Genomic DNA, 144179 nt, shown 5'->3' on the forward strand with positions numbered 1-144179 from the left:
AGAATAAATAAACCTTAAAAATAATGCACATGGGGCACCTAGGTGGCTCAGTTGGCTAAGCGTCCGACTTCAGCTCAGGTCATGATCACATGGTTCGTGGGTTCCAGCCCCGTGTCGGGCTCTGTGCTGACAGTTAGCTCAGAGCCTGGAGCCTGCTTCAGATTCTGTGTCTCCTCCTCTCTCTTACTCTCCTCTACTCATGCTCTCTCTCTCTCTCTGAAATAAATAAAACCATTTTTTTAAAAAATAAAAATAATGCACATCCTCCTCCAACATGTGTCAGGGTGGCCCCTGCTAGCTGAGGAGGTGACTTTCCAATTGGATGAGAGCACTTAGGATTGTGGCCCTTGCACTCACCTCTGCATAAGAAACACCCAGAAATTACTGCTCATTTGTTAGGTGAGTTTTGATACTGTGGATATGTCTTTAAAAAAAAAAAAAAGCCCTGTTCTCTTAGGCATACATACTGATCTAACTATGGATGAAATAGTGTGATGTCTGGGATTTGATTCAAAATTAATACACGGGGGTGCCTGCGTGGTTCAGTCGGTTAAGCATCTGACTTCAGCTCAGGTCACCATCTTATGGTTCGTGGGTTTGAGCCCCACATCAAGCTCTGTGCTGACAGCTAGCTTAGAGCCTGGAGCCTGTTTCAGAATCTGTGTCTCCCTCTCTCTCTGACCCTCCCCTGTTCACACTGTCTCTCTCTCTCTCAGAAAAAATAAAACACTAAAAAAAAGTTTAAAAAAATTAATACAAGGAGAAAGGAAGGGCATGGTTAGAAACGACACAAGATTGTCCCTATCGGTACCTGCTGGAGTGGGCTGTACATACTGAGGGGTTTGTGATATTATTCTAACTGCTTTTGTCTATCTTTAAATGTTTCCATAATCAAAGGTAAAAGGTGGAGGAAGAAGACACACGTGGAGGGCTTGGTGAAAACAGAGTTCCTCAGGGGTGCTGAGAAGGCAGAGGGCCCACCCATATGCTTTCATCAAGCTCCCCAGGCACACTGAGGCCTCAGCATAGGGGCCCTGAGCCATGTGGGGCTCGGTGTTGACAGCAGAGAGGCGGGACTTTGGCGGGGGGTGGGGAGGTGCCCCTGGAGCACCCCTGCAAAGGCACCTCTGTTGTCAGCCACCATTTAGGCTACGCTCACCTGTCAGTGCCGGGACTATGAACTGTCTCCGGCCCAGCGTTTTCACTGTCATCCTGCATCACTGTCAAGATCACAATAAGAAGAGTGGCAGAATCTGCTCAAGGAGCTGGTTCAATCTTTATTAAAATCTTTTTTGAGCACAGTGTTCCCAATTTGTTTCTTTGTTCCTGGTATCTGAAGTCCCACAGCTTCTGATATTTGTCCTGCAGATGGAGTAAGTTTGACGGACACACCACAGTGATGGAAAAGTAGCATTCATATCCTGAAAACCTTTTCCATCCCGCAAGAAATATCATCCCCCCAGCCAGCCTGCTGCACTTGGTCCACCTCTGAGGGGCCCACCCTCCGCTGCCAGCATGGACGACCCCCATGGAAAGCTTTTAGCGTGGCTGGCAGAGATGTGGGCAGCACAGGCCAGGACAGCATCATTCAACTGAAAGTTAAATCCAACTGAACCTGAACCTGACTCATGCTTGTGACCTAGAAGGGGTCTTCACTCTGTGTTGCCCTCCACCCCAGGGTGGGTAGAGGTGCCTCACAGCTTCAGGGTCCATGCACCTCTCCCAACCCTTCAACCAAAGCATCTATCTCCCTCTGCTTTATTTAATACATATATATATATATATATATATATATATATTTCTCTCCCTCCGCCCCTCTCCCCAGCTCATATACTCTTTCTTTCTCTCTTAAAAAAAAAGAAAAGTTAAACATTTACCATGTAATCCTGCCACTCTACTAGCAATTTCCCCAGTGGAAAGAGACAATGGTGAGGAGGCTTTAAGTCTGGACACCTCAAAAACCCTAATCATTCAATAGGAGCCATGACCCATTCCCTGGGGCTGTATAAACACATATAGAGGCAGGATGACTTGGACCCAATCCTTGTGCAACCAGGACACTTTCACATGGGAATCTTCCCAATGACAATGCCCATCTTCACATAGACAGCTACGGAGCTCTGAGGGTCAGGCCCAGCCAAGGTGAGGGAATTGCTATGTGTGAACATCTTTTAAGGTGAGGGAGAAGATCATCACAGGACAAGCCCTGCTGTGAATGTAACCTGTTCTCTGTGTTGTAAACTGAAAACTGTAAACGTAGCTTGTAATTATAAGCATTTATAATAAAAATGATAATAGGCATGATAACAGGCTTTTACTGAGCCGTCACCTGGATCCAAGAACTTAATTGCTATTAACTCCACAGATATCATCTGATTCAGTAATTCCAACAACGCTATAGTCTTCCCACTTTACAAATGAGGAAACTACAGTTCAGGGAGGTTAAGAAACTGACCCAAGTCTACACAGACGATAAGTGGCCAGGCCAAGAGTTAGAGGACAGCATTCACTCTTTTAATTCTTGGGGACCCATGTGAGAAGTGACTTCTCTGCTGCCTTCAGTGTAATTGAATAGATTAATGAAATTCTCAAGGTCAAGTTTTCCACTTTGACCCATTCTTGTATAAACTCACAGGCCTGGTTATTTCTCCATTGGCCTCTTCCAGGAGTAGACAGAACAACAGTCCTCATACTCTTCACCATGTCCTCAGCAAAGCCATGGAGGTGTAAAGAGGAAATTCATTGGACCCTTGCCAAGAGATAGGGACATCATGAACCACCCTCGGCTGCCTCCATCTGTGATATCCAATATCGATGGTCATTACTATTACTGTCATCATAATAGTTAACATGCATGGCTTGTTCACTCTGTGCTCTAAGTGCTTTCTTTTTTAAGGGTATTAACTCAGTTAATCACACGATTCCTTGAGATAGATACTATTATTACCTTATTTTACAAGTGAGAACCAAGGTCAGGGGAGTCTAATCATGCAGCGAAGATAATAGCTCTCAAGTAAAAGGGTCTCCCACCCCAGTTACACACAAACCCTGAGATAGAAAACAAGGCCTTGATATCTCCAAGCGGAGTGGGAGCTAAGTGTTCAATGGCACCTATAGTGGTCCCCCCCTTATTTACAGGGGACATGTTCTAAGGCCCCCCCAGGGAATGACTGGATGCACACATAATACCAATCCTTATAGATACTATGTCTTTTTTTTCTATCCATACATACCTACGATGAAGTTTAACTTATAAATTAGGTACAGTAAGAGATTCACAACAACTAATAACAAAGTAGAATTATAACTATAGATGGCAATAAAAGTTACATGAATGTGATCTCTCTCAAAATATCTTATGACTTTTGTCTTCCAAATCCACCCCTGGACCTTCTGACTGGAAGGAATTGCATGAACGTCCATTTTTGTATTGTGAAAGGAGCACTGTACTCACCCTTCTTCCTCCTCTTCTGACGACATGAGATGATAAAATGTCTCCATGAGGAGATTAAGTGAGGTGAATGACACAGGCGTTGTGACGTAGTGTTAGGCTGCTATTGACCTTCTGACAATCTGCTTCCAGACCTTTGTTGACCAGTGGGTACCTGAAATCACAGAAAACACAACCACAGATAAGGGGACTGCTATACTGTGGTGTGACTCTGATCTTTACTCTGCCCACTATTGTTCCACAGCGCCCCCATCAGGCCTGAGGGTCCATGCCTGACCCCTTTAAACACATGCTACCTTGGCTTATAAAACACACATTCCTTCTTCCTCTCCATGTATGTTACAAAGCTGCCCTGCTCATTAGCCTCAGCAGTTGTTCAAATCCTGACTGAAAAATTGAAATTCAATAAACCTGTGGAAAATATCTTATCTAATGAAGATCAAGTCAGATTTACAAGAAAACATAAGAAAAAGAAAAAGCAGTTTTGGTGTGATTAATAATAAATGCTAGCACACCACTAAGTTCAACCAAATGCCTCTAGATTCTTTTTTTTTATTTTTTTAATATTTTATTTATTTCTGAGAGAGGGAGAGAGCGGGGGGTGGGGGTCAGAGAGAGAGGGAGATACAAAATCTGAAGCAGGCCCCAGGCTCTGAGCTGTCAGCACAGAGCCCGACGTGGGGCTCGAACCCACGAACTGTGAGATCATGACCTGAGTCGAAGTCGGATGCTTAACCAACTGAGCCACCCAGGCACCCGCAAATGCCTCTAGGTTCTTCCAAGAGGCAGTTCTCTTCACAGCAGCCAACTATTATGCCCTCAGCTCCTCCAAATCTTCTCCTCTGTAAATTCAACATCAAAAGACCCAAGTCCCTTCACAGCCAGGAGGACTGATGTAAATGCCTGTCATGATGTTCTAACAGTCTTCGCCTCTAACTCTCAAAGATCTGTGGAGAGTCCAGGTATATGATTTCCGAAGAGTTTAGAGCTCACCTGTGCCAAACCTATTTTTTCCACTGTGAAAACCTTCATCTCTGTGGCATTATGTCACCTTCTGGATCCCTTGTTGTAAACTGACTACATGTAGGTTTGGCCAAGTTACTTCAGAGTCAAAATCCACAGTGAAAGATCTATTTGAATTCCTCACAGTCTCTAGCTCCTCAGAAATGATAGGCGTTCATGTTTCATTCTCCTGCCTGTTGCTTCTTTGGGCTTATTTACAACTATTTTAGATTCTGAGAAAAGGAAATTATGCAAAACACCTTCACTCTTTCCCACATTCCTGGTAACAAGGCAGTTTCTCTCACACCTCAGCGGCTCTTCTGGGAACACCCACCAGTTTGCAATGACGGAGGGGCCATTCTAGCCCAGCCTTCACAAGAGCTGCTTTGGCTGGAGGGAAGCCAGCATCCCCTCAGATTTCACCATCTCCCAGGCTTTTCCCAGCCCCCACCCCAGCCATTCCTTTCCTCCCCATAAACTCGGTTATTGAAACTGGCAAAATACCTCATGATTTTGTCTTCTAGATCCACCCTGGACCTTCAAACTAGAATGAATTGCATGAAAGTCATTTTTGTATCATGAAAGCATAGCACATGAATGTGTCCTCAAAGCCCAGCCACGCCACCCCAGGATTGCTGGTCCTCCCAGCGTGTTGCATATTACAGATTACAGACCTGACCCAGAGTGTACCCTGTGCCTTTAATGCACCTCCCAAATCCGGCTCCCCTGCTGTGACCTCACCTAGTCCTGTGAGTTTGCATACCTAGAAACAGTAGAAGCCTGGCATTTATACACAGCGGGTCCTCCACTACCTCCTGGGCAATCACAAAATAGCAACAATGGCACCAAACAGTCGAGTGACTCCATACACACCACAAAACAAAATGAAAGGTATTCAATATGTGATTACATGAAAGACGGAAGAAAAGGGGAATGACTGGAAGTATAGGATATCAATCCATTAGTGAGCCAGGCATCTGTCTGCATCCTGAAGCCACCCCATGCCTCTTGTGCCCCACATCATGCTTCATCCAGTTCTGACCTACAGGAGGCCTGGAGGAGAAGATACCCTCAGATTAGAAGGCCCACTCAGGGATGATTGAAAACAGACACTTAGGAAGATTGGTCTTGGGCTCTGAAGTCTAATAGCAACTACCCTCAGCTCCCTGGCAGCACGCCCCAATTTCATCTTCCTAAGTGGCAACTAACAACACTTAAACTTCATCGTCTCGAAGCAGGGGAGCACAAAATATCCCCGCTAGCCAATTAATGGCAAGGAGAATGTTTAACCTCGCACAATCCATGATATTAAAATTAACAAGGAGATGCTCATTTTTCACCTACTAAATTGGCAAATATGTTTTAAATTGCAATAAAAGGCATCCATACACAGCTGGTCAGTAATATGTAAACCCTTTCAGGAGAATAGTTTGGCAATAACAAAGTCTTTTAAAAATGCGCTAAATTTTGATATACTTCAAGGATGTTCCTTATGTCAATGATTATAATGACAAAAAAAAAAAGTATTGGAATCAGCCTAAATGTCTGATAATAGGGAATAGGCTGAATAAACCAGAATGCGTCCACATAAAAAAATGACAATCAAAATGATGACGTAGGATACTTTAATATCATGGGAATGCCAATACAATATGTTAATGGGAAAAGCAGGTAGCAAAATATTATGATTCCATTTTTAAATGTATACACTTTATATATATGTAAATGTGTGTATATATGTACGTGAGTGACAAAATCCTGAACTAGATGTTTCAGAAGATTAGGAGTGGTGTTCAGTGGGTTAATGATGGGTTTTGGGTGGTTTCTAATCTTCTTGATGGTGTTTTTCCATATTTTCAGCATTTTCCACCATGAATTGGCAATAAACCATCAGAATTTTGTACTTTTTTTTATTTTAGAGAGTGAGCAAGCACTTTTAAAAAAAAAAAAAAAAAAAAAAGGTTCATACAGGGGTGCCTGGGTGGCTCAGTCAGTTAAGTGTCCGACTTTGGCTCAGTCATGATCTCACAGTTTGTGGGTTCAAGCCCCACATCAGGCTCTGTGCTGACAGCTAGCTCAGAGCCTGGAGCCTGTTTCAGATATTGTCTCCCTCTCTCTCTGACCCTCCCCTGCTCACGCTGTGTCATGACCTAAGCCCCATGGCACATTCACATGAAACAAGTCACAGCTCACAGCCACACAAGGTTTGCAAAGCACTACAAATGAGATGTTTTGGTAGTTTAATGATCAAATATCAATATCTACACCTACTTGTTAAAATAAAAAACTGGACTGAAATCTAACACCTGCTTGTTCAAGCGTTTCCTGAGTGATATATAAAGGTGAGGTCACATATCACTCAGGTGGAAGTGGACAAGGATGTCCCAGTCACATCAATGGCCAGCTGGGACAGTCCCACGGATCAGTCTCATTCTAACAGAGCGCAGCTCTTTCCCAGGGAAATGGGCCCATGTTTGCCAACAAAATGGAAAGAAGGGTATATGGAAAGTTTGATTTGGCAACATCTATCATCTAAGAGTCCTTGTCCCATCTGGGCACATGAGCCATGTTTCATACCACACAACAAATGCCAGAAGAAATTCTCCACATTCTTTTGCTTCATGAAGATCAGGACTGGCTAGATCAGATTATCATGAGCTACCACAGGATGGAACTCAGGTCTTACCTCACACCCACACAGGTCAAACACACTCAGTGGACAGCAGGCATTTCCTTCTGTTGGCCTATAAGCGCTACCCCTTCTCACCAACCAGAAATATGTGAGGCCCAAACTACTTAAATGAGACTTGAAAAATAGTTCGCAGCATTGTGAAGAAGACGTGATTGAAGATACTAATTACATAGGAATTCACTCTCTCGCCCCTTTCCAGGAGCCCAGATTAGAGAAGATAGAGGGAGTCCTTTCAGACGGAACTTGCAAAGGCGTCAGGAGCTCCAGACGCCTCAACCCCCTGACCTCACTTCCCCACCCAGCAGAGACACCAGGTTACGGAAGAGCCACACTTAGGGTGATGGTAGACATGCTAAGTCCCTACCCGTGTGACTCAGGGGAGCCACAGAGCTACTGCCTCATTCCCCGGATCTGTGTCCTTAAGCTTTACACTTGGTGGGTCCATGAGGAGCCAGACCCTGAAATGGACACAGATGGCCCGGGGCAGAAGGGTTCTGGAAGGCAAGGTGGCTGTCTCTGATCTACCCCGACCCCTCGCTTTTACTAGCCATGAGACTATAGATTTCCAACAGAGACCCGTATACAAACACACGCACACTCATACATATACACACACACACACACACACACAAACACGTAGCATCTAGAAGGGAAATTCTCTCTCTTGCTTATAACCAAGTTATCTCATTTTCTGACCTTAAAAGAAATAACAGTTTCAATAGTATTCAAATATGGCCCATAGAAATCTAAGGTTCCACTGGGGACACTGCAGGGTTGAGGGACAAGGAAGTCGCGGCTGTAGTCTCCATCTCTCCTTTAGCTAGAGAACTCTACTTGTCTCTGTTTTACACAATACAGTTTAATACCAAAAAATAAATAAATAAAATTTCAAAAAATAACAGTTTCTCTGAAGGTCTCAAACCTTATTACCCACAGTGGGAAATGATGCTTGAATGGGGTTATGATGGTCTCAGCCTCGGGTGTCTGTGTATGCAGGCATATTACTTAGCAACACCATAGCCGTTTAGGTTTAATTTCCTAGGTTGCCTGATAAGGAGGCTGCAAATGTAATTTGTGATGCTGCAAGCTGGGCAAACTCACTGGGCTATTAGATGAGTCACTGGGTGATCCAGGCCACTATGCCGAGCTCTGCGGAAGAAGAAAAATGAACCCTGATCTGTGGGGCTGATAGCACCCAGGCGGACACAATTTTCTGTGTCTCAGAGCTGTGCCTCCTTCCCTCCTGCTTTCTGGTTTGCTGCCATTATTTATTAAGGGGAGCTTCATTCACCTCTCAACCCCTGTTAGAATCATCCTCTAGCTTTCTGAAATCCTCCCGGTAAGAGCTGCAAACTCACAGCCCTGCGAGACCAGACAGATAATAACAACAACATAATAGCAACCTTTTTTGAATACTTGGTCAATAACCATATATTCTTGTTGCTTTACATGAGTTATTTCTGTTAATTTTCCTAATAACCCCAGGAGCTAAGTACTACTGTTATTCCTATTTTCAAAGGAGGAGACCAGGATTGAGAGAGGGTAGCAGCAGCTATAGGATAATATGGAGTGGGGGGTGGGGGCAGTGGCACCATGCCATAGGGGCTAGCTGTCATCCAGGGCCAATCAGCCCTCACCTGGGTTGCCAGAACCTTCACTTTCCTAAAAGAGGCAGGAAATCCAGATTTTTATATAAAATCCCATTGGTTCTAAATATCAACTAATTAAGTTGCTTAATAAATAACTGTGAGAACCAAACCACACATGTTCCACCAGCCAGATTCAGCCCAGGCGCTACCAATTTTGCAGCCTCTTCCTCATTACTACAAGTAGACATATTCATCCATACATACACTCCAATTTCTATCTTTGCTCCCATGAGCCGTTGGTGTCTCAGCCCTTTGGTCACCCTGGCTTTGGCTGTATCCTTTCTAGAGCCTCAGTGGTAGTTCCATTCTTCCAGTAGCTCATGCTGGGTCTTAGAGTCATTCTTGCCTCCTTCCCTTCTCCCACACCCTGCACATGTAATCTGTCAGCAGATCTTATCAGCTCTACTTGAAAATGCATCCGTAACCCCTCCGCTTCTCAAAACGTACCATAACCACCCTGGTCCAAGCCATTCTCAGCTCTTCCCTGGATATCATGAGCCACTGGCCACACCCAGCTTCCTCCACCTACTCCTTTCTTACTAGACTAACCTAGCTGCTCCTGTAAAACCTAAGTCAGATCCTGCCACTTCTCAACACCCCACAATGGCTCAGTGAAAGTCAATGACTTAAATGGCCCACACAGCCCTTCAGATCCGAACCCACTCTCCTCCCCCCCCCACCCCCCGCGCTGTCCTGGGCACTCCCTGCCCAGCAGACACACTGCTTCCTCCTTCATGCAGTCCCACCTGAGCTCTGAGTGCTCACTGCTCCCTTGGAGCCTCTCCCCCCAGGTATCCTCTCGGTTCTCACCCTCTCTCCGCTCTGTTACATTGACAGCCAATTAGAAAGATCTTCTTGGGGGCATCTGGGTGGCTCAGCTGGTTAAGTGACCAACTCTTGGTTTCAGCTCAGGTCATGATCTCACAATTTGTGGGATCGAGGCTACATTGGGCTCTGCACTGACAGTACAGAGCCTGCTTGGGATTCCCTCTCCCTCTGCCCCTCCTCTGCTCGTGTACTCTCTCTCTCTCTCAAAAATAAACACACACACACACACACACACACACACACACACACACACACACACACACAAGCTCTTCCTGGACCACTTATCCTAAATAGTAATCTCTCCATTCCTCTGCCCCATCATTTATCATTACCGCATGCCATATATTGATCTGTTTGTGCTCTCTCCACTCCCATAGAATGTACTCTCCGCAAAAATAGGGCATTTGTTTTCTTCTCTGCTCTATCCCTGGTGTTTACAATAAGATTGTGCCTGGCACATACCCGAAATTCATAACTTAAATTTTTGTTGAATGAAGAAACGAACATACAACAGGCCCTTATGACAGATAGCTCCATTCTCTGATGGCTGCACATGACTCAGTCTCATGTTCTCTTTACTCTGTATGCCCTGTCTCTGGGGGACAGGAGGCCTCCCCACTAGCTGTTGTCAACTCACCTCCACCATGGCCACTCCTTAACAACATGAGCTCAGTAAGATGCCAGATTGATTACTGGCTGGAAACTCAAAGAGACAGTCGTTGCTCTCGCCCACCTGCTATGTGGAATAGTAAATTGTGATTGTGAGCATCTTGCACTGGATGGAAGAACAACTCACTTATGGCAGTGATGAATTCTGTAATTAGTCTTGATGAGACATGGCAGGTTTTGTGTGAGGGTGATGCATTTTAATTAATTATAAGACTGGATAAAAGTGCTTTGCCCGTTTATCTACAGAATTTGTTGGCCTTATTTTTATGTCTGTTTTTATTTGAAAGCTCATATTCTAGGAAGGTAGATATGATTTGGTCCTTAACATTTCATTCACATAAATAGAGAGTAATATAGGCCTGTGGTTCCCTCTCAATCCAGATCCTCTGGAAAGTCTGGACAGAGCTGCAATGATTGGCGCAGTTTCGACCATGGAGCGTGTGGCTCTCCTGCACCCAGCATGGCATAGTCAGCCCTCCACAAGACCCAGATGCACCTCCCACTAGGGAAGGGCACACCCCAATTAGCCACAGGTGATGACATGGATATGCATCCTTCCTTGGCCACCAAACATCCCAGCTCAACAAAGAGAGTAAGCCAGGATGCCAAGGTTACCCTCCCCAAATCTGAAGCTTACTTGGGAAAGAAGCATAGCCAAGATTCCAAGACATACACATGCATGGGAGAGAAGAGCTTCATCTCTGGCAGTTCTTACACTAAGGCTGTTGTGAGAGGATCTAGAAGGCTGTACAGAGACGTGACCCAGGTCTAAGCCACGTGGGGGGAAGATGTAATCTCTCCTCATTTGCTGAATGACTTGGCACATGAAAAAGGCATCTCTATTTCACCACTTTCTCTGTTTCCCATAGTCTCGTTCTCTCCATATATTTTCATTGTTATCTCAGAACTCTCAATTCAATGTATATCCTTGAATGTGTGTTAAAAAGGTCCCACTTTGGGCATACATGTCCCACATGTCATCATTACCCTGTCACCCCCAGCTACTCTTTGAGGATAATATCATGGGGGTTGTCCACAGCCTTGCCTTCTCTGCCAGCCTGCCAAAATCAAGCCTGCAATTGTCGGGTGACTTCCCTTGTCCCTCCCCCCTCCCTAAGGGGGGAGGATCCTTTCTTTTGGAGGAATGGGGATGGGGGTGGGGAGACCAGTGTTTGGAAAGAGACTGATTACGGAGGGGGTGTTCTGGGGCCGCTGTAGGCATGACAGATGTCATAGATGAAGACAAGAAGTTTTATCATTTTTTTCTGTAGTTAATGGAATGGGATCCTCTTGACAGTTTTGCAAAAGGCTAAGCAATGGACTTCAGCTACTTTGGGGTTGCCTTTGGCTCCTGGACAGTATTTCTTTTACCACATTACCCTCCACTTGGCTCAGGCTTTGAAAGGGTTACAAGAAGATTTAGATCCTCACTCTGGGATGTTTAAGAAAGGTTTGTCATCTACCCTGCCACTAACAGCTGTATGACCTGGGACAAGTCACTTGAGCTCCCCTAGTGTCTTTATCTACAAAATGAGTGACTTGAAGGGAATGAACTTTGAGATCTTATCATCTCCTAAAACATTATGATATTTTAAAGTTCTATTCTATGCATGATGATGATGATGACCAAGCATTTACTGAACATTCATTATATGCCAAAACCTTTAAAAGCACCATCTCAAGAAAAAAGGCGTAAAGTTTTTATTCTGGGTACCATAACCACGTAAGATGAAAGCCTCTCAAAGTGATGCTCAGCTCCTGGGGCTGGGAATGGGACACCTGAACAAAGCACAAAGTGATCATTCTTTCCCCAATTATTGTTCCACCATGAGTTCAAATGCAAAGACCCCTCGGCCCACAGAACTTCGGGACCACACAATCCAGGGGGATTGGAGGATACATAGGCCAACTCACTTTTTATTGCAGGTTTTGATGCTATTGACCCAGGATTACTTGGGGGTTCTGCATTCAAGGTTATGTGGGGTGTTTTTTTTTTCCAAATTGACTAGTCTGGCCACTGACTCCTTGCTGTAGAAACTACCATCCAGCTGTAGTAGGGACTTGCCCAGGGCTCCTTCCCCAGAGGGGCTGGGTAAAGAAACAAGGCAGCTAGAAAGCCTCTACTGTTTGGGATGCTGGAGTAGGAAGCAGTTGCGTTAACGGTCTCAGGTAGGAGTATGCAGGTCAGACTCAGCTGCTATCTTCAAGTAAGTATAGGGCCCTTTTTAATTTAATCTTGGAAATTTTACAAAAGTATTCAGAATCATATAGTGAACTTCCATTCATTACCCAGCTTCAGCATTTGTCAACGACTCACTGATCTTGTTTCATGTATCCCAAGCCCTACCCGTGCCTTTATCCTACTCCCGCCACAGTATTTAAACACAGATCTCAGACGGGAAGTCATCTCACTCAAGGATGCACATCCTTGGTCCCCTCTCCACACCCACACATCATTGGTCTTGTCTGCATTCTTTCTATCCTTTTTCCTATATCTTGCCGACAAGGCATCCCTAAAATAAGCTCTAGTCCCCTCTTCTTTCTTCTCTTCTCCTTCCCTGCCCCATCAACAATCACCTTCATACCTCTAACCTGCAACCTCTCCTGAGAGACTGATTCTTTTCTTTAACATAGGGACTCGATCAAGACTCCACACCTGAGAAAGTAGTTCCCTCAGCTCCTCAACCACAGTAGACATGCCCCCCTTTATCTCACTTTCCTTTTATGGCCGTCCTCAAAGAAAAATCTATAGATTTAAGACCTCACTCTTAAACTTTCCTTTCTAGACACCTGCACTTGGGTGTCCCACATGGACCTTAATGATAATGTCTAACTGAAGGCTCTCCTGCCCACCCTTCCCCCACCCTGAATACCCCCAAATGCCCATTTCTCTTATTATCATAACCTCAGTGATCAGTGCTGCTATAATTCCCAGACACCCAAGCCCCCAAACTGGGGACTATCCCACATTTGCAGACAAGCTGTTCAGGCTCTATCTCTTAAATTCTCTAGTTGTCTGCTCTTTTCAGCCTCCACTGCCACTGATCTAGCTTGGACTTCATTATCCCCCCTGAATTAATGCAGTGGCCCCCTGAGCTGTCCATCCTCCAACTCTGATTACAAACCACACTTCTCTGCTTGAAACCCTTCCGCTAGCTTTCCAGAGCTTCAGGATCAGGCCCTGGGCAAGGCATATAGGCAGGGCCTTCTGCGGCTTAGCCCCTGTCTACCTCTTTGACCTTCTTTCTCCATTACTGCCCTGTCCATTGTGGGCTCTACATATATTAGCATTCTTTATCCAAGTGTTTCACCGATTTCTCTACATGTATCCCTCAGTAGACTTAAGGACAGGGCAGGGGCGCCTGGGTGGCTTAGTCGGTTAAGCGTCCGACTTTCGCTTGGGTCATGATCTCGCGGTTCGTGGGTTCGAGCCCTGCGTCAGGCTCTGTGCTGACTGCCAGCTCAGAGCCTGGAGCCTGTTTCAGCCTGTGACTCCCTCTCTCTCTGACCCTCCCCTGCTCACGCTGTCTCTCTCTCTCTCTCTCCTAAAAATAAATAAAACATTAAAAAAAAAAAAAAGGACAGGGCAGTCTTACTCATCTTTATATTCCAATACACAACACGGTTAAACCAAAGGGAACAAAGTCATGTATGAGAAGATCTGGGTCCTCCCCACCAATAGTAACTACTGGTGACAAGGAAAGGGCTGTGGTGCTATCTCCAGGGCAGCCTTCTCAGGGCAGGCAGGACCTCGCTCCCAGGAACTACCTGGTCTGGTTACCCAGGAGTGGAGATAGGGCCTGATATCCATGAAGCCCCCTTGATACCCAACCTTTCAGAAGCTGCTGGGGACAGGGTGTCCCAATCCAGCTCCCCTGGAACAAAGAACCCAAGCCTCTACACCATGGCCTCCCATATTATTTCTCTCTCTGGTAGTGAAATTTCCAACAATGAAGCACTCACTGAAATGTAGCTTCATTCACAGGGGTGTTTCTATAAACAGTAAAAATAAATGAGAAGAGGGAGAGGAGCAAAGGGGGCCAAGAGGATTTTAAAGCCTTCTATGAGATCATTTCCATAGTTGTAAATGCTGGGAAACCAACGCTCACCTACTTCAGTTTAAATTCCTCTTTGCAGCCCATATGGCTGCAGCTCCTTAGTATTCGTGGGAGAGAATCACACAAAGGTGTTAGATCTAGAATCAGGGTCTGCAAATTCTAGTCTCCTAGCCAAATCCTGCCCACACCTGCTTTTGTAAGGTCTACAAGATACAAATGCTTTTTATATTAAAAAAAAATTTTTAATATTCATTTATTTTTGAGAGAGAATAAAGAGCACAAGCAAAGGGAGGTGCAGAGAGAGAGGGAGACACAGAATCTGAAGCAGGCTCCAGGCTCTGTGCTGACACAGGTTCAAACCCATGAACACCAAGATCATAACCTGAGCTGAAGTTGGATGCTCAACTGACTGAGCCACCCAGGTGCCCCTGGTTTTTATACTTTTTAATGCTTGAAAAAAAAAAAGAATATTTTGTGACACATAAAAATTATATGAGATTCAATTTTCAGTGTCCATATAGTTAAATTGAAACATAGCCAGGGCTCCTGGATGGCTCAGTTGGTTAAGCATCTAACTTTCAATTTCAGCTCAGGTCATGATCTCATGGTCTTAAGATCGAGTCCTGAGTGGGGAGTTTGCTGGAGATTCTCTCTCTCCTTTTCCTTCTGTCCCTCCCCCCACCGCTTGCACGCACGCTTTCTTCCTCTTTCTCTCTAGAAATAAAAAAATAAATTGGAACATAGCCATACCTATTCATTTACATATTGCCTTATGGCAGCTCTCCCACTACAATGGCAAAGTCGAGCAGTTGCAACAGAAACCACCACGGTCTGCCAAGTCACTTTGCAGAAAAAGTTTTCCAACCCCTGATCTGGCATACCAAAAGGACTGTGAATTACAGAGAAAGAAAGATGCAAAATTCAGGCCAAATAAATTCAGAGGAAAGCAATGATTTCTTTATTTCATCCAAGAATGCACATACTTCACTTTTATCCTTTTTCCCCCATCACATTACTTCAACTGTAACATTCAAGATTATTTTAAATAGTCGTTACAGACCCTACACTTACCCTTTTTCTCTTGGCTCCATATATGTAGATAAAGATATATATACTTTTAACTTTGAACAAAACAAGTACAAGCACACGATTTTTTAAAAAGTCAAAAAGCGACAGGTTTACAATTTAAGCAGGAGCCCATCCCACCTCGCACTTACAATTTCTTAAAAGTGATTCAGCTGTGTCTCCTTATAGTCACTTAACTACAAAGTGTGCTTCATTGCTCTTTCTTGATTATTCAAGTTAGATGTTATCGAAACTGTGTCATCACAAACAAAGATAGAGGTTATCTCACAACTTTTACTTAACTCAGTAATCAGTGTTTCCTTTATAACTGTGTAAATATTTCTCACCACAGAGACAAGTAGCATTCCATGGTTATATTTCTCACATCCATCTTTTTGTTTTGGTCCATGTCTTTAAGAGCTAAGAGGGGGAACTCTGTGTCCCAATACTGTCAGAAATTCTAGATCTCCAATAGTGATCTTCCCCAAACTCAGTACACTGCAAATTATCAGAGCAATTACATATCTATAAAACAGATTATGAAACCCAGATGTTGCTTGAAAAATAGTCTGTTCAGAATTACAGGCACTCAGGTCTGCACTCCCCTTCCATCTGACAATACCTCATGTGGCTTTTACATAAGAAAGAGTTTGGGCCTTTTGCTTTCAATCCTAAAGGAAAAGAGTAAGAAGAAAAGAGTGAGGAGGCCAGGTCAGCATCACTCACTTCATCTGCTTACAGGAACATGTTAATCGAAGAACCAGTGCCCCCAGACCTCCCCATTCCAGCCTCTAAACCTGAAAGTAAATCAAGGCCAGGGCTCCTGGTCCGCGTGCTATTTTCTTAGAATGCCACGTTAACGAACGCCTTTAAATGTTCTCAACAAAAACCACCATAGTTACCTGCCCAATCCCAGAACTTTATTCAGTATGAGTCCAAGACATTAAAGTGGACAGGGATCCAAAATCTGATCTACCTCCAGGTGGAAGGACTCTAAAAATCACAACCCAAACCTCAAACGATCATTTCACATACTTTGGGTTGAGAGCTGACTTAGAAACAAGAGCTTTCTTGTTACAAACAATGCTGCAATGAATAAACCTTGTACATAAATGTCACTTTAACACATACACAAATACATGTAAAGGATAAATTCTCAGAAGTAGAATTGTTGGGGTAAAAGATATATATATTTATTGTTGTTTTCAATGGCAAACATATAGAGGGTCTTTCAGAATTTGATCTTTTTTGCTTATACTCCATATGATTTCTAGACCTAAATTGTGCACGGTTAGAGTTAAATTGCTTCTTCTATGCATCATGTATACTCACTTTTCTAGGCCAATTAGGGAATGATTTATCATAAGTTGCATTTCTAACCCCAGCACACCCCCATGTTATATTTGCCTGGGGACAGTCCCTTCTAATGTCACCTGTTTATCATCCACCTCCCACCACTATTCTCTATATCCCCTCAATTCCAAGTTCATGCATGTAGTGTTGTTTATAATCTCCTCAATTCCAAGTTCAGCAATGCTCTTTTGCAACCACAGTGGGTTATAATAAAGGTAACTCCACACTGATCCACTGTGACCAGTAATTCTGACCCCACAAAAGGAGATATGAAGCCATGATAATTTGGAGTACCCTGACCAGGAACAAGGAGAAAGAATATGATCATTTCTCAGAGAGAAACTGAGAGGGCCCCTCCTCTTGGAGATGATCCCCTCTCAAAGAAAATAAAATTATTTTTCACTCAACTGTACTTAGAAAAGGTAAGTATTCTTTGATTTAGATCAAATCCCTTTTAGAAATAATTTTAGCAAAAGTCTTCCCGTCTGTCTTTAGACAGAAAACCACATTAAGCAAAATAGGACTGCCTCAACCACAAGAGCAGAGTAATTAGTACAGCTTTGTTAAAGATAGAAGTCTAAATGCTTATTGCGTTTGGCAGTTCAGTGATTTGATTTTTGCTGAAAATAACGTTTTGAAGAATTGGACCCCCAGAGAAATTAAAGAAACGTCTGCCCCCTATCCTCTAGGAGAATATTGGCAATACTCTTTGAGACCCAATTTGATAATAAATGCATTAAGACTTTAACACAGAGGTAGAACAATGAAAATATTGTCCACTTAGTGACATATTACATTTTAAAAGTGATACTCAATGTTGGTAATACTTTGTCTGGAAGCAATCTGGAATATTTATCAAATATTGTGTGTGTGCGCGCATGTGTGTAAATTTTCTCCTGATAAGTTTTCAGATAACCTCAAAACACACTCTTACATTTACAAACAATTGATATACTAATCACAACCATTCTCATCTCTTCATTAGTCTCAGTAAGGCCATACATAATCCAATGTCTTTCTTTACAATGTCCTAGTGTTTTATTATTTTTTTTTTTTACAAATAGTTTGTCAAATTGGTTTCCATATAACACCCAGTGCTCATCCCCCCAAGTGCCCTCCTCCATGCCCATCTCCCCCCTCCCCCCTACATCCATCAGTCCTCAGTTTGTTTCTCAGCATTCAAGAGTCTCTCATGGTTTGCCTCTCTCCCTTTCCCCCACCATTTCCCCCCTTCTTCTCCCCCATGTCAAGAGGTTTTTTTTTATGTGAAGAGGTGGGATGTGAGATTATAATAAAACAATACAATGGATCCTTGTGATGTTAGAACTGTTTAGTTATCTTGACAGTGGCGGCAAATACCAAATATTTATTATTAAAACTTAATACAAACAAACACACAGGTACAAGAAAAGCTGGGGAAATCTGAATAAGAGTAGTGAATTGTATCAATGTCAGTACCCTGGTTGTGATATTGTATGATAGTTTTGTTCAATCTAGCGTTGGGGGGAAACCACTGCAAAGTATATAAGGGATCTCTGTGTAATGTTTTTACAATAGCATGTAGACCTAAACTATCTCAAGAAAATATTCTGTTTAAAAATGTCAATCTGCCAAGATAAATGAGGTGCAAAGGTGCCCTTAGGTAAAAGAAGAAATTAATTTGTGTGCTATTTCGCTATAAGAAAGTTACATATCAAGGGATAACTACACATTGCTGAGTTTGGGAGGCATCATGACTAGCTCAAGCGAGGTCATCCATTTTTGTTAACTTAGGAGAGGGGAAGAGGGAAAGAGGAATGGCTTTTTGTTCCAGTAAATCCATATCTAGAACCTTATTCTTGGGAAATAGAAATGTTTATTATGACATTACTTACAATAATAAAAGGCCGGAAACAATCTAAAAGTCCTTCGTTAGAAAATTGAGCAATACATGATGGTATTTCTATCATAAAATGTCATGTAACCATTTAAATGAAGCTGTAAGATATACCAGTATAAGATACCAGAGAGGGAAAGGCTATGTGTGCTCTACAGTATCCAAAGAATTAGACAGTTACATGGGGATAACGAGGAGGCAAAGGCTGGCAGAGTATATATCAAGGTGTTAATAATGAACACTAAAAGAAATCCGAGACAATCTGAGAAAAGGTCAATGCAGAATGGGTATGATATTAAGTAATCACTGTAGATTTTTGTTGGGTGTAGTAATGTGTGTGTATGTTTTAAGTCCTTCCTTGCCCTTTATTCATTGGTGTTACATATTGAAGTAAATACAGATGAAATGAAATGATGTCTGGACAAATTTGCTGTAAATATTCCAGGAGTGTGTATGTATTATTTTTATACATTCAAAATAAAACAAATATTAACAGTAGTTATCTCCAGACTGTGTAATTATGGGGTAACTAGTCTTTTTCTTCAGACCTTATTATATTTTCTAAGTTTTCTATGATGATCAACTAAAAAAATCAGGGGGGAGGGAAGTAAAATATATTTAGAAAAATCAGACCAGAGAAGTTATTTATACATACGTAATTGCAGTACTAATTATATTAATCTGGAGACAGTCCCTTTTAAGGGGCAATTTACCTTTAGACTTATCAGCTGAGTGGTTGCAGATGCCCTTAACTGTGGATGGTGGAACCGATTGCTCACAGCTCAGAGAATGATCCATGCAGCTGCTTTTCTGCCCAAATCACCTGCACTTGGGCCCAGGGACTTCCTGATGCCTCCCATGGGTCTGAACAGATCTATCTTAGGCTAGTGGTTCTCAACCAGAGGAGTCCACCAGAATAACCAAGGGCAAATTTTTTTTTCAAAATACAAATACCAAATAAGTCTTCATAGGGTAGAGGCACATCTATTATCTAACAGTTCCCCAGGTGATTCTGATGGGCACATGTGGTCAAGAATCCCTGATTCACAGGCAACAACAGATGTTGGTGAGGGTGCAGAGAAGGGGGATCTCTTTTGCACTGCTCGTGGGAATGCAAACTGGTGCAGCCACTCTGCAAAACAGTACGGAGGTTCCTCAAGAAATTAGAAGTAGAACTACCCTACGAACCAGCAATTGCACTACTGGCTATTTATCCATGCTGTTTGGAAGGGCACACGCACCCCAATGTTTACAGCAGCACTATCAACAATAGCCAAAGTATGGAAAGAGCCCAAATGTCCATCAATGGATGAATGGATAAAGAAGATGTGGTATTTATATACAATGGAATATTACTTGACAATCAGAAAGAATGAAATCTTGCCATTTGCAACTACGCGGATGGTATCATGCTAAGCAAAATTAGTCAGAGAAAGACAAATATCATATGACTTCACTCATATGAGGACTTTAGGACACAAAACAGATGAACATAAGGGAAGGGAAGCAAAAATAATATAAAAATAGAATGGGGACAAAACGTAAGAGACTCTTAAATATGAAGAACAGGGTTGCTAGAGGGATTGTGGGAGGGGGGATGGGCTAAATGGGTAAGAGGCATTAAGGAATCTACTCCTGAAATCATTGTTGTAATATATACTAACAAACTTGGATGTAAATTTAAAAGAAAAGAAATTTTTAAAAAAGAATCCCTGATTCAAATAAGAAAATATATATTATATATAAAATAGGAATAATTCTTTGTGTGTATGAACTTGCTTACATATGCCTTAAATATTTTTGGAATTATATGTAAGAAGATAGTGAAAAACAGTGATTTGGGGGAGGGGAACTGGGTGGTTGGGGACAGAGAGAGACTTTTCATGGTGTTTTTAAATTGTATGGAAATAAATGCTTTAGGTATTCAAAAATGGTAAAGAGTGGGAAAAAAATTTTTAAGAGCCTCTGCTTTAAACACTCAGCTCTTCAGAAGCACTTTTCCTTGCTAAAGTGGTCAAATTTCTATAAAGTAGACATATTTTTTGGCAGAAATTTTTGCAAAAACTTTTCCCGAGAAAGCATCCAATGTTGACCTAAGAAGAACATTACAAATAATAATCTTAATGGATCTTACTTTCTGATAGTTACAGAAACCACTCACCACTTTAGAGCCACACATTTTACCATTAGAAGTACAAACAGCCTCCATGGAGGAAAGAAGGGTTTTCAATTTGCAGTAATTGTAAAGCATTTCATGAACTATCCCTGGTAGTAACAGTTGCCTGGCTTACTCACGGGCTGTAAGGTAAGCTTTTCCTTAATATCATTTTGTGCTATTTGAATTTTGTATTACCAGTATAAAAAAACAATTTTTAAACATGTGAGCATTTAAGACTGTATGACCAGGTGAAACAATATAGGTCGCCAGTTCACACCCCTATCTTTGCACTTCCGAGTTCAAAGGACAAAGCCAATTGTTTACATTTTCAAAAATCAGATTCCAATTCAAAACAATGGGGTCACCTGCAAAAGATTAACCAGCTACAGTGATGAGCTGTTACATGTAATCTAATGGCCTGGGCCATCATGGTTAATACAAAGACCAACAGGTGGAACAACAAGATAAGAACCTCTGTTCTTTAATCCAGTGGCAGTGATGCAAGTCATTTAATCTTCCTGGAGCCCAGACTTGCTCACTGATAAAACAGAAATGTTCTTTAGTCAAGAAGACTCAAGAAAATAATACTGTGGGAAGTACTATTGACTGTTTACTATACCCCACTCTAACAAGAGCACCTAGGGGATGCCTGGGTGGCTCAGTCAGTTGAGCATCTGTCTTCAGCTCAGGTCATGATCTCACGGTTCATGAGTTGGAGCCCTGCATCAGGTTCTGTGCTGACAGCTCAGAACCTGGAGCCCGCTTCAGATTGTCTCCTTCTCTGCCCCTCCCCCACTCACTCTGTCTCTCTCTCTCTCAAAAATTAATGAACATTTAACAAAAATTAAATTTTTAAATAAGTACCTTGTAGACATACCTGAGTGGTTCAGTCGGTTAAGCGTCTGCTACTCAGATCATGATCTCCCGGGTTCTTAGTTTGAGCCCTGTATGGGGCTGTCTGATGTCAGCGCAGAGCCCGCTTCGGATCCTTTGCCTCCCTCTCTCTGCCCCGCCCCCGTGCGCATGTGCTCTCGCTCTCTTTCGCTCAAACATTAAAAAGAAAAGCACCTTGTAACAACTTTTCCAGATTTAATGCTGGGTACACAGACAAATGTGCACAACACACACAATGTTAAATATGGAAACTTTCTCTTCCATCCCCCAAAAATTAAAATGCAGGGAACGAATGATCAGTTCTCAGAACTCAGGGTTTCTTTTTGATTTTAATTTTTTTTTTTTTTTTTTTAACAGTGTTCTANGGTCATGATCTCATGGTTCGTGGGTTTAAGTCCTGCATCCAGGCTCTGTGCTGACAACTAGCTCAAAGCCTGGAGCCTGTTTCACATTCTGTATCTCCCTCTCTCTCTGACCCTCCCCTGCTCACTCTGTCTCTCTCTCAGAAATAAATTTTTTAAAAAATTTTTAAAAAAGAAAAGGCCATGAGAATTCATTGTTGCCCTGTGTATACTTCAAAGGCACAAACCCTTTTTATTTTATAATTATTTTTTATTTGTTTTCTGATTTTTAATGTTTGATTTATTTCTGAGAGAGACAGCATGAGCAGGGGAGGGTCAGAGAGAGAGGGAGACACAGAATCTGAAACAGGCTCCAGGCTCTGAGCTGTCAGCACAACCCACGAACCGTGAGATCATGACCTGAGCCGAAGTTGGACGCTTAACCGACTGAGCCACCCAGCTGCCCCTATAATTATTTTTCAAATATTAAGTTTATGTGGAAAATTCTGTCAACAAAATATTCATGGATTGACATAAGAAGTCACTCTCCTCCTACCCCTTCATTGTGAGGTGATTTTGACAACTGCTAAACAAGAAAAGTTCAAACAAGATTTGAATAAGGACTTCAAGTTCTCATGCTCCTAGGTCACAGGGGAATCAGCTTTCTGGAGAATCAAATTTCAACCCAGAAATGAGAAATGAGAAATTCCTAATTCAACTAATCTATGTGAGATTAGTTGTCCTTGATTAAAATAAAGTTACCTTCCAAATGACCAATAGGAAATAATGCTGTGGTCCCTGCTAGTTGTTTTAAATTGATTTTTCTTTTATGTACTAACATTTCTGTCTCTTTTCAGTTTATCCCTAGGTTGTAGAAGTGAAATGACCCTCCAAAGAAAAAAATCTCCAGAAAGAAATCTACCAGTTAAGACAAGATATGACCATAAAAATTGGTATCATCACACATATAATGGGAAACCCCACAAAAAGAAAAATTAGAAAAAATCCCATTTGTATATTCACTCACCACATTTTCAGAAAAGAAAATATCCAGGGAAAAAAAGAGGGAGAAGAAACTCATCCTAAAATGAAGAGAAAATCAACAAAGCAGAAGTGCGACAGACTCAGAGGAAGTTTTCATTCATGCCCAGGCATTTCATCCCAGGAATCCCCTCAACACAGCCTTCTCTGTACTGACCAACAGCCAAACCACATCTCTCTGGGCAGCACAGTCAGTTCCAGAAGTTAAAGGATTTCTCAAAAGGTCAGGGTTGTGGACACATTGCTCAAACCAAACAGGAGAATGTAGAAATAAGAGGAAAAGCGGATGGGCGTATTAGGGCTGTGTAATACATGTGCTGGGAGTTATCCCAACAGGATTTGTAAGCAAGTCATAACTACACTGTTAGGGAGAGAATACAAGAAGCTGCTTAAAAACAAGACCTCGTGTGTCACTTCCTTCTCCACCCCAGTCAGTCAGAACCTGTTTGGTATCCTTACTCAGAGGTAAGTAATACATACAGATGTAACAGCAGTCAGGCACCCAACACTCCTAGCATCCAACCCAAACCTTGGAATTCCCCAGGGATAGGCCCTCAAAGTGATGTCAAGTCCTGGCGGATTCACTATTTCCAGTCCTTTAATATACCCTTCCACCTTAGCCAAAATCTTGGCAGCCAAGGAAACCATGTGGTAGATATTTTAAAACTGAAGCCTTTCCAGAAAAGACAACCCCCTCCCCCCAAAAAAGGAATGAACCCTGTTCCATACCTGGGAGGGTGACTCTAGGTTACAAAACTAAAAAGAGCTGTGTCCCAGTTGAAGGGTGAGCCTGCCTCAGGATCTGGGCTGCCTTGGGAATAGGAGTTTAAGGGCATAGAGGAATGCTGTAGAAATCAGTAGACCTTTTTCCTCTGCTTAGCTGAAGTTTTGCTTCATTTGGACAGCCACAGACAGCCACAGCAGCAGTTGACATTTCATGGGATACGTGGGGGACTTCTCCAAAAGCAAATGACCAAATAAATTGTAAGGATAGTATTAAAAACAGGGAGCAAGAGGTGAATCTACAACTTTAAACAGACTTAAGATATATATCAACCAATGAACAATCCAAAGAAGAAATTAAGAAAATTCTATTTACAATAGCATCAAAAAGAATATTTAGGTGATGAATGGATGGAACACAGATGATACTTAGGGCAGTGCAACTGCAGTGCAACTACTCTGTATGACAGTGAAATGGCAGATACACACTATTTTGCTGTATTATTATATTGTCCAAACCAATAGAAGGTACAACACCAAAAGTGAAACCTAATGTAAACTATGGATTTTGGTTATGATGTGTCAATATAGGTTGATCATTTGTAACGAATGTACCACTCTGTTGGAGGAGGATGATAATGGGGGGAGGGGGAGGCCACATGAGTGTGGGCAAGAGGTATAGGAGAAATCTCTGTATTCTCCAGTTTTACTATGAACCTAAAACTGTCTAATAAAGTCTATTAAAAAAATAAAATAAGATACTTAGGAATAAACTTTACCAAAATGGGGGAAGACTTAAACAGTGAAAACTATGAAACTAAAGGAAAGAAATTAAAGACATAAATAAATGGAAAAATACCTCATGTTCATGGATTATAACACTTAACATTATTAAATATTCATAAAAGCAATCTCTACATTCAATGAAACCCCAACGGCCTTTTTAGTAGAAATAGATTCATATGGAATCTCAAAGGACCCCAAATAGCCAAAACCATTTTGAGAAAGGAAAACAAAGCTGGAGGCTTCACACTTTCTCATTTCAAAACATATCACAAAGCTACAATAATTAAAATAAGTGTAGTTCTTGCATAAAGACATATAGACCAATAGAACAGAATAGACAGCCTAGAAATAAATCCGCATGTATATGATCAAATGATTTTTTACAAAGGAGCCAACTCTACACAACGGGGAAAGAGAATCTCTTTAACAGATCGTGTTGGGAAAACTAGGCATCTACATGTAAAAGAAAGAAGCTGGGCCCATGCTTTACACCATACACAAAAATTAACTAAAAATGGATTAAAGGTCTAAAGTAAAACTAAAACTATAAAATTCCTAGAAGAAAGCATAGAGGGAAATCTTCACAACACTGGAATGGGCAATGCTTTCTTGGGTATGACACCAAAAGCATAGTCAGCAAAAGCAAAAACAGACAAATGGAACTACATCAAACTTAAAAATTTCTATGCATCAAAAGAAACAAAGAGTGAAAAAAGCAATCTATAAAATGGGAAAAACTATTTACAAACTATTTATCTGATAAAGGGTTATAAAGAGCTCCTATGCTTAACAACAACAAAAAATAAAAAAAAATAAAAAAAAACACCTGACTTAAAAAATGGTCATAGGACCTAAATAGACTTTTCTCCAAAGAAGGTATACAAATAACCAATATGCTTATGAAAAGATGCTCAACATCACTAATCATCAGGGAAATGCAAATCCAAACCACAATGAACTATTACTTCATGCCCCTTAGGAAGGCCATGATCCAAAAAAAAGCTGGAAAATAACAAGTTTTGGTAAGAATGTGGAGAAATTAGAATACTTGGTACACTGTTGGTGGGAATATAAAATGGTACAGACATTATATGGAAAATAGAATGGAGGTTCCTGAAAATTTTTTAAAGAATTACCATGTAGAGAGAATATAGAAATTCAATAATCCCACTTCTGAGTATATACCCAAAAGAATTAAAAACAGGGTCTCGAGGAGATATTTGCACACTCATATTCATTGCATTATTATTCACAATAGCCAAGAGGTGGAAGCAATCTAAATGCCCATCAATACATTAATGAATTCTAAAAATGTAGTATATACATACCATGGAATATTATTCAACCTTTACAAAGAAGAAAATCCTGTCATATACTATAGCATGGATGAGTCTTGAGAACATAATGCTAAGTGAAATTAAGCCAGTCATAAAAAGACAAATACTGCATGATTCTACTTTGTATGAAGAATCTAAAGTAGTCAAACTCAGAAACAGAAGCAGAATAGTGATTACCAGGGATTGAGGGGAGAGGGAAAAGAGTTCAATGGATATAAATTTTCAGTTTTACAAAATGAAAAAGTTCTAGAGATCTGGTGTACAACAATGTACATATAGTTACTAACTGTACAATAAAAATGGTTAGGATAGTAAATTTTATGTTTTTTACCACAATAAAAAAAAAAACAGATCAACCAACTGCAATGTGTGGAACTCATCTGTAGCTTGATTCAAATAAGTGATAAATAAATTTATGAGATAATAGGAGAAAATTGAATGCTGACTGGATATTTGATGTTAATGCATTAATTTTTGTGTGTGATAATGAATGGAGTTTTTATGTGATTCCTCTCCTTTCAGATAATCAAACATTTTATGGGTGAGATAATATCTGGAATTTGCCTTGAAATAATCCAGCAGGGATGGGAGGTATGGAGGAATCAAGATGGCCATGAGTTGAGACTTATTAAAGCTAGATGATGGATACATGGAGGTCATGTAATTATGTCCTGTCTACTGTTATGGTTTTTTCCATAGTAAAGACTAAAATAAACATAAAGCAGGTGCCTCTGGGGTGGGGGTGGGGGCCGGTATTGAATTATTGGGTATTTATACTTTGCCTTAGGACTCATCTACTAAGACTCCCTCTTCTCTTGCTAATGGTGTCCCTTCAGGGTGAATCCAGGTGTTTTGTGTTGACAGCATTCTCTAAAACCTTTGGTCTCTTCCACTAAGCAACAAAACAAGGAACTCAGCCAATTTTTAAAAGTGAAAAAACTCAGGGGCAGCAACTTGGGCTTAGTTGAGCACTTCATTGTTTTACCGACAGCTGTGAGTTACGGTTTTAGGAATGTTGTATTTCAATAAGCATTGCTAGATTGGCTGGCTAGATTCACTGCCCAACAGTCCACAGGGTCCCTGAAGGAGCAGCAGGCCACTCCAGAGCCCCAGCACCTGGCACGCACACATTAGTGCAGGGCAGGGGTCACTGCCTAGGTGGAGCAGAGAATGGGGAGAAGACAACCCCAAAGGAGGGAATGATAAGGGCACCAGGCACAGACAGGAAAGACGCAGCAAAACCGTTGTGCTTAGTTGGAAATGTTGTTCGAGGCAGGCTCTTCCCTAGAAGAAGGACGGACACTCTCTTCCACTCCCTGCACTGCGCGGCTCCCTGCCCTGGCCTGCTCTTCCTCCAACACCTCCCACACAGAAACAGTGCCAGTTCTCAGGAGGCTGACGTTTCCCAAACTTAGAATAAGGACAGTGGGGACGTGAGGGCCACTCAGATTCCTCACTCTTACCCCAGACCTCCTCTTCCCTTACCAGCCAGAGGGTGAGGACAGTAATAGCCAAACCAAATACCAAAGAAGACAGAGAAGCCCAGGTTAATTTCTACTGCCACTGGCATTTATGTTTTAATAGCTTGATGACCCACCGAGAGAAGCCCTTATGATGAGTATCTTTGGTAAAAGAATATACAATTAAAATAATCTATTGTGATATCTATACAAGTGGTTCAAAAAGAAACTACTTTGACAAGAAACTATGTTATAACACTTTAATAATTTCAATAGAACCAACTTCAGGAACAGATGCATACATACATAAAATTCAGACAATTGAACAGTGTACTCAAATGCATCAAATTCTTAAAAATCCCCAAAATGGATTCACAGATATGAAAAGGTAATTTTAAAGCAGTGCAGACTAGAGTAAAACAGACAAGATTATTACTTTGCATTTACCAATAAGACAACAGCCTGTAGATACATTAGACCTTTATGAGAACACCTGTAGGGAATGTTAGAGACTCATTAAAAAGGAATACAATTGATCTCAGAAAGATGAGTTCACAGTTAATAATTTCTTTGGTCCTCCAAGTCACATCTGTTTTTACTTTAAAATACCAAACATGAGTTGAGTGTTTCATTCTAGTTCTAAATGTCTAAATGTTGAGCAGGATAATGTTTATATCAGATTAGATTTTTTTTAAAGGAGCTCAGAATGAATTAACACTATTTCAGAAACTCCAAATATAGAAAAATATAGGAAACAGAAGTAGAAAGAATTTTTTTTTAAACAGCACTTCTGGGGGCGTCTGGATGGCTCAGTCAGTTAACCAAACAACTCTTGGTTTTGGCTCAGGTCATGATCTCATGGGTTCGTGAGATCAAGCCCCACATTGTGCTCTGTGCACTGACAGATTTTCTCTCTGCCTCTCTCTTTCTGCCCCTCCTCTGTGCATGTGCACTCCCTCTCTCTCTCTCTCAAAAATAAATAAACTTTAAAAAATAAATAAATAAACATCACTTCTGCCACCTTGTCCCATCATAAGTCAAATGACATCAAAGTGGCAGAGTTAGGACCACCAAGGTTAAAGTAAGCACTGTAATTAGTTCTTCTTAAGGTAATGGAATAAATCTGAATAGCATGATGTCAACCAAATAAGAGACTTTTCCATGGAATGACTGTTGTTGTGTTTTTGCAGGGGAGTTGGGTTTTTCTTTGTTGTTTTAATATGGCCCACACTGCCCCAGTGGAGGAAATTTCAGGTAGTCATTAATAAGGCAACAGCTTCCTGGAAGAAAAGACATATACCGCTTGAACAGTTATACTGAAGACAAGACCCACAGGGACCACAAGAGGAGCCAGTATGGGGGCTTCCTATATTTTCCAGTAATTCCAGAAAATTACAGTCCATTTTCATAGGCACCAAGAATGCGGCATTCATTAACACTGGATATCACAACGCAGTCCACAGTTAGTTCATTCTGCAATCTTTCATATTCACAGAAGCTATGGTTCCGTAGACCTGAAAATGATGGACATTCTCAAAAGTTTCTGGAAATACTTAGAAAAATACTTGATAAGGTTTTTTAAAAAAAGTTTTGAGACATCTACAAGGAATACACAAAGTAAGCATGAAAGAGACTTCTAAAGGTAAAATTGTGAGGACTAGTTATTTGCAGTATTGGTACTGATGTCTCATAAAATAATGGCTTTTTAAAAAATGGCAAAGGCATCTACACTCTAAGTGGTGTGATATTCTCATCAAGGCACAGAGAGTTAAATGTCTAAATCCTTGTATGTTGACATGGGAATACACTTATAAACAAATTCCTTGTACTTGAATTTAAAAAAGAATAGAAAGTAGAAATGTGCCTTTTTAGCTCACAGTAAAATCGAAAACATAGATATTCCACCACCTTCCTTTGATGACTAACATTACAACTGAATAGTTAAAAAAATAAATATGTAAAAACAAAGTGCCCTGGCAGTTTAATAAGTGTGATTCAAGTGGAGCCTGTTGGACTTTGTGTTTGCAGAGCAATGCTGCTCACTGTACAGGAATTATTTTAAGCACTACACCATTTTTGTTTGGGGAGGGGAAAAAAACAGTATATTGACCATAGTTTCCTCCCATTCCCAACATTCCGATGCTTATGAACCCAATTACCGTAGTATTTGAACAAAATACTTGAGTTTTTCTTCCTTTCCAGCACCCAATGGTTATCCAAATGGCAGTGGTTTTGTGCATGTAACTTACACTATTTGGCAGTTTCCTTGACAGTTACCACTAACAGGTGGCAAGAAGAAAGTAGAGGGCTCACCCCATTATTAATTATTTTTATTTGATTTGCTATAAATAATTATTAAACACAATTAGTGACAAGGGATAAAGTCCACATCTGTAACAACTGAAAACGGAATGTACAAACAGTTAAGACCAGACAAACAATGTTTCTAACAGCACAATCAGCAAACCACAGGACATACGCTGAAGTTCAACTCTTAATGAGAGTTAGAAACTCTTCCCGAGTCTTTGGATCTTCCCGGAACACACCCAACATCGTGCTGGTCACAGTTTTGCTGTTCATTTTCTGTACCCCTCGCATTACCATACACATGTGTCTACAAAACAAGACAACAAAAGTGGCTTAAAGAAATTGACAGTTGCTGGTTTGGTTTTCAAAGTAAAAAGCAAGCCAAAAAGTTTAAACGTGATTATACTGAGTTCACAGCTACCAGGCGTATCCAATATCACTTCTTAGATTTGACCTTAAGTTTTCATTTAAGTTTCTCAGTGGTTGAGTCTTTGGTGCATCTAGCAGACAGGGGAGAAAACGGAATTTTCTTTCTTGTGAAAATACTACAAGGGTTCCTCAGAAAGACAACAACTTCTGGATAAAATGAGATGCAGAATTTTCACTTGAACAATCTTTAGGACCAAGACCACACAATGCTAGCTTAGGTGTTGGGAGAAATACTGAAGTGGGCTGGTCTCACCAGGCAGGATCCAGAGAACAGTGACCACAGTGAGACTAAGCAACCGAAGAGGCCAGACAGCATGCACAGCACAGAGCCCATGCCATGCCAGAAGAATGGTTAAGATGTGTGCAATTCCCATAATTCATTCTAACTTAAATAAGTGTCTTCGGGCACCCTTTGCACACCATCTGAGCTCCATTTTTTAAAATCTGTGACAAAATGTTAGGAAGAGTCTGTTTAGAGCAACAAAGAGCTAAAGAAGAAATCAAGAGAAGACATAACATGCTACTGGCTGCACGAATCACTACGCTGATGACTCCCTACACCTCCATAACCCTCACCAAAAACAAACAAAACCCTGTCTCCTGTACCATAATTCCTTACATCAGCAACACAGTAAATGAAAGAGGTTTAAAAAAAAAAAAAAAAAAGCTTCAGGCTCAGGGATCGAAAATGGGACAGCGTCAGTTGTGCACCACCACCCAGCGCAGGAAACAGAGCAGCACTAAATATTTCTGCGCACCACAGGACATTATTAAAGGCAAACATGGACTTACGTTGCTTCCACTACCACCCCAACTCCGGCGGGCCGCAAGGCTTCTGTGATGGCTACCGCGATTTGTTTCGTAAGACGCTCTTGCACTGTGGGTGTGACAAGAAGCTCAGTTTAGGAGTCTGACACACACAGCCGTCTTTAGAGTATTCGTTGTCTTTAGAATATTTGAATTCTTAAAAACCAGACTTCTGGGAGGTTTCAGAGCCAAGGCACACCAGCGTTTTCCCAGTTTGCTTTGGCTGCTGCCTGGACCACAGGAGGCAGCTGTTCAATTCCCTCACCTGCAGAGTAAGTACTGAAGGGGGCTCAGTACCACTGGAGGAAACGGATAAGAATGACAGCTGTCTCTTAGGTGTGCAGTAAAACCAACACAATACTGATAACAAGCACCTCCAAGCAAATGAATAAATAACTCGCAACCGGACTAACAAAGGCGCTACAGTCCAGCTACCGAATTGTATGTAGAGCTGAAAACCAACAGTTTAACCCAAGCAATGGAGTTCCTGTACTGAATAAACAACTCATCTCTGAAAACACATTAAGAATGTTCCCTGCAGCACTGCATATATTTGAAAACTGACAAAATCTTCAAACCTTTATTAGAGCAAGAATTGGTTAAATCAAGCCCCAGCACAGCCCTACAATGGAATGCTAAACAGTGAGCAAAATGAATGAAATAGTTACATGCATATGGGGAAAAAAGTTTGATTTGTAAGGTGAAAAAAAAATAGAGGGTAAAAAGTGAAGCCCATTACATACAATATGAGGCCATTTAAAAAATATAATAAAAATAAATTGAAAATATTGGTAAATGCGTAAAATATGAAGGAGTGTGCAAATACAGCAACGATTATTTCTGGAGGCTTGAAACACCGCAGACCTTCCCTTTCTATCTTATACTCCTGTGAGGCTTTAATTTTGGTAGGTCATATGTATTATACTTGAAATAAGAACAACAAAACATACTTTTTCCTTAAGAAAAAAATGTTTTTCTGTAAATAAAAGTTTAAAAGTTTACCTTGTAATCGTCTACTATAGATTTCTACAATCCTAGAAAAGAAAGAATTGTTTTAGTTAATCATAAATTAGTTTGAAGTGGAATTGGTACAGCTTCTTCAAAAGACTAAAAGGAGTTTATTGAAGCAATTGTAGGGTGTGGACAAGAGACTGAATCTTCTAGGAGGAGAAAAGATACAAAAACTACATGGAAATGAGAAGACGGAGGTTCTTGAGGAGACCACCAAGCATGACACAGAGTGGTACTTCCTGACGTCCCCAAAGAGAAAATTAAATGAACATTCACTTAGGAAAAACACAATAAGAGGTAATTTTAGAGCTCCCAAGTTGTCAATTTTAGGCCAAATCTCAAGTGTTCTAATTAATCATATTGTTTAATCACAGCTTAAAGTTCAAGTTAAAAATAAAAAGACTATTTGTTAATTAATAGCAGGCCACTGTCAACTATTGTACCCACTAAACCTATTAGGATAATCAGATTAGAACTGAACAGACCTCTTCAGACATCTCTTTATAAGATAGATCTATACAAGCACTCAATACAATTAACTCCCCAAAATAAAAGCCTCCTGATCTTAGCTTATAACACAATCTGTCGACTGATGGGTTTTCCACTTTCAACATCTTTCACTCTAGTTGTGAAATGTAAAGATGGCCACGTGAATCACTCATTTGAAGATAACAATTCACGTTAAGGATCTTCCCTTAAAATTCGACCTTTTAGTCCTGAGTTTGGACTCAATTTGAGGATCACCTCACCTGTGAGGCATTTCATGGCTCTTCTTCCCCACCACTATGCTGCTCAGATAAAACTGAAAAGTTGTTCCTTTATACCCATTACAGTCAATAAAGTCAGTAATGGGTGTTGACACCCTGTTTACCACTCATTCTGAAGATGGGAGCCACCCTTGTTCTTCTTCGTGGATCTGGCAGATTTATAACATTGAAGGAATACATGTTTTCAATTTTGAACAAAAACCTGAGGAAGGATGGTATTCAAACTCCTGAATAGGACTCATTTCTTCTGGGTCAAATTTTTCTATTTATTACTTCTGACAGTTCTCCAGGTGATTATTTTCTGTTGTATTAATAGGAAATGCCATTGATTTAAAAATTAGTAATGGAAGGGTGTCTGAGTGACTCCGTCTTGATTTCAGCCCAGGTCATGATCTGATAGTTCATGAGATGGAGCCCTGCGTCATGCTCCATGCTGACGCCTTCTTCCTCTCTCTCTCTCCCCCTCCCCAGCTTGCACACGTGCTCTTTCCCTCTCTCTCAAAAATAAACTTAGAAAAATAAAATAAAATAAATAAAATAAAAAATTAGTAACGCCTTCCTTCTCATAGTCATTTCTTTCAAGAATTTCAGGTTCAACATTAGGCAACAGTGATATCAGGCACCCATATTTTACTCTGCACTTTAATAGGAATGCCTCTAACATTTGCTATCACCCATGATGCCTGCCTGTTTCTGAGAGATAGCCACTCTCCTGCTAAAGGAAGGCCATTCATGCAGATCACTGAGTGCCTTCTGTGTATATGATTATATGATGAGCAGGGTCCCTATGCTCAGAGCATTTATAATTTATTCCTAGTTTACTCATTTTTCATTTTCAAGTAAGCAGTAGGCATTGAATTTCTGTCTTCTCGGCATTAAAAATAATCATATAGTTTCCCCGAATTAAAGAAAAGAACATCTTTATTTTGCCCTCTTCCTTGAAGGTATTTTAAGAGGTATTTGTTGAAAGTAGAATTCTAGGGGTGTCTGGGTGGCTCAGTCGGTTGAGTGTCTGACTTTGGCTCAGGCCATGATCTTGGGGTTCATTAGTTCAAGCCCCATGTCGGGCTCTGTGCTGATAGCTCAGAGCCTAGTATCAGCTCAGAGCCTGGAGCCTGCTTTGGAATCTGAGTCTCTCTCTCTCTCTCTCTCTCTCTCTGCCCCTCCCCCACTCATGCTCTCTCTCAAAAATAAACAAACATTAAAAAGAAAGAATTCTAATTTGACACGGATATTTATTTGCCTTTTAATGTTGCCATTAGCAAACAATATCAGTCTAATTGTCTTTACCCTATAGGCAATATTTTTCTCTGCAGCTGCTTTTATGACATTTCAGAATGTGTACTCTGAGGTTTTCTATGTTGTGTGTAGGTGGGGATTTAATTTTATTTGCCCTCTTTGGGATTCATTAGCGTCCCTAAATCTAAAGAATGACTTTTTACCCATGTGTTCCACAAACATTTTTGGACTTTATCTTCTCTAATATTGCACTTACCCCATTACCTCTGTGATCTCCAGGAATTTCAATTAAGGACATATTAGACCTCCTCAGTCTTCCATGCCTCTTACATTCTCATTCATATTTTCCACCTAGCTCTCTGTGTTACATTCTGTGGAATTTCTTCAGACCTTTTTTCCAGTTCACTATTTTTTTCTTTTGGGTTTATGTTTTCTATTCATTTTTAATTTTCTAATTTAATCACCTTTTGTGTTTCTTCTTTCCCATTTGTTCTATTAAGCTTGGTTTACAATTTTTTCTTTAAAAAAAGGCTGGATGCTTGGTTTACTTGTAGTGTTTCTTATTTAATAATGAAAGCATTTGTGGCTGCAAATTTATCTCCAAAGTGCAAGTTTTTTTTTAATTTTTAATTTTAAACTTCAGCTTTACTGAGGTATACCTGACATAAAAATTATAAAGATATTTACAAGTATATGTAAGTGTAAGATATTTAAAGTGTAGACTGTGATTTGATATACATATACATTGTGGAAAAATCCCAGCTAGTTTATTTATACACCCACCACTTTACATATTTACCTTTTTTCCCCCCTGTAAGAACAATGAACACTGGAGTACAGATAGCTCTTCAATATCCTATCTTCATTTCCTTTGGACATATACCCAGAAGTAGGATTGCTGAATCATATGCCAGTCCTATTTTTAATTTTTTGAAAAATCTCCACACCGTTTTCTATAGTGTATGCACCAGTTTACATTCCCACAAACAGAATACAAGGGTTCCCTTTTCTCCACAGCCCCACCAGTACTTATACCTTTTGTATAATACTGTAGCCATGCTAACAGATATGAGGTGATATCCATTGTGGTTTTCATTTGAATTTTCCTAATGATGTGAAATTGAGCACCTTTCACATACCTGTAGCGATCTGTATAATTCTTTGGAGAAATGTCTATTCAGTTCCTCTGCCCATTTTTAAAAATTGGATTGTTTCTTTGCTATTGAGTTATAGGAGTTCTTTATATTTTTGTGCTCAGTAACCCCTTACCAGATATGTAATTTGCAAATATTTTCTCCCATTCTGTAGGTTTCTTTTTCATGGTTTCCTTTGCTATGCAGAAGCCTTTTAGTTTGATGCAGCCCCACTTGTTTATTTTTTATTTTGTTGCTTTTATTTTGGTGTCAAATCCAGAAGATCATCACCAAGACCAATGTCAAGGAGCGTACCCCCTATGTTTTCTACTAGTTTATGGCTTTAGGTCTTATGTTCAATCCATTTTGAGTGGATTTTTGTGTATGGTATAGGAAAGGTGTCCGGTTTTCCCAATACCACTTTTTAAAGTTTGATTTTTTAAGTAATTTCTTACACCCAATGTGGAGCCCAAACTCATGAACCCAAAATGAAGAATTGCACACTCTACCTACTGAGCCAGCCAGGTGTCTCCCCTGTACCATTTGTTGAAGAGACTATCTTTTCCCCCATTCTTTGCTCCTTTGTCAAAAATTAGTCATCTACGCATGGGTTTATTTTTGAGCTCTCTATTCCATACCTTTGGCCAATGTGTCTGTTTATATGACAGTGCCATTCTGTTTTGATTTTATAGCTTTGTAATTTAGTTTAAAATCATAAAGTGTGATGTCTCCAGGTTTTTTGTTCTTTCCTAAGATGGCTTTGACTATTCAGGGTCCTTTGTGGTTCCATACAAATTTTAGGATCATTTTTTCTCTTTCTGTGAAAAGCTGTTGGAATTCTGAAAGGGATTGCATTGAACCTGTAGATTATTTTAGGTAGTATGGACATTTTAACAATATTAATCCTTCTAATCCAATAACATGAGATACCTATTTTTATCTTCTTCAGTTTCTCTCATTAATGTCTTACAGTTTTCAGTATACAGATATCTTATCTCTTTGATAAAATTTATTCCTAGGAACTGTTACAATTGTAAATAGAATTGTTTTTTTAATTTCTAGGACAGTTGGTTGTTACTGTATAGAAACACACTGACTTTTGCATATTAGTTTGTATCCTTTAACTTATTAGTTCTAACAGCTTTTTGATGGAGTCCTAAGGGTTTTATTTATTTATTTATTTATTTATTTATTTATTTATTTATTTAAAGAGAGAGACTGTGTGTGTGGAAAGTACATATGAGGGATGGGCAGAGAGGGAGAGAGAGAATCCCAAGCAGGCGCCATGCTGTTAGCACAGAGCCCAACATGGGGCTCGATCCCACAAACCATGAGATTACAATCTGAGCCTAAATCAAGAATCAGATACTCAACGGACTGAACCACCCAGGTGCCCCTTTACGGTTTTCTATTTAATATGTCATCTGCAAATAGAGACAGTTTTCTCTCTTCCTTTCTGAACTTGATGCTTCTGTTTTCTTGCTGTAGTGCTCTGGCTAGTATTTCTGATGCTACACTAAATAAAAGGGTGAAATAGGGTATCCAGGTGTCCTTGTCTTATTCTTAATAATAGCTGAAAGCTTTTCATCATTGACTATGATACTAGCTATGGGCTTCTCATATATGGCCTATTATGTTGAGGTGCATTGCCTTTATATCCAGTTTGTTGAGAGTTTTCATCATGAATGGATGCTGAATTTTGTCAAATGTTTTTCTACATCTGTTGAGACTACCATATGACTTAGCTTTCATTTTGTTAATGTGGTTTAACATGGACTGATTTGCATACATTGAAACATCCTTGCATCCCTAGAATAAATCCCACTGGGTCATAGTGTATGATTCTTTTAATGTATTGCTGAATTCAGTTTGCTAATATTTTGCTGAGAATTTATTTATCTACGTCCTTAAGGGATATTGGCTTATAATTTTCTTGTATAATTTTCTGTTTTGATATCAGGTTTAATGCTGGCCTTGAGAAATGAATTTGAAAGTATTCCCTCCTCTTCTATTTTTTAGAAGAGTTTGAAGGGGATTGGTATTAATTTCAAAGTGCAGTATTTTTTTACTTTGAAATGCACACACTAACATACAGTACTTGTATCATTATGATTTTCTATCACATCAAAGGAATTTAAAAGAAATTTAACTTCCAGATAGTTGGTTTTTAAAAATAATTTATTAAAATATAGTTTTCTTGTTACACAATAGCCTGTTCATTTTTTTTTAAGTTAAAGCTTGTCTTTTAACCAAAATCCTATTACTCTGCTTTGTATATCCTTTTTTTCCATCTCAATCAAAGATTGAGAAGTAATTAGTGTTCCCACTCACTTCTTTTGAGTTTGTCAGTTTCTCTATGCATTTCATCCAGCTCCTGTTTTCTGTTTTGAACCTATTTGAGAAAATAAGATTCATGACCACTTTTATTATGCAAACTTCAATTTAAGAAGACCCAGACTCCTTTGATAAATTTTGCATTTTTAACTTTTGTAATTTTTGTTCATTTTAGAGAGAGCAAGTGTGACTGGGGGAGGAGGCAGAGGAAAGGAGAGAGGGAATCTCAGGCAGGCTCCCCACTCCTAATGAGGGGCTCAATCCCAAGGCTTTGGGATCATGACCTGAGCCTAAAGTCAAGTCAGACGCTTAACCAACTGAACCACACAGACACCCCTGTAATTTTTTTAAATAAAGGGGGCATGATTAGGTACTCGATTTAACTGAATGGACATCTCATCTTAATTACCCATTTACTGGTCTTAATAAAATCTGTGCTAGGTCCTCTGTTTCCTGTGTTGCATTATGCTTTCTTTCTTTTTCTTTCTTCCTCCTATGACAACTGGGAAAGTAATCTGGTGACACCTTTGCAGGTGGATGGTGTAATTTAACCCTTGCAAATCTTAACAGTACTTTTGATGCCTTCATATAACTTGACTTGTCGCCAGGCTGCAAATTCTCAACTATGGCTACAGCAAAGAACAAAACAAGCAGCAGAGGGTAGATCTGGATCACAGTGTGACTTGTCAGCTAAAGTAAGGAGTCTGAACTTTATCTTAAAAGCTATGGGGAGCTACATCAAATCCACACTTTAAAAAGTATATCCTAGCAGTGTTATGAGAGCAGATTTAAGGATGCTGAGAGATTAGAGGCCAGGAGGAGATCAGAGTTTTATAATCCAGGAAGAACAATATAAAAGGCCCAACAGAGCAGCAGCAAGGAGCACAGGAAGGCAGCATGGTAACAGGAGGGAAGTGGGGGCTCTGTGGGAGGTCAGTGAGCAGACAACAGCGATGGATGAATTCCTTCGCACTCTGCACCAAAATACATTCCAGATGGAGTGAAGATTTAAATATAAAAATAAGGCCATAAAAATAACCTAAAAACATGAGTTTACAAGTACATAAAAATTTTAAACTTCTTTATGGAAAAATGATATTATCAAACAAAATCAGAGGACAAATGACAACCTGGAAAAATTATTTGTAGCACCTGACCTAACTGGTTTCACATTCAAAGAATTCATACAAATCAGTAAAAAAAAGATGGGCAAACCAATGGAAAAATTATCAAAGGCTAACTAAGAGAAGGAAGTTTCTATAAAGATTCAAACTCTATTAAAGAAATGCAAGTTTTAAAAGTGCAAATTAAAACAATAGGTACTCTTTCCCACTTATCAGCTTGGCAAAGATTGAAAAGTGTGATGAAACTCAGCGTTGGCAAAAGTGGAGAAACACCCTTTGACTTATAATTAGAGTGTAAATTGATGTGCTCCTTTTTAGAAAACAATTTGGTAATATCAAAAATTTGGCTACCCTGACCCAGCAATTTAATTTTGGTGATTTACAATATACAAAACACATTTGCCAAAGCATTTTTTCCACTTTTTTGACAACAGTCTCAAACTGTAAACTCTCTTTCTCTCTATATATATTTTATTTAGAGAATTATATTAAACAATTAAAGAAATACTATGTAGCCATTAAAAGGGACTCAGACTTTCCGGACTAAAAGATGTTCAGGGGACCTCAAAGTTTTTTTAATTAAAAAAACAAACAAAGGGCACCTGGCTGGCTCGGTCACTAGAGCATGTGACCCCTGATCTCAGGTACATGAGTTCCACCCCCCTATAAGGATTACTTAAAAAAATTAAAAATACAAACAAAAAACACAAATTGTAGTACAGAATGTAGGGTATGATCTCCCTTTTTTGGTTTGGTTGGTTTTGCTAGTTTTAAAGAGCTATATGTTTGTGTTTGCATAGAAATTTTCTAGAAGGACAATCTCTAGCCAAGAGACAAGAAATGTCTAGTTTTAACTCTGAGGAATGGAAATAGAAAGGAAAGCTTTCCCTTTACTCACTCATTTGTATTTAAGCTTAACTGGTAAGTATGTTATTTTTATAGTAGAGAAAGTGGTGCCTGGGGTGGCTCAGTCAGATGGGCATCTGACTCTTAATTTCTGCTCGGGTCATGATCTCACGGTTCATCAAGTAAAGCCCTGCCTCAGCCTCTGTGCTGACAGCTAAAAGCACGTAGCCTGTTTAGGCTTCTCTCTCTCTCTCTCTCTCTGCCTCTCCCCTGTTTACGCTCTCTCAAAATAAACATTTATAATAGAGAAAAAGAGAAAAAAAATAATGTCCCTGTTGTAATCTAATGCCCACCCAACCTTTCTATCTTACAGTCATCTCTGCCTAAATCTCTTACTTGTCAATTAACCTCCCTCTCCACTGGAATAGGCCTTGTGCTTACCCTTATTTGCCTCTGCTTACGCATTTACTATACCCAAAGGAATTTTTCTTCCCTATAGAATTCTTTTTTTCTAAATGTTTTATTTATTTTTGAGAGAATACAAGCAGGAGAGGGGCATAGAGAGAGGAGACAGAGGACCTAAAGTGGGCTCTGTGCTGACAGCAGCGAGCCAGATGTGGGGCTTGAACTCATGAACCCTGAGATCATGACCTGAGCCAAAGCTGTACGCTCAACTGGCTGAGCCACCCAGGGGCCCCTCTTCCCTTAAAATTCTGCTCAGCTTTCCACCTCTGGGTCTCTTTTTTTTTTTCCCCATTTTTTTTTAACGTTTATTTTATTTTTGGGAGCGAGAGAGAGACAGAGCGTTAGTGGGGTAGGGGCAGGGAAAGGCAGACACAGAATCCGAAACAGGCTCCAGGCTCTGAGCTGTCAGCACAGAGCCCAACATGGGGCTCAAACCCACAAACCGCAAGATCATGACGTGAGCCAAAGTCGGACACTCAACCAACTGAGCCACCCAGGGGCCTCTCTTCCCTTAGAATTCTGCTTAGCTTTCCATCTCTGCATCTCTTCAATCCTGCCAGGCCACAGTCATTTTGGCTCCTCTGAACTCAGAGCTCCAAACCAGGCATTTCTGTGGTACCTGCTGCTCATATCATCCACCCTCAATGAGGGCAGTGGCTGTATCCCACTTTTCTCTAGCAGTCATCATTGCTGACACAGCACTTTTTCACATAGATGCTCAACTAATATAGATGAACCATGGCTAACCTGAAGCACTTCAATTCTATATTCAAGATTTAACTATGTTCAGTTATTCTAAGGCAAGAAAATGAATACATGTTCAATGAATTTTCAGCAACAAAATGAATTTTTTTTTTCTAAGATTTTATTTTTAAGTAATCTCTACACCCAGCACAGGGCTCGAACTCACAACCCCAAGATCAAGAGTGGCAGGCTCCACCAACTGAGCCAGCCAAGCTCCCCAACAAAAGGAATTTCTATTCAAACCACACTTGCTCTAGAATTCTACTAGAGTATAACCAGATCAACTCACTTCTGGCATTTTCTTGTTACTTAAGGCTTTACTGTTTGATATTTGACTTCCCTGGCACTGAAAGGTCATTCGTTTAAAGGCAAGCATATAACAAACTTCACATACAAGATTAAAATGGGCGGTGAAGTTTTGCTAAGACATTCAGCTTTCTTTATTACTTTATATTCCCTAAATATTCCCACTTCTTATAAGAAATAAACAGCTGGATAAAAATCTTAGCTTTCTTTCCTGTTTAATAGACCCTTCAATCAAATTTTTTACAAATATCTGAAAGTAACACACACTCTTTTCTTTGGTTTAGCATTCTTTTTTTTTAAGTTTAATCCTATTAGTGTAAGTACAAACCCCATGCTAATAATCAACTTTGTCATACTGTTTCCCAAAAGCATAATTATTTGAGATCTTTCCATTTCACTAGTAAAGAAGGTAACCAGAGTATTCTTTTCTAGCCCTAAATTACCATTTATTCCAACATCGCACTGGATTACTCTAGAATCCATTTCCATACAGTATTACCCGTGGTCTACACAGTGTAGTCTTCTAGAGAGGGCTATTTACATTAAGACCAAGGGCTAATGTGGTCTGCCAAGCTTCTTTATAATGTGGAAATGATCCGCTACCTACCTTTCACATGTGCACAGTCTGTTACTGTGTCTGAATTTCTATATAGGAAAGGCAGAGGGTTGGCAATCTTGTTGAAAGGGAAAGCACCAGCAGACAGGGGCTGTAGCTAGGTTTGCACAGCAACTAAGCTGATTTTACTTAGATTGTGGCTTATAAAACAGTAAGAATAACCAATTTTAGTAAGGACACTTCTTTCACAATTGACGTGACTTTATTATTTGGAAGTAAGTAACTAGGGAAGGTGTTGCTAATAGAAATTAAAGTAGGATTATTTGTGCTGACAGCACCCCCCCCCCTTACCACCAACACCCTTTTTCACCTACCCCTCGGCACTGCCACTGGGTACAGATCACTGAAAGGTGGCAAGATGTTTCTGGATTTGTGTTAAGAGCCTTACTGCAGTGAAAGAGTTACAGCTATGATATAATAACATCTTTTCATGGTACCAAGTAGCCCTGTCTGGTGGAGAGAGTGCTAAGCAGGAATGAGGTCAGAAACCAGGGAAGTTAAATTTCTCTCTTCTACCTACTTTCTCCTTAATCCCTAGAGGAATGAGTGAGAGAGTAGAAGTGAAAACAAAGTAAAAAGAACAGCTGTGGAGAGCCGCTGTCAGATTGCTAGGGTGGTTTTTACAGATTCCAACACAGAACTGAAAAAGATTTGGACCACCACTTTGGTATTGTGACGAATCCCAGTGTCTACGTGGAAAAGTAGCAGGAATACATCAGAGTCATAGTACAGTTAGTTTGGTCACAAAGATTCATTTATTCCAATTTTTTAAATGTTTATTTATTTATTCTGAGATAGATAAAGAGGGAGGGAGGGGCCAAAAGACAGAGAGAGAGAGAGAATCCAAAGCAGGTTCTGCCCTGTCAGCACAGAGCAGGGCTCAAACCCACGAACCATGAGATCATGATCTAAGCTGAAATCAAGAGTCAGATGCTTGACTGACTGAGCCACTCAGGGACCCCTATTCCAAGTTTGATATGGTCACTATAATCTCAAATTATCCACACTCAGCTTGGTTTAAGGCGGGGGTGCGGGGGACCTCACTGTATGTTCATCACCTATTATCTCATTTTGCCCTTAGTTCTCTCTCAACATACACGTAATCACACATCCTAGCATTCCTCCATACCCAGGACTCACTAACTCCATACAAAGAAATTGCAAAGAAGAATATTTAGGGACAATAAAATACTTGTGGCTGAGCCTATCAGAGATATATGAACACTGATCCTCAGGTTGATTTCTAGTTAAACATAGATGACAGTAGTTGTATATTACCTCTCCATCCTAAAGCCCAAATAAAACAGTAGTAAAGGAATTTTTTTAAAAGGTATGAATCCACAGGATAAAGAATGGAAAAGAAGACTGTAGTAAAAAAGAGAGAAACAGAGAGGACAGCAGGTATTGTTTTTGGAATATTGCTGAGAAAGCCAGGAAAGCCACAGCACAGTTTTGTGTCTGTAGAGGTATCAAACCAGAAGTGAATGAAGGGCCCTGAAGGACCCCAGAGAGATGCCCAGAGATACTCAGGTGCAGCAGAAGACAAGGCTGAGACCCCAATGGTAGTATGATTAAAAGTCTGATAAAAGTGCAGTGGAATTAGACCCCTGCTCAGTTTTCCTTTCCCACTGCCCACTGTTCGTAAACAACCCTTAAACATGGGGGCTGGACTGAATGCACCCTCCAGTCCTTCCTATGCTCTACAGAGAGGTATGAACTAAGACTTCTACGATGTGCCAGTGGGAACAGGCGTGGAAGGTGGGGGAGAAAGGCAGTGACAGGTGAGAAGAAAAGGGATTTGTGTTTCAAGTCCTAGAAATATGTTTGTCTCTGTGACTATAAATTTTACGTTGCAACATGACTTCCAAGTTAGATCCACACTGGTCAAGGAAGCAAGCCTTATGAGATTCTTGCCAGATTAAGGACAGGTCCTACCAATCTGTTTTCTTATTCACCATACAGTCATACTTACCTCGCAAGTTTGCTAAGGCCAAGGACTTGCTTGTTAGGAAGATAGCCAATATGGACCTTCAAAGAAGAGAGAGAAATCATGAGTTAACTGAAAATCCAATGCGTCTTTGTAACAAAATAAGGAAATAAGGAAATAGAAGACAGTATACATATTATGTAATTTAACATGATGAAAATGTATCCTTAAAAAATCTAGAAGTTTTGGGGTGCCTGGGTAACTTAGTTGGTTAAGTACCCAACTCTTGATTTCAGCTCAGGTCATGATTTCATGATCATAAGATCAAGCCCCACGTCAGGCTCTGCACTGAGCATGGAGCCTGCTTGGGATTCTCTCTCACCCTCTCTCTCTCCCTCTCTGCCCCTCCTCCACTCATTCTCTCTCTCTCTCTCTTTCTCTCTCTCAAAATAAGTAAACTTTGAAATATCTAGAAGCTTTAAGACTTAGAAAATGAAGGACTAACAAAAGCATTTAGAAAATTACAGATGTTCAGGAAAAGGAAAATATATGAATGACTATTAATGAAATGACAAATTTGAAATATAGTCTTGGTATTTCCTGGTAAAGTTAAACTCTTGATACAATTCTTCCAGTCTTTCTTCTATTAAGGGGACACTCTCTCAAGACAGTGCAAATTATCCTGTAGCAACATTAAAATGTAGCCAGGAAACCTTCCTTTAAATGGCTGAAACTGTCACTGTAAATATTACCATTCTACACATCATGGTAGCCTTAAAAATCCCACCCCACTGCACAGAAAGAGGGTCTCCGTGCCCTTTAACATGGTTGGTGGCCCCATTTCTAAGCTGCTGGAGAATACTATCTTCCTGATGGGAGATAAAGGACCAGCTACAAATGTGACTTGTCCAAACCTGGACCTTAAGATCTAAGTTCTTATAGGACCTACTATGAGGCCAAGCCAATTCCATAATCTTACAAGACGCTGACTAACATCTAATATGTCCATGTTACCTCTCTTTGAGCCAAGTATTAAATCATGGGAAGACATTAGTTCTACAAAAGGCTAATAAGTAAATGGTCATTTGCAGGCAATCAATTAACCTAATATAAAAGTATAGAGTCATTTGCATCATGGTTTGCTAGCATTTGCTCACCTAATTAATATTTACTGTCCATGTGAATAATTGATCTAGTAGCAATTAGTGATTTTTCATCTATTAGCACTGTGCTTTGGGAGTTTGAGAATACCTATTCATCACCTTCCTTGTCAGCAGAAGGAGAAAGTAAAGTAGCACTTGAACACTGAGTATTTCAAAGAAAAATGAGAGTTAAAACCTTCCCACAGAGCTAAGATCTTCTGTACCACTTGAAATTTTTTACTTATATGCAGGCCTATAATTTGTTTATTGTTTGTACTATTTTTGATCTTTCTGAAGATCCTAAATCATTTAAATGTCGATTTTAGAGAAACATTGCTGAACAATAGATTTTTTAAGAAGCTTGCAAGAACACAAACACAGAGATAATCATAGCAGAAGGTAAGAGGATATAGTGAGAGGCTGGGCCAGATCAAGTTCCTAGGTCTAGCCCCAGCCAAAATCACTAACTTCCTCTGTCTTCTTGGACAAAGCCTATGTGTTCTGGCCCAAATTCATCACCTACAATAAAAGGTAGTAAGATAAGCTCAAAGGTTCCCTCCTTCTTGAAAATCCTGAGCCCTTACATGGGTGATGTGTATTAAGGAGGGCACTTTTTGTGATGAGCACCAGCTGTTAGAGGCAAGTGATGAATCACTAAATTCTACTCCTGAAACCAATTTACCCTATGTTGACTAACTAGAATTTAAATAAAAAATTGGAAATTAATTAATTAATTTCTGGCAAAACAAAACAACATAAAAAGAAAATCCTGAGCCCTAATGTTAGAGACCAGCATCATCAATTGTGGGAGTGGCACTCAGTGCATGCCTCCTGAAGAGATGGGAGTGTGGAGTCTTTGGTGTTCTCATGAAGCGCTCTTGTCAAAAATATTTAGCCTCAATCTTAGGAAGTTATAGATCTAAACCTTTATAGGAAATCCAGAGGTTGAAAGAACAAATCCAGAAGGTGGGACACTCTGCAGGACAATGGCCCAGTCTCTTTAATATGAGAAGGGGGAACTATTTTAGGACAAGAGACTTAAAAGGCATAACAACCAAAAGTAATAAATGCATGACTCTTAATTGGATCCTGGTTTGTTTGTTGTTTGTTTGTTTAAGAAGATTTTATTTTATTTTTTTAATGTTTTATTTATTTCTAGGAGAGAGAGAGAGAGAGCGTGAGCAGGGGAGGGTCAGAGAGAGAGGGAGTCACAGACTGAAACAGGCTCCAGGCTCTGAGCTGGCAGTCAGCACAGAGCCCGACGCGGGGCTCGAACCCACGAACCGCGAGATCATGACCTAAGCGAAAGTCGGACGCTTAACCAACTAAGCCACCCAGGCGCCCCAAGAAGATTTTATTCTTAAGTAATCTCTCCACCCAACTTGGGGCTTGAACCCACAACCCCAAGATCAAGAGTCACATGCTGTCCCGACTGAGCCAGCCAGGTGCCCTTGGATTCTGGCTGAAACAAACCAATAGTAAGACAGTTGAGACAACTGCAGAAATATAAATATGGGTCAGTTATTAGATGCTATTTAGGAATTACTATTAATTTTGTTTATGTTAGTGTTACTATGGGTAAGAAAACGTGTATTAATAATTAGTGATAAAGAGTCATGCTGTCTATAACATACTTTATATTCCTTAATATATGTTGAAGGATTTACTACTAGCTTTTTAGGCTGATAATCAAATTGGAATTATGTGTTTTTTTTTAAATCCTTATCTTTAATAGACACATACTAGAAGAAATTATGGAAAAAAATAATAGGATATCTAGGATTTGCTCCAAAATAGTCCTGTGGGGACCTATATATATAACAAGATTGGTCCTTTATCAATAATTGTTGATGTTGGTTTTAGGAAACGTGGAACTTTATCAGACTAGTCTTTCTATTCTTACATATGTTTGAGATTTTCTATAACAAAAGGTTTAAAAAATAGAGACGCCACTATAACACATCAGAATACTAAACTTAAAAAGACTTAAAGCACCAAGTGTTGGCAAGAATATGAAGTGACTGGGTTCATCTGGGAGTATATCAAGTGTAAAATGGTACAACTACTTTGCAAAACCAGAAATCTGTGTCTATTAAATCAAACATGAGTATACTTTATAACCCTGCAAGTCCACTCCTAGGCATATTCTTAATAGAAATGCTGGCATATATGCACCAAAAGAATGCTGGAAGCAGTACTGTTTGTAACAGAGAAAAAATAGTGAAAGAGAGAAAGAGGAAACAATACAAACACCCACCAAGAACAGAATACATTGTGATATGTTTGTACACTAAAACAAGACATAGCAATGAAAATAAGCTACAATGACATCAGTAAGTTTCATTTATTTTTAATGTTTTTATTTATTTATTTATTTATTTATTTATTTTGAGAGAGAGAGAAAGACAGAGCATGAGTGGAGGAGGGGCCGAGAGAGAGGCAGACACAGAATTTGAAGCAGGTCCTCTGTGCTGACAGCTCAGAGCCTGACGTGGGGCTCCAGCCCACAAAGTGTGAGACTGTGGCCGGAGCTTGACAGACTGAGCCACCCAGGCACTCCAACATCAATAGCTTTTAAAGTGCGGAACCAAAAAAAAGATAAAAAAGATTTCATGCTGATAATTTCCATTTATAAGTTGAAAAACAAGCAAAACTAATCTACAGTGTTTGAAATTGATATTCCAGTTACCTGTGGGGACAAAGGATGGGTTAGGGATTTAAAAGGGGCACAAGGTGAGCTTGCAAGATAGTAATAATGTTCTAGTTCTTGATCTGTGAGGTGGTAAGGAATACCTTATAATTTGTGTATTTTTCTGTGTTTCCCTTTATAAAAAAGTGAAAAAATAAAATGCTTTTTTATTTTGAGAGAGAGAGGGAGTGCAGGCACACTCAAGAGCAGGAGAAGGGGAAAGGTAGGGAACGGGAGGGAAGGGGATAGGAGGAGAGAAAGAGAGAGAGCGTGAGCGAGCGTGCGCGAGCTGGAGGGAGCATGTGAGCACACACAAATCCCAAACAGGCTCCGTAGAGCTTGATCCCAGGACCCTGAGATCATGACCTGAGCCAAAATCAAGAGTTGTATGCTCAACCGACTGAGCCACCCAGGTGCCCCCAAAATTAAATATTTTAACAAAAAAATATGAAGCAAATGTTAACACATTAAAATTAGGGAATGGGTATATAGGTATTCATAATACTATTTCCTATGTCTTCTGTTTAAAAACTATTAATAAAAAGTCAAAATAAAATACAATTATAATGGGAGGGAGAGGACAGAACTATCCTTGGTCCTACGTCCACATTTTCAAAGGTATGTTTAAGTATGACAAGCTAGATAATATTATACAGCTTGCATTAGATCCGCTGTTCCTCATACAGAAAGGGTTGGAAACAAATGAAGTCCACTAATACTATGACCTCTGCCATATTATACAAAAGTACATCTTGGATCAAACATTATTGAGTCAAAATAAAAAGCAAAGGTTTTCAGAGTTTGCAGTAGCTACCTAAAAAAAAAGAAAAGCTCATTATTTTAACCAATAACATGGTATTTACTATGAATGTTCTCCCTGAGGACTTCCGGCTACTTGGTTTTTGTTTTGTTAATTTCAAGTTGTCAGGTTGATAAAGAGTAATTGTTTATGTATAATTCTAAATATCTGGGATATAAGGAATTAGCAGGTGATGATTTTAAACATAATAATCCTAATTTAAAAATATTTGTTGTATTTTAAAATTAACCAGAAACAGAGAAAGCCTTACCTTTCCAACAAACGGAACCAGATGATGTTCACACATGGAAAACATATCTATGTCCTTCACAATCACCATCTCATCATGATCTTCATCAAATATAGCATCGTTTAGGACATCTGAAATCAGAGGCTTACTTTAGTATGATTTCCAATTTTATAGAAAGATTCAGAGTAGGAAAACTAACAATCTCCCTGGATATAGATTGACAGTCAACAAAGACAAAATGTTAATCCTAGCTAAAATATTAAGGGAAAACAAAATAAAACTAGCTATCTTTCTCCCACCAAATTAGCAAAGTCTTTTTCTTTAAATGATGAGAAAAACCCTTAATAATATAATATTACATAACAAATGCAGGATTACAAACAAATGTGTTTGCTGCATGAGAAAAGGAGAAAGGGAGAAATTATGCAAAACAAGAGTGGCTATTTCTGGTGATGAAAGGGAGCTGCTCTCCTTTTCTCCCTTATATTTTCTTGAACCCAATACTTTCTCTATAGTGGATGTGTAGAAAACCTTATCTGACTTCTGAGGCCAGAAGTCCTTAGCTGTCTAACCTCTGAGGCCAGATCCCGACACCCATAAACTCGGCATGTTATCTATCCCCCAAATAATTGTCTACTCTTATAAAATTTACTAATTCTTGAATGCAATCATCAGACTTATTCTAAACAGTTAACATTCTTCCCTAAGGAACTAACCGCTACAATTTTTATTTATATGCCTGCCCAGTTTAGCTTTTGACCTCTGGACTCTGACACATACGGCCAGATATACAATAGACATTTAAAAACAAAAAAAGCTTTATTTTTTAAAAGTGCACTGATAGCTGGACATCTTGGCAGCCTACATACATTCAAGACTCCAAGCTGTAGGATTTCAAGGATCCAGGGATACCCATCTGCATAGTACAATGAGACAGAGCGGGGAGGAGATGAAGAGAGTTTTGCAGCCACCTACAGCTATTTTCCCTCAGAAAGCCGGGCTGTGCAGTGACTCACAGGGAAGAAGTGCAAATGTCCACCCACACAGCCTGACCTTCAGTGGCTCCGTTGTTGCTAGAATAGAGGCTCTCAGATATTGAGTCATCACTGAAGCACAGTTATCACCCCCTGACTCAGGCTATTCCGAGACACGTTTGATTGTGGAGTGGAAAAGTCATTAGCATGGTCAACAAACGTGAACATGCAGGGTTTAGACACACACACACACACACACACACAGGCACAACACTCCTGGTAGGAGAGGCTGATAAAATCCACAGAAGAAAAGGCTCAGTGTCATCCTTGAAGTAAATACTTCTCCAAAAAACAGTTTTCTATTCGGAATACTCTACCCTTCAGACATATTTCTGAAAGAAGTCTAAAAATAGACCCTGAGTGCTCCCCAAAGTGTCCTGGATTTCTCCAAGATTTTTAAGTAATATTACTGCCACACATAGCTTATTAAAATCCTTAGTTACACAAGAAAACCCTGAAAGTAAAACAAAACAAAATTATTTTTTAAAGAACGAAAGAGAATTATCAAAAAAGAAGGATTCATTTGTTCTCTCTGACAAAGAATGAGAGCATCCCCATTCTAAGCTCTGACAACTACCCTACGACACATGTTAAAAGCTGGTTAGGCTAAGTTAGAGTCAAGGTCCATTACTAACTAGCTGTTGAACCCTAGGCCAAGTATTCTTTGCCTCAATCTTCTAAGCTGTAAAATGGGCATGAAAAAGGTATCTACATTTTTCAGGGGTATCCTAAGCATTAAATGAGATAATCCACATGTGTTTAGAACTATGCAGGTGGATTAAGTAGTAGCTGTTATTACTGTTACTATAATTAAGGTTGAGGCAGTTGGTAAACTATGTGTACCATGCACCCTAATATACATCAGAATTTGAAAAGCAATAATTTGCTTCTAAGAGACAGACTACAGAAAAGGAAAAATAGTAACTTTACAGTGAGGAAACCTGGTAAACCAAGTGATGCAGTTTAACTCTACCAGTAATAAGACATATTGATACCATGCAGCTCCTGGTAAAACATGATGAGGGCACGTCACCTCTGTGGTGTTCTTCACCAAAGTGTGTGACTATAGTCTAACTACCAGACAAACAGAGGGACATTCTGCAAAATACCTCAACAAGCGCTCTTTTAAAAAGACATGGGGGAAGGGGGGCACATGGGTGGCCCAGTTGGTTGAGGAAATGACTTGATTTTGGCTCAGGTCATGATCTCATGGTTCATGGGATCAAGCCCTGCATTGAACAATGCGCTAAGCATGGAACTTGCTTAGGATTCTCTCTCTTCCCCTCTCTCTCTCTCTCTGCCCCTCCCCAACTCATGCACACTTTCTCTCTCTCAAAGTAAGTAAATAAACATAAAGGAAAAAAGACATGGAAAGACTGGATTGTCACAGATTAAAGGAGACTAAAGAAACATGAAAACTAAATGCACTGGAAAAAACTAAAATCCACACAAAATCTATAGTTTAGTTAATAGTATTGTACCAATATTAATTTCTTAAATATTTTTAAAGTTTATTTATTTTGAGAGAGTGTGAGAATGTAAGCAGGGGAGGAGCAGAGAGAGAGGGTAAGAGAGGACCCCAAGCAGGCCCCACACTGTCAGCACAGAGCAGGACATGGGGCTCGAACCCACACACTGTGAGATCATGACCTGGGCCAAAATCAAGGGTCAGACACATAGCCAACTGAGCCACCCAGGCATCCCCCAATATTAGTATCTTAAGAAATGATAACTACACTATGGGCCATAGGAGATGTTAACATTTGAAGAAGCTGGGGCAAGGATATATAGAAACTCTCTGTACCATCTTTGTAAGTATACTGGTGAGTCTAATATTATTTCAAAAGAAAAACATTAAAAAAAAAAAAGGAATAGGACAATGACCATCAACTGGAATGTATAAACAATAGAGCACTACTCTGCAATAAAGTAGAATAACTACTTACTTATACATGTACTAATATGGCTGAGTCTCCAAAGAATTATATACATAGTGAAAGAAATCCTATGCATTCACACACAAAAAGTATGTGTGAAATTCTAGGAAAGAGAATTATAGAGGAAGCAGACAGATGATTTAGCAGGACCAGAGGGGTAAGAGGCCTGGCCACAAAAGGGTGGAAGAAAACTTTCCTGGGTGGTAGAAAGAGGCTATGCCTTCATTGTGCTGGTGGTTGCACAGCTGCATGTATTTGTCAAAAATCAAACTGTACACATAATGTTGTTGAATTTTATTGAATTTAACTTATCCCTCAATAGAGCTAACTTTCAAAAATAATCTTAAAATACTATAGAATAACATGCAGCCTTTTTTGTAAAGACAGTGGAAGGGGAAGATATGAACATAGATACGTATATATGCTTATCTTCAAAAAGAAACACTAGAAGAATAAATCAAAAACTAATAAAAATGATTACCCATAAAGGACTAAGAGAGCAGGAGAGAGAAGGGATATAGATAGAAGTGAGACATCTTTAAATATAATTTGTTACATAGTTGACTCTGAAATCATGTAAATGTTTTATATACTTAAAATTAAACCAAAAAGAAAAAAAGAACAGTGACTCCCATAAGTCTTAATGGTTTGTGGTTCTGGAACAATATTATGTTGCCTATAACGCATTTCATGAAAGTGAACCCAGACTATAAACTTGACCTAGCCAAATCATTTTTCTTCAATAATGAAGTTTCCTTGCTATATTTATTTATGTTTTGCTCCAACGTATCTGAAAGCTACCATCTGTGGCTAATAAGAACAAAACACTATCACAGATTGTTTTAATTTCCTGCCTGTTATCAGCAGCAAGAAGGTAACCCTGGAAACAAGGATTTATGGTATTCTGTTTCCTACTGTTGGTCATAACCAACAAAGGAAACTGAAGGGGCCTCCAAAAGTTAAAGGTTTGTCTATTACAAGACCAAACAAAGAAAAATGTAAAAGTACACCTTGCTCGTGTCATTAACGATTAAGCAATGACAGCAAATAACCCTGCTGGGCAGCCATCCTTTAAGTAGTTAATCCCTTCCTGAAAATACAGTAAGTTACGTCCGCAATAGGAACCCACATACCTCGTTTAAGCATCCTCGGAAGCAGGGCGCTTCTCAGAGTCCCCCAGTGGGCTTGTTAAGACACAAATCACTGGACCCCAGTCCCAGAGTTTCTGATTTTTTTAAAAAAAAAAATTTAAATGTTTTATTTATTTCTGAGAGAGAGAGAGTGAGCGAGAGAGCAGGGGAGGGTCAGAGAGAGAGGGAGACACAGAATCTGAAACAGGCTCCAGGCTCTGAGCTGACTGTCAGCACAGAGTCCGATGTGGGGCTTGAACCCACGAACCATGAGATCATGACCTGAGCAGAAGCCGGACACTTAACCGACTGAGCCACTCAGGCGCCCCACAGAGTTTTTGATTTAGTAGGTCTGGGTGGGACTGAGAATTGGCATTTCTAACAAGTTTCCAGAAGATGTGGATGCTCCTGGCCTGGGAACCTTACTTTGAGAGACTCTGTATTAAAGTTGTATTCAAGTATTGTGCTGCTACACAGAATCTTCACACCTTCAAAATGCTCCTACTCAAACATAGTAATATCAGAAACGCAGACCTGCTTCTGCCATGGTAAAAAGCGTTGGCGTAACAAAAAACCCCTGGGAGAGATTCCCCACCAAAGAAAAATTCTACCTAATGGAATTTCTTTTGAATGAACGGTAATAGGAATTAGCATTATCTAGGATGTTTGGCGATCAGCACTAAAATTTAGAAATCTCGGAGGAAGCCAGCCACAGCTTCCTGGAGAACAGCATTAATAGACAATGGAAGAAGGCTTAGAACATTGAATGCACATCCCTTCTAAGGAATAAGAAAGAGAATGGGGTCTGCCTACTGATTTTATTAAAATTTTTTTTCAGTTTATTTTGAGAGAGAGAGAGCATAAGCAGGGGAGGGGCAGAATGAGAGAGAGAGGGAGAGAATCCAAAGTAGTCTCTGAGCTCTCAGCACAGAGACCAATGTGGAGCTCAAACCCACAAATGGTGAGATTATGACCTGAGCCGAAATCAAGAGTCAGATGCTGAACCGACTGAGCCACCCAGGCTACCTGTCTGCCTACTGATTTTAGAATTAAAAGAGTAAAACATAGAGAGTGAGAACTAAAAAGGCAGGAAAAGCTTCTTTGCTCATGGCTGGAATTAAACCAACTCAAAGGGCTGACAGCTTACCCTGGTTTAGTGGAGAAAGGTCTAAATCACTGGCCCAAACCCCCCAACATCAGAGCTGTCTCAACCCGCACTGGGCACTTATGTCATATACCTCCTGATACCACTGTTATGTCTGTAATTTCTCCCAACCTTGCAGGCGGGCATTGTAGCTTAAGACTTTGTGAAGTTTCTGTACAGCACCCTATATGCCATGCACAGAGCCAGAATTAAACACAGATTTTCCATTTTGTCCAATTAATATGTCAGTCTTTACCCTGTAATTTACTTCCTTAAGACAAGTTTCAAAGAAAGGACTCCAAAGAAACTTATGTGGCCAAGGGAACAGAAGAATTATTATTGCATCATTACTGGTAATAGTAAAATTAGGGATTGAAATGGGCATCAGAAGAATGATCACACAATCTGGGTAGAGTCATAAAATAAAATATGGCCCAGCAGTGTAAGTGAGTGACTCTAAGCTGAACTTCTTATTTCCTGAAACAATGTCCAATGAAAAAAGCAAGTATTAGAAACAATAGTGGATACACACAGTAATATCCTTTAAACAAAGTGAAGGCAAAATCACATGTTGTTTATGGACATACATATGAAATAAAAATACAAAAAGAGGCATGAGAGTAGAGATCAAATACACAGTAGTGGTTAACTCTGTGAGGGAGGGTAACGGGATCAGAAAGAGGTAGCTATGAAACTTATCTGCATTTTCAAAACCAATTATAGCAAAATGTTAATATTTATTAAAAGCAGATGAATGTTGGTTAAACTAATTCTTTATACTTTTTCTTGTATATTTGATACATTTTATTAATTAAAAATAATTGGGAGAGCACCTGGGTGGCTCAGTCGGTTAAGTGTCTGACTCTTGGTTTCAGCTCAGGTCATGATCTCGCAGTGTGCAAATATGAGCCCCGCATCGGGCTCCACACTAACAGTGCAGAGCCTGCTTGGGATTCTCTCTCTCTGCCTCTCCCCTGCTTGTGCTATCTCTCAAAAATAAATAAAATAAACTTTTAAAAAAATGTTTACAAAAATTTTAATTGAGTTGTGCATGAACATGCTGGTTGGTGTTCTGGGTTTTTCCTAGTGAAAAAAAAAATCAAAACCCTGAGGTTACCTTTGCATTGAAGTTCTGACGCTAGAGTGGAATTACACAGGAAAGACAGAATCTGCTTCCTGTAACACTGCAAACTCCTTCCAAAACCCCCCTTGATCACACTCTGCAATGAAAACAAAGGCTTCTTCTGCCCTCAGTGTGGCGTTAAAACATTTTGGATTCTACTTCTGTTTGAAAAATTTGTCCCACAAGTAAGGGCAAATTAAGAGAAGGGAGAAAATCACCCTCTCTGCTTTCATTTCCATCATGATGGTACACCTCATTAGCCCTTCTAACATGCATAGCTTCTTGCACTTAATAAGACAGAGCTAACATTTGTAAAACTTGGCCCAAAGAAGCATGAACTCAAGCATTCCACAGACTGACATAGGTGGAAACTAAGATGACTTTAGATGACCATTCATACCATCTGGAGTAAGCAGATGTGGCACAACTTTCATATGCTCTATGAACTTATTTCATAAGCTGCAAATTTGCCAGCAGGAAAGATCCAATGCATTGCGGAGAAAGTAAAAGTTTGGATATTTTGGAAATTTTCATTTCTGTCGTCCCTGGCGGAGATAAATTCCCATGTAGCTTGTAAGCAATTAAAATATAGCCAAGGGGCTCCTGACTGGCTAGAGCATGTGACTCTTGATCTCACGGTTGTAAGCTTGAGTCTCATAGTGGGTGTAAGGATTACTTAGAATCTTAAAAAATAAATAGGAGCATCTGGGTGGCTCAGTCAGTTGAGTGTCAGACTCCTGATTTTGGCTGAGGTCATGATCTCACAGTTTGCAGGATCAAGCCTGGCATGGGACTCTTCTGAAGTTTGGAGTCTGCTTGGGATTCTCTCTCTCCCTGTCTCTGCCTCTCCCCGACACATGTTTGCACTCTCTCCCTCTCTCTCAAAATAAATAAGTAAACTTTAATAAATAAATGAATAAAAATTAAAAAAAAATATAGCCAAGACAACATGGATGATGAAAGCACTATGAAAAGCATTATAATTGATTGAAAGCATTATGCTAAGTGAAATAAGTCAGAGAAAAACAAATACTGTATGATCTCACTTACATGTAGAATCTTAAAAAAGCCCAACTCTTAGAAACAGAGAGTAAAATAATGGTTACAAAGGGCTAGGAGGGTGGGAGAGATGGAGAGATGTTGGTCAAAGAATACATACTTCCAGTTAAAGATAAATAAATTCTGGGGATTTGATGCACAGTATTTTTTAAGTTTTTTTTTTTTTAAGCTTATTTATTTTTGAGAGAGAGACAGAAGAAAAAGGAGACAGATGATCCGAAGCAGGCTCTGTGCTAACAGAGCCCAATGCAGGGCTCAAACACTGTGAGATCATGACTTGAGCCAAAGATGGACACTTAACCAACAGTCACCAGGCACCCTACAGAGGATTTCCTTTTTTAATGCACACCTTTCTGATTATAGTTAAGGATACTGTACATACTTGAAAATTGCTAAGAAAGTAGACCTTAAATGTTTCATCACTAAAGAAACAGTAATTTTGTGGGGCGCCTGGGTGGCTTAGTCGGTTAAGCGTCCGACTTTCGCTTGGGTCATGATCTCGCGGGTCGTGGGTTCGAGCCCCGCGTCGGGCTCTGTGCTGACTGCCAGCTCAGAGCCTGGAGCCTGTTTCGGAGTCTGTATCTCCCTCTCTCTCTGACCCTCCCCTGCTTGCGCTGTCTCTCTCTCTCCTAGAAATAAAATAAAAAATATTAAAAAAAAAAAGAAACAGTAATTTTGTGATGTGATGGAAATACTACCTATGGTGACAATCATATTCCAATACATAAGTGTACTAAATCAACATGTTATACACCTTAAACTTACAAAATGTTGCATGCCAACTTTTTCCTCAATAAAACTGCCAAAAAAACAACAACAACAACAACACTGTAGCCAAGGCTATTGAAATAGATGTACTGGTTGCGTTCAAAATAGTACTAAAATGCATCCTTTATTCGGCAAATGCAAACTGGAGAGCTATTCCCATCCTCTCAGCTGGGCTTGTCATGAACACAATGTCTGTTGCTGAGGGACATGTTCTCACATGATAACATGAAGTTATCTTTATTAACCAAGAGTTTTTCCTGGTTACAACAATAATGTTTGCTCTAGTTTATTTATAAGATACTAAAGTACTGAAATAAGAAAACAGAAGCACACACAATTGCTCTACCTAAACACCACTACTTAGCTGGCTCTTAGAAAACCACACACGCACAGGGGTTCAAAAAAGCAGAACAGTAAATTAGAAAAGAAGTTTAAAAGTCCAGAGGCCCAGGTTCTCATTTGAACTTTGCACGGACTGTGACCTGGGCTACAGGATCCTCACAGATAAGAGGGTGGTTTCTAGAGAAGGAGTTTAACAGGACTCCCCGGTTCTTGGCTTGTTAGAAATCAATGCCAAATCATAACACATGTTATCCACCCACCGTTACTGGTCAGTCACCTTTCGAGATGCACAAAGGTACTGGTTAGAGGCTTTTAGTACTAAGGTGGAGAAAAGCAACTGTTTTAAACTATTTAAAGGGTAAAACTCAAGGCTATCAACCCTATACATTATTAACTCCCAAAGTTATCCAAGCCTCCTAGCCTAAGAACTTCCATTCTGGTCTCAGTTTACTATTCTGAAAATTTGTGGTAGACAAAAATAAGAGCCTTAAGAGGCTGTCTAAGGAAAGAAATAAGAGTGTATTCAAGAAGTCATTAAAAAAAAAATGCACACTTGCCAAATTTAGTCTTTTAATTGGATAATTTTGTATATCTTTCACAATCCAGCTGTTAAACTGTAAACGGAATTTACAAAACAGATGGTGGTAACAAGGTCTGGTTCACAGCAGTTCTAAAGAAAGAACACACCAATCTGATAAACTATCCATTTGCTTCAGAAGCCTTTAATAGGCTCATCCTTTATCATCCTACATTCACTTATGCCAAGAAATATCATACAGATGGACGTTATAGAGCCATCTGTAATCCAATCCAACAAACAAGTACCAGCAGGGTGTGCAAGCCACCATCATTAGTGACAAATGATTAAGGGAAAAGGGATCATGTTTTAGAACAGTGGATCTCACATATGGCCAATCATAGGAAGCTTTGAAAAACACAGCTTCTCAAGCTACCCTGCAAAGTCTGATTCACTACCTGTTGGGATGAACCCAGGATTATTAAATATTTTAAAAACCTAAGCAATTTTGATGACCAGTTGGGCTGGGAGCATAGGCTTTTGAGAGAGGCTGAGGGTTAAAAATGGACCCACTACTGGCCTTAATTTGCTGTTTAGCAAGGTGGAACAGTGGGCAATGTAATTCCCCACCATAAACCCTCACTACAGTCACCAAATCAAAGGGTGACAATTCCTGCGGAACACCATGAGGTCTGCACACCAGCTGGGAAAGGACGCTTGGAACAGAGACTGAGATTGGAGGGGGAGGTGGGGAACAGTATGGGGAGATCAGGAAAGAAGCTGGAGCCAACTTTCCAGAGGTCCAGTGAAAAGTAAAGGAAGGAGGACCTCATATAAGAAAATTGTACCCATGTCCTAGAAAAATAGCAGCCATTGAAGAAACCAGTTGGGTCCTACATATAGCCAACTCACTATAAATCAGTTCCGAGGGTAACATGATCAAGTTTCCATAGCAAGTTCTCTACTAGTTTCTAAGCTGGACACAAATATATCAAATATGACCTTAAGAAACTTAAGATCTGGGGAAATAAAAAAATAAGTGAAGGGAATTAAGAGTACACTTATGATGAGCACTGTAATGTACAGAATTGTTAAATCAGTATTTGTACACCTGAAACTAATATAACACTATCCATTAATTATAGTAGAATTATGTTTTTTAAAAACTCAGCCCCCCAAATGGAAGGCATGCCTAGAAACTAAATGATAAAAGCAATAGTTTATATAAAGGAAAAATTATAAGCTAGAAGAAAACATATATTAAGCATGAAAATTTGATCCAGGCCTTAAGGATGAATTGAAGGAAAGGAAGAGAGGGATTTCCAGAAGGGATAAGGAAGAGAGATATTATAGGAAATAAAATACAGAAATACAGGAAACAACAACAGGTAAAATGGACTTCCTGAGTGGGTCTATGCATTGAGAAGAAATAGATGCCCTTCTATTTTAGAGCACATAAAACTGAATTTTACATTTCATCATGACTTCTTTCAAGTCCTGCCATATTCTGCAGTTGTTAAAACAATTATCATCCCCATTTTACAGACAAGCAAACTGATGTCTATCTGGAAACATTAGGTGCCTACTAAAGAAGAGTGTACCTGTTGGTATGGAGAGCTGGATTTTGACCCCCTGTCTTCTGACTTACACATGAGAGCCTGATGACCAGCCACCACAAGTCTGAACCTGACCTAAGAGAACAATGGACTCCAGAGGAAGAGCTCAGAGGCAAGAAACCAGAATCAGGAGTTAACGCACTTCTGTCATCCACAAGGTCACAGGCCTAAAGCCAATGTAGCAAGGGAAACAAAGAACAAATCTGAGGTTTTAAAATAAAAGTAATATTAGTGATAAACATAGGGGTTGAAGAAGAGTGTCCAGGTACTTGCCGGCTCAAGAGAGCAGACAGAAAGAATGGCTTGATACCCAGAGGCTGCCAGAGTCCAGAGCTTGTGCACATTGCTTGCAAAATACTGTTTTACCAACTATTTATTTGGTTTATATGAGGGGAAATTCAGTAATTTAATGCTACTTTGACCTTTACTTTTTGAAATGAAACTGGAACAGTTTCAAGGGAAAGGAGAATCCCATTAAATCTTCAAACTAATAAAAAGGTTTTAACAAAAAATAAACCTCTCTATAGAAGTTTACCCTAGGAAACCAGTAAAGAATTGCGTTTTGAAACCAACTACAGTCTTTAAATCTTCAAGATCTAAATATTTTCTATCTCTTGGTGTGATACGATATGAAGAAAATAGCATTCTTGCTAAAAAGGTTTTCCCTGAATTTAATCAAGTCTTTAGACCTAACTTCCAGTTCCAGGAATATGAAAGAGAAACAAGTTAAATGAAAACAAGAAAAAAAATAAGCAGACAAGGTGGAAAATCTTATAGGACAACTGAGACTCAGATAAATCAGTGTCACAGGGTGGGGGAGACGGTAACAAGAAATCTTCTAGGTTAGAACATAACAATCAAATACAAGTATATGGATCTTTGAATGGGTCCTAGTTTAAACAAGCCACGAGTAAAAGACATTTGGGACACCTGGTGGTGCAGAATCAGGTATTAATTCCATCGTTGTGAATGTAGATTAGGTATTAAATCATATGAAGAAATTAATAGTTAATTTTGCTAAGGATAATGTTAAGAAGGTTAAGGATAAGGTTAAGGTTAAGAAGAAAAACACTTTCTAAGGTGAGATTTCATCTCTAAATACATGTCTCTCTAAATACATGGCGCCTGGGTGGCTTAGTCGGTTGAGCGTCCGACTTTCGCTTAGGTCATGATCTCGCAGTGCGTGGGTTCGAGCCCCGCGTCGGGCTCTGTGCTGACTGCTAGGTCAGAGCCTGGAGCCTGTTTCAGTCTGTGACTCCCTCTCTCTCTGACTCTCCCCTGCTCACGCTGTCTCTCTCTCTCTCTCTCTTTCTCTCTCTCTCCTAGAAATAAATAAACATTAAAAAAAAAAAATACATGTCTCTGAGTTGTTCTCCACAAAATAGACCATGCCAATAGGGCAAAATATTAATTTGGATCTAGGTAGTAAGTACATAGCTATCCATTATACAGTCTTATCTATGTTTGTATTTGAAACTTTTATATAAAAAGTTAAAAGTAAAATAAAAAGTCACAATCCTAACAGAGAACACTGTTTCCTTGTTATTACTGTGCTACCAAGTAATCCAACAATTCCTCTTCTAATTTATATGAAACTTTACTTACAAACACCTCAAGGGCTAGTAGGATTAGCAACTGCTTTTTCTTCTAAAAGTGTCTACAATACCCGTGAGGAAAAAGTCCTTGAATAAAGACTTTGCCTAATCAAAGTGGCCATAGGTGAGAAGATCACAGACCCTAAAGAACATACAGATGAAGAACCTTTTCAAAAATGTGCATCACAAGAAAAAAAGAGAGATAACGTGTTACCATAGAAACTCTCTGTGTGGCTTGAATGTTTCAAAGGAAATCACTTCTAGCAATGAAAGAAGCCTGAGGTCCTTGGTAGGACCTCACCTGTCACCTGCTGGAAGTCAACAGAACGAGTGACAACACTGACAAGCGCGTCCATAGTACAGATTTAGGCGTCACAATTCCACTCCTTGTGCAACTGGACCCAGAAAGCCTTGCAACAGACTTGTCTAGGGTCATAAACTACTTAGTTAAATGCTGTGACTCGTTCAGACTGGTTGTTCTTCCCATTATACCAGGATGAGTTTGATGATGCACTAAAATAGTTTAAGAAACACCAAATGGACCTTAGGATTGTATCAATGAACAAAGTTTCTAACACACACTAACCTATAAAGCTGAAACACTTGTCTGTCTCGTAAAGTACTGAACTTGTGGGGTGCCTGGATGGCTCAGTCAGTTGAGCGCCCAACTTTGGCTCAGGTCATGATCTCACAGTTCATGAGTTCGAGCCCATATCAGGAGCCTGCTTCAGATTCTGTATCTTGCTCTCTCTCTCTCTGCCCCTCCCCCACTCGTGTGTGTGTGTGTGTGTGTGTGTGTGTGTGTGTGCGCGCGCGCGCAGGCGCGTGCGCTCTCTCTCAAAAATAAATATTAAAAATTAACCATTAAAAAATAATAAAGTTCTTCACTTGTAAAGAACCCCACCCTCAGATTATGTTGGTGGTGGAGGAATAGAAAGAAATGGATAACAAAATGAAAGAAGAAAACAGCATGGGGTAAGCATGACCTCCAGTGAGGCAAAGCAAGGGCACTGGCAGCTGGAGGCTGTAAGCTAAGCACTTTGTGCTGCTGAAACTAAATACAATTTGAAAAAATATACACATACACACACACACACACACATAATTTTCTAAAATATCTTCTAGAAAAATTTAAGACCAAATGCTTACCACCAAGCTGGATAAACTTCAAAGATAAGTTCAAAGATAAAGAAAGTTTCAAAGATAGAGTTTTCAAGCATCCATGCAAAAGCAAAACAAAACAAAACTACAAATTTAAGAATATACAACGTTCTACAGAATGAGTTACTGGCTTAAATAAGAACCAAATAAATGGGTCTTTTCACACTTTAAAATGTTCTTGCCATGGATGAAGCTTAAGGACATTTTACTAAATGAAATAAGCCAGACACAAAGGACAAATATGCTATGATTCTACTCTTTGAGGTACCTAGAATAATCAAATGCACACAGAAAGTCATGGTTACCAAGGACTGGGAGAAAGGGCAATAGGGAGTTAATTGGTTAATAAGTAGAGTTTCAGTTTGGGAGGATGAGAAAGTTCTGAAGATGGATAGTGGTGATGATTGCACACCAATGCGAATGAACTCAATGCCACTGAACCGTTCACTTAAAAATGGCTAAAATAGGGGCAATGGGTGGCTCAGTTGGAGTTGGTTAAGCATACAACTTCGGCTCAGGTCATGATCTCATGGTTTGTGAGTTCAAGCCCCAAGTCGGGCTCTGTGCTGACAGCTCAGAGCCTGGAGCCTGCTTTGGATTCTGTGTCTCATTCTCTCTCTGTCCTTCTCCCGCTCAAATTCTGTCTCTGTCTCTCAAAAAAATAAAAGTAAAAAAATACTTTTAAGTGGCTAGAATGGTAATTTTATGTTGTGTATATTTTACCACAATAATAATCAAACAAATAAAAAAAGAAAAAAGAACATATAACATGCAAGTGTATCCATTTAGACACAGTTACAAATATACAATAGGGAACACAATAGATGAATTAGAACATAATTATGTTGTAGAATATTTGCCCAATTGTTCAAAGAGTTAAAGTAAGTTTGTATCTCTGAAATTTATATACCATGTAGTTATAGATAAAATTACTTTAAATGAAATATCAAGCATTTATAACTGCATTTAACAAAAGGTACAAGCCCTAAAAACTAACATTTAAAACAGAAAAGTTCCGAACCATAAAACCATTAAAAGACTCACATATAAAATATAAAATGTCCACAACATAATTCAATGTGCTTTAAACAAAATATATACGGGCGCCTGGGTGGCTTAGTCGGTTAAGCGTCCGACTTTCGCTTAGGTCATGATCTCGCGGTTCGTAGGTTCAAGCCCTGCGTCGGGCTCTGTGCTGACTGACAGCTCAGAGCCTGGAGCCTGTTTCAGAGTCTGTCACTCCCTCTCTCTGACCCTCCCCTGCTCACGCTGTCTCTCTCTCTCTCTCCTAGAAATAAATAAAACATTAAAAAAAATAAACAAAATATATAAAATTGTGGTCTTCAAGTATCTCCCTCAGAGGATCAAATGGGAAAAAGTTTGTTATAATCCACCTTAGAATTGAATACAATTTAGCTAAGATTTTGGCATTATTCATGAATTCCCCAAATCAAAAACTTCATGAACTGTCTTTTAGTCAGGATAGTAAGAAATGCCTCAAACATAAATCTACTTGGCTTTCTCGTTGCTAGAGATCAGGAAGAAAAGCAGATTCCTATGTACTATGATCCTCACATATAAATGTATCTTCATATGAAATTGTAGCACAGGCACTTTAAACCTGAGGGTGCATGATGTTGATGGAACATGAGTGCTGTAGTCACAAACATCTGGGTTCTGCTCTGTGACCTCTGGCAAATGACAGCCTGAGCCTCCTCAGTTTCCACTTCTTTAGAATGGGTATAATCTTCAGGCTGACAGGAGTATCATGTGAGATCACACATATACCACCTGGCCACCTTCCTAGAGTTTTGGGTTCATGCTTTTCTCTGACACCTAAGACTTTCAATCATCAACATCCAGCACCCAGCATGCTGATGCCTTGATACCCACCAAGGGGAAACTCACTTGATCCTGCTAGTCAGAAAAAGGTATCTCCAAAAATTTATTGTTTTCCATAATTACTCCCTAACGTCCTAGGAGCTGGCTTCTGACCATATTAAGCTATAGAAACTATAAACATCACCCCCTTCAAATCTCAGTACTCATGGCTAACAGGTACAAAATGTCAATAGAACTTTCTGTATGGCAGACATTGCTCTTAGCACTTTTTGTGTACTAATTCATTTCAGCCTCACAATAACCCTATAAGATACATAGGTATTATTAATAGTCCCATTTTACAGATGAGGTCATTGAGGCACTGCTCATAAGTTACAGGACTCGAAGTCAGGTAATCTGGCTCAAGTCTGCAATGTCTCATGACCTCTTCTTTTTGCTCCTTGTCTCTCTTAAAACCATTTTCTGCCAACAGTTACACTCTTGGATCTCCTGCTGCTGATACATCCTTTTAGGACTGTCTGCTGGCTCTTCTTCCACTCTTCTATCTCAATGCAGACATCTCCAAAAGTTTTAGGCCACCCATCTCCTACACTACTTTGAAGAGCCCAGTACTCCCCTCACTTCAGGTATCAGCCTTATACTGATAATTCACAAATTTAAATCTCTGGCCTATAACTATAATGCCATCTCTTGGCCTATTTAAGTCACTCCCTTTTCTTCTGTACAAATGCAGATCTAGCCATTCTCATCTAAATATTTGTTCCAGTTGATTTCAGTGCATAACAAGATACCTCAGAATTTAGTGGTATACAACTATTTTATTATGTCCCTGGATTCTGTGGGTCAGGAATCCAGACAGAGCACAGAGAAGATGACTGGCCTCTATGCCTCAATGTCTGGGGCCTCAGTGGAAATGGCTGGAAGCTGGAATCACCTGGGGGAATCTACTTACCTGTCTACTGTTCAGTGCTAGCTGTGGGGCTCGGGGGGAACCTCAGGTAGAGCCATTAGCCAGAATACCCACCTGTGGCCATTCCGTGTGGCACAGCTTCCTCACAGCATGGCTGTGGACTTAGGGCCCCAAAATGTCCTACAGTCTTAAAACACTTCTCAATTAATCCAATCTTACAGTTCTCCCTCACCATAAAGAAGGACTAGATTAAGTATCACGTGCTTTTTCACATACCTTCTTACTTCTTAGAAGAGTCCAGGCAAAGCAGGTATTACCACCCTTTACAAAAAGGGGGAAATAACAAAGTTTAGAGATATGCCAGTACTTATACAGATAGCTAAAAGACAAGATCACATTCAAACGCAGTCTCTTTCTATATGCAGTAACAATCACAAAGAAGATCAAACTCACAAGTATGTTATGTCCAACTATTTTTTTCTAATTTCAGGGTAAACATTTTCAGTTACCAGATTTTTCTTGTCAGCTAGCTAGCTAGGAAAAGTTGTATTTCTTTTACTTCTTGATTTGAAACAATTTTACCACAATATTTTTTTAACGGTTTATTTCTTTTTGAGAGACAGAGACAGAGCATGAGATGGAGAGGGGCAGAGACAGAGCATGAGATGGAGAGGGGCAGAGACAGAGAGAGACACAGAATTCAAAGCAGGTTCCAGTCTCTGAGCATCAAGCACAGAGCCCCATGTGGGGCTTGAACTCACGAGCTGTGAGATCATGACCTGAGCCAAAGTCTGACACTTAACCAGCTGAGCCACCCAGGCATCCTGCCATCATATTATTAATTTATCTATTTGAAAATAAATGCACATACCTCAAAACTCAAAAACTGAAAATAGTGAAAAGTCTTGCTTCTATTCTTACCTGTTATTCCAGTTCATATTCCTGATGAACATGTAAGCACTTGTGTATCCTCCAATTCTTAATACCAATACAAACATGTAACTATCTCCCCTGTACCCCATTTTCCCTACAAAATATAACTCTTCTGCATAATTTAGCCATTCTAAGGGCCTAGACATTGAGGTTGCTTCCACATTCAATGCTACAGTGATTAACTCTGAGCATATGTCATTCCATGTGTATGAGTACCTATCTAAGATAAATTCCCAGAGGCAGGATTTTCAAGCAGAATATACAAGTCTGTATGTGACAGATGTTGTTAAATTATCTTCCATAAGGACAGTTACCCTTTCAACAGTAGTATTTGTTTCCCCATCACCTTAATAACATAATGGGGTATCAAATTTCTGGACTTTTGCTAATCTAACAAAGAAAGGATGTATCTTGGGGAAGTCCGTGTGCATTTTCCTTATTGAGGGTGAGGTCCAGCATCTTTCCAACTATTTAAAAATCATCTGCATTTCCTGTCCCGTGAACTGTCTGCTTACATGTCTTCCCAATATTCAATTGTGTTTCTGGCTTTTCTCTCACAATATCTAGCATCTCTTTTTATATTAGTGTGATTATCCTGTCGTCTCTGATAAGAGTTGTAAATATTTCTTCCCATTCTGCCATTTGACTTCATTTGTATTGGTATTTCACATGTGAAAATTCATAGTTTTTATGTAAAGTTTAATTATTTTCTTCTATGGCTTCTAGACTGAGTCACAGTGAGGTAGATCTCCACTGCAGAATTAAAGAAATTAACAACCTTTTATATTTTTAAGCTTTATTTTAAATACTTTTAAACTTACAAAATAATTGCAAAGATAGCCTAAAGTATTCCTCTATACCTTCTTTATAGAACTCTAGTCAATAAATTCAAAAGGAATTAAAGAACCAAACATTATTATTTTGCAACTTCTAATAATTACTGGATGGCTGGTAACACCTAAAACTAATCAACTTTAACAACCAACTTGCAGTTGGAATAACTTATGGCTTTTTTCATAAAGATAAGTCCTTTACATTTTTCTTTAGTGTATAAAACAACCAGTATTTATGGAACACCTATGCACAGAGCATTGTGGTAGAAGAAAAGTAAGAGTTAAGAGGGGGTCTTTGTCTTTATGAAATAAATTCAAACATTCATCAAGTCATCCACATGTGCTGGGCAATTTGCTAGGCATTCAATGATGAGTACAAACAGTCCCTCTTCTCTAAAAGAGTCTAAAAAACTGCTACTGAGGCTATAATCAGGCAAAATTATAGTGAGTAAATGTCCTCTCAGCCTCGAGTGTAACAAATTTACCTCAGTTCAAAAAATCTTTGATCAACCCAAACCAAATTATCCCCAAATCTAATTACCGCAGACTCAACAGAGAATGTAGAACCATAGGGAAAATATTCATTTATATAAACTGGAATTAGGAATGGTTCATATAATCCAGGATTTGTAATCTAGGACTCCCCAAAGATTAGATAGTTGCCCTCTCCTGGCAAATTTTAATACTGCAGTCTGGCTCAACCTAATCCTGGAATCAAATTACAGGGGTACACTGCAAATGAATCAGTGTGAGAATACCCAGCCATGGGAGAGTTTCAAGAGCTGAACAAAGAAAACAGTAGAGAAATTTTTTTTAAAAGGAGAGGGAAGAGTGGGGAGGCTTAAATAAATCTGTAAAATATTATGAGTAAAATTAAATAGAATGTTAGAGATTAGGACTCTCATTCTCTATCATCCTCCCAATGCTGCTACTTTCAAGATAGGATCTTGGAAAGGTCCTCTCTGTGTTTCAGTTTCCTTATCTAAAAAATGGGAATAATATCACCTACCCCCTAGGGCTCTCGTGAGGGCAACCAAGGCTATCCGTGTCAAGGACTCAGAACACTGTTCAGCACCTAGTAAGTCCTCAGCAGTGTCTGTGTTATTCAGATGTCAGCTCAGGCATCCATGCTCCTATTTCCCAGCAGAGATAAACTCCTTTGCTAAGTGTCTTGCTGACCTGTGTCCTCTTTATCCTTACCTTTCTCAATCTGTAATCATATACATTCACTCCTGCGATTCTGATGAATATCTGTTTTTGTCCAAAAGACTGTAAATTCCATAAGGGCAGACACCATATCTGGTTTTACTCATCCTATGTTCCTAGCATTCAGTGCAGGGCCTGGCACTCAGTGAAATTTGTTGAATGAAACTGTAAAGCTGCCAGTCAGTCTTCAGAATAGTAGTATTTAGCACCGGTATGGGTATAGGTTGAATTGTGTTCCCTCCCCAAAAAGATACGTTGAAATCCTAAACCCTCATAGCTCAGAATGTGACCTATATAGAAATAAACTAATCACATCTGCAATAACTGTAATTATGATGGAGCATATTGGACTACAGTGGACTCAGTCCTATGTGATTGGTAACTCTAAAAGAGGATAATTTGGATGCCGACAGAGGCAGGGATTGGAATAATTCGAGCAAACACTGAAGACTGATAGCTATCACCGGAAGCTGGGCAGAGGCAAGAAAGGTCTCCCCACTAAAATTTTCAGAGGGAGTGTGGTTATACCCACACCTTGATTTTGAACTTCTAGCCTTTAGAACTGTGAGACAATAGACATCTGTTGTTTAAAAAAAAAATTTAATGCTTTTACTTATTTCTGAGAGAGAGATAGTGGGAGCAGGGGAGGGTCAGAGAGAGAGGGAGACACAGAATCCAAAACAGGCTCCAGGCTCTGAGCTAGCTGTCAGCACAGAGCCTGATGCGGGGCTTGAACCCACAAACTGTAGATCATGACCTGAGCTGAAGTCCGAAGCTCAACCGACTGAGCCACCCAGGTGCCCCAAGATCTGTTGTTTAAACAGCCCATTTCTGATACTTTATGTCAGCCAATGAAACTAAGACAAGAACTAATCTAATGGCTTTGTTTAGTATTTCAAAGTTATGTGTAGGGATTTTTTTTCCTCCCAGGACAGAAAAATTGTTTATAGATAATATATTTTTAAAAGAAACCGTCAGGGCAAGGTTTTCTCCTCCATTCTCAATGACTTCTTAATGGCTTTTTTAAAAAACTGTTTTGTTTTTTAAATGTTTATTTATTTTTGAGAGAGAGAGGGAAAGACAGAGGATCTGAAGTGGCCTCTGTACTGACAGCAGATAGGCTGATATGGGGCACAAACTCATGAACCCTGAAATCATGATCTGAGCTGAACTTAACCAACTGAGCCACCCACGCTCCCCTTTAATGTTTACTTATTTATTTTGAGAGAGAAGAGCATGAGCAGGGGAGGTGTAGAAAGAGAGGGAGAGAGAATCCCAAGCAGGCTCCATGGTGTCAGCACAGAGTCTAACAAGGGGCTCAATCTGACAATCCAGGAGATCATGACCTGAGCCAAAATCAAGAATCACTTAACCAACACCCCAATGACTTCTTAACAGCTTTAATCAACTTTGACTACTCTCAAATTCCAGTCAAATACTTCAACAGCCTCATTATTTTTAGTTCTTTATTTATAATACTCTTTCTAGCAATAAATAGAACTAAGTCCTACATAAGTATTCATTAGCAAAACAAAACAAAAATTATTAGTGAATCAAGATTTAAATGAACTACAAATATCCAAAAATAGCACCTCAATAATGAGATTAACTTTTCTTTAATATACTTTCAAACTTGGAACGTAAACTCACCTTTCACCCATAATATGGGAGGAATAGTAAATAATTTGACTTTCTGCCCCATTCATACCTCATAAATTGTTACAGTTTTTAGTTCTTCGTTAGTCTGATTTGGTAAATCGCAAAGATTGGTGATTTAAAAAAAATCTTTATGGGGCACCTGGGTGGCTCAGTCGGTTAAGCGTCCGACTTTGGCTCAGGTCATGATCTCATGGTTCGTGGGTTTGAGCCCCACGTCGGGCTCTGTGCTGACAGCTAGCTCAGAGCCTGGAGCCTGCTTCTGATTCTGTGTCTCCCCCTCTCTCTGACCCTCCCCTGCTCATACTCGCTTGCTCGCTCTCTCTCTCTCTCTCAGAAATAAATAAAACATTAAAAAAAAATCTTTGTGAGTGCTAAGCACATTCAGCATGAAGTGGCTAAGACTCATTTTTGTATAAACAAAGTGTCTAATTGCCCTGTGTTATCTTTAAGGAATAGGTATCATCTCACAGTAAAAATGATTGAGGCTGGGACAAGACTCCTTAACCCTGGTGGGAAGACAGTTAAGAAGTCCATCACCTGTGGTACCATCTCCTCCTGCTACATTATATACATGCTCACAAGCTTCCCAAAATTTGGGACACTGTCAACTTGATTTATGAGAACTGCTTTGGCATCCTGGATAAGATAAGCTAAAACCTACTTTAACTAAAAATGTGACAGAAGAGTCAAGACTCCTGAGTGTTCCCATAAACTCATAAAGAAAACAATTGATGAGACAGTCATATGCACTTAACCTTTGGTAGATAATGCTATTTAAGAATTATTCCCATTTACACCCAGGAGGGAACAGGGAATAGAAAGGATTAGACACAGGGACAAGAAGACCAGGAACCCCAGAGAACAGTAGACCCTCCAGTCTAATTAAGGTTCTGAACAAAATATTGGAAATACAGGAAAGATCCCCTATTGAGAAAGGAGACCTCATCAAGGTAAACTCTGAATACATAAGAAAACTAGGATGCGGTTAAACGGAAATTGGACAGCAACAGATAAAGACCACCCGGGCCAAGAATCACCATGTGATGCCAGATTCAGGAGAGAGCCGGTTCCTGGGAGAGGTGACAGTATCTCTTTCAGAACTCCCTCCAGCCTACAAGCTAAAGCCCAGTGGTGAACAGTAACCAGGAGACTTGCACAACCCTGACACAGCCCCACCTTCAGTGATCACAGATGTACCCATGGTAAGGTACACACTGGAAAGTAGAGGAAAGGTACACTAGGCAAGGGTCATGGAGAGAAGGGACAGTGCGGGAAGAAATGACAAACTCCCCAGAACACCAGAATTTAGCATCAATCCACTCAGGAGGAACAAAAAATAATACAGAGAATAATTTGGGGAATTTTCTATTTAACAACACTGAAGTCAACACCATTAACCAGGAATTACTATAGATAGATATAAAAGTACAGAGTATCTTGTTTACAAGGATAGAAAAGTGAGAGTTTGAAAGAAGTCTATTTCTATCCCAATCTATGGTAGTCACAGACTTATGCTCTCTAAAGAAATAAAAATTAGGGATTGTTCAGGATTTTCTTTATTACTCTCTGTCATATTTGCTGCAGAATTAAAATCTCCTTCCTTCTCTCTCCCACCTTGGCTGGCCCAAGACCTGAACCACTGCCCTTTGAGGTTTATTCCTTTAAGTTCAGCACCATCCTCGTTAAGCTCTCCTCTTCATCTTCTAACTGTGTCCCTCTAAGAAATATACATTAATTCCTTAAGTGTAATCCCCTAGAAAGAGGCTTTCAAATTTTTGACCACAGCCCACAGTTCAGAAATATATTACATCTGGAGCCAGTACATACCAAAAAAACACCTATGAAACCAACTCAGAAGCTCCTCACAACTTGTATCCTTACTACATATTATAAATGCATCTTCTCCATTCTACGCCACCTATTTAATTTTTTTAATGTTTATTATTTTAGAGAGAGAGAGAATGCGAGTGGGAGAGGTGAAGAGAGAGAGCGGGCCAGAGGATCCGAAGCAGGCTCCATGCTGACAGCACCCAGCCTGATGGGGGGCTTGAACTCACAAACCATGAGATCGTGACCAGAGCCTAAGTCAGATGCTCAACTGACTGAGCCACCCAGCTGCCACTCCACCTATTTTTTTTAAGTTTAATTTTATTTATTTTGAGAGAGAGAGAGAGAGAGAGCAAGCAGGGAAGGCGCAGAGAGAGAGAGGGAGACAGGATCCCAAGCAGAGATTATCTGTGCTATGAGTGCAGAACCAGGCATGGAGTTTGAACTCATGAACTGTAAGATCATGACCTGAGTTGAAATCAAGAGTCCAGTGCTTAACAGACTGAGCCACCCATCCGCCCCTACTCCACCTGTTTTTATGCTGGTAACCCAACTGTTAGGTCACAACTCATAATTTGAAATACTTGGTAGATAAGATACAAAATAAGAAAGAAGGTATAAGTTCTGCATTCTGACTGTGGGAATTCAAACATCAGCCCTACCACTTGAAGCTGTCAAACTGTCTGCCTCAATTTCCTTGTCATGGGCATAAAAGAACAGCGTTTATCTCAAAACTAAGGATTAACCAAGACTCTCCGCACAAAGCACTTAAAGCATCACAAATATTCAATTAATGGCTAGTAATAGTTCTTAAATGGTCTGCAGACTTTTTTCAGTATGATAAAATATACTTAAAATTCATCATTTTAACCATTTTAAAGTGTACAGTTCAGTGGCATTTTAGTACATTCATAATGCTGTGCCAACACCACCACAATTCTCTAGTTCCAGAACATTTTCATCACCCCAAAAGGAAACCCATGAAGCAGCCACTCCCTATTCTCTCCTCCTCCTCTCCTCAGGCCCAGACAACCCCTGATCTACTTTCTGTCTCTAGGTCCAAGGACCTTTTTAAGTAATAAATTAACATTTGACTGAAACGGTTTTCTAAGGTAGACTTAAGTGTTCTTTGGATTCATTAGCCCTATGGCTCATGAGACAAACTTCTGCTCACCATTTGTTTAAATAAACCTTGTGAGTACCTTAGGTAATTCTGTGACCTTTAGGCAATTCTGTGCCCTGTCTTTGGAGTCGGGAATCCCTCTGTGAATTTGGAAAGATGCCCAAAGTCTGACCAATGTTATGGAAGAGACTGCTTTCAGTGTCCCCAAGAGGCAGAATGAGCAAGGCCCTAAAAGAGGTTTCTTCATTACCTCGTGGAAGATCACCGAATGACAGAATATTCACCAAATGAAGACTGCTTATTTTTCAGTCTTTGCATTTTGAGATTCGGCTCTTGAGACTTGGAAATTTTACCATCAAGAGGTAGAAAAGCGAACTTGGACACAGAACTAGAGGCCCACTTCTTGGCTTTGGTGTGTAGTATCATTTCCTTTTGGGGCCCCACCCCTCTCACACTGATTTCCCACCCTTCCTTTGGGGTGTGGAAGACTGGGCAAAAAATAACTTTGTTCTTCCCAGGATCCATTGGGTGAATCGCCGGATACGTGATCAAAAAAATAACAGGGACAGGGAAGTTACCTTGCAAGGCAGCACTCTTATTCCTTGAGAAATGATGAAGCCAGAGGCTTCTCAGGCCCAATAAATAAATGTCACCAAGAGGCACAGAAGATTTGAACGGGAAAACAACGTCCTCGGTCCCAGCTGCAGAAGTCAGACCGTATCTTTCTCTTTTTTGTGAAGACCAACACCGTTCACCCAGGAAAGAGGCAGCGAAATCCTCATTTTCCATTCTCCCTCCCCATCCCCTGCTGCTTTCTGGCCTTCGCGGCGAAAGCCTGACCCGCCTCAAGCACGGATAGCATTGGGCAAAGTCGGCTTAAAGGTACTCCGATTCCGGGTACCAGAGCCAAGCAAACCTCCCCGACCCCCGAGGAGTAGCTTTATGGCTTTTGAGCTTTCACTGTGGGACCGGGGACTTCAAACAGCCAACTAGTCCGAGAAACTCACGCCTCAAACCCTGGGGGAATCCTGAGATGGAGTTAACGATGTGGACCAAAGACCACTACACCTTTCCGAAGACCCGGGTGACCCCTGGCAAGTCAGTGAAAGTGCGGGTCTCGGAGTCTGCCACAAAGGATCACCCCCAGCGCTCCAAGAGACGAAGCCGAAGCTTCACCCCAGACCCCCCAAAAAGTGAGACCTCGAGAAAGACGAGCTGGGAAGCCCTCCCTTCCGCAAGGGCCGGGTGATCCTAAATCCTGGCAAGTGTAGGCCCTGCACGTGCGTCAAGCGGCCGGCCCTGGACGCTCAGGCAAAAGGGGCTCCAGCAGCCCCCCACCTGGCAGGGAGCTCAGTGACCGCGGTCCCAGGGCGCCGGAAGGTTCAAGGACAGGGCTGCACGCAGGGCTGGGAGGACCCGGCAAGGACAGCTGCGCGGACCGCCGGGGCAGAGGCGGCTGCCTCTCCGTGCGCCAGAAACGCGTCCCGCACAGGGCTCTCTCCAGGCCAGGCCAGCGGAGCCCAGCGCAGAAGGCGGGGTGCGGAAGGTGACGGCACTCGGCTCACTCCGCCAAGAGTGAAGCAACTCCGGAAACTTCCCGGAGCCGACGCGCGCCTCCCGCCGCCACCTACTCCGCGCCCCTGCGGCCGGCGGGCGCACTGACCTGAGATGGTCTCCTGGTAACCCTTGGTGAAGAACTGCATGGCTGTGGCCGCCCTCCAGGGCGTCTTGAGCAGTCCCTGCCGCTGGGGGTCCTCGCCTAGCGAGCGCAGGATAGACGAGTAGGCGGCCGCCAGGTTGGGGAGGTTCAGCTCATTATCCTCCTCGCTGCGGGGCCGTTCGCCCTTCCAGCCGTCCGCCGGCTGGACGCTCTTGATCTCCGGCCGCGGCGACTTCTCGGCCGGCCCGCTCGGCCCGGGTCGCGGCGGCTCCCTCTCGGGGAACCCATTACTGCACCTGGCGCCCCGCGGCTTGGCCGGCGCCCGCACCGGACCCTTCTCCATGGACCTGCCGCTGCCGCTCCGGAGGGACTCTGGGACGCTTCGGGGACTGCAAGTAAACTGCACCGGCGGCCGCAGGCAATAGGCTGTGGCCAGGATCACCTGAGGAAAGTAGGCGACAGGCCAGAGACACTCTCCCAGACAGGGACAGCAGAGCACTGGAGAGCGCGGCCGTGCCTCCTATTTATGGGCTGGCGGCTCTGGCGGCGCCGCGGGGCGTTCCCATTGGCCGGAGCCTCCGCGCGTCACGGCGCTCGCCCCGCCCCTCCCCAGTCCTCGGCCCTGTGCCCGAGAGGGGGCGGCCCCGCGGACCTGGTGCGAGGGTCGCTCGACCCCCGCGAGCTCCGCAAAGGCGGCCGCCGCGGGCAGTGGAGGGGACCCGCGCCAGGCGGAAGGAGGGGGTTGCATCCCTTGGGTTGTGGCGGCGCGAACCGAATCCGAAAGGAGGTGAGTGTCGAGCGCTGGAACCTAGACTGGGAAGTGCACGCTCTGGGCGCCCGGCGAGCCCTCTTCTCTTCGGCCGAGAGAACGCTTCCTCACAAGTGCTCGTGTCCCCTCTCTCTTCGAGGGATGGCCAAACAGGTGGCCTCGCCGGAGCAAAGACTGCGTTAAGCTGTCGGTAAGAAACTCCATTCTTAACGCTTTTAGGGCGGGAGAATAATATGGCATGACACTCTTGGTTCGTTCGTTAAAAATACGTCCAACGCACCTGCCGCCTATGAGAACCCACTCGCCGCTCTGAGAGTGTTGCACCAAGTGGCCCTTACGTGAGTCCCTGTATCTAGGAGGATGGCATTTGTGATTTCCAGAACTTTGACCCTGGAGAATAATTGATTTGTAAGAGAAGAAAAGTTAGGACTTTCATTAAAAACCCACTTGCGTTTTGTGCATATTTGGTACTGATCATTTTGGAATGACGTGCTAAGCTCCTCTCCCCAGATGTTGGTGCAAATTGCGAAACGTTATTGATCAACTGGACTCGTAACCAGTGACATCAGCTTTGACTGTTTTAAGACTTAAAAGTGGGGGTTTTTTTAATGGGATTTTTTTCCCCTCACTTGGGCAATTATTTCATAATGCCAAAGGTAAGTTTTAAACATGTACCAAATTAATTATAATTTGCTGCAGAGAGTCTCTCATGTTGATTTTCTGACATATATACAGGTATTTTAAAAGCTTAGAATCAGACAAACCAGGAGGGAAGCCCCTGAAATTATTCTATACTAATATGGTAGCTCAGTCATGATAGTTATTAATTAGTATTTATTGGATGTCAGCTCCAGAGGCATAGCCTTGTTCTTAACATCAAGGAGAGAAATATGGAAATTACTTGACCTCCTCAGCACCTTTAGTATAAAATAGAAGTATTCGTGTGGATGTGTGTTTTAAAGATAATTGTTGAATTATTATATACACTAAAGACAGAGCTACGTAAATCAAGAAACATGACCATCCCTTGGAAAACCTCTTTGTCACTGCTAATATTTTTGTAAGCCTCTTCCCACCCTCCACCATCAACAGATTCCTGCAACATTTTTGCCCATAATTGCACTGCCCACTGCCCACTGGTATTTCCTGGTCAGAGTTATTTACTGGGTCTCAAACTGTTTCAGCATATGCCCAGACTTTTATGATTCTGGTGTACAAGGAAGGTTAAGAGTCACTGCCAGGGTGCTTGGGTGCCTCAGTCAGTGAGGCATCCGATTTCCGCTCAGGTCATGATCTCACAGTTCATGGGTTCACACCCAGCGTCGGGCTCTGTGCTGACAGCTCAGAGCCTGGAACCTGCTTCAGGTTCTGTGTCTCCCTCTCTCTCTGCCCTTCCCCGCTTGTGCTCTATCTCTGTCTCTCAAAAATAAATAAACATTAAAAATTAAGAAAAGAAGAGAAATGGCCTTGTATTTAACAAATGAAAACAAAGAGATCAAGCGAGGTACTTTTCTAAATGGAGGGATTGATTCAATGAAGACACTTTCAGTAAGATGTTTTTAATTTTTAGTGGCAATCTTTTGCCTTCCTTTAAAAACATCTGTAAACATTACCTAATATCATATTCCCCAAAGACAATTTCTAATTAAACTTTTACCCTAAAAATTAACATTTTCTTATGAACACTGCCACTGAAGCATTAGCACTTTTGTTACCAAATACTGCAAAATCTCCGGATTTGTTCGATAATTAGTTGTAAAATGGAGGCAATGCCTTTCAGCCAAATGCCCAGAGATAATACAGGGAAGCTTTAAAATCACTTTTATATAGGGGCGCCTGGGTGGCTTAGTTGGTTGAGCGTCCGACTTCAGCTCAGGTCATGATCTCACGGTTCATGGGTTTGAGCCCCGCGTCAGGCTCTGTGCTGACAGCTAGCTTGGAGCCTGGAGCCTGTCTTCAGATTCTGTGTCTCCCTCTCTCTCTGACCCTCCCCTGCTCACATTGTCTCTGTCTCTGTCTCTGTCTCTGTCTCTCTCTCACTCTCTCTCTCTCAGAAATAAAGAAAACAATAAAAAAAAGTTTTTAAATCACCTTTATATAAACAGTTTAACAGTGAAATGTAGGTAGTTGGTAGGGGTGGTTATAAGTAGAAATGAGAGAAAAAGGAGGAATAAACTAAAATTGGAGGGATGTGTTCCACAGAATTTATTAACACAAAATAGTGCAACAGTAAAACTATGTGCATTCTCAAGCAGGAATTGTAATGGCATGTATGTATCTAATCCAGTAAGGGACCCATTTTCACCTTGGAGCCAACCTGGGAGCTGCTTTCTATCTAAAGGCCACGGATTTTTTTTTTAACCCCCCACTTTTAGGGAAGTAGCAGAACAGAGAAACAGATGAGTGAAATTCACAGTATCAGAGATTGAATACTGCAAAGCTATAGAAATACATAGTCACTTGCCAAGGATAGCATGTAACTAATGTTAGGCATTTGTCAATGGTAACTGGAAAAGCAAATTTCTTTAAGTGCACTTGATGGAGATTATATATTTGAGATTCAAACTTCAGAGGATATTCTTGAGTCAGGTGGAAAAATACACAAGAAAAATGCCCATATTCTACTCCTAACTTCCAGAAGTAGGACTGTGGAATCAATATACTCCTGAGATGTCTCACTAAATCCCTCAAATGTCAGGAGAAGCAAATCAAATTGAGTCCCTTTCTTCTCTTCTGACTGAGGAGGAATAGGACAACTTTTGGAGAGAAAAATGGAAGAACACAAACATTGAGGTGACTCCCTGAGATGGAAGGAAAGATCAAGGGCTCCATACTGAGTTGAGGAAACTGTCCAAAACCCAAAGATACCTCACAAGGGAAGGGTAGACATACCCCAATGTCACATGTTCCCAGCAGAGGGTCTTAAATACCATTTCAAATGAACTACTATGTGCTAAAAAGAGGGATACTCATGAAGAGTGCACTCTACCACAGATGAACACTGTGCCAAACTTTATATTCCCTTATTGAAGAAAGGATTTATTACAGTCACCTCAAGTCCCAAACTGTAGTAGAGTCAGGAAAGCAAATGAGCTTCTGCACTAACGTGAAACACAAAGAAGTCACCCTCAATAATATCAGGCATGGATGGAACAGAGAAACAACATGGCAACTATGCAAACAAATAACAGCCAAATTAAACTAAACAAAGGTGGAAGTAATACAGCACATAGAAGACACAAAGACAAAGAAAGCAACTGAGTAGGAAATAAAGCTCATGGAACAGAAGCAGATTGCTCACAAATGATTTATGTTACAAAACAAATAAAAACATGAGTTCAATATGATAAAAAAAAACAAGATAATAAAATTGAAAAAAGAGTTACAGATCTAAGGAAATATATTGAGGACAATCATTATTATGAAATTCATTATAAAGAATTGTATATAAAATAGATACTGTTGAAAATTTAATTACTGGGGCGCCTGGACAGCCAACTCTTGGTTTTGGCTCAGGTCCTGATCTCATGGTCATGAGATCAAGCCCCATGTGGGACTCCACACTAGGCGTGAAGCCTGCTTGGGATTTTCTCTCTGTCTCTGTTTCTTTCTCAAAAAATAAAAAATAGGGACACCTGGGTTGCTTCATCAGTTAAGCATCTGACTCTTGATTTTGGCTCAGGTCATGATCTCATGGTTTGTGAGTCTGAGTCCTGCATGGAGCTCTAGGCTGATAGTACAGAGCCTGCTTGAGATTCTCTCTCCCACTCTCTCTCTTCTCCTCCCTTCCTCATGCATGCTCTCTCTCAAAAAAAAAAAAACTAACAATAAATTTAAAATAAAAATAAAAAACTTACAAAACTTACAAAATTTAATTACTAACATGAAGAAAGGCAGGTGAATGAGTGCAAAATAAGAGACAAAGATGAGAGCTATTAGAGAAAACAAAGATGATCCAGCATAAAAATAATTAGGGTTCCTGAAATAGAGAACTCAACAAATGGGAGAGAATGTAGTCAAAGATATAATACAAGCAGATTTCTCTACTAGAAATAAACCCTTATATTTATATGCAGTTGATTTGCAAAAAGAGTGTCAAGATGATTAAATAGGGTAAAGAGTCTTTTCAACAAACGATACTAGGACAACTGGATATCCTCTTGATGCAGCAAAAGAAAGAACTTCCAGTTAAAAAGTAAATAAATCATGAGGATGAAAAATAAAGTGTAGGGAACATAGTAATATTCTTTACTTTTATATTCAGAGAGAGAGTGTAAGCAGGGGAAAAGGGCAGAAGGAGAGAGAGAGAAAAAAATGTCAAGCAGGCTCTACACTCCATGTGGAGCCTGACATGGGGCTTGATCACAACCCCAGGATCATGACCTGAGTCGAAATCAAAAGTCAGTTGTTCAGCTGACTGAGCCACCCAGGTGCCCCCCCTTTTTTTAAAGTAGGTTCCACACCCAACATAGGGTTCATGATCCCAAGATCAAGAATCACATGATCCCAAGATCAAGAATCTCATGACTGAGCCAGCCAAATGCCCCAAGTCAGTAATATTCTAATAACATATGGTGACAAATGGTAATTACACTTATTATGATGAGCATTGTCTAATGTATAGAATTGTCAGTTCACTATGTTATACCTGAAACTAATATAACATATGTCAACTATACTTAAAAAAAAAGAAAAGAAAAGAAAGAAGTTGGATTACTGACAACTATACTTAAAGAAAAGAAAGAAGTTGGATCACTGTCTCACACCATATACAAAAATTAACTCAAAATAGATCAAAGGCGTAAATGTAAGAGCAAAAATTATAAAATGCTTAGAATAAAACATAGGCATAAATCTTCATGACCTTGGAGCAGCCAATTAGATTTCTTAGAAATGGCACCCAATGAAAAGATGCTCAACATTACTCATCATCATGAAAATACAAATCCAAACCACGGTGAGATACCATTTCACACCTGTCAGAATGGCTAAAATTAACAACATAGGAAATAATAGACGTTGGCGAATGCAGAGAAACGTGAACCCTTTTACACTGTTGGTAGGAATGCAAACTGGTGCAGCTTCTGGAGTCTCCTCAAAAAGTTAGAAATAGAACCTCCCTACAACATAGTGATTGCACTACTAGATATTTACCCAAAGGATACAAAAATAAAGATTCAAAGGGGTACATCCACCCTGATGTTTATAGCAGCATTATCAACAATAGCCAAACTATGGAAAGAGCTTAAGTGTCCAACAACTGATGAGTGGATAAGGAAGATGTGGTATAGGGGCACCTGGGTGGCTCAGTCAGTTAAGCATCCAACTTCAGCTCAGGTCATGATCTCATAGTTCGTGAGTTCAAGCCCCATGTTGGGCTCTGTGCTGACAGCTCAGAGTGTGGAGCCTGCTTTGGATTCTCTTTCTCTCTCTCTCTCTCTCTCTCCTCTGCCCCACTCCCACTTGCACTGTCTCTCTCTGTCTCTCAAAAATGAATAAATGTTTAAAAAACCTAAGATGTGGTATAGATATATGATGGAATACTATTCAGCCATCAAAAAGAATAAAGTCATGTCATTCACAAGGACATGCTAAGTGAAATAAATCAGTCATAGAAAGACAAATACCATATGATTTCACTCATGTGGAATTTAAGAAATAAAATCGATGAGGGAAGAGGGGGAAAAAAGAGGGGGAAACAAGCCACAAGAGACTCTTAAACATAGAGAAGAGGGGGGTTGATGGAGGGAGGTGGGGAGGTGAACTAAGTGGGTGATGGGTATTAAGGAGGGCACTTGTTATGATGAACACTGGGTGTTATACGTAAGTGATGAATCACTAAATTTTACTCCTGAAACCAAATTGCAGTATATGTTAACCAACTAGAACTTAAATAAAAATTTGAAGAAAATAAAGAAATAAATGGCCATTGAAAAAATGTTTTTATTATTTATTTTTGAGAGAGAGAGACAGAGCATGAGAAGAGGAGGGGGAGACACAGAATCCCAAGCAGGCTCCAGGCTCCAAGCTGTCAGCACAGAGCCCGACACGGGGTTCAAACCCATTAACTGTCTGAGCCAAAGTCAGACACCTAACCACTGAGCCACCCAGACACCAATAAATAAATAAAATAAATATATAAATATAAAGAAAGAAAGAAAATGACACACAAAGTAAAAACAAAAAAGGGAAAAAGAAAAGATAAATTAGACTTCACCAAAATTTAAAATATAACCCACAGAATGGAAGAAAATACTTGCAAATCATGTATCTGATAAGGGATTAGTATCTAGAACTCTAACAACTCAATAAAAAGTCCAATAACCTAATATAAAAATGGGCAAAGGATTTGAATTGACATTTGTCCAAAGTAGGTATACACATGACCAATAAGCACATGAAAAAATGCTCAACATTATTAGCCATCAGGGAAATGGCAAATTAGGACCTAAGTGAATACCACTTCATACCCCTTAGGATGGCTGTATTCAAAAAGATGCTAACAAGTATTTCAGAGGATGTGAAGAAATTAGAATTCTTATACTAACTGCTGGTGGGAATGTAAAATAGTGCAGCTGCAATAGAAAATGGTCTGACAATTCCTCAAAAGGTTAAACATAGAATTCTCATACAACCCAGCAATCCTAAAGCTGTAGAAACCCAGGAGTAACAAAAAGAAGCCTATACAAAACTTATACATGAATGTTCATAGCACCATTATTCACAATGGCCGAAAAGTAGAAACAAGCCAGGGGTGCCTGAGTGTTTCAAATGGTTGAGCATCCGACTCTTGGTTTTGGCTCAGGTCATGATCTTCTGATCATGAGATCAAGCCCCACATTGGGCTCTGTGCTGTCAACCCAGAGGGATTCTCTCCCCTTCTCTCTCTGCTCCTCCCCCACTTCCTCTTTCTCTCAAAGTAAATAAATAAACATTAAACAAAGGTGGACACAACTCAAAAGTCCATCATCTAATGAGTGGATAAACTAAGTGTGATAATAAGTGTGATACACATGGACACTGGAATATTATTCAGCCATAAAAATGAAGTGTTGATATATCCAATAACATGGATGAACCTTGAAAATGTTATACTAAGTAAAAAAGCAGATGCAAAAGGCCAGATATTGTGTGATTCTATTGGATGAAATACCTAGAATAAGCAAATGCACCCAAGACAAATCAGACTAGTGGTTGCCATGCCCTTGTGGGAATGGGCAGTGGCCACTAATAAGTGTGGGGTTTCTTTTTGGGGTGATAAAAATTTTCTGGAATTAGTGGTGATATTTGAACAACTGTGTGAATATATTAAAAACTACCAATATAATATATATATTATATATACGTATCATATATATATTATAAATTTAAGACAAAATGCTTAACACCAAGCCGGATAAACTTCAAGGATAAGGATAGTTTCTTTTTTTTTTTAAATAAATTGTTTAAGAAAATTGTTTTCTCTTGTTCTTTCTGTTTCTCTTTGTCTAGCAGATATAATTGAATTTTCAGAAGTTATTTTTTAATGTTTTATTTATTTTTGAGAGAGAGAGACAGTGTGAGCAGGGGAGGCTCATAGAAAAAGGGAGACACAGAATCTGAAGCAGGCTCCAGGCTTTGAGCTAACTGTCAGCACAGAGCCCATTGCGGGGCTCGAACCCATGAACCGTGAGATCATGACCTGAGCTAAAGTCGGACACTCAACTGACAGAGCCACCCAGGCGCCCCAGGATAAGGATAGTGTCAAGGATAAAGTTTCTCAAGCATCCACACAAAAACAAGACAAAACAACACATTGCCTCAAAAGGTTTGGCAGTACGGACATAGGGTATCTTCCAGTTTTTCCACAGCAACAGTCGTTGCCCCACCCCCCCCAAAATACAATTTTTTCTGGAGGAGACAGATTTATAGCTTTAAGGAAGGGAAGTTACACCCACTCAAGAAAGCATTCAAGTACAAGGATACACTGCCTCAAACATCTATGAACTCAGAAACACAACATATATAATAAGTTCCTTATTGAGAAAACCACTTGATATGAGATCCTGCTAATTAAGAGCTAGTCAAAATAAAGAACTCAAGAATGAAGACATTATGGTAGGCATTTAAATATAGAATGTATGTTCTTTAAATATAAAAACAATTCTAAGTATAAAGCCAATACCAAAAGACTTTAATATCACTGTCACAGCACAGAACATGAACAGTATGAGCCTGAACAGTATAAGAATAATACAACTAACCAAAACCAAGAACTAAAGAAAGGGAGATGGGCACAGTCTTCACCCTTCATTAAAAAGGGTCAATAATATTATTTAAAGTGGAACATATTAGTAAAAAAATCTTCATGGTTTTTATAATTTATTTTTTTAACTTTTGAGGAATTTTTAAAGAAATACCACAAAGAAAATTTATGTGTCAACTTGCCCGGATATCTGGTGAAACATTTCTGGGTTCATCTGTGGCGCTATTTCCAGAAGAGAGTAGCATTTGAATTGGTGAATTGAGTCAAGAAGATTGCCTTTGCCGAAGTGGGTGGGCATCATCCAATCTGTGGAGGGCCTGAATAGAATAAAGAGGCAGAGGAAGGGCAAATTCACCCTCTGTTTGAACTAAGACACCCATCTTCTCCCACCCTCAGATACTGGACATCACTGACCCTGGTTTTCAGGCTTTCTGACTCAGATCAGGACTTCGGTCATCAGCCCCCCCTCATCCCACCCCATTCTCAGGCCTTATGGACTCAGACTAAAAGCACAGCACTGGCTTTCCTGGCCCTCCAGCTTGCTGAAGGCAGATTGTGGGACTTTTTAGCCACCATAACTACGCGAGTCAATTCCTATAATAAATCTCCTCTTATATGTCTCTCTCTATATATATTTTATTGGTTCTGTTTCTCTGGAGAAACCTAACTAATACAGATTTTTCAAAATAGATTTCTTCAGGTTTGCTTCAGATCCCATTTCTCCTATTAAATTCAAATAAAGTGGGTGTGTTTCCAATAAAAATGGAATTTTTGATACGATGCCATTTTGCAAACAGTTTCAACCAGCTTTTACTGAAGAACTGGAAATTCATATTATAATGCCACTGCATGGTATTCAGAGTCACAGATCCACTAAAGGGTATTGTTCTCGTTCTATAGGGTAGGCTCAGTTATAAATTCCATTAAAATCCCAAGTATAGAATAAGCCACATGGAACCCCAACTGAAGACTGGATTCTGATACCCAGAGTAGGCAATCAAGTAAATGCCACTTGGGAAGGCTCTTGTGGCCATGTTTCATCTCTGGGTGTGTTACATGTTAATTGCAGCCCAGGAAATATGGTAGAGAAAGCAAAATCCAAATTCCTGTTTTCTGGCTAGCTATGAAAAAAGTCAGGCAGCACATTCTGTCATCACCCCAAGTTGTGCTAAGGATGCGAATTCATAGAGAGCTAGATGTGAAGCATTCTTCAGTCTGTTTGATGATGGGGGTGAGAGTGGAACTTCAGTCCTGGGATCCCTTCCTTCAATTACTTCCCGGGCTCAGGACCACCTGCACACCCACTGTAAAATGCAATAAACCTCTTTCCATCCATGTTCCATTTAAACTCGTCTAGGTCAGTAGGTACCAATAGAAGACCCCCTAGGCACAATTTCCCCTATTCTATATTGGACCCAAAATCAGATATGAACCTTGAGGTTGAGGATCCCAAGCCAAGAAGAAGAAATTTAAAGTTTCATGAAACAGTCCACATGCTTTCACTTTGAGCTGATTCTCTCAGGATTTTAGTCAATTTCTGAGTATGTTTATGGAGCCCTTTTTGGGCTGTCAGTTAGTGTGGTACTTCTTTCTGGAGGATGCCTAGTTTATCCATAGTAGAGGATTTGTTTTCTAGTCAGCAGATACTTTCAAGTGGTAATTTAACTGTCAATGAAAAATAAACAAAAGGTGTTGCAAATTCTCTAAGATCATAGCAATTCATGGAACCTCTGTTGTTACTGAATGTATCTCCCTCTCAGTTGCCTGGGGAACTGCATTTTAATGTCACACATCAAGCAGTTCTTTCTTGAATGTAATTGTAGTTTTTCTGATGCCATGGTTAAAGCTGTTCAAATGTTTGGCTCCTGGCAAATATTTTCTAACATCATTCATGATAGTGATGGATCTGAAGCAATTTTAATACATTTTTAAATCCTACTAACTTGTTAAATAACCAGAGAAAGAATCCAATATAAATTGAAAATATCTTTATTACCAAAAGAGGTGTTTGGGAAAATACATTCAAATTTGTAATGATCTGATGTTTTCAAGACTGTGGTTGGCCCTTTGCAGAATTTCATCTAGAGGGCAGCCATGACCTCTTATGAGAGAGGTACCTTATAGCGCAATGAAGGCCTGCACTGGATAGATCTTTGGTTTCTGGCAGTTACTGCTAGATGCCTACCCAGTATTCTTTCTCACCTTCTTTGTCTACTGAAGGATCTCCAACTTAGTTCAGAGAGACAATGTGCCTGGACTTGGCTAAAAACACACATTTTCCAAGCTCTCTGTAGCTGTAATCGGCTTGTGGCAAAGTTCCATCCAAAGAGTTATCAGTCACTAGATAGCACTTCAAAGGATATTTGCTTTTCGAAGGGTATGAATAGGTGCTCAGCTGATAGGCACATTATGAACTTCACATTCTTTCTCTTACCGGAAGTGCTGAGGCCATGCTCGAAGGATCAGTCATCTTGTGGCCAGAAGCACATGCTTGTGGTTGAGCAAAAAGATAGGAAGAGCCTAAGTCCCCGATAACACAGCGAAGTCTCCTTTCCAGCCCTGAGCCACCTCCCTTCAGGATTCTCATTACTTAACAAACGTAAAACAATTTATCAAACCACTAGTGTTTGGGTCCCTGTCATTAAAAGCCAAACACAACTCCTAACTGATACAAAATTTGGTACCTGTAAGTGGAATGCTGCAGGTAAAAAGGGAAACTAAGTGTTTGGATAGAGGGCTTTAAAGACCCACCTGTTGGAGGCTGGAAAGATAGCGGTCCCTGTTTTGGCAAGGCGTTTGATCAAATGGTCTCTTCTGTACCTTGCTTGCTGTGCCTCAGTCAGCGCTATGATGGCAGATTAGGAAGGGAGATGAGATGGGATCTGGTCCCTTGATAGTATTGCCAAGTCATTCTAAACCAGCTCTGCCGCTCCCAGATGTCTTACTGGGTGAAAAGAATGATCCTTTATATGTTCTTTGCATTTTACATTATAGAATCCTTTCTAGTTAAGGCACATAAATGAGATGAACAACTCCAAGTATTTGCATGGGACCGGGCATATGAAAACTATTTCAAAGGAATTTGTTGAATAACTAAATGGGACAATCTTATCATCTTATTCTTGTCTCACTTTAGAATGTGCAAGGATAAGAACCTTACTTTTGTTGGTTTTACTATTATATGCTAATTTATTATCCTTGCTTCAGGAAAGGGAACAATTTACAGACTGATTCAATAACGAGGTCGGATGTGCACCTGGCTGGCTCAGTTGGTAGAGAACGTGACTCGATCTCAGGGTCGCAAGTTTGAGCCTCACATTGGGCATAGCAATTACTTTAAAAATATCTACCTACCTACATACATACATAAATTGGACTTTCTGATAGCCAGCCCTAGCCAAAAACATAAGACAATAATAAAACACTTTTTGAATGCAGTCATATGCCAGGCACTATTTATTAACTGATTTATTCAGAACTTTATTAACTGATTTATTCTTCACCACAATGCCACAACATAAGATTATTATTATGTTAGGTCTGTCCATGGAAACTATTATTATAATAGTTTTGTATGTACAGAGGGCACACACACTTAGAATGAGTAGCAGAGGCAGGACTAATCTAAGTGTTTTAGCTCTTGACTACCACACTTTAATGTTATTTTAGTATTATTTTTCATCATTCTTTGTCATCACTCTCATTTTGCCTTTGGCCTGTGTGCTAGTTTCTTGTTGCCTTATGAATTTGGGTTTTTTTTTTTTTTTAAAGTATTTGCTTGATCATGCTCTGTATTTCTTCTTGTATCCACCTGTGAGGAGGTGGTTCCCGGGTTCCATGCATCATGTCCCCATGGGGTCAGGCTGTCTACAGGAATGATTAATGTTTATACTTGATGCTTTTTTTAAAAAAATTGTAAATTTGTTTTATTCCAACAGTGAGGCATAAACATTTGCTAGTTACTATATTGAGTAGTGTGGCAGAGAATTCTAGATGTTTCTGTCTCCATTCTCCCCTTCTTCTAATGTAATAGAATCCTAATATTAATACGGGTACATGCCCACCCTCAATGAAGACACTCTCCAGCCATCTTCACACTTAGATGAGGACACTGATTTCTGGTCCATCGGATATTCAGAAAAGGGATGTATGCAACTTTCAGGTTGTATCTCACTTCTGATAGCCTGGAATAGGAACGCAAGGGCCTAATGGATTATGTAGACAAAGCAGTTTCCTATAGGTGGTGGAACCACCAGACAGATGGAGCCTGGAGCCTTGGTGACTTTATGGAGCAGAGCCACTCTGTCAGTCTAGTTATATGCTTGAGAGAAAAATAAATTCCTCTGTTGTTTAAGCCACTATTTTGGACCTCTGTTGTTGGTAGCAGAACATATGTCATAATTAATACAACTGGAATATACAATTTAGACATCAGAGCCTGACCTAAAGAGATGCAAATGTCGATTATATCATGTTGGTATCCTGCATGATTTATCTGACTCCCTAATCTTTACCTGACATCATTGTTGTATAACTCCGGATTGCAGAGAGGAAAGCCCCACATTTTAACAAAAACAACTGAATCTTTCCTGGAATTAGACCCCTCCCTGATGGCCTCTAGCCACAGAGCCTCCAGATTCCTTTCTGTAGCTGTCAGGGACTCTGTTTACACTATTTGAGAAATGATTCCCTTCGGCTTTCTAGTTTTTTTCTTGTTTGATCCAGTGTTTTGAATGTCTAGACTTGACAGCTGGGGTCTAGTGTAAAGTGACAGCCATTCCAGTTTGCCGGGGTTCTCCTGAGTTTTAGCACTGAAAGCACAGAAAGCCCTCATTCTTGAGAAACCGGAATGGTTGGTGACACTAGTTATACTTAAATTATGTTACTTTGTTACTTTTCCCAGAGCTTCTGAGTTTTTATCTGTAACAACCCTTCTACTTTCTTTCTTCCTTTCTTTCTCAACTAACATCTGTTGATTGTCCATTATATGCCAAGGATAATGTTAAGTGTTGAGAAGTACAAAGAATAATAGGATAAGGACCTTCTCATCTACTAAAAGAAACAGATGTGTAAATCTAATTACAATCAGTGTAATAAACACAATTAAAGACATAAGTGTGAAATATTTCGGGAGTACGGAGGAAGTAATTTGAAATACTGGTTGTGTTAGGAAAGAGCTTCATAGAGGAGGGGACATTTGATATGCATCTTAAAGATGGTTAGGTATTCATCAAGCAGAGAAGTTGCTAAGAAGTTGCTACTTACTGCTTAGTCCTTTAATCTGAACAAAAGTTCAATATAAAACAAAACAAAACAAAAAAGCCTGGAAATGGATGCTCGTTATTCATGATTTCTGTTTGTGAAATTTTTATCTGAATCTTTCCCCCACTCAGAAACATGTTATAGTTGTTCTGGGTAAAGAAATGCAAACAGAAGTTGTTGCATGGATGCAAAGACTAATTAAGAGGGACATACAGTTGATGCAAGCCCTTTTGCCATTTCTCCTTTCCTTTCCTGGGATTCTGAGGTGTTGATTGGCACTCTTACAGCCATCTTGGACCATGAGGCAACTTTCAGAATGAATGCACTAATGATAGCAGGTTGGAAAAACAGGAGGGATTTGGCCCCTCATTACTATGGAGCAATCATAGGAGGCCTGTACTATCCACCTCAGGACTTTTACAAGAGAAAAAAACAATCTTTTGTGTATTCCTACCATTGCTATTTAGGGGGTTGGGTTATATGAAGTTAAACCTTATCACAAAGGATGTAAGTAACTAATCAAAATTTTTGTGATTACTGTATTAGCAGCATTCCACTACTCTGAGAGTTTGAGTAAGAATTCTCTGACATAGTATAAAATATACAGACTTCATTGTAGATAGAAGAAAAATATCAGACATTTAGCCATATTCCACTTCACCCCTTAAGACCCCATCTCTTTTCAGATGCTGGGTCTCTCTCCAACCACTTTTCTCTTCTCAGGATTAGCTCCTTTTTACCTACCATGTCAACCATTACATACCTGTCCATTTATTTGGTAAATTAGTTCATCTATACTCCAGGTTTCAGCCTCGCTAAGCCCTGATGATCATGTACTTTCTATTCCCAAAAGATGTTTTGCTTATTATAGACAATTTCTCTCCTCTAAAAAGAATTCTGTATTAACTCAAACTAACATTTTCCCTCGACACATATGTTACCTCAAAATCCCAAAGCTTCCTCAACTAACTTGTAGCTATTTCTTGCCATTCTGTAAAACTTAATATACATGGAAAAGCTTGGTCCACAAAAGAAACTCATAACCTAAGATGTATGGATTGAGTTTATCCCATTAAAAGATAAACTGAAGCATATTAAATTTTTAAGAGTTTATTTGAGCAAATATTGATTCCTCTCAGGCAGCACTAAACCAGAAGTGGTTAGAAATGCTCCACCAAAAACAGTCAGGGAAAAGACTTTTTCAAAAGTTTTATTTATTTTTATTTTTTTGACGTTAGCTCTATGCCCAGTGTGAGGCATGAACTCACAACCTTGAGGTCAAGAGTTATATGTTCTACCAACCGAGCCAGCCAGATGCCCCGGGTTTTCTTTTCCTTTTTTTCTTTTTCTTTTATATAATTCATTGTCAAATTGGTTTCCATGCAACATCCAGTGCTCATTCCAACAAATGCCCATCACCCACTTTCCCTTTTCCTCTGCCCCCCATCAACCCTTAGTTTGTTCTCAGTATTTGAGAGTCTCTTATGGTTTGCCTCCCTCCCTCCCTGTAACTCTTTCCCCTCCCCCTCCCCCATGGTCTTCCGTTAAGTTTCTCAAGATCCACATATGAGTGAAAACATATGGTATCTGTCTTTCTCTGACTGACTTATTTCACTTAGCATAATAAGCTCCAGTTCCATCCACGTTGCTACAAATGGCAGGATTTCGTTCTTTCTCGTTGCCAAGTACTATTCCTTTGTATGTATAAACCACATCCTTATCCATTTGTCAGTTAATGGACATTTAGGCTCTATCCATAATTTGGATATTGTTGAAAGTGCTGCTATAAACATTGGGGTACATGTGCCCCTATGCATTAGCACTCCTGTATCCCTTGGGTAAATTCCTAGCATTGCTATTGCTGGGTCATAGGGGAGTTCTATTTTTAATTTTTTGAGGAACCTCCACACTGGTTTTCAGAGTGCTGCATCAATTTGCATTCCCCCCAACAGTACAAGAGGATTCCTGTTTCTCCACATCCTCGCCAGTGTCTAGTCTCCTGATTTGTTCATTTTAGCCACTCTGACCGGTGTGAGGTGGTATCTCAGTGTGGTTTTGATTTGTATTTCTCTGATGATGAGTGACGTTGAGCATCATTTCATGTGTCTGTTGGCCATCTGGATGTTCTCTTCGGAAAAGTGTGTGTTCATGTCTTCTGCCTGTTTCCTCACTGGATTATTTGTTTTTCAGATGTGAAGTTTGGTGAGTTTTTTATAGATTTTGGAAACTAGCCCTTTATCTGATATATCACTTGCAAATATCTTAGGGAAAAGACTTTTATAGAGAAGATGTGGAAGCAAAGCAAGGAAATTATTTGATTGACTATAGCTTAGGCAGTTGCCTCATTTGGGAAAGCCTAGTTGACTGTTCATGATTGGTTGTCCTTAGGTTTGATTTCTTTACCATGAGTAGTTTTCAGTCTTAGGATTTGGTTTGCTTACTCAGGTCATGAAGACATTAAAGCTACCTAAATCTAATGGACTCCTTGTTTAATTAATTTAACAATCTAAACCCCTGACAGTTTCTTCATACTCCATCGGTATAGTACAAATCACTTTCTAAATCTAAGGAGTGTGATCATTAATATTAAAGCTATGTGTGTTTGTTTATACCCATCAGGCCCCAGAAAAAGAATTCTGAGTTAAAGTGCAGTCCTATTCAGGTATCAGACTTACGTTTTTGTGAGGAAAACTAGAGACAAAAATATTAGAATTTTAGACCGGTAGGGAGGTATTTTTGACCAGGAAAGCCTCACCAGCCCTCAGTTTCCAATGAATAAGAAGCCCCCATTCCCAACCTTCAGCCTCTAAACAGAGCTGTCTTCGGCTTCCATGTACTACAAGGTGCAGAGGAGATGAGAGAGGCTTTGACAGCATTGGAAAAAGGGGTATATCCCAGCAACAACAGTAAGTCCTGGACCTTGGGAAATAGCATTAGGTGTGTCTGTATGTCTGTAAAGTTGGGAAGAATCTAAAAGGAGAGTTGTAAAACTTTCCTTTCCAAGGCTAAGTCAATTTCTTTTTCCTAACTCCCTGGGTTTACTGGACCTGTTTCTTTCCTCTTCTTTTGGCTTATCCTATACCTACCCGAATCTGCCCTTCTCACTTTTGTTGTATACCTAATAATAATTATTATTGAAAGAAATGAAACATATTTCCAAACTGTGTGTGTATATCTATATTGATATCAATATAGATATTGATAACTTCTTATTGAAATTTACAAAGATTATATAGGAGTAAGTGATTGTAAAATTTGTGGATAAGTTTGGGAGATATAGCTTAATTAAAAGGACAATGAGACTCTCCAGAATGTTAACATAATAGGAGCATGTGCTTAAACAGTATATCCGGGGTGCCTTGGGGGCTCAGTCAGGTGACCAACTCTTGATTTCAACTCAGGTCATGATCTCATGGTTTGTGGGATTGAGCCCCACATCAGGCTCTGTGCTAACAGTGTGGAACTTGATTGGGATTCTCTCTCCCTCGCTCTCTGCCTCTCCTGCATTCATGCATGCTCTCTCTCTTTCAAAATAAATAAAAATAAAGTCATATATATATGTTCATAAAATAAATAAAAATAAAGTTTTATATAAAGTTTTGTATATATATAAATACACACATATATATATGATTCAAACCATGAAAGAGAACAGTCCCTTTTGTGACCAAGCCAAGAATGGTATCCAACTAAATAAGGATCAAACAGAAATCAAGAAATGAGCGGAAGGCAGAGAAACTCCCCCTCACTCCATGTTTCCTCACCACACTCCCTCAATCCAAAAGAGAAAGCCACAGTTGAGCACTAGGCCAATAGTCTTTACATGGAAATTTGTGAGTAGTGGCAGACATTGAAAGGACAGGGATCCTTTGTGAAGAGCCTCTGAAAGCCCTCCGTTCTGATTTTGGCAATGATGTAGAGAAAGAACACAGGCATGTAGACAGGACTGTAGAATTCCAAGTTAACCACTTATTAGAAGTTCTGTACCTTGGATAGGTCTCTTAACCTGTACTTCATTCTCATTTCTCATTCTGTACTTCATTTTCATCTTCTGGAAAATGGGACGAACATTATCCTTCTTGCAAAGTTACTGAAATGATTTTTAAAAATATGACATATATGATATGAAAGTAAATTAGTTGAGAGAGGGCACAGTAATAATTTACTGAGCTTTCCATTTATGTTTTGGGCACTTTTCTGTATGTCAGTATATTTGACTTTTGTCAAAGTTGAAAGAAAGGACATACATGAGGTCCTAGTACTGTGCCTGAGAGATTCTAGACACTCAGTGAATGATAGTTGTTATCTGTTGTCCATTTTAGATGTGAAAACCCGCTGAATTATATGTAATTGAGAAATCAATAAGAATGAAGCCCAAGTGTAAAGGTTCTGATTAGTTTGTACAGGAGTATAACATGCCATTAACAGCCCACATGGGAATTTGAGAAATACTGTTATTAGCATCAGAGAAGGAAGTATCTGGAAGATGTGGAAAACTACATTTAATGTCACTGAAGAGGATCAATTTTATTGTTATATAGCACTTCCCCTGATTCCTATGTCCTATTAAAGATGCCCTGAAATCTTCCCCCTAGTCTGATCCATCCACCATCTAGGCCTGCTTATGTCCATTTTATTTTTTAAATTTTTTTCACTTTATTTATTTTTGAGAGACAGAAAGAGAGATGAGCATGAGTGGGGGAGTGGGAGAGAGAGAGGAAGACACAGAATCCGAAGCAGGCTCCAGGTTCTGAGCTGTCAGCATTAAGCCTGACATGGGCTCGAACCCACAAACGTGAGATCATGACCTGAGCCGAAGTTGGACACTTAACTGACTGAGCCACCCAGGTGCCTCATGCTTATGTCCATTTTAAATGAAAAGTCGGTTTCCACTAGTTAAACACACAAAGTTTTCTACCGAAAAACTGGGACAAGATTTGATCTAATCAATGTAGTTGATCTAATCATGCCTTGATTTAGTAGCCCTATTTATTACAACACTGATAGAAGAAGACACTTAAAATGAAATCCCCATTTTCATAATTTTCTTTCAGTATCACAATTTTCCAAACAGTTTAGATACAGGATTTTATTGAGTTTAGTCTGCATTTATTTAGATGTCAGAAATGGGAGGACTCCATAAAACAGAGTAGGAAATAATAACCCAAATATATACTACCTCTTGACTCCTAACTGCTCTCTTTCCCCAACCCCACAATCTAAGTTTCCCAGACTCACACCTTTTATTGTGTCAAAATTAAACTAAAACATTAACTATTGACCGAAAAAAAGGACAGTTATAGAGCGAAAACATATCTTTAAACAAGATCTGGAAGTTCATTTATTGGGCTTAGCCCAGACCCCAGGGAAAATTAGGATCTGATCTCTTGTTATCAGCTGAAAAGAATAGATCAACATGAGTTGCCAAGTTTAAATAAATGAACAGAGGTGATTAGTGGGGAAAGGGGCCAGAGAAATTCAACAGGAAGCAGCAATTCAGAGGTAAGGATAGTTATTCCCATTTTACAGAGGCAGAAACTGGTTTTTACTTACAGAATGTTACTAATTTGTTCAGCTGGTGAGTAGCATGAAGCCCCAACTATATCAACTCACCGTTTAACCCCCATGGGGCAAAAAGGAAGGCCAAGTTATCAGCAGTTTCAGATATAGTACCTGCCTTAGGAGAAAAAGAATGGAGAGCCTCCCTCCTGACTCTCATGGCTCTTGGAAGACCCAGGGTTGACAACCAAGAACCTAGAGAATCACTGGGACACTTTCTTTCACACACCATTGTCCCCTAGCCCTAAGACCAAATATCCGTGGGATGCACAGCAATTTCCATATTCCTGATGTCCACCAGTACTTGGATATCACCATAGTGATCCGTCTGTGGCAGTTTTCTCATCCACCTCCCCTTCACAACCCCTGTCTAACTTTATCAAAAGAATATAACCCATATCAGGTATCTGCATATCTTTCTATGATACCCTGAGAGGAACCAGTTAAGAATGTTGGCATCTGTGGGGCGCCTGGGTGGCTTAGTCGGTTAAGCGTCCGACTCTCGCTTAGGTCATGATCTCGCAGTTCGTGGGTTCGAGCCCCGCGTCGGGCTCTGTGCTGACTGCCAGCTCAGAGCCTGGAGCCTGCTTCAGTCTGTGACTCCCTCTCTCTCTGACCCTCCCCTGCTCACGCTGTCTCTCTCTCTCTCTCTCCTAGAAATAAATAAAACATTAAAAAAAAAATTAAAGAATGTTGGCATCTCTATGGTGAGCATGAATAACTCTCTAGTTACGCGCAAGTTAAATGGTTCTCAATTATTTATTTTCCCCTAGTGTGTATTAGGAAAATATCAGAAAAATTTTTCACTGGCAAACATATATCCAATTGCCACAAACAGAATCTAAAGCCATGTCCAACATCCTTTGGACCCACAGAGAAGATTCTTCTTATTTTAATATTTTCCTCTGACCACAAGAAAATGATCATTTGGCAGCTATGGGTAGAAGAGGTCAGGTCGAAGTCTGACAGACCTAGATTCCAGGTCTTAACTCTTCTCTATACTATGTGACCTTGGGAAAACACTTTACCTCTCCAGGCTGCATTTTCCTCACTTGCAAAAAGGGAAGAGCTGTTTTGAAAATAATGAATGCAAAAGACCTTGTTAATAATTATTACAATGATTAGAGCAAATAGTTCTTTATTTTTTTCCCTTTAAAATCTTCCATTAGCTTTAAACAATATAAGAGCAAGGCTTTCATCTAAGAACAAAAAGCCTAACTGGTGTTTGTGTTGCTGCACCTGTCTGTTCACTTACACAGTGTCACCATTTTCCAAGAATCAATACAATTATTTGCCCCTGGACATAGTTTCCCAGCAACACACATCTTGAACCAATTCAGGTGAATTTCCTTTGTCATTTATGATCACCTGGCTCCTGCATCAAGTGGCTCTTTGCAACCTTCCATGACTATTAGGATTATGCCTACTCAAGGGAAATGAGAAACTGTTGTGTTTATACACTTTCTCTTTGGATTTTATGATACTGAGCAAAGAGTCACAGCCAAGGCCACCATAGTCTTTATGACGGGAGTTTGGTGGGTATCTTTGTGCCATGCAAACAGAGCAGAACAGATTTATTCCCAGGGTTTTCTGACTGGAAGAAAGGCAGGAGTTTCGACAACTATTGATGATCAAGAGAGACCCAGGAAATAATCTGGTTTTCCTGCACAAAAGGCTACGCTGACATTTTCTCTCTTTCCACTGGGAGCAGGCCGGCAAGGACCTTGAAGGCAACCAACAGTCAAGATATTGCCAAACCATTTAGCAAATAGTATATAAATTTTCCATGTTTTAAGTGTAAATATCCTTCTCTTTAAATTTCCTTTATTCCTTCCAAATCAAATGTTTTAAACTTTATGTTGTTTGAATTCCTGTAGGCAAGATGTTTACTTTGATATTCACTAAAGTGGTTTTTGGGGATTGCTAAGCAAGTTAGTCATACTTTTAAATAATGGTGTGCAGTTTTTTTAATTTGAGAAAATAATGACAATTATTTTTGATAGGGTTAAAATCTCCTATAATCTCAACACAATTGTCATCGATTTGCTGTATTTCTTCTTTTTAATCTTTTTAATTTCTTGCATAGAAATAGTTATTTTTATTTCACATTGTGTTTTTTGTTTTTTTTAAATGTTTATTTAGTTTTGAAAGAAAGAGAGAGAAAGAGAGAGAATGGGGGAGGGGCAGAGAGAGAGAAGGAAATATAATTTGAAGCAGGCTCCAGGCTCCCAGCTGTCAGCACAGAGCCTGACACAGGGTTCGAGCTCACGAAGTGTGAGATCATGACCTGAGCCAAAGTCGGACATTCAACCAACTGAACCACCCAGGGGCCCCTTGTTTCACATTGTTATATTCCATTGGCAACCTGCTTTTTTCTTTTACCTCTATATTACACGAATTTTTCTGTGTTACAACAAAATTTTTATAGCTACTTTAAAAACAAGTAGCTTGTTTAAAAAAAAAAAGAAAAAAGTAGCTTACTATCCAGTTAATTTGATAAATTTTTTATTAACAATAGAGTTCAGGAGGACCTGGTGGCTCAGTCAGTTAAGTGTATGACTTCAGCTCAGGTCATGGTCTCATGGTTCAGTTCTGCTTGTGAGTTTGAGGCCTGCACCGGCCTGGCCTCTCTGCTATCAGCGTGGAGTCCACTTTAGATCCTGTTTCCCTCTCTTTGTCTCTCTCTCTGTCCCTCCCCTGCTCAGGCTTTCTCTCTCTCAAAAATAAACATTAAAAAAAAAAAAAAAACAGAGTTCATTGTTATTGACTATCACTCAAGAACAATCATTCTCAAATGACCTTTGCCAGGGTCTTAAATTTGCACCAGGCATAGATAAATAAATTACTCTTTAAGGCACTTTTCCTTATTCTGTACTTAGAAAAATCTGAAGTACAGGAATATTACAAGTGCCATGTGCTTGCATAAGTTATTTATCCTCTAAACTCAGCCCTTTTTTCTGTAAAATGGGATGATAATAGAACCCAGTTCAAGAACGTGTGAAGTCAGTTCCTTTCTTATACTAAGCGATCATAAATGCTGCTGATAAATGAAGTGTATATTTGTTAAAGAAGATTCATTTCCAGTCAAAGTAAATGGAAAAGAAACTGTTGGACTTTTTTTGGTTTTTAAGTTTATTTATTTATCTTGAGAGAGAGACAGAGACAGAGACAGCAAGCTGGGGAGGGGAAGAGAGAGAGGGAGACAGAGGATCCAAAGCAGGCTCTGTGCTGAGAGCAGACAGCTCAATAAAGGGCTCAAATTCATGAACCTTGAGATCATGACCTGAGCCAAAGTCAGACGCTTAGCCAACTGAGCCACCCAGGTGCCCCAGGAATTATTGGCCTTTTATTAACAGGTATTAAATTAGGTTATGATCTTGCCCAAAGCATAGAGGGCAGCCTAAAGAAATATGTCATGCAGTAAATGCAAATGTTAACTCCTGATCCCACAGTGTCAAGCTTGTCTTTGTCCGGCTCTCTCTTCCGTCTGTGCCTCAGGCCACAACACAGCCACACAGTGACTCTCTGCACTGGTCAGCTCAGTGCCTCCAGGCAAACTAGGCCAAGCTCCTTTCAATTGTCAAGCAAATCTCAGAAACTCCACCAGACAACACAGGATTGCTTTTCTGCAAAGAGCAAGACATGTTATTTTTCTCTAGCCTTCAAATGCCTAGGTGTTATTCTAAACAAAATTTTATAATGGAGCTCACATTTGTAATTTGCTAGAAGGTATTTTTCAAAGATTCTAAAATGCCTTGTATGGGGAAGAGGAAGAAAAACTACAGATTTTTTCAAATTTAAGAAAATTTTATTTTGAAATAATTTTAAGAAAAATTTGCAAAACTAGCATGAAGAATTTCCATCTATACCCTTCTATGAAATCCCTAAAAAAAAGTTAAGTTTATTTATTTATTTTGAGAGAGAGAGAGAGAGAATGTGCATGCGAGCAGGGTAGGGGCAGAGAGGGAGGGAGAAAGAATCCCAAGCAGGCTGTTAGCCCAGAGCCCAATGTGGGGCTCAAACTCATGAACTGTGAGACCATGACCTGAGCCAAAACCAAGAGTTGGAGGTTTAAGTGACTGAGCCACCCAGAGGCCCCGAGATCCCCAAATGTTAACATTGACCATGCTTGCTTCATCATCTCTCTCTCTCACTGTTTCAAGTCACTGAAACCTGTGTATGAGTTCAACGTGTTTTCTTTCTTTTTTTTTCTTAAGCAAGCTCGCTGCTCAACGTGGGGCTCAAACTCATGACCCTGAGATCAAGAGTCACGAGCTCTACCGACTGAGCCAACGAAGTGCCTCTCAATGTGTTTTCTTACAATCACTTCCTTCATGTGAACTAGTACTTGTTTCCTATAATTTAAAACTCAGCGTATGTTATTATATATACATATGTATACACATAGGCACTCACATTTACAATTTATCAAAGTGATGAACACATATGGCCAAAAAATTAAATAGAAAAGATGATTTTATAATGGAAAGCCATAGTCCTTTTTTTTTTTTTAATTTTTTAAGTATTTATTTTTGAGAGAGACTGAGACAGAGTGGGGGAGGGACGGAGGGAGAGGGAGAGAGAGAGTCCCAAGCAGGGCTTTGCATTGTTAGCACAGAGCCTGATGTGGGGCTTGAACCCACAAACCATGAGATCATGACCTGAGCCAAAAACCAAGAGTCAGATGCTTAACTGACTGAGCCACCGCCCCATGGAAAGCTATAGTTCTACCCTCAGCTCTGCTTCTCAGAGGCAATATTTTAACAAGTCCTTTTTGCTTTGAGTTCTTCCCAAACCTACACATCTCTAAATAATATGCTTCTACTGCTATTTCTTACTGATCAACTCTGGACATTTTATTTTAACTTTCTACTATGAAAAACAACAGTTTAGCCCATTTACTCCCTCTCTCCCACAGAGATATCACTATTGTTTTTCTGCTGGTCACCTTTGTATCCTCGACAAACAGGCTAAGTCTCCACTTGTATTCAGCCACCATAGAAAGACAACTGATCTGCCACTTGGTAGGTAGGGGATATTGATATTCTTTTTTTTTCTTTTAAATGTTTTATTTATTTCTAGGAGAGAGAGAGAGAGAGAGAGAGAGACAGTGTGAGCAGGGGAGGGTCAGAGAGAGAGGGAGTCACAGACTGAAACAGGCTCCAGGCTCTGAGCTGGCAGTCAGCACAGAGCCCGACGCGGGGCTCGAACCCACGAACTGCGAGATCATGACCTAAGCAAAAGTCGGACGCTTAACCGACTAAGCCACCCAGGCGCCCCTGGGGATATTGATATTCTAATTCCTTACCCTCTTCCCTTCATCTAAAACCTGCCCCTTTATTTTTACATTGTCAATTTATAACATCTCATCCTGTTCTATAACCACCATTCAAATGTCCATAATTTGTCTAAATTCATCTTACAAGATGGAAAACTAATAAGAATTTACATTTCTGTGACGATGTAAACATAAGTCATTGCAGGGCAAGTAGCATGTTAGGAGTCCTTTTCCAAAGGGCCAGGCTCATGACCACCTGTCAATTAGTGGAGAATATTTCCCATGGCAAATTGAAATGGGGATTCTAACCTTTCACCTCCATTAAATCCCTTAATCGAATCTTCATGTTTTTCCACCTTCTCACTACCACCCAGTCAGTCATTGTCGAGGCATCTGTATTTTTTCTCTTTGGCTTCCTCCTCCTTTCTCAGGCTTGGGAGCACGCAGGAATCTCCTGAATGCCAGAATGTGCTGGCTCTGGCTCTCCGTACAAATTTGCTTACTTTCGTTAGAGCAGCCTTTCATTTTATTTTATTTAAAAATGTTTTAATGTTTTATTTATTTCTGAGAGAAAGACAGCGTTGGCAGGGGAGGGGCAGAGAGAGAGGGAGACACAGAATGCGAAGCAGGCTCCAGGCTCTGAGCTAGCTGTCAGCACAGAGACCAACGTGGGGCTCGAACCCATGAATCGTGAGTTCATGACCTGAGCCGAAGTTGGACGCTTAACCGACTGAGCCACCCAGGCTCCCCACAGAGCAGCCTTTCATTTTAATTGGTTACTGCGAATGAAACAAATTCAGTAGTATTCATACAAATTCTAGATTTCTGTCTTCTATCGAAAAATTACGAGATTGGGTAACTGGACTCTGATTCTACAGTAAGGTGCAACAGCATGGCTTTCTTCCTTTTACTTCCTTTACTTGTCTGGCCCCTGTGGTGATGGGTGTTCAACCCTTAATACAGACTTGCACTGAATCTCCTTGGCTCCAGCCCCACATCTCACTGCTGCCTCTCTCAGGTGCCATGGGGCAGGCTGTGCCTCTCCTGAACCTTATGTGTTTTGCCTGCCTCAATGTGTGGTCCACGAACCAGAACAGTCTCGGTGGCATCACCTGGGAGCTTGTTAGAGATGCAGAACTTTGTGACCTATTGAATCATAATCTGCAGTTTAACGAGATCTCGTAGTGACTCCTAAGCAGATTGAGAAAAGAACTGGTCTAGACTATAATTTCCTGCCGTTGCTTCATTGGGCATCCCCCCTTTTTCTGTCTTCCTAAATGTATTCAGTTATGCATGGATGTCCCCACCCTTTTCACGTCATCATTGATTCTTTTTTAAGTTTATTTATTTATTTTGAGAGAGAAAGTGGAAGCAGGGGAGGGGCAGAGAGGTGGGGGAGAGAGAGAATCCCAAGCAGGCTCTTCCCTAACAGACTCAGGGCTCAAACTAATGAACTGTGAGATCATGACCTGAGCCAAGATCAAGAGTCATACACTTAACCAACTGAGCCACCCAGGCACCCCACTGATCTTGTAGATTTATTTTTTTTAAAGATCCTTTTAATGTGTATTTACTTTTGAGAGAGAGAGAGAGTGGGAGAGGGGCAGAGAGAGAGGGAGACACAGAATCTGAAGCAGGTTCCAGGATCCAAGCTGTCAGCACAGAACCTGATGCAGGGCTCGAACTGTTGAACTGGGAAATCATAACCTGAATCAAAGTCAGACAGTTAACCAACTGAGAGTCACCCAGGCACCCCGATTTATTTACTTTTTATTTTCATTTCTTTTCCATTATTTCACTGGGTCTCTAGAGACAAAGGAAAAAAGTTGTATGGTAGGTAATTCAGCATTTTGACAGCCTTCAGACATAGGTCTTAAAACACTGGAGCAATAAAAAATTTTGCCATGCGCTGTTTTTGTTTTGTTTGCTTGCTTGTGTTTTTCGGCTGTCCTCCCAAATGAGAGCACAGATGTGAGAGGGGATAACAGATGTTCATGATCTTAGTGGAATAATTCCTCATGCAGGAGCCTCCTGATGCCCTCTGGCTGATTACTTTACACCTGGAAAACTGAGAGATGCTCCCGCCTGTAAGACTGGTAGCCACCATTCTGCCTGAAATTACAATAAAGACAAAGGGAATGGAGCAGCTTAGCAGAGACGTGCAAAACCATGTTTCTTTGTTGTTCTGGGTGTATTTTTATTTTTAGCATCACGACTGCGACTGTACATTTGTCCCAGCCAGCCATCCAAGTATTTGTGGAAATTAACTGCAATGTTATGAATGTTTCACAGATGGATGAACCAAAGCTGATGAGAAAACAAACTGGTTCTGATCTTTTCACCATTTTGGGGATCTGAGTTTTATCTGGCTGAAAATAGATGTTTTCAATCAGAAACTGCACCACGTAGTTTTTTTTTTCCTGCCAGAAACTGAATACCCTACTAAAGTAGCTAGAACTAGTGTCTTTCAAAATTGGCTGCACATTGGAATTACAGAAAATAATTCTGGGAAACCTGGCTTCCATGGGGCGAGGTCTGATCTCATTGGTCTGGGGTGTGACCTAGGCATTGAGGGTGAGTCTCACGAACAGACAAGGTGGAGAACCACGGGCTTAAACAATGCAGACACTTACAGTTTCACTTAACCACAAGTCTGGAGACGGCACTGTAGGCATGGCTCAGGGACTCAGTAACATCATCAAGGACCGAGACTCTTCCCAACTTTCTCCTTAGTCAGTCTCAGCATTTTGTCAGTGTCTCCACCCTGATACACATGGCCACGGTAGCTCCAAACATACAGTGTTCAAACACAGCAGGAAGAGAGGGATGAAAACCCCCTCCCTCTCACTTACTCTTCTCTGTCAGCAAGGAAAGCTTTCTAGAACACTCCCCTCTCCCCTGCCTCAGGAGATCTCCTTATTCCCTTGGCTAGAACACCCTCAGACCAACTACTCAATGACCAGTAAAGAAGAATGGCTTGTATCAGTTGCCCTGTTGCCATTACAACACAAAATGAGGGCTCCACTAAGCTCAGTAAAAAGAGTGGGATGACTGTTAGGTGGGCAGTCAGCAGCGTCTGTCTCTGCTATCCCAAACACATCAGCGATAACTCATCATCAGCCTGCAGATTGCCATCAGGCTCTGTTGGATCCTATATCAATTTTTTTTTTCTTTTGGTGCAGTTCTATTTGTAAGAAGTAATATTCCACGACTTTAATTCTTTCTTAGAGGTCTTCCAAAGAACAAAGAGAAATTTAATTTAAAAGGAAATAAATAAAACTCATTCCGTTTTGGTGATTACCATATGGGTTCATTGACACTTTTATAAATTTAAGTTACATTATGGAATCTTATTGATCTTATTTTCATGTTTTGTCATTTCATCATTTAGGGAACTCTTTTCTCATACTCTTCAATTTTTCTTAGCTATATTTTTTAAAAATTTATTTTGAGAGAGAGACAGAGACAGAGACAGAGAGCCATGCATGAGTAGAGGAGGGGGAGAAAGAGAGGAAGAGAGAGATTCCGAAGCAGGCTCTGCACTGTCAGGGCAGAGTCTGATGTGGGACCTGAACTCATGAACTGTGAGATTATGACCTGAGCTGAAATCAAGAGTTGGATGCTTAACCGACTGTGCTACCCAGGCCCCCCTCCTAAATAATTTTATTTTAAAATTATTTTTTAAATGTTTATTTTGAGAGAGAGAGAAAGGGGAGCAGGGAAGGGGTAAACAGAGAGGGAGACATAGAATCCCAAACAGGTTCTGCATTGCCAGCGTGGAGCTGGATGTGGGACTCAAACCCACAAACCCTGAGATCATGACCTGAGTCGAAATCAAGAGTTGAACACTTAACCGATTGAACCACCCAGGTGCCCCATAGCTATATTTTTAAAATCAATTAAATTATAAAAAAATGGAAAACAATGGAATCACCTAAAAGGATGATGCAGTGGTAATGTTATCCTTCAGTTTTCTTTTTTTAATTGTTTATTTACTTAATTTGAGTGAGAGAGTACGTACACATGTACCGCCAATGGAGGAGGAGTAGAGAGAGAGAGACAGAATCCCAAACATGTGCTGTCAGTACAGAGCCCATCGCGGGGCTTGATCTCCCAAACTATGAGAACATGACCTGAGCAGAGATCAAGAGATGGACAACTAACCCACTGAGCCACCCAGGTGCCCCTATCCTTCAGGTTTTATGGTTACCTTTAACATTTCACAGAACAGGTTGAGATTTCAGAATTTTTTCATATTCTAGCCATAGTAGCAAAGGAAAAGGAATTGACAAGGGGAAATGTTTCAAAATTATTAGATGAATCAGAAGATAAATGCAAAGACACAGATAGCAGCACTCTAGACTCTAATGATGGTGGAATTGATCATATAAATGAAATCTCAGATGAGTTTTCAGATGAAGCTTCAGATGAATTTTTTCAAACTCAAAAATCAATGAGTGACCTACATATTTCTAAGGACAAAGAAGGAAATGTGGCATTTTCATCCAGTTAATCATTCATTCAACAGGAAGCATGTTATTATTGCACAAATTTTTGTGACAAAAACCTGGACTGTCTTATTTTGCTAAAAGGATGTATGATAGTATTCTTTAGATTTCTTATTGTTTGTACATCAGTGTTTATTTGAAGTGGTTTGTTGTGTATAAATTCTTTTTTTAATTATTTAAAAAATGTTTTAACATTTATTTATTTTCTGAAAGCAGAGACAGAGCATGAGTCAGGGAGTGGCAGAGAGAGAGGGAGTCACAGAATCCAATGCAGGCTCCAGACTCTGAGCAGTCAGCACAGAGCCCAATGTGGAGCTAGAGCCCACGAACTGCAAGATCATGACCTGAGCCAAAGTCAGACACTTAACTGACTGAGCCACCCAGGCTCCCCTGTTATGTATAAATTCTTGTTAACTTTTCTAATGAAGTTTTTTTTTTCCCTACTATCCCTTTATATTTCTACTAATTAATCATAAAATGACTTTGAAATGGTAACAGGGACACCTGGGTGGCTAAGTCGGTTGAGTGTCCGACTTCAGCTCAGGTCATGATCTCATGGTTTATGGGTTTGAGCCCCGTGTCGGGCTCTGTGCTGACACCTGAAGCCTGGAGCCTCTTTGGATTCTGGGTCTCCCTCTCTCTCTGCCCCTCCCCCACTCACGCTCTGTCTCTCAAAAATAAACACAAAAAATAAAATAAATAAAATTGTAATATATATTGTTCTTGGTATATTGATAAGGATTACTCAGATTACCCAGTTGTGGGCTAAGAATCATTTATCAGTGTCAATGAGGAAAACATATTGTTTAGGAGAGGCTCTGTTCAGGCTCTGAAGATACACAAAAATAGGTCTGGTCTTAAAGAGCTTAAAACCCTGTTGGGAGTCAGGAATATAAATTTTCTTCCTTTAGCTACAAATGTCATTATCAATCATAGGATATCCTCAACTATTTTCCCCCCAGCTTCCTCCAATGTTAACTGCTTAAACAACTATAATAGAGTATCAAAACCAAGGAGTTGACATTGGAACAATCTGTACAACTTATTCAGATTTTACCAGTACAGATTTATTTGTGAGTGTGTGTGTATAACTCTGTGCAGTTTTAACACATGTAAAGCTTTGTGAAACAACCACCATGATCCAGATACTCAGCTGTACCATCACCACAAGACTTGCGCTTGTCATTCCTGTATAGCCTTATCCTTCCCTCCCCATCGTTAACTCTGGCAACCACTAATCTGTTCTCCAACTGTATATTATTTTGTGAATATTATATAACCGGAATCATATAGTACAGTGAAACACAATACATGCTGGCTTTTTTAGTCAGCATAGTTTCCTTGAGATTAATACAAATTGTTGTATGTGTATATATTCTATTCCCTTTTGTTGCTGAATAGTGTACCATGGTATGAACGTACCATAGTTTGTTTTACCAGTTAGCCATTGATGGACATTTGGGTAGTTTCTAGTGTGAGGCTATTAAGAATAAAGCTGCTATGAACAGAGATGTACAAGTTCCCATGTGAAGTGACTTTCCATTTCTCTGGGTAAAGTGCCTAACAGGGCAGTTGCTGGTCATAGAGTAAGTCCATTTTAGTTTTTTTTTTTTTTTTTTAAGTCCATTTTAGTTTTGAAAGACATTGCCAAATTATTTTCTAGAGTGGTGGTACCATTTTACATTCCCACAGCAATATGAGTGATCCCATTTCTCTGCGTCCTCACCTACATTTGGTATTGTCACTATTTTTCATTTCAGCTGCTCTGATCTGTGTGCAGTGCTATTTCATTGTAGTCTTAATTTGCATTTCTCTAATGGCTAATGATATTGAACATTTTTTCATGTGTTTATTTGCCATCTGTATATCCTCTTAGTGAAGTGTTTATGTCTTCTGCTCATTTTCAAATCGGATTATATGTTTTGTTTTTAATGCTGAGTTTAAGAGTTCTTTACATATATATTCTAGATATACCCAGCTACTATTTTTAATCAGCTGCAATAGCATTTAATTTGAGGGAGAAATGATGTCATGAAGAGTCTCTATCTCATTGAACCACACTAATACTCCTCCCTCCTTAGAAAAACCATCTATATCAATTCCAATCCAGCTGTCTTCATCGAGGAACACTCTTGGGGGTTGGGGCAGGTTCTAACCCTAGGCAAACCTTTTTATTTGGCGTTAATCTGCTCCACACTCTTCTTTAGAAATTAAAGTGCCAGCTCATCAACCTTCTTTCTGTAGGGTTTTTGTTATCAGAGCCAAAAAAGCAGCTGAGATAATGTTGGCATGGCAATTTTTCTGTTTAACATCTTCCTCGCCCCCCACTTTTCCACTTTCACTAGATGGGTGTCTCCTGCCCACTCATTTCCCTGCCTCCTCACAACCTTCCTTTCCCCCTGCTATGGCTATGGCACTCACTTCTACGTGCCTAAGAAGCTCATTTCTTCAGATTAACTGATTCTGCTTCTGTGTCCAAATTCCATGTTGCTGGGAGAGAGATTGGGCCCCTGAACATTGGGGTCGGTGGGGCACCTCCAGTGCAGATGTGACCTGGGGAAGTGCAGGCAAGTGGCAAGGGATGTGTGTCTGTTCTGGGGATCTGGCCCAGTGCAGGCTTTCTGAGATTGAGAAGGTCTGAGTAGAAAATTACTGTCATCTTTATTACAAGGACCAGAGGGAAAAGAAAGTCAGAGAGGTGACGTGGTTCCCAGAGCCATATAGGTCCAGTAGAGGAAGTAGAGGTGAGACATAAACCCGAAACCGGTGAGGCTCCAAAGCTTGCACTGTGTCAACTCTGCCAACCATCTACTGACATGGTTTCCTACCCTCGAAAACCTGGGTCTCTTAGTGAGATTAACAAGTATCCACAATTACAACAGAAACAAATGAATTCCAACATAAATATATACCAGGAGAAAACAGAAGACAGATCTATTAAATGATATATAATTTACATTTAAAAAAACAATAGCATTATTCCTTTCTTAATGAGTTTTCTAGTAGTTTAAACCTATACTTATTATCCTCCTCATCAAAATACTTCAATGTGTTTATGAGCCCTTGGGTGATGTGGTTCACTGACAGAATTTATTCCATACAGAACTAATTCCACAAAATTATAGAAAACAACAGAATGGCACAAATCCCTCTAAATAAGATACATGCTTTTATGCCATTTTTGTCCTTTAATCAGCATTAACTAACTTTCTAATGTTGAATCCATGCTATATTCTTAGGATTAAGTCAACGGGATAACTAAACACACTGTGCGATCTGGCCTACTAAAATTTTTACTTAAGAGTTTTCATCCATGTTCATCAGTGAGATTTGGTTTATGATACTCCCTCTAGAACTAACTTTGTCAGATTTCGATATTAAGATTATGGCAGCTGCTATCTTCAATAATTTGTATAAGATTGGAATTTTTACTTGACTGTTGATGGAACTTTTTTCTAAATTCATCTAACCTGGTAGTTTCTTTTTGAGAATTTTTAAATGTAGACTAAATTTCTTTAATTTTGAGAGAGAGCACGCGCATGTGTGAGCAAGGGAAGGCCAGAGAGAGAGAGAGACAGAGACAGAGAGAGAATCCCAAGCAGGCTCCACAGTGTCAGTGCAGAGCCCAACACAGGGCTCGAACCCATAAACGGTGAGATCATGACCTGAGCCAAAATCAAGATTCAGATGCTAAACCAACTGAGTCACCCAGGAGCCCCAAATATAGCCTAAATTTCAAAATTTGTTACAGACTATTCAGGTATCTTTTCTTCAATTCAGTTTTTTTAAATAACAACTTCATAGAGACGTATCATAGTTATCCACTTAAAAGTTTACAATTCAGTGGTTTCTAGTAAAACACAGAGTTATACAAACACTGCCACTATCCAATTCCAGAACATTTTCATCACCCCCTAAAAAAACCCTGTATGTGTTAGCAGTCAGTCACACTTTCCTCTTAGCCCCCAACCCTAGGCAACCCCCCACTTTCTATAGATTTGCCTGTTCTGCACATTTCATATAAATGGAATCATATAGTATATGGTCTTTGTGACTGGCTTTTTTCACTTACATTTCATGTTTCATCCATGTTGCAACATGTACCAGTACTCCATTTCTCTTTATTGCCAAAATGTTCATTGTATGGATCTATCACCTTTGGTTTATCCATGTATCACTTGAGGGACATGTGGGATGTTTTTACTTTTTGGCTATTGTAAGTAATAGTGCCCTGAACATTCATGTACAAGTTTTTGTGTGGACATATTACTCTTGGGACTTATACCTGGTTGTGGAAATGCTGGGTCATAAATCTATGTTTGTTTCTTTATGATTTTAGAGAGAGGGGTGCCTGGGTGGCTCAGTCAGTTAAGTGCCCAACTTCGGCTTGGGTCATGATCTCACAGTTCGTGGGCTTGAGACCTAGGTCGGGATCTGCGCTGACAGCTCAGAGCCTGGAGCCTGCTTTGGATTCTCTGCCTCCCTCTCTCTCTGCCCCTCCCCTGCTTGTGCTCTTTCTCGGTTTCAAAAATAAACATTAAAAATTTTTAATATAATTTTAGAAAAAGAGAGTGCAAGTGGGAGTGTGGCAGAGAGAGAGAGAATCCCAAGCAGGCTCCAGGGTTCAGCACAGAGCCTGACATGGGGCTTGATCCCACAACACTGGGATCATGACCTGAGCTGAAATCAAGGGTCAGACGCTCAACTGACTGAACTGCCAAACTACCATTTCACATTCCTACATTCTAGTAACTGAGAGTTCCAATTTCCCCACATTCTCCTCACCAACACTTTTTTTCCTGACAGCCAATCTTAGTTGGGGGTGAAGTGGTATCTCTCTGTAGTTTTGATTTTTTCTGTAGTTTTGCATTTTCCTGATGGCAAAAGATATTGAGCACCTTTTCATATGCTATATAAGTCATTTGTGTACTGTCATTAGAGAAATGTTTGTGCATTTTTGACCATTTTTAAATGAGGTTGTCCTTTAATTATTCACTTTTAAGAGTTTATATATTCTAATTTCTTTTTTTTAAGTAATTTTTTCAATGTTTATTTTTGAGAGAGAGAGAGAGAGAGACAAAGCACTAGCTGGGGAGGGACAGAAAGAAAGGGAGACACAATCTAAAGCAGGCTCCAGGCTCTGAGCTGTCAGGACAGAGCTGAAGCAGGGCTTGAACTCATGAACTGGGAAGATCATGACCTGAGCCAGTCAGACGCTTAACTCAGCCACCCAGGCATCCCAGAGTTATTTATGTATTCTAGATGCAAGTCCCTTAGCAGATATGATTTGCAAAAAAAAAAAAAAATTCCCATTCTGTGGCTTTTTTCACATTCTTGATAAGTGTTTTTGAAGCAATTTTTAACTTTGATGATGTTGCCTTTGTCTGTTTTTTTGTTTGTTTCCTTTTATTTAAATTCCAGTTAGTTAACATAGTGTTAGTTTCAGGTGTACAATATACTGATTCAGCACTTCCATGCCTTATCCCGTGTCCATCACAAGTGCACTCCTTAATCCCCATCACCTGTTTTACCCATCCCCCACCTCCCCACATATTTTTATTGTTGTTGCTTGTGTTCCTGGTGTTATATCTAAGAAACCATTGTTTAATCCAAGGTCACAAAGATTTACACTTGTTTCTAAGAATTTTATAATTTTTTAGCGCTTATATTTAGGTCTTGATCCATTTGGAATTAAATTTGCCCTAAGTTTATTTACTTTGAGAGGTGGAGAGGCGCAGAGAGAGAGGGAGAGAGAGAGAATCCCAAGCAAGTTTCATGCTCAGTGCAAAGCATGACTGGGGGCTCAATCTCACCACCACGAGGTCATGACCTGTGCTGAAACTGAGTTGGATGCTTAACCAGTTGAGCCACCCAGGTGCCCCTGGAATTAATTTTTTTAAATATTTATTTTTAAGAGAGAGAGCAAGCAAGGGAGGTCAGAGAGAGGATCTAAAAGTGGGCTTCAAGCTGACAGAGCACCTGATGCAGGGCCTGAACCCACAAACCACAAGATCATGACCTGAAACGAAGTCAGACACTCAACTGAGCCACCCAGGTGCCCCTGGAATTAATTTTTTTTATATGGTGTGAGATAGGGGTTGAATTTCATTCTTTTCAATTTCATCCAATTGTCCTAGCACCATTTATGGAAAAGACTATCGTTTCGCCATTGAATTACCCTGGGAATCTTGTAAAAAATCAATTGACTATAAATATGAGAGTTTATTTTTTAGACCAATTCCATTGCATTGATCTATGGGTCTATTTTTATGCTAGGACCACACTGTCTTGAATGTTGTAGCTTTGTATGAAGTTTTAAAATTGTGAAGTGTGAATTCTCCAACTTTTTCCTTTGTTTTTTCCAATTTCGGGCTCTTTGAATTTCCATATGAATTTCAATGATCAAAAATGATCAGCTGGTCATTTTTGGGGGGGGGGGCAGCCAGCTGGAGTTTTGGTAAGAAAAGCACCGAATCTGTAGATCAGTTTGGGGAGTATTGCTTCTTTTAATAATGCAATGTTAAGGGGCGCCTGGGTGGCTTAGTCGGAGAAGCGTCCGACTTTCGCTTAGGTCATGATCTCGCGGTTCGTGGGTTCGAGCCCCGCGTCGGGCTCTGTGCTGACTGCCAGCTCAGAGCCCGGAACCTATTTCAGAGTCTGTGTCTCCCTCTCTCTCTGACCCTCCCCTGCTCACACTGTCTCTCTCTCTCTCCTAGAAATAAATAAAAATATTTTAAAATAAATAAATAAATAAATAATAATGCAATGTTAAGTCTTTTGGCCCATAAACATAGGATGTCTTTGCATTTATTTAGGTCTTCTTTTATGTCTTTCAATGTTTTGTAGGTCAGAGTATAAGTTTTGCACTTCTTTGTTAAATTTATTCCTAAGTATTTTAGTTTTTTGATATCTTGAGTCAGTTTTAATAAGCTCTGCTTTTGTTGGTACTTCTTCATCAAATTTTTCCAGTTTCTTGTCATAAAGTTATTAATAGCCTTGAATTAGTCCGTGTTCAACCTGAGAAACAGAACCAGTAGGAGAAACTAAAAGACTTATTGCAAAGAATTCATTCACACAGTTGTGGAGGCTGGAAGGCAAAGTGTGAAACCCCAGATCCACAGGTTAGACCTCCAGGAAGTGCAGGCAGGAAATCTGGCTTGACCCAAAACTGCTGTTTACAGGTATAAATACCTTCTCCCTCAGGGAAGCCGCAGTTCTGCCCTTTAGTCTTTCAAATGATTGAATCAAGCCCACCCATATTATCTCAGATTATTTCACTTACAGTCACTTGTACTAGAGTGGGTCTTCAGACCCAAGTAGTTTGACTTTGAAATCTGTGCTCCTAACCACTGTGCTATCATGTCTCTCTACACCTAAAGCATCAGAGATGTATTCCTTCCTAACCTTAGTCATCATGAGATAAGGAATATCTTTGGCTTCTACACATCTAAATTTTCAGCACATTATGTTCCTTCCAACATATAAAAGCATCCTCAATTCTGAGCCACCTGATTTTTATTTTACTACAACCCACCCCTGCCTCCACCAAGCCCACCCCTACATTCTGCCCTCATTTAAGAGGCTGCATTTGCTTTACGCTCTGCTTAGAATAATAACCCAAAAAATACATGAAATATTTAAATCTTATTTGTTCAAAATAAAAGAGAAGTTAAATACTTTCCCTAACTCTTTAACTACTGTCTTATCAAGGCTTCAAAGACTTGCTCAGGAAAGTACTGCTGGTGTTGATAACCAGAGGATCTTACCAGGGGCATGTTATGCCCTGGGCTGAAACACTATCAAAACTATCCTCAATCTTCTCTTCTGTGTGTATGATGTGTAGCAGAATGGGGTGATGGTGGAAATTAAGGTAATAAATATAAGCTGTTTCCTAGAAACATTTTCATTTCATGGAAAAATGTTAAGACCAAACAGAAAACTAAATATGGAAATGTGAAAGTCTTATTTTTTTAAAACCAGGCTATACAAAGACAATTGAAAGCCATATATGAAGAAATTTCCAAAATAAAAAAATGAAAAAAATCACATCTACAAAATTATTTACATGTTAAGGGCCCATATTAAAAAACATGGTCCCTAGTCCAATATAGACATAGAGAACAGTCTACGGTAACACACTTGGAAGAGGACTTCTGTAGTAGTTCCCAGTATACAACATAAACCAAACGAGGAAACCCCTTGAAGGTACTTCAATGCTCAGAGGTTTTAAGACCTTGGCTTTGATGATTTTGAAGGTAAGAAACAAAATCAAACTGGCTTCCACTGTGACACGCTGGTGGCTTCAAGTCAGTGCCTGCCATCATAATGCTTCTGAATGGCCCTCCATTTGGGGGCAGAACTATCTTCAGGCATGGTTAAGTTTTTACACACACCTTGTTACTATATTACCTTAATAAAGACAAACAGCTGTCATTAAACTCTTTTAAAAATATATAATGAATTTTTTAAAGATATATATTTTTTAAGTCCAAATTCATCAATGATGAGTAAAAAATCCATTACTTCTCTAAGGTCATTTCCCTAACTCTATTCCTGCTTAAATGCAAAAGCTGATAGTTTTTGATTGGTAGAAATATCTAAAGGTTTTTGCTTTTTAGGCAAATTCAGATTCTCCTTTGCTTTTTCCTTCTGGTTTTCAGTTTCATAACTTTCATCAACCACACGTTTTCGCTTCTTTGCTTCAGCTCCATCACTTGTAGTACCTCCTTTGGCCTTGGTAGCCCACGCCTTTGTAAAAATATGGTAGAAAAGATTTTTAGGCAATAACAAAGAAATAGGAAGGAAATTATTTCCTTGCTTTTCTAGGTAACAATACTGTATATAAAAAGCAGTATAATTAGCACCTCAATTGTTATGCTAATCATTAAGGATTTTCACTGTTAACAAATGTCTTACGACTTAACTGCAGAGCAAGTTAAAACATTTACAGTCTACCTCTGTAATATTTCAACCTAAACTCTGCTTATATTTAACCACATTAAGTGCGAAATAGATAACTTCAGGTACTTTTTTTAAAAATGAAACTTTTTACTTTGAGATTATTCATATGCAGTTGTAGGGGAAAATACAGAAGGATATTGTGTATCCTTTTCCCACTTCCCCTCAATTGCAGCATCTTCCAAAACAACAGTAATATGGCAACTAGGGTACTGACATACAATTCTCCCTTTTTTTTTTTTTAACTTCTACTCATTTGTGTGTGTGTGTGTGTATGCATATTTAATTCCCAGGTAGGCTCCACATTCAAGATACAAAACAGTACCATCACCACACAAGGATCCCCCATGTTGCTCCCCCATCCTATGCTTCTCACCCAGGCCCCAACTCCTTGTAATCAGTTCTCTTCATCCCTATCACTCTACCACTTCAGGAATGACATTTCAGGGGTGCCTAGGTAGCTCAGTCGGTTAAGCAACTTCGGCTCAGATCGTGATCTCACAGTCCATGGATTCGAGCTAGCTCAGAGCCTGGACTGACAGGTAGCTCAGAGCCTGGAGCCTGCTTCAGATTCTGTCTCCCTCTCTCTCTGACCCTGCTCACGCTGTCTCTGTCTCTCAGAAATAAAACATTCAAAAAAATTTTTTAAGAAAAAAAACCTCAATCACATCTTTAACTGCATAAGATCATTTAAATGCTATTTTATCTAATTCTTTAGAATTATCCTTTTATAAAGTCTTACAAAAAATGAGAACTACAAAGTTGCCAATGAGATTCTACATACACTAGAGGTGGTTAGACCAGTTTCTAGCTTCCTCATTTTGTTAATACCTTTATTCTTAAAATTCATTTTATCAAGGCAAGTATCTATTATCTAGTATTCACCAGGTGAATACTATGTGCCAATGCTGCATACTTTCATCCCCAGGGAAATGAAATCCAAGGATTTAATTGACATACCACCCACATTCCTTCCCCTTGCAACAGAAAGCTGCTCCTAGCCACCTGTCCTAATTTCCACGTGAAAGGCTAAAACAGGACACCAGGTCCCCCTCCCTCCAAAAGCAGTACTCTCCTTTTGACTTTGTTTTGTTTTGTGTTTTTAAAGTAAGCTCTATGCCCAATGTGGGGCTTGAACTCACAACCCTGAGGTCCAGTCACATGCTCTTGCAACTGAGCCAGCCAGATGCCCCAGTATTCTCATTTTGTATTCAATGTGGAAGAGAGCATTTTAAAAAAATCCTGCTTTTTAAAATTTTTCCTTAAGTTTATTTACTTATTTTGAGAGGGAGATAAAGCATCTTGCACAAGCAGGGAAGGGGCGGAGAGAGAGAATCCCAAGTACTCTAAAGTAGTAGTCCAAACATGTGAATTAATTTCATTTTTACCTCTTAATTTTATTTGGTTTTGATTTATAAGTAATGTACTTTTTCTTGGGGTATCCCCCTAACTTACAACATGCAAGAACTTGCACAGATATAAACAGTACATATGCCCCAAATTTAACCATCAGCACTAATAACTATTATATATCCACATGTTCAAAACTAACATTTCAGTTATTTAATTTCCTCTCCACCAAGAGTTTACCAGAATATATGCAATTTCCAAAAACAGAAAAAGGCATTTTCTGTAAGAATTTTTAAAACCTGGGGGGCATCTGGGTGGCTCAGTTGGTTAAGCAGTCAACTTTTGGTTTTGGCTCAAGTCATGATATCATGGTTCGTGAGTTCAGGCCCCGCATAGCCTGCTTGGGATTCTCTCTCTCTGTCCCTTCCCTGCTTGCATTCTCTCTCAAAATAAATGAATAAACTTAAAAACAAATAAACAAACAAAAAAAAACCCTGGGAGTTTACTAAGATCTCAATCTCAGGAAAATTATTCTTACCTTCCTTTCTTCGGGTGACAATAACAAACAAACAAACAAAAAAAACCCTGGGAGTTTACTAACATCTCAATCTCAGGAAAATTATTCTTACCTTTCTTTCTTCGGGTGACAATACTCTAAATCGAATCATTCCTTCTTTTATTATGTCTGCTTCATCTGAAAAGTCAGGATTGTCAGACAAAATATTACTTCTGTTTTCTTCCAGCCACATCTGGAACCCAGTCTTTGGCCTAAAATAGCAATTATTGAAAAAACTTCATACTTAAGACACAGTTTAAAGTGCTTTATGATTTTTCAGGTTAGTAATTAGTCTTTGCATACCTATACATAGTAAGAAGAACATGATTAATTACACTTGCTAATATTCATACTACATATTACTTAAAACTGCCTGAAGACCATGGAAATAATGAATTGAAAAATCCCTTGTAAGGTCAATTCAAACGGTTTACTCACATATGTAAACCATGAACTCTGCACTTTCAGCTCTTTTCTGGCATACTGACAGGCTCAAGGTCTCCAAGTTCACTCAGCCCCTCTGGCCCAGTAAAATTCTTCCAAGTATCGGTGGCAGGTTCTTTCTCCATTTTCCAAACCAGCTATCTGAAATTTTTACTTTTTTCAAGCTCCTTTCCCATCCCCTCACCATTGCTCTCACAGCTGACCTGGGAGTGTATGTCCTTTCTCGTGTAATTATTATGTTAAGCATAAACACACACTTATCAATTTTATTAGGCTCTACTTTTTTTTTTTTTTAATGTTTATTTTTGAGACAGAGAGAGAGAAGAGACACAGCATGACTGGGGGAGGGGCAGAGAGAGACAGAGTCACAGAATCCCAAGGAGGCTCCAGGCTCTGAGCTGCCAGTACAGAGCCTGATGTGGGGCTCAAACTCACATATTGCAAGATCATGACCTGAGCCAAAGTCAGACACTTAACTGATTGAGCCGCCTAGGCACCCCTAGACTTTCCTTTTGACACAAATTGTCTTTAGGTCACAAGTGAGGTTTAATGCAAACATTTAATATTTACCGAGCACTTACTATCTGCTAGTCATTGTTCTAAATACTTTGTTGTATTATCTCATTTCATCTATCATAACCCTATGAGGGTAGGTACAATTAACCATCTCCATTCCACAGAGGAGGAAATCAAGGCTCAAAAATGTGAAATAACTTATTCCAGTTCACACAGATAGCTGAAGTCAGACCTGGGATTCAATAGCTTGGCAGCCTGACTCCAGAGTCCCCATTCTTTACACAGCACCTATACTGGCCCTTAATACACTGCAATCACATGGACCCTGAATAACAAAATTAAATATATAGCAAAAATTAGTAGCAAAAATACCATGGGAAAATGTTTATGATAAAATTTTAAATAGAAACAAAATCACAGGCTGTAATACTGCATCTCTAATGCAGGGCCCACTAAATATAAAATCTTAATTTTACTAAAAAAGATTAAAAAGAATTACCTTTATGAGTAATTGAGGGATTGTTTGTCTAAACTTTTTAATTTTTAGAAAAACAAGCTATAAAACATATTACTGGTATTGCCTAATTTGTGGAAATATACAAGTTTCAAGTAATCTTAATGTAATTCTACTTCCAAGGGTGCCTGTGTGGCTCAGTTGGTTAAGCATCCAACTTTGGCTCAGACCATGATCTCACGGTTCATGGGTTCGAGCCCCTCTTTGGGCTCTGTATCAGGCTCTGTGCTGATAGCTCAGAGCCTGGAGCCTGCTTCACATTCTGGGTCTTCCTGTCTGCCCCTCCCCTGCTCACACTCTGTCTCTGTCTCAAAAATAAATAAACATTAAAAGTGTTTATTATAAAAATATAATTCTACTTCCAGAAAAATAATAGAACAAATTAAAGCAAATAGCAACAGTAAACAAAGGTTCTTGAATTACCAGAAATTAATAAACATTCATTTTAATCAAACTTGAAGCAATATCACAAGTCTAGCTAACAGCATGCAAGCTCCCTGCCCCTTTTAAACAGCTGTTTTTCAAAAGAAAACAAAATTGAACATTTCTCTTCTGAGTTAGTGTATCAACACTCTTGACAAAATATTTGGTTAAACAGTGATAATTCTTTAATGACATTTCAATTAAGTAAGCTTCTGTATTGATAGTACAAAAAATTGTCTTCTTAAATAAAACCTTCACTATTTATTTATTATGGATTTTTTTTTTTTTTTTAATTTATGAGAGAGAGAAAAAGAGAGAGAAAGACACAAAGTGAGCAGGGGAGGGTCAGAGAGAGAGGGAGATACAGAATCGGAAGCAGGCCCCAGGCTCTGAGCTAGCTGTCAGCACACAGCCTGATGCGGAGCTCGAATCCATGGACTATGACATCATGACCTGAGCCCAAGTCGGACACTTAACTGACTGAGCCACCCAGGTACCCCAAACCTTCACTATTTAATATCTAATTTGAATTCAGGGCAAAATAGGAAAAATAAAAACCAAGAGCTACCCCTCAAATTAAAAAGGTTAACATGAGGGGCACCTGCTGGCTCCATCAATAGAGCACATGGCTCTTGATATTAGGGTTGTAAGTTCAACCCCACACTGGGTGCAGAGATTATTTAAAAATAAACTCTTTAAAAAGGTATTTACTACTTATTTATTTAGTTAGTTGGTTAATTTTTGAGACAGAGCATGAGTGGGGGAAGGACACAGAGAGAGGGAGACACATAATCTGAAACAGGCTCTAGGCTCTGAGCTGCCAGCACAGAACCCGACGCAGGGCTCAAACCCACGAACCGCAAGATCATGACCTACGCCAAAGTCGGACGCTTAACCGACTGAGCCATTCAGGCACCCCTATTTATTCTTTATCAGACTTTCTTTTATATCCTTTCTCTGCTTCTCTCATGTAAGTATATTTATTTTAAAACCAAAAAAGAATTATAAGATATAAAATATTTTAAATTTAAATTTAAAACAATTTAAAATACATATAACTTATAGAAAACTTATAGAAAAAGTATTAATAGACAATAATCAAGATTTATGGCTTCCTTAAAGTTACATATTCAGGGGCACTTGGGTGGCTCAGTCAGTTAATCATCCAACTCTTGATTTCGGTTCATGTCATGAGCTCACGGTTTTGAGACTGAGCCCCTGTGTTGGGCTCTGTGCTGGGCAAGAAGCCTGCTTAAGATTCTCCCTCCCTCAGGAAACCTGGGTGGCTCAGTTGGTTAAGAATCAGATTTCGGCTCAGGTCATGATCTCACAGTTCAGGAGTTCAAGTCCCACATCAGGCTCTGTGCTGACAGCTAAGAGCCTGGAGCCTGCTTCAGATTCTGTGTCTCCCTCCCTCTCTTCCCCCTCCCCTGCTCTCTCTTCCATCCCAAATAAACATAAAAAAAAAAAAAAAAATCCTCCCTCCCTCTCTCTCAAAATAAATATTAAAAAGAAAGTTGTGTGTTCAGAATGACTGCTACCAATGCCAATATGTAATAATGAACAAGACAGCTGTGTTATTTTGTATTGCTATTTCTGTATACCCTTTATTGGAATATCGCATCATGAGAATAATAAATTTGTCTATGCACTGACCTTTGACTTTCAGTGTTTTGAGGACACAGAGCTGGCGTTTCAGATGATGAATTTTTAGGATTTTCTTCATTTGCATCCTCACTCTTATCAGCTTGGGAAGTTCTTTTCTGGAAATAGGATGCTGCAGATGCCTGTAAAAACAAACATAATGAATACTGCAACAAAAATCTAGTACAATTTTATATAGTACAATCAAGTCTTGAAAAATGTGGAAAAATATTTACAATTGTTTAGAATTCTTATACCAACATGTGAAGTCCTGAGGTTCTCAGTTGAATGTAAACATCCCTACAGACACAAAACACCCCAAAAATATTACTTCAAATATTTCTAAATGAATAAAATTATATAAAATGGAAAAGATAAAAGATGTATTACACTAATGACAAATCTGAGATGAAATACCAAATCTGGGATGAAATCTAGAAGGCAAAATCAGAATATGGAACAAGGAAAGATTAGAGCCAGGTACTACAGCATCATCATTAAAAAAGATATGCATCAAAATCAACTGGGAAATTTTTTTAAAAACCAGACAGATGCCTGAGTCTTTGGGGCCTAAGTATACACAGAGAAACCTTGGATTATGAGTAACTTACTCTGCGAATGTTTCACAAAATTATCATTTCTAAGAAATTTTAACTTGATAAACGAGCAGTGTCTCATAATACAAGTGGTATGTTATCCCAAATGTCCCATGATCACAACTGCGCCAATGGTTCTTCCATCTCTCACTGGCTGCAGGATTGTGAGTGATCGTCACCCATGCTTGAATGCTCGGTCTCAAGCCGAGGGGTCTGGCAGAAATCAGTGATTTTTCAGAACGTAGGAAGGTGCCCATAACTGGCACTGTGTATTTTCTGTCACTTCAAAGCACCTATGGACAATCCTCTGCTTTTCAATACAAGAGTAAGCTTAGGAATGCTTTGCTTCATTCTAGGTCAGGCTGCCTGCTGCTGTCTTATTGCCAGTTACATTACATACAGTATATGACAAGAATTTATTAATACTGTACAGTAGTCAACACTGTGCAAGCGTATACAATGGCCCCCATGCAGAAAAAGATTCCAGTGAGCCAACAGATAGCAGTGATTCCATTAATGATAGTGAAAGTCTTCCTACACAATAACCCTCCTCTCTCTGGTCTCCCTCACACCAGCCATGAAGGTTTTCAAAGGTAAGTGCAGGTTAATTTATTTTTCTTTATATTTTGTATTTTCTTTATTATTTTGTATTATATTACAGTACTGTAATCATTTTATATGAATATTTTTGGGTTGTGGAATGAATCATCTGAGTTTCCATTATTTCTTATGGGGAAATTTGCTTTCATATACAAGTGCTTTGGATTACAAGCATGTTTCCAGAACAAATAATGCTTACAAACCAAGGTTTAACTGTATATATTTTAAAAAGTGATTCTGATGCAAAAATCAGATTTGAGAACCACTACCCTCACTAGGCAATCAATGATAAACAACTGGAGCCTCCTGCCCCATACCTGAAAGAGTGAACAAAACTAAAGCAAGACAAACAGACCATGTACTACTTGTTGTTGATGTGGGTAGTTGAAACTGTACCTGCTTAGACTTTGGCTTTGGAACTAGAGGCTTTATAACTGGAGACTTTTCATTATTTGTAGCTCGACTGAGTGCAGTAGATTTCTTGGATGATTTGTTCATATTGTCTAAAATATTAGTTGAACGTGCTGAATTCACTGAAATGGCTGGCTCTTTAGAATTGGCTGACACCTAAAGAGCAAATTAGTATTAGCATTTTATGTTTAAAGAAGGAAAAAAAAAACCCCAAGAGATTCACTTTTCCTTTAAATTTCTGTTAAGTCTAGGAGCACCTGGGTGGCTCAGTCGGTTGAGTGTTCAACTTCAGCTCAGGTCATGATTTCATGGCTCATGGGTTCGAGTCCCATGTTGGATTCTCTAGTGTCAGTATAGAGCCCGCTTCAGATCCTCTGTCCCTCATCTCTGCCCCTCCCCAACTCGTGCACACACTCTCTCTCTCAAAAATAAATGTTAAAAAAATATACTTAAATGCCTTTTAAGTGTATATTGTAGTGTCACACAGGGAAATGAATACATTTTGTACAATCCATATTAAGACTGACAGACATATTAAATATAACACATCCCCACGAAAAACAGGGACTATCTTTCAAAACTATAGGTATTCAGAAGATAAGTAGAACATATAACTCTTAGCCCAAGCATGAACTTTTGTGCTGCTTTCGTCTGTTTTCACAAAGATCTGCTTCTATCTTTAATGTTTCCAAATCTGGGGAGGGTCATCTGGTGGTTTGGAAATATTTTTCTGTATAAAAATGTATTTAAAAACATTTTAAATACCACTGGAAAGAGTTTACCTTGAAGGGGTTTACTCGTCCTTGGCTGCTAGAGATAACTGCACCTTTCATAAGAAAGAAACCCTCACTTAATAGTGGTAAAACATAAGGAAGACTTCTGACTTCTATAATAATAGGACATTTTAATCTGTAATATACAAAAACAAATGTGCTTTACAACTTTAGAATTATTAACAACTGTATATGACCTCCTATTTCCAAGACAAAATAAAAGGTATTAAATGGAAACTATCCCAACTTGTCCCTATGAAGTATGTAAATCTGTTATAGATCTATCCTTTCCTCCTGCTACCATGAAAGGATGGTGCCTTGTTTTAGTTACGGTTAATAATTCATTTACTTGTGCTCTAGATCCCATCTACTACTGCTTTGTCAAGCAACTTGTCCTATCGATGGCTAACTCATCTTTGTACTTTTCTCTTTACTGGCTACTCAAGTTTCCTAAAAACAAACAAAAACAAACCCTCTCAACTTCAATTCCCTCTAGCCACCATTTTTTCTTCCCTCTTCTACACAATCAAATTCTCAAGAGTTGTCTATATGGTTATTCCCAGTTCTTCAGTGTCCTTACATTCCAACATCCAGCCCTACTATCCTATAGAATTCGTTCTTGCTAAGGACTCAATAAACTCCATTTGGCCAAATCTGGTGGGTAGTTTTCAGTCATCATCTTATTTGACCCCCTCAAAAGCATTCTACATAGCTAAGTGTTCTTTTCCTCTTGATACTGTCTCCTCCCCTTGATTTCTGAGCTTCCCCTTTCCTACTTCCTTCCTCTTTGATCTCATTCTCTTTTGATAGTTTCTCCTCCTTAACCTCCTCTGCCTAATGTTTAAACGTTGGGAATTCCCCAGGCCTAAACTCACTTTCCTTCTCACTTTATATCTTCCTCTATGCCCATGGTTTAAATTGCTATGGTTATACCAATTATTTTCACTTTACATCTCCCTCCCAGACTACTTTCCTAAGCTCCTAACTGAAATATCCAATAGTAATTCGTTATCATCTATCAATATCTGCATTTCCCTAGTGTTTTCTGACTCAGTAAATGGTCCCATCGTTCACTCATGTATTCAAGCTGGAAAGTGAGTCATTCTTTACACCCTAAACTTCCATATACTCTCTACATCTTCTTCAGAAACACCTCTTCAAGTCTTCTCATTCTTTCTTTCACTGGTCCCACAACCCTAGTCCAAGCCACTATTCAGTGTAACTTGGACTGCCTCAATAGTCTCTTTATGTGTATTCCTCTTCCACCAGTGTGCCATGCTATGCCTGCTTAAAGCCTACAACAGCCTTCCAGAGACCTCAGAATAAAGATCAAAAATCCTTACTGTGGCCTACATGGATCTGCATGATTTAGCTCTTGCCCATCACTCCCAAACCTCTCAGCACCACTTTCTCTCTGCCTCTGTGCTCTTCATACCACTCTTATGATCTTAGCACATGCTGTTCCTTATGTCACACACTTTCTCTCTGCTTCTGCTCTCACCCACCTTTGCCTAGCTGACTCTTAATCATCCTGCAAGTCTCTGCTTTAAACATTCCATGAGGCCTCCCTTGGGGTGCCCACCCACCCCTCTCCACTGACTAGATTAAAGCAAACTGTTATATGCTCCTTAATACTCTGTACATGTTTTTACAGGTAATTTTTAAAAACCAAAGTAATATATGTACATGGTTTAAAAAGTTGGAGTGCACCTGGGTGGCTCAGTCGGTTTTAAGCATCTGACTCTTAATTTTGACTCAGGTCATGTCTTATGGCTCGTGGATTTTAACTCCATGTCTGGTTCTGTGCTAACAGATCCCAAGAGAATCTGCTTGGGATTCTCCCTCACTCTCAAAAATAAATAAACTTAAAAAAAAAAAAAGTCAATTGGTCCTATATAAGGTTTATGCAGGAATCAACCATGCATGTCTACTTAACTTCTGTTATCTCCCACCTTCTCAAACACAATAGGCATTTAATACATATTTGTAAAATGACCAGTTTCACAAACAAAATTTCTGATAAAAACAAACATAAGGTGGCAGGGTATGTATGCAGGTAGTTTGAGTAGATATATTACTTTAAAGACTATTTGAACAATTCTCCTGATATTACAAAATCACAAATATTTCTTACCTGACTTAAGAGCTGGCACATCAGAGGAATCTGCATTTTTGGAAAATGGATTCTGTCCTATAATTAAGATAAAACGCAATGTAAATGGGGAAATAAAGTTACTTCCTATAATCAATAATCAGCAAAGGTGTCTTGACAAAGTACAGGTATTTAATTTTCCTCAGTCAAGTAAAATGGGGAAAGCCACAAAATATGACATTTCTCGGGGCGCCTGGGTGGCTTAGTCGGTTAAGCGTCCGACTTTCGCTTAGGTCATGATCTCGCGGTTCGTGGGTTCGGGCCCCGCGTCGGGCTCTGTGCTGACTGCCAGCTCAGAAACTGGAGCCTGTTTCAGTCTGTGACTCCCTCTCTCTCTGACCCTCCCCTGCTCACGCTGTCTCTCTCTCTCTCTCCTAGAAATAAATAAAAATATTTAAAAAAAAAAAAAATGACATTTCTCACCTTCAAATTGCTTTAAAAATTGATCTTACCATACTTCTGTATTTCTCGTTTTTCTTCTTTATCATCAGCTTCTCCAGTATCCTCCTCATCTTCTTCAATTTGGTTTCTGAGCCTTGGCTGGCTCCACTCTGTAGTAGTATTACTGTAACTAAAAGACAGTAATATTATTCAATAAAGAGCTACCCAAAGACCAAATACATTTTCAGAATGGTAAAGAAAAGTTTAAACTGATTATTTCTTACCCAGCATTCAGCTCTGTTCTGAAATCTTCCTCTTCCTCTTCTTCTACCCGGGTTGCTGCCAATTCTGCTGCCTTCTCTACAGCCAGTTCACTAAGTCTTTGGGCTAATATTAATCTCCGGGAACGAGAAGCATATTTAATGGCTAAATTCACAGCATTTTGAGTCATTAAATCGGCAAGTTCCACACAACGAAATTCCCGCTCCAGTTTACAAGAAAGCTAACCCAAAATGGAAAAAAAAATAAAAACACATCAAGCAAAACTTTTTTTTTATTTTTTATTTTTTTATTTTTTATTTATTTATTTTTTTAAATGTTTTATTTATTTCTAGGAGAGAGAGAGAGAGACAGCGTGAGCAGGGGAGGGTCAGAGAGAGAGGGAGTCACAGACTGAAACAGGCTCCAGGCTCTGAGCTGGCAGTCCGGCCAGAGCCCGACGCGGGGCNTGGCAGTCAGCACAGAGCCTGACGCGGGGCTCGAACCCACGAACCGCGAGATCATGACCTAAGTGAAAGTCGAACGCTTAACCGACTAAGCCACCCAGGTGCCCCCAAGCAAAACTTTTAAAAAGAGAATGATACTAATAAAACTGAAAAAACAGTTTTCTAGATAATGTATCTCACTGATTCTAAGATACATATTTTTTACTCATTTAGCATCTCTGAAAGTGGAAAGCATTTTACAATTGATGGTGGGTCAGAGTTCGCAGCATGTTTTTTCTTGGCTTAAATAAATAAAATAATGGTGAATCTTACACTCAGTAGGAGCTTAGATTCAATGAAATAAGCATGTGATTTCAAGCTATTAATTGCAAAAGAAGTAGGTTTTTCCTTTAAAATTCAAATGTGTTTTTTTTAAACTTGTTTTGCTGCCCATCCACCCTCATCCTGCCCTCATCAAATAGGGTAGCAAATTCAAAGAAGGAATAAATTATAAATGATTAATTATTACTTTGTCCAGAACTGGCACACAAATACTACTAAGCTAATCTGGGTGGGGGCAGGGGGAGTAGATTTATCCACTCATTTTTAAGTGTGATGGTCTGTGATCTCCAACTACCAGAAATAGTTATACAGCTTACAAATTAACAACTTCCTGGGGTGCCTGGGTGGCTCAGTCGCCTAAGCGTCCAACTTCAGCTCAGGTCATGATCTCACAGTTCGTGGGTTTAAGCCCCGTGTCAGGCTCTGTGCTGACAGCTAGCTCAGAGTCTGGAGCCTGTCTTCAGATTCTGTGCCTCCCTCTCTCTCTGACCCTCCCCTGCTCATGCTGTCTCTTTCTCTCTCTCAAAAATAAATAAAAAACATTAAAAAAAAAATTAACAACTTCCTTTTTCTTGCCCTATTTTTTTATACATAACAATATAAAACAAAGGGCATTTATTTAACATCTTTGAAAACACTTGACTATTTTTCTTTTGGTATGAATTGGGACAACTCAAAGTCAGGCAACTCAAGTATAACATAAGGAAAATTAGTACTTCAAATGCTAAGGGTCTCATATTTCATAGAGTAGAAGGATTATTTTGTTACTTAGACATCCCACATCTGATACATCAGCACAGAAGTTTTAGATAGTCACCTCCATGTCCTTTTCAACTTTTCTACTATTACTATTCTATAAATAATACTTAATCAGGGTACTACTCTGCCTTAGGGGGCGTCTGAAAATGAAGAAAAGTAGTATGGTTCTCATAGTAATGACGTTAAACTTCAGGCATTTGCCAGGGCGACAAGAATGCTAAAGAAAAACTGACCAGTCCTCAAGCTACTGATACTCTACTAAGAACACTGTCCCAGAGGAAAAGCTCCTCTAATGATAAATGGTAAATAAAACAAACATATTTTCTTACATATGTTGTATGGAATGAAAAGGTTTCTAGTTCCACAAATGACATTTTATAAAAGAAACAAAACTTACTCTACAATAATTAAATTTCTTTAATACTAAACTCAAGGCAGTGTTGCACAGTGGTGACAGTAGTGAATACCGCCTTTTGGAGACTGGAGTTATAATTAGCTCTGTGGTCTTAGACACCACTTTTCCCTCAGAACCGTTTTTCCTCAACCTTAAAATGAAAAGTCTGGACCATTTACTCTCTCAAGAAATACTGACGTTTACTATGTATTACACACCATATAAGCACCCAGCATACAGTGGTAAAGGAAACCTGATCACTGTCCTCAAGGGGCTGGCACAAATGAACAAAGAAATTAGGTTATACTCCTCACCATAAACCAACCTCAAGTGGGGACACAAAACACATGCACTTTATATTTCAACAAGTCTATTTATCTCTAGAGATAAATAAAATATTTAGGGCATGAAAACTGGTTACTGGCTATAGACAAACTTTCATCAGAATACCTGGACTGCCTCTTAAAATGTAGACCAGTGAGCAAAAGCAAAAAGGGAGATAGCACCAGAACAGTTTGTTTCTGCCTATGATCTTAGTTATAGGTAACGTTTCAAATATTTTAACTGCGATATCAACTTGGAAACAGAACTTTTAAGGAAGGAAAACACTACTGGATGCAACTTAAGAATCAGAAGGTGTGCTCATGCCCTGTTGGTGGGAATGCAAACTGGTGCAACCACTGTAGAAATAGTATGAAGGTTTCTCAAAAAACTAAAAATAAAATTACCATATAATTCAGTAACTCCACTATTGGGTATTTACCCAAAGCATAAAAAAGCACTAATTCTACAGAAATTTTCTTTTTATGCTTATTTATTTGGGGGGGGGGGGTGGCAGAGAGAGAATTGCAAGCAGGCTCTGCGTTGTAAGCACAGAACGCCATGCGGGGCTCGATCCCATGAATCAGGAGATCATGACCTGAGACAAAATCAGGAGCCCAATGCTTAACTGACTGAGCCACCCAGGTGCCCCAAAAAAGCACTAATTCTGAAAAATATATCCACCCTTATGTTTACTATAGCATTACTTATAATAGCCAAATTATGGAAGTGACCCAAGTGGCCATCGATAGATGAATGGATAAAGATGTGGTATATATATATGTATATATACACACAATGGAATATTAGTCATAATAAAGAACAAAATCTTATCATTTGCAACAACATGGATGTATCTAGAGAATATAATGAAATAATATTATTTCATTATTAATGAAATAAGTCAGAGAAAGTTAAGTGACATAAGTCAGAGAAACACAAATACCATATGAGTTCACTTATACGTAGAATTTAAGAAACAAACAGGGATGCCTAGGTGACTCAGTTGGCTAAGCATCCGACTTCAGCCCAGGTCATGATCTTGCAGTTGGTGAGTTCAAGCCCTGTGTCAGGCTCTCTGCTGTCAGCACAGAGTCTGCTTCCGATACTCTATCTCCGCCTCTCTCTGCCCATCCCCTGCTTGCTCTCTCTCAAAAATAAGCAAACATTAAAAAAAAAAAAAAAGACAAAAGAAACAAGAAAAAAAGAGACACACACACTTTTGGGGCATGTGGGTGGTTCAGTCAGGTAAGCATCTGTTTTTGAGTTCTGTTTTTGATCTCACTGTTTTTGAGTTTGAGCTCCACATCAGGCTCACTGATGACAATGCAGAGCCAGCTTGGGATTCTCTCTCTCCCTCTTTCTCTGCCTCTCCCCCACTTGCATGCACATGCTCTCTCTCTTAAGAATAAACATGAAAACAAACAGATGCGTAACTATAGAGAACAAACTGATGGTTACCAAAGGGGCTGTGAGTAGGCAGAAGGGTGAAACAGGTGGAGATTAAAAGCACACTTATCTGCTTATGATCTTAGTTACAAGGTAATGTTTTAAATATTTTAACTGCAACATCAACTGGGAAACAGAACTGAATAATGTAGAGAATTGCTGAGTCACTGTAATGTACATCTGAAACTAATATAGCACTATTATACCTGAATTAAAATTTTTTTAAAAATTAAAAAAAGTTTTGAGGTTGTGCTAATTCACATACTTTTAAGAAATCCAATCTATAGAAAAGCATAACTTTAATTTTTCCAGTAGATTTATTTTACTCACCGCAAGCATCTTCATTAAAAGTTCCTGTTGTTCTTTTATTGCTTGATTTTTAGTACTTTCTTCATATTCATAACCATTTTTAGCTAAATAATCAAGGTGACTGTGAAATATAACAGAACGCCAATATTGTTCCTATAAAAGGGAAAAAACTGCTTAGAGAAAACTATCAGCTTAGTATCAGGCAAGTTGTTAAATATTTACCCTAAGAACAGTTTCTGAATTAAATACTTTTTGAAATATTCTTTCTATAGTTTACTTTATAATTTAAATTTTAATGTGATACCAAAGCTTGATTTTATCTTCTGTCCTTAAAAAAAAGGGATATAGTATTTCAAATAGTTTCTTAGCAATCATAGTTAATGCTCAGAGAACTTGTTAAACTGTCTTTTAAAAGACCGATTTGCTTCTTGGCTAGAGTACCTAATTGCATGTGACATGATGGCACAAGGCTAGGACCAGAGTAGGCAAGCCTAGTGCCAAGACACAAAATTTATGGAGGCCCACCCTCTCAGGCATTTGGCCCAACTCTGACAGTGAGTACCTTACCCTAGTAAGACCCTAATGATCATACTCATTTATTGCACAGACAAAATCCCCGGAAGTAGTGATGGCAATCAGTTACTCTGGTGATCAAAAGCAGTCATCTTCCCTCCCTGCTACAACTAATTATTTAATTATAAAATAATGAGTAGTCAACACTGGTCATCAGAGTAATTTTTAAATGTCTACATCACAGGCAATGTATTATCTTATTATCTTTCAGAGTGTCAAGGTAAGAATTCCACATACCTCCATTTGTCCTTTCTCTGTTGCAGTCTGACAATAAGGAAGCTTAAAGGATAATATAGCTACAGCAGGGCGTGGAAGGGTGGGAGGAAATCGAGAACCTTTGCAAGGAATGCACCTGTCAGTAAAGAAAAAGTCTCACCACAAAAATTTCCTCCAAGATCATAAAAACTGTTAAAATATAAATTTTCCAAAAGTCAGTAACTTGGAATAATATTATTCCAATAGTTGGCTTAATAATATACAACAAATTACTCTTTTTTTTAAAAAAGTACTTAGGGGTACCTGGGTGGCTCAATCAGTTAAGTGTTGGTTTTGGCTCAGGTATGATCTCGCAGTTCATGAGTTCGAGTCCCACGTCCAGCTCTGTGCTGACAGCAAGAAGCCTGCTTTCTCTCTTTCTCCCTCCCCTGCTCTTTTTTTCTCTCTCTCTCAAAATAAACAAACTTAAAAAATAAAGTACCTCAGGCCTGATTAGGTCTAAAAATTAATCTCTCCCAGGGTGCCTGGGTGGCTTAGTCGGTTAAGCGTCCGACTTTAGCTCAGGTCATGATCTCACAGTTCATGGGTTCGAGCCCCGTGTTGGGCTCTGTGCTGACAGCTAGCTCAGAGCCTGGAGCATGTTTCAGATTCTGTATCTCCCTCTCTCTTTGACCCTCCCTTGTTTATGCTGTCTCTCTCTCTCTTTCAGAAATGAATAAAAACATAAAAAAAAAATTAAAAAAAATTAATCTCTCCCTATGCATTTCAAGAATTTCAAAAATCCCTCTTCATATCAGCTTTATTAAACAATCATTTAAAGTGAAATAGGCCTGGGGCACCTGGGTGGCTCAGTTGGTAAAGCATCCAACTCTTGATTCTGGCTCAGGTCATGGTCTCACAGTTTCTGAGTCTGAGGCCCACACTGGGCTTTGCACTGACAGTGTGAAGCCTGCCTGGGATTCTCTCCTCTCTCTGCCCCTACCTCACTCTTTCTCTCAAAATAAGTAAATAAACTTAAAAAAAAAAAAAGTGAAATAGGCTCTCACCAGCTTTTCCTTAGCAAATCGCCTACTTTTAAAATACAGAAGCTGTACCATCAATAGCTGTCATAGGATTCACATTATAAAACAGATCATCCAAGAAAAAATACTGACGAAGCATATTCACTTTTGTCAGTCTAGGAATACTTGGTACTGCTGGTAAAAAGTGTCAAATAAGAGAAAAAGATAGTGAAATGTCCAATACAGGTTAAGTGTTTATTACTAGATATTGGTGAGAGTGAAGCCAAAAACCCAGTATCATTAAAAACGTTATAATACATACCTGCTCTGTTAAATCAAAGGTTGCCTTATGTGGTAATAAGTAGCTCAGTGGGCAAGAACGTTGTCTAAACCTTTTCTGACTAGGACATGTAAAGTATGTAAAGATGCCCTTCAGAATGAATACGAATGCAATTTATTAATTAAAAAGCATTCATTAATCACAGAATGATACATGTACATTGAATACTTTTAACTTATGTATTCCAAGTTATTTATAAGAAAACCACTGGAAAACCATGCCTACACACTATAAACACTTAGGCAAACTTTCTAATTTTTATAGTCATTTTAAGATACAGTACAATATTCAATGCTTACTAATAACCATCCATTTAATTTACAGTATAACCTTTTAGTCACGGCTTAAAGTCATGACTTTGTTTCTTTCTTTTTTTTTTTTTATGTTTTATTTATTTCTGAGAGAGAGAGAGAGACAGCATGAGCAGGGGATGGTCAGAGAGAGGGAGACACAGAATCTGAAGCAGGCTCCAGGCTCTGAGCTAGCTGTCAGCACAGAGCCTGACGTGGGGCTTGAACCCACGAACCGTGAGATCATGACCTGAGCTGAAGTCAGACACTGAACCGACTGAGCCACCCAGGTGCCCCAAATCATGACTTTCTTAAAGGGAAATACTAAGTAGAAACCAGGCCTGTGGGTTTAAATTTTTTTCGTAAATATCTTCTCCCATTATCAAGTGCCCACTAGAATAGTTAAAAATTAAATAATGGCAATACACAAGAACTTTTTCAAACCCAGGTCTCCTTCCTAGTGAGATATGAACACACCTTTTTTGGTGACCATACAATAAAAATACAAACATGTTTTTAGAGTTCCAATATTTCTGTGTTTTTATTTTATATTTTATTTATTTATTTTTTAAAGTTAGAATTTATTTTTGAGAGATAGAGCACGAGCTCGGGAGGGACAGTGAGAAGCAAGCTCCAGGCTCTGAGCTGTCAGCACAGAGCCTGATGCCGGGCTCAAACTCATGAACTGTGAGATCATGACCTTAGCTGAAGTTGGATGCTCAACCGAATCACCCAGGTGCTCCCAATATATATACATTTTTTAATTTATTTCTGAGAGAGAGAGACACAGCATGAGCAGGGGAGGGTCAGAGAGAGAGGGAAATACAGAATCTGAAGGAGGCTCCAGGCTCTGGGCTAGCTGTCAACACAGAGCCCGACGCGGGGCTCAAACCCATCGTGACCTGAGCCGAAGTCAGATGCCCAACTGACTGAGCCACCCAGGCGCCCCTGGTGCCCCCAATATTTTTGAGCATACAATCTCATTTCTTCTTCTTCCTCCCCTTTTATGATTTCATATAAATCAGTGGTTTTCACCATACAGTAGGAGTGTAAATACCTCAAGTTTAAAAAATCTCTTGTGGCAATTCTGTCATTCCCAAAAGTCAGTAGTTTATTAAGTCATGCAAAATGAAAAAGAGCACATGCATTCAGAAAGGACAAGTCCAATTACATACGCATACACATATATTAACAAAATGAGAAAGAACACTGGGAGTAATCTCGATACCTTAACATTATTTTTTTCTATAAAAAGACTTATATTTTCTTGTGTAAAAACATTTTATAGGGGCGCCTGGGTGGCTTAGTCGGTTAAGCGTCCGACTTTCGCTTAGGTCGTGATCTCGCGGTTCGTGGGTTCGAGCCCCGCATCGGGCTCTGTGCTGACTGCCAGCTCAGAGCCTGGAGCCTGTTTCAGTCTGTGACTCCCTCTCTCTCTGACCCTCCCCTGCTCACGCTGTCTCTCTCTCTCTTAGAAATAAAACATTAAAAAAAAAACAAAAAAAACAACATTTTATAGCTCAAATACTTTACTGATTTAGTCATAGTAAGCAATTATCACTAAAAAAAAATAGGATTTATTAATAGGTTTTTAAAGCCACATTTATATCAAAGCAGAATACTAATTCACATTTCTTATCCTTTTAGACCTGAAGTAAAAAGACATTATCCATTAAATATCCCTTTCATGGAAGAGGAGGAAAAACAAACTCATTTGACTGCTAATTTGGTTGGTTTTGCCTACAATGAATAAGTTTCCTTCCTATGTGGCTAAACCATTTGAAGGAGAAAATGTGAAAAAATAAACTGCAGTTTACTAAGAAAAAATTATTTCAATTCTTTTTCAAATAAATCATAAAAATTGTTCTCTTGTTAAAGAAAGAGTTGAAAACATACTTAACTGGAGAAACTTGGGGCCAATGTCCAGACTAAGTTTCCCCTCAGCAATGAATTTTGCTTTGTGTTGTAGGTTGCAAAGAGGAGACTTTGTTCACAACTTGTTTTGAGCATTTACTCAGGAGTTGATAATGATTTTACCAGGCAATACTTCCTGGCTACTGGCCTTATTTACCTCTGTGTAGTATAGCACATACAGTCATTACTATAACAAATGCTTGTTAAATGAATAAAACTAAAAAAAAAAAAAAATTGTTTTCAAGCATGTTAAATAATTCTTAAGAGCTTTTAAAAAGAAAGGAATGTTGATGTTTATAGAAAGCAAATTAGACAGAAGCAGACAAGATTAGTAAACTCTGTTATATATTAACCAGCAGTGATCATGAAAAAAAATCTTCAGTGGAAACAATAAAAACAATTTTTGCTAAACTGAAGTCTGTTTCAAAAGGAGGTAGGAGTGATACATCCACAGATTAGTAATTACTCATATTCATAATTAAAGGCAGGCATTTTGTACTGATTCAAATGACATGCTTTTAATTCTTTAACTGTATCTGTAGGAGTTGAACAGCTAGGTCATCTGGTAACTCTATGTGCTTACTGGCCATGTGTGTATTTTCTTTTGAGAAGTGTCTATTCAAATACTGCATATTCTTTTTAAAATTTTTTTAATGTTTTATTTATTTCTGTGAGAGAGAGAGAGAGAGACACACACAGCGTGAGCAGGGGAGGGTCGGAGAGAGAGGGAGATACAGAATCTGAAGCAGGCTCCAGGCTCTAAGCTGTCAGCACAGAGCCCGACGCAGGGCTTGAACGCACAAACCGTGAGATCATGACCTGAGCCAAAGTTGGTCGCTTAACCGACTGAGCCATCCAAGCGCTCCACACTGCCTAATTTTTAACTGAGTTGGCTTTTTTTGAGTTAAAAGAGTTCTTTATATACTGATACACATCCTTTATCACATAAATGATTTGCTTCACCATTAAAAAAAAATCTATATAGTATTAATTTTTTTTTAATGTTTATTTTTGAGAGGGAGAGAAAGAGACAAAGTGTGAGCAGGGGAGGGACAGAAAGACAGGGAAACACAGAATCCAGAGCAGGCTCCAGGGTCTGAACTGTCAGCACAAAGCCCAATGCAGGGCTTGAACTCAAGAACCGTGAGATCATGACCTGAGCCAAAGTTGGACACTTAACCAACTAAGCCACCCAGGTGTCCCTACATAGTACTCTAAAGTATAACTGTACATTATTTCCTTATTCTTCTACTAAAGGAAATTTAGGCTTCCAAATCTTTTGTCAATATCAACAAGTTTACAATGTAGAAAATCTTTCACATGTATCATTCCTACATGTGCTAGCAGCAGTACTTCCTAAACCTTAATGTACACACGAATCACCCACCTAAAGATCTTGTTAAAATTCAGGTTCTGATTCAGTAGGTCTGAAATGAAGCCTGAGATTCGGCATTTCTAATAACTACGCTCTCTGGTGATACTGATGCTCTATGGATCACACTTTATTTATTTATTTTTTTTAATGTTTTATTTATTTCTAGGAGAGAGAGAGAGACAGTGTGAGCAGGGGAGGGTCAGAGAGAGAGGGAGTCACAGACTGAAACAGGCTCTAGGCTCTGAGCTGGCAGTCAGCACAGAGCCCGACGCGGGGCTCGAACCCACAAACTGCGAGATCATGACCTAAGCGAAAGTCGGGCGCTTAACTGACTAAGCCACCCAGGCGCTCCTGGATCACACTTTAAATAACAAGTGCCAGAACGTCTGCAGGACAGAATCCTAAGACAGAATGACTGGATCAAAGAACACATGCATTTCTAATTCTGGTAGTTCTTAACAAACTGCCTTCCATAGGGATTGTAACCAATTTATACCCCCATCAGCCATTACAAACGTGAATTATTTCCCCACAGCCTTACCAAGAGTGTTATCAAATTTTCAGATTTCCCTCATTTGGTAAGTAAAAAGAGAATTTTAGTTTTGATTTGTATTTATCTTATTTTGATAATCATATTTTTATGTATTCAAGAGCCATTTTTATTTCCCTATCTGATTACTGCCTTTCTTGAAACAGTCTCCACTTACAGCTTCTGTGCTATAACCCTCAAGTGACTTTTCTCTTACTTGCTTAGCTAACAGTCCTTTTCCTTATTCAAAAGCTACATCTTCCAATATCTAACCTCTACATGTTGAATTTCTTTCTTTTCTTTTTTTAATGTTTATTTACTTACTTTGATAGAGAGAACACACATGTATAAGCAAGGAAGGGGTAGAGAGAGAGAGGGAGAGAGAGAATCCCATGCAGGCTCCATGCTCTCACAACCAGGAGATCATGAACAGAGCCGAAATCAAGAGTCAGATGCTTAACCAGCTGAGCCACCCAGGTGCCTCTGTAAATGTTGAAATTTCTAAGTGTTGGATTCTGCAACCTTTTTTTGTTACTCTTTCTTCTATATGATCTCATTTATTACTCTGACTTTAAATACTTCTATATTCTGGTGATTCCCAAATTTTTATCTTAAAATCATCTATTCTAAGGTTTTCTTGATATCTCCATTTGGACATTTTGCAAGCATTTCAAACTTAACACAGCCAAAAAAGAAATTGTTTTTCTCTTATTTCTATAAATGGTATGACTATCCATCTAGTTGCTTTAATTGGAAATATGGGTGTCATTATTGAGTCTCCTCCATCACTACAAACCCCCAATCTACCAGAAAATCCTGTTTCTTTTTTTTCTTAAGTCTATTTATTTATTTTCAGAGAGAATGCAAGCAGGGGAGCAGCAGAGAGAGAGGGAGAGAGAGAGAATCCCAAGTGGGCTCCATACTGTCAGCATGGAATCCTATATGGGGCCTGAACTCATGAACCCTAAGATCATGACCTGAGCCAAAATCAAGAGTCAGACACTAAACTGACTGAGCCATGTAGGTGCCCAATCCTACAGTTTCTATCTCAGACCTGATTCCCATAGTTTATGCTTCCCCCCCACACTAGTTCCAGCCATACTTATAGCTCAGTTAGATGACTGCAAAATCCTCCTCAGTGCTTCTCAGTGAAGTCACTGATAGCATTTGGGAAGGACAATCCGTAGTTGAGCAGGACCACTCTGCACACTGCAGGACATTCAACAGCTCCAGCCCCACGCTCTAAATGCCAGGGTTAACCCATAATTGCTGTGATGGCAAAAAATAATACCCCACATCTCTCACATCTCCAAACATCCCCAGAAAGCAGGATAAATTGCCTGGGTGAAAACTGGTTTCCCTATTTTCAATCTTACCTCTGCCAATCCATTTGCCACATATATTTTTCTTTTTATAGTAGAAATCAGATTATATCATTCCCTAGACAAAACCCTTGAACAGCTTCATGACACAACTTCAAATAAAATATCAGCTTCTCTACATGGTCTATAAAGCAGCCTCTGTCTTTATGAAATTATGTCTCCTACCAACCCTTGCTTCTTGTATGCTATTCACATTTACATCCTTTAATTCTTTAGACATACCTAATTCTTTCTGTTCTGAGGACCTTTATACATGCTGTCTATTCTGCAATGATAATTTGCCACTTCATTCTTTCCTAACAGACTTCCTGGCCTCAAGTCTCATTTTAAATACCACCTCTATTAAGAGTCTTATGTGACACTGCTACCTAGAATGTGTCCTTCTATTATTCTCCACCATGGGTCTGCTCAGATTAAATTACGGTATTTATCTCAAGCACTAATTAACATTTACTTGTTTCTGTTATCTGTCTCCCCAATCAGTCTATAAGCTCCATGAAAGCAGTAACCTCTTTGTTCACCAAGTACCTACACAATGTCCCTGCCAATTGTTTAGACCACAAAGACATCAGGTGTCAAAAGAGAGAAAAATATCTAAAACAATACTGAATAGGGACTATACGGACCGAGAGTTTTATACTAGGAGTCAACTACTACATTTCTACTAGCCCTCTCCCTGGTGACAATAATTGAGCCTTATAAAAATCTCTAAAAGCCACTAACTTATTCAATTTTAAATCAGAGTTTTAAGTAAAAGGCAGAGGGGTGCCTCGGTGGCTCAATCATGTTCTCACAGTCCATGAATTCCAGCTCCATGTCTGGCTTTGTGCTGCTACTACAAAGCCTGCTTCTGATTCTCTGTCACCCCTTTCTTTGCCCCTCCCTTGCTTGTGTGTGCTGTCTCAAATAAATAAACATTAATAAAAAATAAAAGATAAAAGACTACAATAAAAGATGAAACGCCATAACATTTAACCCGAACTCTCTTCCCCATCTGGATGAAATAATACTATAGTCACACTAATAAACTTAACTTCTATTCAGTTTAAGAAGTTTTAAGTCAAGCAATCAGTTGAAAACTTCAAAATGAATATAAACAAATTTCTAATTTAGTAATTATGGAAAGGAAATAAACTAAGGTGAAAGACCAAAATAAATAGATAAATACCTTTAAAGAGTACAAAACAAAAAATTTCAAACTACTTTGTAAAAAAGAATCAACTAAACATTTTGTAATAGCGCACCTCAGTTGCTGGGGATTTTCATGGATACCAACCACCCAGTAGTGATCAGATTTTCCTTTGCAGTGTTCTCTTGTGTTACACACAGGAGTCCATGTATTACCAAGCCCTCTGTTAAGCATTCGAACAATGCCTTCTGAATCCACATAACAGGGGGTACCTATACCCCAAAAGAAAAAGGAAAACACTTGGAGACATAGCTACATATTTGTCAAATAAATCCTATTTCAAAAATGCATACCAATGATTCAACTTTCAGTTTAAAAAACAAACCAAGGCAAATATTTCAAGATTATTTCCCACAGAACTTCATGCACCACACAGAAAATAAGATCTAACTGAATGAAAGAAAAAACCTGCCTGTGATAGGACTAAAATTTACTCAAGAGAAAAAGCTGATAGTTTCAGTGAGAACTATGCCACCTGCTGGAATATAGCAGTATTCTTAAATGCCAATTTCAGTAAAAATGTTAAACCTAAATCTGAAGTTTTGCTGGTTGTGAAAGACTTGGAAAAACAACCAGAACCTAATGCACCATGATGATGTAGAGAAATCTGTCTTTACTTCACTTCTTCCTCTTGCTCTTTCTTGGTGGTGTCATTGTTGTGCTCCCCAACTCCTAAGTAAGCAATTCTGTTTCCCACTTACTCTGCCCCATCTCAGGAAGTGCACAGCATATTCCCTAATTTTCTCATCTGTGACTTCACACACCTCTCATTCTGCAAGCTGATTAGTAATTGGGGAAAAAATAAAGATATATGAATGGAAGTTATTAATGGTCACATAATTAGAACATGAATGACCAATAATATCCCACTAGAAAACACCTCCAGAAATGGTTGATTTTTAATATAATCTATTGTCAAATTGGCTAACATACAGTGTATATAGTGTGCTCTTGGTTTTGGGGGTAGATTCCTGTGATTCATCGCTTACATACAACACCCAGTGCTCATCCCAGCAAGTGCCCTCCTCAATGTCCATCACCCATCTCCCCTTCTCCCATGCCCCTCCATCAACCCTCAGTTTGTTCTCTGTATCCGAAATTCTCTTATGGTCTGCCTCCCTCCCTCTGTGTTCAGAAATGTAAAAGACAAACTGGAGTTTCCAATAATATAAGTAAAGGGCATGAATCTCCAACAGAAATAATATTTTATCTAAGAAACAGGGCTGTCAGGTGCCTGAAAATAAGGTATTTCAAACCATCATCAGTTATAAGCCACTAATAAATGAATCTATAAATGTAATTTTTAATTTTTTGGTGCCACATGAGGAAATGGAAAAAGTGACTTTTAAAAGCATATTTTATTAAATCTAATATATCCAAAATATTATCATTTTAACATGTAATCAACGTAAAAGAATTTACTTTCTTTTTTTATACTAAGTCTTCAAAATTCAGAGAGTATTTTACACTTATAGCACATCTCAGTTCAGATTATACACAAGCGCTCAGTAGCCACATGTGACTTGGATACTGTAGCGGATAGTGCAGCTATAGAAATTTCCTATTTTCTGTGTAGAATCTTCTGGAAAAGCCACAACTTCACCACTGATTTGTATCTCATCCTTGGTATCTATAACAAATTTTTAGAGGAATAGATTTTTCTCTTTGTAAGTTTTCTAACCAGAATTCACATGAAGAAAAGACCTTATACATAAAACAATGGCTACCTTGACTAACAATTACAGTTTCCCACTGCCAACATAATTAAGAAATTTAAACATACAATATAGACATTTCTCTTTAAAAATTAGTTAGGAATAAAACCATGGAACAATTTCTACTTGAAAAATATTTTTAATATAAACAAATGAGTTTATCTTGCCTTCAGCTGAAAATCCAACCCACACTAGGTAGGATTTCCTTGTAAGAGGAAGAGGATCACCATGTAAAATTTGCTTTTTCTTTTTCCCCAGCTCTAGCAGTTGGACTCCAAGGCACTGATCACCATCAAATCCTGTACCTAGTGAGAAAATGTAAATATAAATCAGGTATCAAAGGTTATTTAGCTACAATGTAGTCTAAAGTACTTTCTGTGACTTGAATTGATTCTGTCATAAATTTTTAGATTAACTAGCAAGCACTACTTTTTATGGATAACCCAACCTGACATACCATTCAAGTATCAGAATATTACATTACATGGACTGTTTATATAAAGTGGTATTAAGAGGTAGTTCATTCACTCAAGAAATATTTACAAGAGCTTATAGCCAGGTATTGGGGCTACAATGGTAAAGAAGACAAAGTCACACTGTTCTCATGAAATTCATATTCACAGGTAAGACTAATTTTTAAAAAGAAAAAATGCTAAATGTCTCCAAAGAGTTAAAACAGTAATGTGACACAGAGCATTAGACTGAATGGTTACTTTAAATTTTTTTTTGTTTCATTTATTTATTTATTTTCATAGTTTATTTTTGAGACAGAGGATGAGTGGGGTAGGAGCAGAGAGAGACACAGAATCTGAAACAGGCTCCAGGCTCTGAGCTGTCAGCACAGAGCCCAATGCAGGGCTCAAACCCATGAACCATGAGATCATGACCTGAGCCAAAGTCAGACGCTTAACCGACTGAGCCACCCAGGCACCCCTTTCATTTATTTTTGAGAGAAAGAGATAGAGAGGGACAGTGTGATCAGGGGAGGGTCAGAGAGAGAGAGGGAGACACAGAATCTGAAACAGGCTCCAGGCTCTGAGCTGTCAGCACAGAGCCCAATGCAGGGCTCAAACCCATGAACCATGAGATCATGACCTGAGCTGAAGTCAGACACTTAACCAACTGAGTCACCCAGGCACCCCTGAATGGTTACTTTAGATTAGACAGTCAAAGGTGGCCTCTCTGAGAAAGTGAAATTTAGCTGAGATACAAATTTTAAGTGGGAGGGGCACCTGGGTGACTCAGTCAGTTAAGCGTCGGCGTAGGTCATATTCTCACTGTTTTTGAGTTGGAGCCCTATATTGGGCTCTGTGCCGACAGCTCAGAGCTTGGAGCCTGCTTCAGATTCTGTGTCTCCCTGTCTCTGCCCTTCCCCTGCTCCAGATCTGTCTGTCTCTCAAGAATAAACAAACATTAAAAAAATTTTTTTAAAAATGCAAGCTGGAGCCAGCCATCCAAAGGTCAGGAGGAGCACTATAGTAAACAGAAGGAACAGCTAATGAAAAGGTCCTAAGATAGGGACAAGCTTGGTAAATTTGAAGAACACTAAGAAACTAGTATGGCTAGGATAAGTAACAAGAAAAAGTGGCAAGAGATGAGGCTGAAGAGGCAAGCAAAGGTCAGATCATGTAGGGATGCCCTGCTGGTTGTGATGAAAACTTTGATTTTTATTCTAAAACAATGGAATGTCAGAGGAATTTGAGAAGAGGGACGTGTTCTGATTTTATGTTTTTAAGAGATCACTTAGATTTAGATTACCATGTGGAGAATGGATTGTGGAAGGCAAGGATTGAAGCTGACAAGATAGTTACAGTGCTACTACAATAGTACAAGAGAAGACATCTAGGTTGAACTGGGGTTTCAGTGGAAGAGATGAAAAGAGAGGGTTTGGAATGTGTTATTCCATAGAACTGACATGATGGGGTTGATATGGGGAGTGAGGGAGAGAAAAATCCTTGATAAGTCTTATATTTCTGAATTGAGTGGCTGGATTAATACTATGCTATTTACTCAGATGGGGAAAACTGAGTAGGAAAGGTGGAAGGGAAAAAATAAAAATAAAAACCCCAAAGGTTTTATCGTGACCAAGTTTGAAATGCCTACCAAAACTCTATAAGAGATTTCAAATGGCCACTGGATATGTAAGTCTGTAGACATAAGAAGAGGGTAGGGCTGGTGATATTAATTTATAAGTCATGGATATACAGATGCATTTAAAGCCATAGGCCTTGAGGGCATAATCCAAGGTAGTTTCTCAAACTGCCTTTTTAAGCCACAAGTCATGAAATCGATTTATTGCAAATAGCATTTAAAGAAAACTGAAATCAAAGAGTAAATAGTGTCCATGAGACTTTTGTAGTTACATTTACAGATATGTATAGATTAACAAAATAGAGCATATTTCTTACTAGGGCTAAGCAGTCAAAAGACTGAAGGCTCCTCATCTAATGTGGGTACTAGGGAAGAGGGGTTATGACAGAGTCCTGGAGCACTCCAGCTACGAGGCTGGCATAGGAGCAGCCAGTGAAGAGCTGAAGGAGTTAACAATAAGAAAGGTATCAGGAATGATGTCACAGAATCCAAGAAAAGAAAAGTGTTGGGTGAAGAATGAGTAAAATAGGTGATAGGGTTAAGAAGTCCATTTGTAATGATGAGCACTGGGTGACATATGGAATTACTAAATTATTATGTTGTACACCTAAAACTAGTAAGACACTATTGTAACTATACTGGAATTACAATTTTTTAAGGGGCACCTGGGTGGCTTAGTCGGTTGAGCGTCCGACTTTTGCTTAGGTCATGATCTCGCGGTTCGTGGGTTCGAGCCCCGCGTCGGGCTCTGTGCTGACTGCCAGCTCAGAGCCTGGAGCCTATTTCAGAGTCTGTGTCTCCCTCTCTCTCTCTGACCCTCCCCTGCTCACACACTCTCTCTCTCTCTCCTAGAAATAAATAAAAATATTTAAAAAAAAAAAAAAAGAGAGAGAAAGTGTTTTTGATGGAATAACCAAAAAAAATGCATAAAAAGATTACCAGTAATCTTTGGTGTTTTTAAACTAAGTTCTGGACCCAACATGGGGCTTCAAATTATGGCCCTGAGATCAAAGTTCCACGATCTACCTACTGAACCAGCCAGGTGCCCCATATCAACAACCTTGATAAAATCAGTCTTCATATAGTGTATGGACTAAAGACAAATTATGAGGTAAGGAAAAGAAAGCAACTTTTTAGTCATATTCAAACTGTCATGGTCTTGCACAGTGGAAGTTAGTTTTTTGTTTTGAGGCATTTAAACTCTGAAAATTCTAGGGGCGCCTGGGTGGCTCAGTTGGTTAAGCAACCGACTTCAGCTCAGGTCATGATCTCACGGTTGCTGGGTTTGAGCCCCGCATTGGGCTCTGTGCTGACAGCTAGCTCAGAGCCTGGAACCTGCGTCGGATTCTGTATCTTCCTCTCTCTCTGACTCTCCCTTGCTCATGCTATCTCTCTCTCTCTCTCAGAAATAAGTTTGAAAAAAATTTTTTATAAAAAAAATAAACTGAAAATTCTTATGAGATATAGACATGGAAGTAACTAACCAAGCTCACCTTGGAATTCTTTCTAGAATACAGTTTTTCTATGAATAAAATATTTTCATTCCTACTAGTGAATACAACAAAATTCTGTACATTCAAAGTTTCCACTGATTCAAATTCTAAAATGAATACAAAAGGATGACTCCAAAACAAAGTAAGACAAAGAGAAAAAAAGTTCAAGTCATTTTACTTCAGGTCATGGCAAGATCATAAAAGACTAGGAAAAAAAAAAATCTACCTCTATGATAAACAATGAAAAGCTGTTCTCCATATCCTGCCATCGATACTACAGGCCCAGGAAGACTGAAGACCTCTTTCTGAACACCTCCAACAGTGAACAATCGAAGGAGCAAGGCACTAGTGGCAGCAGCTGCCCATCCCAGACCAAGACATATGGCTTCAATATCTTCATTCTGAGGCATGTCTATTATCCACTCTTTGCTTGAATCCCAAGAACTAAAGTGCAGGCAGTGAAGCTTGCTATATATTAAAATAAGAGAGAAACAAACTTTCACATTTGGTGTTTTATATATATAAGGCTAATCATAATACCCAGTGACAAAACCAAATGGTTAATTTTTCTATTAAACATAAATGGTATATAAATAGCTTTGAAATATTTATGAAATATCCTTAAAATGGACTGTATTAAAGCCATTAACAGTCTATTACTGAACAATATTTAAGAATACAGGAAAATGTGCATAACATAATGTTAAATGAAAACAGGCAGATTAAAATCTGCAGAGTATGATTCTAGGTTGCACATATACAGAAAAATCACAACTAAATTTTTAAAAAGGGAAGATACATCAAAATGTTAGACAATAGTTCTTCCACTGCAAAAAAAAAATTTAGTATAGGAAAACAAAGGAAGAAAGGAAAAACAATCACATATAATCCCACCAGATAGATCACCAACCACTGCTAACAATCTGATGTTTCCAGGTTTCCTTCTTATGTATATTTATATTTATACTTATATTTATATACATATACATGAAAGTTATTAAGGTTAAACTCAGGAATGCAGACACCACAGTATTTGAAACCAGAGGCAGTACTGATTTACTGAAGAGTAATTTTAAATTCAATTTTAAAATGAAAAATATTATATTTAGCTGTGAAATATTATATACAGGAAAACAAAGAAAAAGAGATCTGAAATAAAAATTGCACATGGAAATAAATGTTCTAATTATTAAGATTCTGAGTTAGAGACATGGAATCAACAGTGGTTTCTATTAGTAAACTGATTTAATTCAATAATGAAGTATAGAGTGGATTTTACAATGTGTAAATTAGGAAGCCAATTAAAATGTTAAAATGTGTTTCTCAGATTCTAATGCATACTTAATCACCCAGAGATCTCATTAAAATGCAGATTCTGATTTAGAAGGTCTGGAGTGGGGTCTGAGATTCTGTTTTCAACAAGCTTCCAGGAAGCCCATGCCCCTAAGTTGTGAATCACACTTTGAGCAGCACGAAGCTAATGTATCCAATCAGAAAGATTTTCATTTCAAATCACCTCAGAGTTGGTAAAAATCTATGATCAAGTGTATAAGCACTACAATCAGCTGAAGAAAAGAGATCAGGAGAGGGTAACTGGCTGAAATAACAGCAAGTTAAGTAAAAATATTTTTTCTTCTTTAAAAAAACACGGATTCAGCATCTACTGCTTCTCCATCATAATTTTTTCTTGTCTATTTTCCCAAATATCATTCTCCCCTCCCTTTTTTTTCAAGTTTCAAATCTAATCTGTAGTGATAAAAACAACCAACCAACCAACCAACCAACCAACCCACCCAGGTAACTGTCCAAGGCTAGTACTGGATCGACTGTCAAGGGATATGAGAATATTTTGGGTGATAAAAAATAATTCTGAGGGGTGCCTGGCTGTCTCAGTTGGTACAACGTATCACACTTGGTCTTGGAGTTGTGGGTTCAAGCACTACACTGGGTATAGGGAATTTCTTAAAAATAAAATCTTAAAGAAAAAACTTTTTTTTGATTGTGACAGTAGTTATCTGAGTATATACATATTTGTTAAACTCATGAAACTATACACCTAAACTGGGTGCATTTTACTGTAAATTATACTAATAAAGCAAATTTAAAAAGGGGACAGAGATTTATATAAAAAGAAATCTAGAAGGATACACATCAAACTGTTAACAGTGGTTATGTCTGACAGATTTCCAGGGAGGCTTTTTTTCCTAAAAATTCTGTACTGCTTAAGTTTGTTTATAGTTCATATATATTATTCTTACAATACTAGTGAAACACAGTAACAATATAAAAAACAGTCCCATTTCTCTTGCAATTACAAACTGTCATATCATATTCATTTGTAGTTAGAGAATGTAAGTAAGGGGACAATTAGGCAAAAACAGACATGTTCTGAGGTGTATGAAACTCTTCAATCTAACAATCCAGCAGTGAAAAATTCTTCCTAATAATCTTGAATTTACCTTGCTAGTTCATCAGTGCTTTCACATGCCAACAAAATAGCTTCATGGGAAAGATCTGCTACTGTGTAATTCAAAGTGTTTGATAAATGTGTTGCATGGTGTATGGAGGTATCATGGAACTCCACATCTATGGCATTGTCTTGTTCATCATTATAGCAGCGAATAATTCCAATAGAATTCCATACCTACAAGCATTAAATTTAAAACAAGCCTAAGAAAAATTTAAGGTCCTAGGATCAGTAGACTAAAGTAGTACAAATTAATAAATACTATAATTCAGTCTGTTACCAAAATTTAAGTTATGGGAACAGCCACAGCTTATTTACCTTTAACAGTTTCAAGTGAGAGTAGTGACATCAAGACTACAATTCTTATTTACTCTTTTCATGAGAAGAAGGCACATACTTATTTATTAGCAAATGGGAGTATTCCATTTAATATTTTAAAAATTACACTACCGCCATAAAAAATACAATTTTGAATAACCAAATCATTAAATTCCCAAAAAAAGAATATTTCAAAACTGTATTTATTTATAAATACAGACATAAATAACAGTATATTTTCCTGTTCCAACTAACTGGCTTATATTATAGGAATAAATATATACATTTTAAGGCAACATAAATTGATACCATTTAGAAAACTTATCTTCCAC

General features: G+C 39.4%; 2 protein-coding genes across 4 annotated transcripts in view; both read right to left on the reverse strand.

The window, feature by feature from the left end:
- Positions 1-29674: 29674 nt before the first annotated feature.
- GCH1 (GTP cyclohydrolase 1) lies at positions 29675-74212 on the reverse strand. 3 transcript variants are annotated; one of them, XM_077769249.1, is made up of 6 exons: positions 73741-74212; positions 48340-48449; positions 43484-43539; positions 31929-31960; positions 30912-30996; positions 29675-29997 (listed from the first exon to the last, which is right to left on the reverse strand). In XM_077769249.1, the coding sequence occupies exons 1-6, from the start codon at positions 74078-74080 to the stop codon at positions 29871-29873; spliced, it is 750 nt and encodes a 249-aa protein (XP_077625375.1). In that variant the 5' UTR covers positions 74081-74212; the 3' UTR covers positions 29675-29870. The 3 variants fall into 3 exon arrangements, with proteins under 3 accessions (XP_077625375.1, XP_077625381.1, XP_077625390.1); XM_077769255.1 differs by lacking the exon at positions 31929-31960; XM_077769264.1 differs by lacking the exons at positions 29675-29997; positions 30912-30996; positions 31929-31960 and adding an exon at positions 37295-37468.
- A 36709-nt stretch (positions 74213-110921) lies between these two features.
- WDHD1 (WD repeat and HMG-box DNA binding protein 1) overlaps positions 110922-144179 on the reverse strand; it is a 66522-nt gene continuing 33264 nt past the window's right edge. The window contains exons 13-26 of the mRNA XM_077768257.1: positions 143522-143706; positions 141289-141530; positions 137646-137783; positions 135819-135975; positions 127765-127879; positions 126976-127107; positions 122961-123178; positions 122748-122866; positions 122278-122334; positions 120153-120196; positions 119356-119526; positions 117776-117906; positions 114296-114434; positions 110922-112106 (exon numbers count right to left, since the gene is read on the reverse strand). Coding sequence (XP_077624383.1) covers positions 111906-112106; positions 114296-114434; positions 117776-117906; positions 119356-119526; positions 120153-120196; positions 122278-122334; positions 122748-122866; positions 122961-123178; positions 126976-127107; positions 127765-127879; positions 135819-135975; positions 137646-137783; positions 141289-141530; positions 143522-143706 — 2049 coding nt within the window. The 3' untranslated portion in view covers positions 110922-111905. The remainder of the gene's footprint in view (positions 112107-114295; positions 114435-117775; positions 117907-119355; positions 119527-120152; positions 120197-122277; positions 122335-122747; positions 122867-122960; positions 123179-126975; positions 127108-127764; positions 127880-135818; positions 135976-137645; positions 137784-141288; positions 141531-143521; positions 143707-144179) is intronic.

This window comes from Crocuta crocuta, unplaced genomic scaffold (assembly GCF_008692635.1).
Source record: "Crocuta crocuta isolate KB4526 unplaced genomic scaffold, BGI_CrCroc_1.0 scaffold10, whole genome shotgun sequence".
Lineage (NCBI taxonomy): Eukaryota > Metazoa > Chordata > Mammalia > Carnivora > Hyaenidae > Crocuta > Crocuta crocuta.

Coding starts and splice junctions, on each gene's coding strand:
- GCH1 (XM_077769249.1), bottom strand. CDS start 74,080: ATGGAGAAGGGTCCGGTGCGGGCGCCGGCCAAGCCGCGGGGCGCCAGG. Junction 43,540..48,339: donor TGGTTCCGTTTGTTGGAAAG/GTAAGGCTTTCT, acceptor TCTTCTTTGAAG/GTCCATATTGGCTATCTTCC. Junction 31,961..43,483: donor GGCCTTAGCAAACTTGCGAG/GTAAGTATGACT, acceptor TTTCTTTTCTAG/GATTGTAGAAATCTATAGTA.